This window comes from Sus scrofa, chromosome 5 (assembly GCF_000003025.6).
Source record: "Sus scrofa isolate TJ Tabasco breed Duroc chromosome 5, Sscrofa11.1, whole genome shotgun sequence".
Lineage (NCBI taxonomy): Eukaryota > Metazoa > Chordata > Mammalia > Artiodactyla > Suidae > Sus > Sus scrofa.
Window position 1 is genome coordinate 31,587,573 of NC_010447.5, and position 144,179 is coordinate 31,731,751.

The 144,179-nt window shown below is 38.2% G+C and overlaps 1 protein-coding gene across 1 annotated transcript; it reads left to right on the forward strand.

Annotated features, from left to right (window-relative positions):
- CAND1 (cullin associated and neddylation dissociated 1) lies at positions 69,936–112,591 on the forward strand. Its single transcript, XM_003126362.4, is given in 16 exon segments — positions 69,936–70,428; positions 82,837–82,922; positions 82,925–82,979; positions 88,002–88,156; positions 90,038–90,161; positions 91,630–91,886; positions 91,971–92,076; positions 93,249–93,394; positions 97,034–97,326; positions 98,883–99,024; positions 99,341–100,834; positions 101,502–101,597; positions 103,790–103,959; positions 104,042–104,206; positions 106,400–106,507; positions 107,279–112,591. Coding segments are annotated over 16 exon segments (3,690 nt in total). The 5' UTR covers positions 69,936–70,360; the 3' UTR covers positions 107,504–112,591.

A 144,179-nucleotide genomic window follows, 5' to 3' on the forward strand; every position in this document is an offset into this window, starting at 1 on the left:
TTGTTTGGTTTTTTGCTGTTGAGTTGTATAAGTTGTTTGTATATTTTAGAGATCAAGTCCTTGTCAATCGAATCATTTGAAACTATTTTCTCCCATTCCGTAGGTTGTCTTTTTTTATGGTTTCTTTTGCTGTGCAAAAAGCTTGTCAGTTTGATTAAGTCTCATTGGTTTCTTTTTCTTTAATTTCTGTTGCTTTGGGAGAACGACCTAAGAAAACATTTGTAAGGTTGATATCAGAGAATGTTTTGCCTATGTTCTCTTCTAGGAGTTTAATGCTGTCTTGTTTTATGTTTAAGTCTTTAAGGCATTCTGAATTTATTTTTGTGCATGGTGTGAGGGTGTGGAAACTTCAGTTTAAAAAGGCTAAGCATCTCACCCTGTGTCATATAGCTAAAGGAGAAATGGCATTGGTCCTAGAAGTCAGGTCTTTCTGGCTCAAAAGTCATTTCTGCTTCCTCTATTATATGTTGCTCCAAAGTCTGATTTCTTTCCAAGGATCCATTCTTATTTCTTGTGCATGATCATTTTATTCTCTTATTAAATTCCAAACCACTGCTTCATTGTATAGTTAAGGATCTATGTGAGAGCTGCAAGACATCATAGAAATAATCTAGTTCAGGACTAAAAATCCTACTTCAAAGGAGGAAAGGCTGAGACAGAGAAGGGTATTGGTCATTCAGGATCATAGAAATTGACAGTTGTGCTGGTAGGGGCACATGATGTCCAGATTCATACCTCTGTTCCACCACTTTTTCTCCTTGCTTGAATATGACCTTGGAAAATTTACCTAAACCTCTCTGGATTTAGTTTGATTTTTGTAAAATAAGGACCAGAGTATTGAATTTCATTGATTCTTAAGTGCACATTAATTTGCATTTTAAAATATAAATTGTGGCTTAAATGGAAAGCAAACCAGTTTATTTTCACTGTCTAAAGAGTATGCATATAAAAGAATTTGAGATCTCAGATTCTATGCATGTGTAAATACAATCTTCATTGTGTGTTGCAGAACTGTATTAAAATAATTAAGATGTATCATTTAGAATAGTGCCTGAAATACAGTACATAAATGCCAGATATATGTCAGTTGGTATAGTGGTGGTAGTGATGGTTACACTCTATATAAATGAGAACATGTATATGGCTTGGCCCATGTACTCTTCTTAGGAGATAAAATTGTCCCTGGGCTCTGTTGCCATTTATAACTTTATCTCTTTGCTTTGTGGGCCACATGCTGGTTTTCCTTTCTTTTTCTTCATCCCCAAGTTTAGTATCAAAATCTATTTGGACTGAGCTATCCAGATTAATTTTTTCCTTTGTTCAAATCATGTGTGACAAGGTGACAAATTGTCACTCATGTTTATTATATAGATACAGGATATAGCTTATACCACCTTTCCTTTTTTATATAGTCAATTGATAAAAGTGGTTTTTACAAATAGTTTCACTCAAAACTCTTAGTCTCATATTTTTATCACACAAAAATACATCACAGCAGGTAAATTGTCGTGAGATTTTTTGAGGTAGAGATTTGTCTTTGCCTAGACTAGTAACCATGGCTTTCTCTACTAAGCGGGGAGGTCTGATAGAATTCAGATGTAAGTTTAAATTGGCACAAAACTAAGTCAAGTTTTATTGATTTCCAAGACAAATTTTTCTGTGTTTTGTTCATTGTGTTTCAAGGTATGACTTTGAAAGGTGGAATGTTCTTTAAAAGATAGAGCATTCATGAAAAGACATTGTGTTTCTTTCCTCTGGTTCCCCAAATTTCACAGCCTATAGATTTGAGATCAAAATAGATAATATCTTTACTGATCTTATTATTTAAAATTCACAGCTCTTCACCTTATTCTTCTTTTCATCATTTCCCCTGTTGTCTTTCAGAATTGTCTATAAAATGATGGGTTATTATTTCCACTACTTCAGTTAGTATTTACGCCAGCAGGGGAAACATTATTTTATTATTTTTACAGAATAAGAACTATTTATTGAACCAGGAAATTGAGCCTATTTTATAGGAAGAAAGCAAAACCATCTTTCTCATCAATCTCTACTTGATTTTCTCCCAGGAGCATTCTCCTTTCCCTAAAACTACCCCCTACATGAATGAGAAGCCTTTCCCATCATATAAAGTGCAAGTCTTTATTTATTGACATATTACATTTATAATATCTATTTTCATTTCTGTATTCTCTCTAGATAAGGCACTCCTCAAGGACAGGAACTGTGGCCATTTCCTTGCTATATATACATGTCCTAGAGCACTAAATTAAACAGTATATTAAATGAAGAAATGTCTAACTTGGAATCACTCTTAGAGCTCTGAAGGAAACTGTTTATTCAGTTTCAATACTGATGTTTATCCACTGGGTAGTAAGACTCATCACCAATGTAGATTTTAGTTTCTCAGAGCTGCACCTGCAAAGTTGCATGCACTACTTTAGGTAATGATCTGCTAGAGACACTTATAGGCACATATTTACTTAATATTAGGCTGGGCTAGAAAAGAAACCAATTTGAAATTGCTTCCTCAGCTGAAAGCTCTATGCTAACAATAAAGTTTAATTTCAGCAGCTGTAGTTCTCAAATCAATAGACTGCAAAGAGGGTGGCAGAATTTCAGTTTTTGGTTTTGAATACTAAGCAGGTCAGAAGTTGCATTATTTCAAAATAAATTTACTGGATTTTAAAAGCAGCTTTTGGAAAACTAGCCATGTAGATTTATATTATTTTCAATAAAAATCTAAATCTCCAGAGTAAAAGAAAATGATGTCCAACCATAAACCATCATATTAATTACATGAATATGAGGGTTTTTAAGTATTTATGGCTCCAAGACTTAGAAGTAAATTTATAAATGATATATATTAAATCACATTAGACAACTGTATATTCTTACCTGACAGTGTTTCAGGACATTTTCTCAGGTCTCTCTTGTCCTTTCTCTAGACATAAAATATTGTAGCAATACCTCATGGTAACTAGATTCTGTTATGATAATATCTGACTGTTTTTCCCTTTTACTACTATTTGCTTTAGTATGAAAACATATGTGTGATGAATAGTGACTGTGGCTATATCGATTGGCCTTTTAATCTTGACCTTGTTTCCATGAGTGTGTTGTCTTTATCTTTTAATAACTAATTATGCTGGTAGACACTGGGGCACAAGAATATCAAATCATGGATATTTTTATAACCAAGAAGCCCAACTTGAAAAATAAATTTAAAATGCAAATGAATTACTTTGTCCTTAGAAAAAAACGAATGGTTTTCAGTCTCTCCTGGGACATCAAATCATACAGAAGTTTCAAGACTCCCTATCCTCGATGTCCATGGGTTCAAGAGGTGAGATAGAGCTACACCTGCTAGGATTTTCTGCAGTCAGGTTGTATAGGAAGGTGTTGAAGTGGTCTGGAGTAGAAAGCAAGAGTTGTTACTCTTCTGCAGGAATGTTGAAAGTCAAGATGATTAGTGTTTAAGACAGAGAGATGAAGGAGACGGGTGTGCAGAGTGTACTGAATGGGGTCAGGACCCTGGACAGCTCTACTAATCTTGATGTACTTCTAGACTGCTTGTCAGCTTTTAGAAACATGGAGCCATCTCATTCATAGCTTTGACTCTGACTGAACCGTGGAATTTTAATGTCATGGTCTTCATATTTTAGGCTCTTCCATAATTCGAAGGGGGGATTTGAAAATAAATTTCGTTTACTTTTCATATCCACTGTGGGTTTCTGGCTTGAGGCTTCACCATCTTAGAGGCATATTGTGTTAACTGTGGGATAAAGTGGTGATGGGACGGCAAGCTATCCTCATATACTGTCATATTTTTCCACCATGCATTTTCTCTTCTCAAAGATAGAGATTGATATGAGCAGAGCCCAAGACTATAAAAAGAAAAGATGTTCCCAATTCAGTTTGTGAAATAGCCTGAAGGTATCCAGTTAAGCACTTATTTTGCTCTCTCATTGAAAGGAAGAGAAACACAAGTTTTCTCTCTTTAATAATTTTGTATAATTAAACTTTAGACTTTTAGATGTGATGCATACTAATAAATTCTCCATGGAATCTTTTAGAAGTAAAGCACAGCTGTTCAATTCATGAATTTATTTTGCAGTGTCTTAATAGAATGTTTTGCTCAGAAAGAATTTTTTTTCTTTAGATGGCACAAATCACCTTCTAAATTTTATCTTTCTCTTATCTCTTTTAGTTTTGGTTGATATTTGATTGAAAATGCTTATTAGCTTTAGTACATTATGTGTCAGATTAGTTGGTGTTCTTGTGAGCTGCATGCCTATATTCAAGAGTTGCCATTTTATTTCACCCTCCTCTCTGCTAAAGATTGTACCTGCCATAGGAGCCTTTAAATTCCATGATGATAATTAGGATTTCATTAAAGTATATGATCTCTATTCCTTTCTTAACTTAGATGTCTTATAGGTTAAGTTATGATCTGGGTTCATGAAGTATTCAACAAGATGATTTCTGACTTTAAAATATAGCTCAAAGCAGAGAAAGAAAAAAAAATCAGGTATTACATTTAATCTGAATCCACAAGGAGAAAATTTCACACCTTCATTCAATATTTGACTAACTTCAACTAGGTCATGGTGACGATAAAGTGCCCATTGAAAAGTTGTTAAAGACTCCCTTCTCCCCTAGGACACACTAAACAACATTGGATTGAGTTGAAATCCTAAGAGATTTGGAAGATTTTCTCTCACATCTCCCTTACATAGCCTTAACCTGCCCATTCCTCTTATTTCCCATCAGATGTTCCTCCCGAGAACTTTCTATACTGATGCCCTATACCAACTCGAGAGAGGACATAGAACAGGGAAAATGGGAGGAGTGAAGGGATGGTGAGGAATAGACATGGAAGAGGGAGACTGCTGGTGTGCTTTAAAACAGGGCCAACATGCGCTCTTCATTATTTTCTATGTTTTCTGTGTGAAATTCCTTTAGCAGTCCTACTTCAGGATCATTACCCCAAAAAATGTGCTCGGACAAACTTAGAGCATTAAAAAAAATCCCTAACAAGACAACGTCTTGCTTTATGACTCTTTCAAATAAATCTCCCCCTTCCTATGGCTGATCAATCCCAGGAGTTGATTTCACCTGTCTGAAACACATGGCGAGGCCTCCGATACTTTATAAGAAACTTAAGAATATTCTGTCAAGGTATAAAAGTATAAAATATAAAAATACGTTTTGATATGCTCTGCAATATCCCTTACAATATTCAGGTGACTTTCAGGGGCATTTCAAATGATACTTTTTGAGCTAATCACTGGGAAAGAGAGTCTCCAAAAGATAAATAAAAGTGTTCACTGTTCAGAAGCTAATACACAAAGTGGGAACATCAAAGTTTCAAAAAATGTAAAAATATTTAAATAGACAAAGTCCATTTGTCAATTCAGGAGATTAAAATTAAAAAAAAATTATATGACTTACTTAGAAGCAGTTTGGGTCACAAGAGCCCATAGTTCAACAAGCTGGGCTCTTCCTTGACTTTTTCACTCTTTTGCTTGTTTTTTTTTTTTTCCTTAGGTTTAGACGGTGACTTTTTTTTTTTTTGGAGGAGCCCCAAATGGTAGCAATACATTGTCAACCTTTGAAGGATCTATGGGAGGTAAACAAAGGAAAAATACTCCTAATTTTCACATTCCAAACCAAACGATATTTGCTATTTGTTTAGCAGACATATACTAATAGGATTCTGCTATAGTAAGCAAGGTAGTTAGATCCTGGCCTCAAGGCATTTATAATTTAAAACCATCAATAAGGATAAACATGCCCAAGCACATGTCAACAAGCAAGGAACTGCATAATAAATCTAGAGGTAGAAGCCAGAGACAAGCTTCTAAAGAAAGCAGTATCTATAGTTCAGAATTAAACATGTTGCAATTTTTATTTTACAAAATGTGGGAAGAAGGAATTAAAGGCATATTAACCTTCTAGGGATGCTTTCAAGCAAAAGCATGGTGCTGCAATTTCTGGTCATCTCAGCCTGTCACCATCCGCTCTACCCCAACCCCGCAACCAGCTTCCTGGTGTCCTCTAACTTCTGACATTTCAGTCATAAAGTAACTTCTGTTCTTGACCTGTTCTCTACCAATCAGATATAATTAGAACAGTAATTTACATCTTGGAGTCCATTCTATTCATCCAGTTTCCCACTTTGAAAAGGTGTGTCTCCTTAAGTCTCATCTCTCTTGTAAAATGAAAGGCTTTCCTTCCTGTTAATAGAATTTTAAACATTAAAGTTAAGGAGTTCCTGTTGTGGCGCATTGGAAATGAATCCGACTGTTATCCATGAGGATGTGGGTTCGATCCCTGGCCTTGCTCAGTGGGTTAAGGATCCGGCATTGCTGTGAGCTGTGGTGTAGGTCACAGATGCGGCTAGGATCTGGCGTTGCTGTGGCTGTGGTGTAGGCTGGCAGCTGTAGCTCTGATTCCACCCCTAGCCTGGGAACCTGCATATGCTATGGCTGCAGCCCTAAAAAAAAGGCAAAATAAACAGAGTTAATAGAAATTTAAGCATCAGCAAATATACATGTGGGTAAGAAGTAAACATGCCTTCTTGGACCACTGGAATTACAGCACTTTTCCTATAATATTAAATCCCTTTTGATTTTTAAGCCACCTTTAAGGTCTTTTTTTAAAGTGTTTTATTGGTGTCTGAGTAGACTGCCAGTGCGATAGTAACAGTGATGATGGTGGAAGTAACAATTATAATTATCCTAATTTCTTAGAGTGTCATCAGGTAAAGCACTCCAAAGTTCATTTTCTTTCAGAGCAGTATCTACCTGCCAAGATTTTTAATCTAGGCATATAAGACAGCATTTGAATGAGGAAATATTAACAGAAATCTATTAGGAGGAAAGGATGGAAATCTTTCCAGCCTTTTAGGAACAGGTTTTCAAAATATGAAGAATGACAAAGGGAAGAGGCAGCATAATAACCTCTGTTAGAAAGAATTCTGCCTCATTGTAAGCAGATTACCAAACCCCTCTAAGGCTCAATTTCTACACCTGTAAAATGGGATTGATAAAGCCTACCATGCTGGGACTTGGCCCTCTAGCTCAGTATATCTTATTTCTTTATTCTTTCCTGTGGGGTTGGGGGGAGAACGCAAAAGCTTCAAGACTGAAAAAAAGATATGAAATGAAATGGACAGTGACCATAGGAAGAAAACTCTTGCATATTATATGTCAATGGATCCAAGTGTCACAAATATGACGTATTGCTAGTATAAAATTGCCACAGTTTTGAAACTTACCTTGAACACATTAAATACGAGAGGAGAATTCAGAGCAATCCCATAAAGCTTTAGAGAAATGGAATCGATTTTCCATTTCTCCTTATGGGAGGCTCTTCTAGTAAGACAAATTTCTTCCTCTTGAAAAAACTTCATTTAAATTCTCTAATAAAGCCTTTCTATAATAATTATATGGAATGTGTCTCAGAGCATTTAAATTCTTGTGTTTATCCATGTTTACAACATAATTTACACATTCCTATGCTTCTGTTTCCCTGTATTTGTTATGCCAGTTCCCAGCGAATCCCATGTAAATGGTAAGAAACTTGAGGGCCAGGTCATGGCTGTGTTTTAAGTTGCTAAATTCAATGTGTTCCTTTTAGCCCTTATCTTAACCTTGAAAAACTTGACCTCTCAGATGTGTCCATCATCGTTTCCCACATCTTCCTTCTTGAAAGGAGGTCCTTGGTTTCTGTGATCTGTACTCAGTTTTCCTGTCTCAAGCTGCACCTTCTCAAAATCCCTTCGTAAGTTCCTTTTTCTATCAGCTTCTTAGAGGTCGATGTTCCTCAGGGATCAATCCCTTTACTTCCTTCTCTTTTCATTCTATAGATGCTTCCAATATGATTTCATCTGTTCCATCGGCTGCAACAAACAATCACACATACCGATACCTCCCATATCTGGAGCTCCCCTTAGACATCCAGGTACCTGTTTTCAAGTACGACTAGACATCCCCATTCACATGCCCCACAGGCACTTAAAACTCAGCATCTCCAAAACAAAACATACTGTCTTTGTCTTCCCCTCCCAAGACCTGCTCTCTCTGCCTGTATTCTCCTCTCTGTGAAGGCAACTCCATTTATGTCACTGCCTAAGACAGACACCAAGGAGTCATCCTTTTTTAATACTTAAGTATTCTTTTTTCATTTTTTTCAAGTTTTATTGAAGTATAGTTGATTTACAATGTTGTGATAATTTCTGCTATACAACAGTGATTCAATTACACATGTACATACATTCATTCTTTTTCAGATTCTTTTCCCACATTGATTATCACAGAATATTGGTAGGGTTCCCTGTGTTATACAGCAGTTCATTGGCCAGTCATTCCATATACCACAGTGTGCATCTGCCAGTCCCAAACCCCCAGTCCATCTCCCTCCCAATCTGCCCCCTTTGATAGCCATAAATTTGTCTTCAACATCTGTGAGTCTATTTCTGTTGTGCAAATAAGTTCATTTGTATCCTTTTTTTAGATTCCACATACAAGTGATATCACATGATGTTTGTCTTTCACTGATTAACTTTGCTTAGAGTGATAATCTCTAAGTCCATCCATGTTGCTGCAAATGGCATTATTTCATTCCTTTTTATGGTTGAGTAATATTCCACTGTATTTATGTATACCACATTTTCTTTATCTATTCCTCTGTTGATTGACATTTAAGTTGCTTCCATGTTTTAACTGTTGTAAATTAGTGCTGTAATGGACATCAGAGGGCATGTATCTTTTCAAATTATAGTTTTCTCTGGATCGATACCTAGGAGTGGGATTCCTAAGTCATATGGTAATTCTATTTTTAGTTTTTTGAGGAACAAGGAATTATCCTTAATTCTGCCTCTCCCTCATCCCCAAATCAAACTAGGCTTCAATTTCTATGAGTTCTGCCTCCTAAACATCTCCTTGATCCTCTCATTTATTTGTATCATCATCTCTACTAACTTGGTCTATATCTACCAAATTCTTGCTGAATTATTGAAACAACTCTCTGTTTTCTCCTGTCTCCTTACAAGATGCTGTCTTGCTCTGTGCTGCCCCAGTCTACATATTGTAGTGAAAGTGGTCTTTTTAAATTGTTTATCTGATTCAAGGCACTCACATAAGTTTAAACCACACAAATGACATTCATAACCCTCAGGATAAAAATCCATTGCCCTTAGGCCAACAAGCTTTTCATGGTAGCCTCTTTCCTGTTCAGCTTTATCTCTTGTCATTTACTTTCTCATCACCCCCACTCTAAACTTTTGAAATTCTCCAAATGTGACATTCACTGTTATCTCTTTAGCCCCTGTGACTCCATTTCCTCTGCTTAAACCTCCCTCTCCCCACCTTTAACTAAATCACTTAGAATAGCATTTAAGAATGATGCAAAGGCTATAAAACATGATGAATGTAATTAACACTGCTGTAAGTTATATATGGACCATTGTTAAGAGAGTAAATCCAAAGAGTTCTTGCCACAAGAAAAAAATTCTTCTATTTCTTTAATTTTGTACATATCTGAGATGATAGATGGTCACTAAACTTATTGTGATAATCACTTCTTGATATATGTAAATCCTACTATTATACAGTACACCCTAAATATATACAGGTTGTATGTCAATCATATCTCAATAAAACTGGAAGAAGGAAAAAAAGAATGATGCAGTTTAAAGCAGCTTCTTCCCTTTCAAAGCTGAGCAGTTCACCTTGGAAAATGTCAGTTTTAAGAGAAGAGAGCCAATAAATTAAAGATAGGTGATTTGTGATATAATCATGTTAACTCTGATAGAAGTTAACCGTGGAAAGCTATTAACTGAGCTTATTGAGATCATTGGTTCTGGGTTCGAATACCACCTCTTTTTGTTTTTCTTTTTCAGCTTAATTGAGGTAATGTGATGATTTGACATTGGGAAAAGATTACCTATATTAAGCTAATCAGCACACCCACTACCTCATTATTTATGTCTTTTGGTGGGGGGAGAACATTTAAATTCCACTCTCTTAGCAAATTTAAGTCTTACAATAACAGTGTTGTCTGTTATTAAATATAGTCACCAGATTATGTCTTATATCCTCAGATCTTATTCATCTTATAACTTAGTTCATACCTTTTCTTAAACTCTTTCTCTTTCTCCTATCCTCCCCAGCTCACCATTTTTCTACTCTAGGTTTCTTGGAGTTCAACTTTGTTTTGTTTTGATTCTTAAATGTCACATAAAAGTGTTACCATGCAGTACTTATCTTTGTCTGGTTTATTTCACTTAGCATAACGCCCTTCTGGATCCTCCATGTTTCCAAGGTCTTCCAGGCAGCCTCTAGGGATGAGTGCTGGAGTATGAGCCTGACCCTCAGGCAGCAGCTAGACCCCTTTATAGGAAAGATTGGGTGCTGGGTGATTTTGCCTAGTCCCTCTGTCCTGAGCCCTGGGGGGATGGTCACACTCCCAGTAACAATTTCTCCTTTGTTTTCTCTAGTCTGTGGGAGTTGTCTTTACTGCAACTGGTAGTGACCAAGCCTGCTTGTCCTACATCTGCTCAAAAGATGACTTTCCTGATGCTGCCAAGTCACCTTAATTTGTCCTCCGTATTCTCCTTGGAGAACCCAGATCATTCAAAGACAGCAACGGACACTCAGGACACAAATAACTCTTAACCCCTGCCACGGGTATCCTACCCTCTCTCCCAAGCTAAAACGTTCAGGTCAGGCAATAAGTAATCATACTTATCATCTTTTAAAAGAACAAGTACAATGGCTTTGGCAAACATTTAGACGTAATTTATTTAGCACAGTGCAAACATGGTCAGAATTCCCACACATAGAGAAATCAGTTTTCTGGTCAATAGTTTCTACATTTGTGATTTATCACTTTAATATTCCCATTTGGTTTCCATCATAACACACAAATGAATATTGCTTATTTTGCATCCATTAGATTTGAAGCCCTGAGCAGAATAGTAAAGATTCACTTAATTTCCATCAGAATCTTAGTTAATGTTAGTTGAAGAAGGCATTGTGAGGCAATAGTCCATCTCTGAGTTGCAACTGGGTATTCACAGGCCCACTCTCTGTCACTAGATTCTTCTTCATATGTTAGTTGACATGTTTCCCTTGAGTATTTAGCACTACTAATTCTCAGTAGATGGGTTAGGACACAGGCATGCATCATGAAAATTAAATGTGACTTGGAAGTGACCAGAAACATTAATCACATGAAAATCTGGCTGCCAGCACTACGTATGATGAACCAGATTTCATAGGATTCTTGCAAGCTGGAAGTAAATCTTTTCTGCACTAGTCTTGGACACCATGCTTCTCATAATGCAACAAACGTTTGCAATGCTTCTTCTCTGGCTCCTACTGAACATTCAGTCAATAAAATCTCACAGCTTTTCTTCCGTGAATGGTTGTTAAGTCAGTTCTCTCACATCCTGCACTTTTACCATTGATTTTCTTTTTTAAACCTACCCTTTAACTTTATAGTTTTTCCCAATACATTTTGTCTTAGTAGTTTTAAGCACTTTTTCTGGCCCACTTGTCTTTGATGGCTTCGCTAAGAAGAATTACCACTCATCAATTCAGCCCTTCTTCTGAATATTTTACCTTAGGATGTTTACATCAGGCTAAATTAGGACATTCTGAACTGATGTTATACTAAATGCCTTTTTTTTTTTTTTTTTGTCTCTTTTGTCTTTTCTGTGGCCGCACCTGCGGCATATGGAAGTTCCCAGGCTAGGGGTCCAATTGGAGCTGTAGCTGCCGGCCTACACCAGAGCCACAGCAATGCCAGATCTGAGCCATGTCTGCGACCTACACTACAGCTCCCAGCAATGCCGGATCCTTAACCCACTGAGCGAGGCCAGGGATCAAACCTGAAACCTCATGGTTCCTAGTAGGATTCGTTCCACTGCGCCACAATGGGAACTCCCTAAATGCCTTTAAATGCTTTGCAATCAATTCCTAAGAATGGAGTGGGCATAGGGGAAAGTGAAGAGATGGAGGGTAAGAGATAAGAATCAAACTTTGGAAGATGAGTGAATTTTTTTTAACATTGGAATCAAGAAATTCATTATAAATATGAACAACACAGCTGTAACTGGTATAAGGAGTGATTCAGCCTTCCATCCTGGCAGTCTTTCAACTTTGGCAGCATGAATTGGACCTGAAAGACTTCTACTGCTTTGGGTTCTGATTTTCATTTAGTCTTACCAGCAAGAAAATCACCCTGGAGCCATGTGCCTGCTGATTTTGTTAATTCCCTCAAATATGTCCCTTGTTTAAATCACTGCTGATTAAACATCTTGACAACTTTCCTTTTTCAATGTGCCATGACTCATCAGGTGATCCCAGTGGAAGGTAAAAGTTGAATCTGTTCCTTTAAAATGTTTATTGGCAATGAGCAGTGGAAAAAAACAATAGTAGCTAAGATAATGAATGCCTCTGGTGGGCTGAGTGTCTTTTAACAGTTGATAGTCTTCACAAAATGGAATACTAGCTGTCACGAAGCATCACCAGGAGCTGAGTCAGACCAAAGGCTTGAACTACAGCAAGCCTAAGCTCCTGCTGCCAAACAAGCATTTCCCAAGTGGGGCTGATTGCTCTACTACTACAAAAGGTCACTTAGAGGTCATAATTTTGGTGGTGATCATGGACCAGAAAACAGTATTCAAATTCACTCCAATGTCTGATTCTCTATTTCCCTCACTGTCTAAATTATAAAAAATAGTAAAATTACTTGCCACAAAGAAGCCAGGCACGTGCAGAATGTAAACTGGAAGTTCATTTATACTCAGCTATGCTGCTTTTAGCACAACAAAAGATAGACTTTCCGTTCCACATACGACAATAACAGGAAGAGAATGACTACCACAGCAAATTACTCACTCCCACCTACATAATAATCCATTAGATGCTGTCAATTGTGTTAAAGAAGGAAATCATCATATTCAGGGTATATAATAGAACAAGCACCACTCTGGAAGCTAAGAAAACACGTTTTCTCTTCTTGGCTCTGCCCACAAATTGTGTGACCTTGAATAAGTTGTTTAAACTCTGATCCTTAATTTCTCATCTGTGTAGACATTAGGCTAGAATAGAATTTTTGTATTTCATTCCACAACTTCACCAACTGTAATAAGAATTATCTTTCTGGAATATTCCTAGGATATTTTATGTGTACCTCACTCAGTATAATCTGGAAGATTAGTTTAATTTAATTATCACTTGGATAGTAATCTGAAAAGATAAGATAACAAATCATACATCTTTCTTTTGCCAAGAAAGATCTTATTTTAAGGATTTGGCTTTACTGACTTAAGGGGTCATTTAGATGGATAGATAGATAGATAGATAGATAATACATTAGTGTAATATATCAGAACTACTATCTTGGGGTCTTGGAGTGGGGAAGATTTCAGTGTTGTGAGCCACAGAGCCAAGAGATTCATACATATGGGGTTTGTCACTGACTCTTCTCTGGGATCCAGCCCAGTTCTCTCTGATCTTTATATCTGAACATCTTTGTTTCTGTCTGGGAGTTACTCATTTATTTAAGCTTGCTTTAGGATACTACCCAGCAGTCATTTGGGAGCACATGCTCATGGGACAATGTCAGAAGAATGTTAAAAATTTTAAAGTAATTAAAAAAAAAAAGCAAAATTGCTTCCTTTAGGCTTTGTTATTGACAATATTAGTGCCTCCTGATTTGGAGAATTCTAACATCATCTGTAGGTTGTCATGGCAACAGCAACTGCTATTACCAGCCTATCTGGAAGGATCCGAATGTAATAATTCAGAAGTCTTTCTCCTGGCCGTGACTTATGAAGTGGCAAATATTTTCCTCCTCTGGTCTATGCACCTTTCCCATTCCTCATTTCTGCTGCTCCAAAGGCCACTTCTTTCTCTGTCTTTCTCGTCCATAGAGCTGCATGGCTCTATTGGCCAATTATCTGCACTAATGATCTTTCACTTCCTTGGAGATGTAGAAAGAATATGAACTGCAGGGAAAACGGGGTTTGAGTGATGGTAACTCTTTGCTTATGGAGGATTAGAAGGAAGAAGTTGTCTTTTTCTTCAATTAGGAGTAAATAATGGAGGGCTACAGAATTATGCTCATGCAACACAATCCTAACAGCTAGAGTGACTCAGCTGAAATTTAGTTGTCTTATTTTATGGCAGGAAAGAAATATTGATTGAGGTTAAGTAACTGGTTACAGAAGTTTAGCATACTGTATTTTCATGTATCTACTCTATACTGTTTATTTTCTCTTTTTAATTAGTTCTGATGACTTCCAAGTCAGGATGGTGAATGGAACCAGTGCTAAAACTCCCCTTTTCAGCTCCAATATACATGTAAATTCTACATGAACTAGATTTTATAAATTAAAAAGCACATGGCCACACTTTAAAACAAGAAGGGGAACAATTCCCTGGTGGCCTAGCAGTTAAGAATTCAGCATTCACTGCTGTGCCTCTGGTCACTGCTGAGCTGAGGGTTAAATCCCTGGCCTGGAATTCCCATATGCCATGGGCCCAGCATTGGGAGTTGGGACATACACAAGAAGGGGAGATATGTGGTCCAGAAACCAAGATATTTATTACCATAAACATGGCAAAACAAAAGAAAATCAAACTGAAACATATAGCTGCAAGCAGCTGAAGCTGAGGGTCTGTCATAAAGTAATAGGTGCTCCAGAAGGAGGAACAGAGAAAATGGGCTGGAAGCAATATGGCAAAAGAGAATGCCCAGAATTTCTCATAATGAAAGAACGGCAAAGATCCTTGGATTGAAATATTCCATCATGGGTCAAATAGGGTAAATATACTTAAAAAATTAACATCTAGATACATTATAGTAAAATAAAAGAATATTAATATAAAGTCCTACAAAAGAAAAAAATCAGATGAACTCTATGGATTTGTCTTAGTAAAAAAATAATGCTCAAGGGTGTAAATTATCTGTAAGCTTTCTGAAGAAAAAAATAACGGTCCTATAATTCTACAGCCAGTCAAGCTATAATTTACGTTTTTTTGTTTGTTTTTTTGTTTTTGTTTTTGTTTTGTTTTGTTTTGTTTTGTTTTGCTTTTTAGGGCTGCATCCATGGAATATGGAAATTCCCAGGCTAGGGGGTGAATCAGAGCTGCATCTGCCAGCCTACACCACAGCCACAGCAATGTGGGATCCAAGCCACATCTGCAACCTACATCACAGCTCACAGATGGATCCCCAACCCACTGAGGGAGGCCAAGGATTGAACCTGCATCCTCATGGATACTAGTTGGATTTGTTTCTGCTGCATCAAAATGGGAACTCCCTATGAACATATTTTAAAGGACACATAACTCTCTAAAAAAAGACCATCATTAAAAGACCCTTGAAGGTCTATTTTTCAACTAAAAATAACTAAATAAATTTATAGTGATATACAAGTATCAAAAGTGGACAAAGAATCAGGAAGCCATAGTGGAAAATGCAAATGACTATTGCTTATAAACATAAACAAAATCATGTATTTTTAGTGAAAAGATATATCTAAAGTTTTAAGCAAAAATGTTACAGGTGTTGGGGAAATGTTTGAAAAAAGTAAAGTGTGCTAGGATTATTTTCTTCTTCAGAAGGAGGAGAGAGATGCTGATTAAATTTGGACTTTAGGAAAGTGTATATATATGAATGAATGTCAAAAACTGTCAACAGTAAAAGAAAAAAAGAGGAAGGAAGGAAAGAAGGAAGAAAGGAGAAGGAAAAGAATACACACTGTCCAAATAAGTAGAAGGTGAAGAGGGATTAAAATTTTAATCAGTTGAAGAGACAGGAAAAGAAAATGAGAAAAAATAAGCAAAGGAAAACTATGATAGATAAAAGCAATATTGCACAGCAGACACAAGAAGAAATATATCAGTAATCATACAATATATAAGGCATCAAACTTACCTTCTAAAAAATGTTCTGGAGTTCCTGTTGTGGCTCAGTGGTTAACGAATCAGACTAGGAACCATGAGGTTTCGGGTTCAATCCCTGGCCTTGCTCAGTGGGTTAAGGATCCGGCGTTGCCGTGAGCTGTGGTGTAGTTTGCAGACGCGGCTCGGATCCCGCGTTGCTCTGGCTGTGGCGAAGCCCGGCGGCTACAGCTCCAATTAGACCAATTAGCCTGGGAACATCCATACGCTGCGGGTGCAGCCCTAAAAAACAAATAAACAAAAGATATTCTCAGAGTTAATAAATCCATCTATGTGCTGTTCCCAGAATTACTCAGAAATAGTTAAAATGATAAGACAATATATATTTTGATAACTATCAACTTCAAGATATCTATCTAGCAATATCCAAATCGTAAAAATAGGATACCTCAGTAAATAATACTGAAAGGGTCAAAGAAAAAAACTTAATACTAGTAAAAAGAATAATTCCCCAAACAATAAAAAAAATGTTTTCCAGAAGGTATATTCCAACCTACCCATCCTGTAATCTCAAACTTAATTATGTAATTTAATTTTTTAGATCTTTGGTAATCAATTTTAAAAGCATTTTTGAGAATAATAACAGTTTTTAATGATGACAATTAAAATATATGACTCATTTCTTTGTTTTTTCTGGCCACACATGACATGCAAAAATTCTCTGGTCCAGGGATCCAACCTGTGCCACAACAGTGGCAATGCCAGATCCTTAGCCAACTGAGCCACTGGGGAACACCTATAATTCATTTCTTTTTTTTTTTTTTTTTTTTTGTCTTTTTGCTATTTCTTTGGGCCGCTCCCGCGGCATATGGAGGTTCCCAGGCTAGGGGTTGAATCGGAGCTGTAGCCACCGGCCTACGCCAGAGCCACAGCAACGCGGGATCCGAGCCGCGTCTGCAACCTACACCACAGCTCACGGCAACGCCGGATCAACGCCGGATTGTTAACCCACTGAGCAAGGGCAGGGACAGAACCGCAACCTCATGGTTCCTAGTCAGATTCGTTAACCACTGCGCCACGAGGGGAACTCCCTATAATTCATTTCTTAACACAACGCCTATACTTGTCAATGAAACCAATCAGAAAAGGCATTACCTGGGAAACCCTTCATACTTTACCACATTCCCTTCAGAGTGTTCATTCCCCATTCACTATTATCGCATTCTGTTACATACGTTATAAATAAATTTCAGGAATATGTGTCTTGCCTGCATAATTCTGAAATATAAGTATTTAAATAGTATTTCAGTACATTTGTCCAAAAGTAGCTCTATTTTTATGTGTAGATATCTCCTGCCTTTTATTCTGTTTGTTTCTTCCCCCAGTAGAAGCAGGACATCAGACTCACCTTTAATCAGAATTTCTTTGAAATATTAAATTTTGTTTATTAATGCTTATACATAGTTAACAAATTATTGCTCAATTATTATGTTTAAAAACAATATAAAACATTCAAGATAATTCTCCCAGTATTTATCTTTTCCCATATATTTAAAATACAGAAAACAATCAAGGTAACATGTAATTACAAATAGAAGAAAACCCAAAAGTCAAGGCAAATTAAACATTTTATATTCATTTCAATAATTTAAAAAGCACACTTGGTGTAAGAGGAATTATTGATTGAAATGTTAATTTATTTTTGTGTTATTTGTCTCCTTGGATTGAGATGACAGAGGAATTCTAGCTGGGGATGGAAAGAAAAAAATCTTTTGGTGAACATATCTATAGTAAGAGGTTTCTAATTGTTTGGAGTCAGTATATGACTTGGGATCAAATATTGTTTTATGATTATTATAGTTCTTGGTAGGTTACTGGGTTAAGAGAAGATTTTTATCTTGATCTTATACCCTCCTGCATTAATCAAGGCATCCTGTCTCCTAAGATTAATGTTAATATAGCCAAAAATTTACTCTATAGCTTAATACTAAGTAGGAGAATGCTAATTTATTGTCATTCCCTTAATACCTTGTGTAAAGAAAACATGCCTTTTAACAACAAATATGCCTCCCCAATGGCTCTTTCTTGTCAACAGACACTGCTTAATCTTTGAGAGGCAGATGGACGTATCTTTTGGCTGAAAATTCAGAGAGCAATTTTACACCAAATGCATCAAGAGGGATTTGGGACCGGTTGCAAAGACTCTAGTGCTTAGTTTCAGAAACCCTCTTTTTTGGTACCAGACAAAAACTGGCCTCATGCCAGCTCCCCAAATTTCTCCTTTGGGTGTAATCTCTTGAGAGATTTTTCATTATTGTCTTACTGCTTAGATCAACACCAGGCAGACTGAGTGAAAGCAGCCCTTCAAATCCATTTTTAATCTTTCAAACAAGCAAATTTGTTGTGAATTCTTTATCATGAACATCCAGGTGGGCGCTAATCCAGTAAAAACCAGCTTTCTGTGCTCCTGTAACCTAGCGTTTTTAAGCCTTGGAAATACTTCTGTCACCTCTATTTCTTTTCTTTTACTGATTTTAACTTTCCTAAAAACAGCTTGATATGCCATCAGAGTACTGAAGGATATTTGCTTCTTTGTCCTGAAGTGATATAGGCAAATCACTGAGAAAAATCAAATAGTACCTAGACCAACAAATGTTTAAGATTTACAAAGATATCCAAAGAAGGGATAGGGGAAGGGAAAATTAAAGGAAGAAGAAAAAAATGTTAAGGATAATAACACTTTTTGGGCGAAGGAGGATGAATGTAGAATATGCACTGTGCTAATCCCACCACACTGCTCAGTGAACTTGTTTTACAGAAAGAATAAAGAAGAGTTCCTGGTGGCTCAGTAGGTTAAGCATCTGGTGGTGTCACTGCTGTGGTTCTGGTCACTGCTATGGTTCAGTTTCGATCCCTGAACTAGGAATTTTCATGTGCTGTGGGTGTAGAAAAAAAAAAAAAAAAAAAAAAGGAAAGACTAAGCTGACAAAAATTTCTCACTTTGCAACTTGATGAAGTTAGCATGAATTCTCTCTTTCCATTGCTGACCTAAATCTTTAGTCAACCCAAATATTGTCATCTTTTTGTATAGTGCATTGGCTTATAGACAACATCAAGCCTTGTATTACTCTTACTTCTAATATACAGGCAGATTTCCTGGCTGCTTCACAATCTGAGTGTTAAAAATTCCTGGACAAAACTGTAGAATGAACTCAAGAAAAACTGAGGTATGTTTGGAAAGAAACAGGCAGACAATACTCTATTAGCAATCAGAGTGATATTACTTGTGTAGTTAAAAATATCATGATGCTGTTCAGTAAGACAACTTTTAAAATATGGACATAAATTTAATGTTTAATTTTTATTTCATATTGGAGTATAGTTGGTTTACAGTGTTGTGTTGGTTTCAGGTATATAGCAAAGTAATTCAGTTATATATAGATATATCATATATACACACATATATATGTGCAATCTTTTACCATATAGAGTAGAGTTCCCTGTGCTATACAGTAAGTCCTTTTATATATAGTAGTGTGTTTACGCTAATCCCAAACTCCTAATTTAACCCTCCCACCACCTTTTCCCTTTGGTAACCATAAGTTTGCTTAAAAGTCCATGAGTCTGCTTCTGTTTGATAAGTTCATTTTCATAAAAATCCAAAGGGTTAATTAAGTAATATCTCCACTAATCGAGGAAGAAACCCAAAATACAGAGATACGAAGTAACTTGTTCACAGTTCCACAGCTAACAAATGAGGCCTGGCAAGGACTTGAGCACAGACTTTCTGCTTTCAGGGCCTACCCTTTCAACTACTTGACTTTTGACTTCTCTTCCCATCACTACATCTAATATTACTAAAACCATTATTGTAAAGCATTGGGACGACCCTTTACCAAAATAATAAAAATGTCTTTTTATTATAATAATAAAAATGTGTCTTGTACAAAATTGACCAAAAACACCTGAACTATTGGCAACTCTGATGGACATAGCAAAACTGATGACTGTGTTCTTCTGATAGTATTCCTTACTGCCATGTGTACGGTCTGCTCAAGCTAGTGTTCGGTATTATTATTAGTATAAGTAGTATTATTTTGGGGGTGGGGAAGACTCCAAAAAGTAGAAGAGAATAAGTCAAGGATTATGCATCAAAAAGATTGTGCATTTTTGAGTCTACCAGGAAAAAACAAGGTTAAATTTATAATAGATAAAAGAGTAAAAAAAAAAAAAATTTAGCACCAATGATGTGCTGCATTCTTTCTTATGTAAAACTCAAATGCTCCCAATAACTCTGTGATATAAGTATTACTACCCTTTTTAAATATGAGGAACATAATATTATACAGAATGACTGTACTACCCAAGGCAATCCATAGATTCAATGTAATCCACAGATTCAATGCAATACCTATCAAATTACCAAGGGCATTTTTTTTTCACAAAACTAGAACAAAGTATTTTTAACATTTGTTTGGAAGCACAAAAGACCCAGAATAGCCAAAGACATCCTGAAAAAGAAAAATTGAGCTGGAGGAATCAGGCTCCCTGACTTCAGACTATACTACAAGGCTACAGTCATCAAAACTGTATGGTACTGGCACAAGGACAGAAACTGATCAGTGGAATAGGATAGAAAGCCCAGAATTAAACCCATGCACCTATAGTCAACTGATCTATGATAAAGGAGGCAAGAATATACAATGGCAAAAAGACAGTCCCTTCAATAAGTGGTGCTAGGAAAAATTGGACAGCTACATGTAAAAGAATGAAATTAGAACACTCCCAAACACCATACACAAAAATAAACTCAAAATAGCTTAATGATCTAAATATAAGAACAGATACCATAAAACTCTTAGAGGAAAACATAGGCTGAACACTCTCTGACATAAATCATAGCAATATCTTCTCAGATCTACCTCCTAGAGTAATGATAATAAAAACAAAAATAAACAAATGGGACCTAATTAAACTTAAAAGTTTCTTCACAGCAAAGGAAACCCTAAACAAAACAAAAATACAACCCACAGAATGGGAGAAAATCTTTGCAAATGAAGCAACTCACAAGGGATTAATCTCCAAAATTTATAAACACCTCCTACAGCTCAATACCAAACAAACAAACAACCCCATCAAAAAATGGGCAGAAGTTCTAAACAGACAATTCTCCAAAGAAGACATACAGATAGCCAAAAAACACATGAAAAGATGTTCAATATCACTAATATTAGAGAAATGCAAATCAAAGCCACTTTGAGGTACCACCTTACACTGGCCAGAATGGCCATCATCAAAAAATCCATAATAAGTGCTGGAGAGGGTATGGAGAAAAGGGAACCATCTTACACTGTTGGTGGGATTGTAAATTGGTGCAACCACTGTGGAAAACAATATGGAGATTCCTCAGAAAACTAAAAATAGAATTACCATTTGATCCAACAATCCCACTCCTGGGCATCTACCCAGAGAAAACCATTACTTGAAAAGACGCATATATTCTGATGTTCATTGCAGCACTATTTACACTAGCCAAGACAAGGAAACAACCTAAATATCCATTAACAGAGGAGTGGATAAAGAAAATGTGTCATTTCTAATACCTAGAAATACAAGTGATTTTTGTGCTTAAAAAAAAAAAAAAGAAAGAAAATGTGGTACATATACACAATGGAATATTACTCAACCATTAAAAGGAAAGAAATAATGGCATTTACAGCAACATGGATGGACCTAGAAATTATCATGTTTAGTGAAGTTAGACAGTGAGACACCAATTTCATATGTTATCACGTACATGTGGAATCTTAAAAAAGGACGCAATGAACTTCTTTGCAGAACAGATACTGACTTACAGACTTTGAAAAACTAATGGTTTCCAAAGGAGACGGGTTGGGGAGAAGGGGGGATGGGCTGGGGGTTTTAGATGGAAATGCTATAACATTGGGTTTTGAGGACTGCTGTACAACTATAAATGTAATAAAATTCATTGAGGAAAAAACATGAGGGACCTGAAGTGAATTAATGCAGAGACAGAATTCAACCCGTCTTCTCTTGCCAAGAACTTTGCTCTATTTTCTACTGCTCAGTGACTCTATGGCTATGGGATGCAGAAGTAAAAAACAGTTCTGGAGTAAGTTCAAATCCTTGATTTCCAAATTACAACACCCCTGCCATGTAATTACCATGTAATCTTGAGCAAATAAGTGAACCTCTCTGCAGCCTGAGTTCTTTATTTGCAGAATGTGAATGATCATGACACAGAAGGAATTGTTGTGAGGACAAATGAGGTGATACATACAAAAGTGCATAGAAGAATGTTTGCTGGGCACATTGTGAAGGCTCAAGAAAATGTTAAAATATAGTCACTGTGCTTGTTTTTATTATTATGATCTGTTGCAACAGTAGTTCCTTTGGCACAAGGCAAGTGCATTTATTTTCATGTTTGTATTCAATGTTGCATTGGAGGTCTTAGAGCCATAAAGCAAGACAAAGAAAAAGTCAAATCGTTCATTTTGGAAAGGAAGAACTATAATGATGTTTACTCAGAAATGATATAGTAGCATATATTGAAGATCCTACTGAATCGACAGAAAAGCAGCTAGAGATAATATGTGAAAACGGCATGATCACAGATGCAAGGTCAATATGTAAAAATCCATTATATTTATTATACCAGCAATGCAAATTAAAAATAGAAAAATATCAGTTATAAGAGCTTCAAAAAACATGAACTAGTTGTGAATAAACTGAACACTCTCTGGGAAGACCTTGTACACTAAAAACTATAAAACACTGCAAGGAAAAATTAAATAGAACAAAATAAATGAGATATACTATGTGTTTGAATCAAAAGACTCAATATTGTCAGGAAATTAGTTGACAAGCTGATGTTAAAATTTATATAGAAATGCAAAGAAATTGGGAGAGCCAAAACCATTTTTAAGAAGAAAGAAAGGAGTTCGTGTTGTGGTTCAGTGGCTTAAGAACCTGACATAGTGTCTTTTGAGGATGCAGATTCGATCCTCAGCCTCACTCAGTGGGTGAAGGATCTGGTACTTCTGCAAGCTGCAATGTAGGTTGCAGATGGCTCGGATCCAGTGTTGCAGTGGCTGTGCCATAGGCCAGCAGCTGCAGCTCCAATTCAACCCCAGCCCAGGAATTTCCATATGCTGTGGGTGTGGCTTTATTGAAAAAAAAATGTACATATATATATATATATATATATATATATACTATAAATCTTACTTTTCTTGTCTAAGTACTGTTTCTCATTTGTAGTAGTAGTTATAAGTGTGCGTAGAAACTCACTACTTTATAAAACAAAGCAACACAAATTAGTAGGGAAAGAAAGATGATTCAACAAAAATGCCATGGGCAACTGGTTGGCAATTTGGAAGAATATCAAAGTTTAGCCTCATCTTACACCACACAAATTCTAGGAGTTCCAGGAGTAGCAGAGTGAAATGTACATGTAACATAATTTCTTAAAACGACAAAAAAAAAAAATACAGATGAATACTTATTTAGTCCTCTAGATGCAGAGGAATTTTAAGCTTGAAGTCAATGAAAAAAATTCTAAACAAGAAAGTCAAAACATTTAAGTATCCTAAAATTGACCATTGTTTTACAAAAATACCATAAACCAGAGTTCTCTGGTGGAGCGTTGAGTTAAGGCTCCAGCATTGTTGCTGCTGCAGCTTGCATTGCTGCTATGGTACAGGTTTGACACCTGGCCCAGGAATTCCTGCCTGCCGCAGGTGTGGCCAAAAAGAAAAACAAAAACAAAGATACTATAAATCAAATCGTGTTAATAACAAATGTTTAAAAACCTGCAATATACAATGGAATGTTTAATATATAGCATAAAAAGAATTTAACACATAAAGTATATGTTGAAATAGCTGAGGTAAACACAAGATTCCTTTGCATAAATGGGAGAAGTATATTAATAAACATGCAAAGCAAATGAGTTAACAAAAATGTGAATGTGAACAAAAATGAGACACTATTTGTCTATCGAATTGGCATACACTTTAAAGATTATAATATTTAGTGAGGTTGCAGCAAAATCTGCAATTTTATACACCACAGTTAATAGAATAAGTTGTTACAAACTTTGGAAGAATTTAAAAACACCTAAATAGATAATATTAAGGGTAAATTTACCAGTTATGTGTAATCACTCAATGGAATATTGCATAGTTATGTATATTTAAAGATATATATTATTAAATATATATTATATTAATACATAATATATATTCATTATTAACTAATTTACATAAAGTTTTTTTTAATTACAGAAGAATATTTGGCCAAAATTATACAGTATTGGATATATGTGATCTCATCTGTGGAAAGGGAAAAACGCAGATCTAAATTAACTGAAGGAAACATGTCAATCTGTTAAAATGATGGTTGCCCTGAAAGTTAACCAAGTAGTATCATAGATTTTTATTTATTTTTTTGTTCTGTACCTTTCAAACTTTCTATAATGGGCAGACAAACAAGAAAATAAACTTCCGGGAGGTCCTGTCATGGCTCAGCAAAAACGAATCTGACTAGGAACCATGAGGTTGTGGGTTTGAACCCTTACCTGTAGCCTCTCTCAGTGGGTTGAGGATCTGGTGTTGCCGTGCGCTGTGGTGTAGGTTGCAGACTCGGCTTGGATCCTGTGTTGCTGTGGCTGTGGGGTGGGCTGGCGGTTTCAGCTCCGATTAGACCCCTAGCCTGGGAACCTCCATATGCTGCGGGTGTGGCCTTAAAAAGGCAAAAAAAAAAAAAAAAAGAAAGAGAGGAACAAAAAGAAATCTTTATCATATGGATTAATTAAGTCAGTGGTTATCAATCTAGGCAGTATTGCTTCCAGGGTACATCTGCAGTATCTGGAGACATTTTTAGTTGTCACAACTCAGGGGAAGGGTGCTACAGGTATCTGGTGGGTAGAAGCCATGAATGCTACTGAGCATCTAACACCACACAGGACAGCCCCCCACCACCACAACAAAGTATCCAGCCCAATATCAGTGGGGCCAAGGTTGAGAAACCTTGAATTAGGTGATCCATCTATAAACTCTCAACACATCCTGCATGTATCCCTGTAAAACTTACTATATCATTGATATTTACTATTTATAAGCCTGTTTCAGCTATGAGACTTTGAGTAAATCAAGGGCACTTAGCTAGGTGAAGCCTGGCATAGAGTAGGAGCTCACTCTATGTCTCACTCACACAATTTATCCAACCACATTTTACTGAGACCATCTCAGGTACCAGACTTTATGCCTAGTCTACGGATTACGGAGATAAACAAGACACACACACAAACACAAATCCCTATCTTTATAAAGCTTATTTTCAGGAAGACAGATATTAAATAAGTAAAAATGTAAGTGACTAGATCATTACAGACTGTGATACATTTTATGATGGAAATGAAACAAGTAAGGAGATAAAGAGTAACCTGCCAGGCTGGGGATCAAACTGGCAACACCACAGAGACAAGACAGATCATTAACCCACTGCACCCCAGCAGGAACTCCAAGGCAGCTGTAGATGGGTTGGCAAGGGAAAGTCTTTCTAAGCAGATAGACCTCAAGCTGAGAGCTGAAGAATGAGAATGAACTAGCCATACAGTGAACTTGGAGAAATGGGTTCTGGGCAGAAAGACGAGCAAGTACCCTTGACAAATGCATGTTTTATAGATGAATTAACAGTATACATTGGTTAATAGTATTTCAATGACAATTTACTTTGTCATTTGCATTATAATTTTTTGGATATTCCCCTTTCAGAGACTTTCCCCCCAACTACTAAGCAAGTGAAAATAGAACATTGAAAGTGCATTTTCCTTCTTTAAGAAACCATGTTATGCATCTGTCATTTGTGCACATAAATTCATAACCAGGCAAGCAGTCCTTGGCAGTCCTATTAAATCACATACACATGAGTTATGAATGAGTTTGTTTACTAGGTCCAAGAATTACCCATATCCCCAGGGCTGAGAAACCCTCAGTGAGTCTCTGCCAACTCCACAAAATTATAGTCTTATATGAATCCCACAAGGAGGGGAAAGGGATTATCTTATCATCCCTCTACTTTTCCTCTAGCATATAGTAAACAATTGCTGCTAGAGCAGAGAAGAAAATTGATCAAACTAACATTCAAACCTCACAGGTTTTTTTTTTCTCCCTCAAAACCTCAGCTATATTCAAAATGAAAATGTCTAGGTCACAGTGAGAAGTTAAATAAATTTAAAAATTGAAGGGCTTGTGAATGAGAGACATACCGGATCTTGGTAACACCTCTCTATCTCTACCTGATGTGATTGGTTACATGTAAATGGTTCAACTGGGCATGGATGTCAGCTGAGTCTAGAGTCTATTCTGTATAACACACGAGCATTCCAGAGCAGACCAGAGAGAGAGAAAATCTGTGGTCATGATATATGTCAAAATTATATACTAAAGTTTCAGAGAAAAGCTCACAGAAAAATTGGAGGTAAGTAGTAGGATTTCCCCCAGATGTTACCCTCTGGTTCTGAATTCAAGATGGAGGCAAATTTCTGAGCCATATGTTTGCATATTGCCTGTCTAAAACATATGTTTTAAAAAATCTGTGTGTTAGCTGAATCTATCTTTCCCACTTGAATGAAGGTCTCCATACAGATTGAATTTGAAGGTCCGCCCTCCAAAAAAAAGTTAAAAACATGGTAAATTTTTTTTTGAAGTTACTCTACTTACTGAAAAATCTACTATTGGAATGACTGGAATGTAATTTCTTTAGATGAGTGCACTGATCCTTGTTAATGTGAAAATAACCATAGTAAATGAGTTTTGGATCTTTTAAATTTAATTTAATTTAATTTAATTTTTTGGTCATATCTATGTCATATGGAAGTTTCTGGGCCAGGGATTGAACCCATGCCACAGCAGTGACCCAAGTCACTGCAGTGACCACACTACATCCTTAATCTGTTACACCACAGGGGAATTCCTGGCTCTTTTCTTGAAAGCAATTTTTGATGACAGAGAGATAGTGTGAAAGTACCGTGCATATAAGATAGTAGAAAGGCGGAGAAGAGACACCAAATGATGAGCTTTAATCACCACAAGTAAAAGTCTCCTACCTCAAAATTTTCTTTGTGGCAAGTTTTGTTTCTAGATGTTGGTTTACGTTTCGGGCAATTTGGCAAACTCAATATTTTTTTTTTTTTTTTTTTTTTTTTTTTTTTTTTTTTTTTGTCTTTTTGCCTTTTCTAGGGCCACTCCTTCAGCATATGGAGGTTCCCAGGCTAGGGGTCTAATTGGAGCTGCAGCCGCCTGCCTACACTTCAGCCACAGCAACACGGGATCCGAGCCATGTCTGCAACCTACACCACAGCTCATGGCAACGCTGGATCGTTAACCCACTGAGCAAGGCCAGGGATCGAACCTGCAATCTCATGGTTCCTGGCTGGATTTGTTAACCACTGTGCCACGACGGGAACTCCCCAAACTCAATATTTGAACTACAATGATTCAGAGCAAACAGAAAACATCCAAGTCACAGTGGTTTACAAAAGGAAGTCAACTGTCTTTTATACAAAAAGAGTTTTATACTCAAGCTATCATAGTAGCTCCTCAGAATCATCAAGAACTGGCCATTTAAAGTTTTCTGACCAGTCATTAAAGATACATTTTAAGATATACATTTTAAAGACACACATTTTCGGAATTCCCGTTGTTGCAGAGCGGGAACGAATCCGACTAGGAACCATGAGGTTGTGGGTTCGATCCCCGGCCTTGCTCAGTGGGTTAAGGATCTGGCGTGGCCGTGAGCTGTGGTGTAGGTTGCAGATGTGGCTCAGATCTGCTGTGGCTGTGGCTGTGGCTGTGGCTGGCAGCAATAGCTCGGATTAGACCCCTAGCCTGGGAACCTTCTTATGCTGCGGGTTCGGCCCTAAAAGGACAAAAGGCAAAGAAAGAAGGAAGGAAGGAGGGAAGGAAAGAAGGAAAGGGAAGGAAGGAAGGAAGCAAGCAAGCACTTGGCCAAACATGAACACCTAGAATCAAGGGAGAATGTGAACTGTGCCTTTTAGCTGGGTGCATCATTAACCAATGTTCTGTTACTGAGGAGAAAAGGGAAATTTGATATTGGAGAAGGCAACTCGCAGATGTCACCACTTTAAAGAACGTGAAAATCTTTAAGGTACAAACTACCCATGCATTTCCAATAAAATTACTCAAAGTTCACCTCTGATACTTCCATTTCCATCCAAATGGAGGAACAGGAACCATATTTATCCTCCCACCCCAAACATCCGGAAACATAATACAGAAAAAATATATGAACCCATGGTTTCTGAAGATAGTAAGCCATGAAGGACAACGATCCCTGCGTGACAGAGGAGAAATGAGATGAGCTCTGAGATGACCCTGATTTATGGCCCCGAGTTTTCAGGCCACGGCCCCAGGAGGGGAACATGGCAAATGCTGCTGGACATCCTGCATTGAGGAGATGAACCTGAGAGTCCAAGGAGACCAAGAGCAGACCAGGGTACTAGAGATGAGAGAGCTTCACAGAGACTCTGAGCCCCTGCAGACCCCCCTGAAGTACTCAGTGGAGTACCTATCAGTTTATCAATGAGAAGATTTCTTTTCTTTTCTTTTCTTTTTTTTTGGAAGAAACCATCCAAGGTTAAGAAAAAATCCATCGAAGCACTAGAGATGAGTGCCTGGTACTCCCAAAGGGCTGGCAGTTGTGCCTGATCCCACCAGACAGATTAGGGTAAAAACAGGTTACAGATTAGGTAAAACATTTCACAGGGCAAGAGATGAATAACCCCAGGAAGCTGCTCAGCAGTTGAGAATAATTCCAAGGAGGACTCCCCTGGATCTGTTTATGAAATAAATCACAAAAAGATCAAATCGGTTGCAGGCTTGTATCTAAATTCATTTGATCCCAGAACAAATCTCAAAAATCTTTATAGGAATACAGAAACATATACCTAACAAGGTAATGTTTCAATAGCTGGCATCCAGTCAACCAATGAGTGAGGTTAGCAAGGTTGCAGAGCATAATATAATATGTGAACATCAATTGTATCTCTGTGTACCTTCAGAGTACAACCAGAAACTGAAAGAAAAACACCATTTCAAATAGCATCAAAAATACAAAACACTTAGGCATAAATCTGTGAAAAACTATGAAAGACTTGCATGCTGAAAACTGTACATGACTAGATCACACGGCATGAGTGAGTGGCAGAGAAGCTTTCATCTTATCCCTGACCCACTACGGAGCCCTGTCTTGCTCTGGGTCTCTTAGAAAATGAAGCTTTCTGAGTCATCCAATAAATGGGTCAAATCAGTATTCTCTATTGCAGTACATACTTCCTCCAAACTCCAGAGGCCCACAAAGCACAGTGCTTATTTTCTTGTGGCACAAGGTGTGAGGTGCAAAAATATATTCATCTTAGAAGGAGATATCCCAGTATTGTCCAGTCCATTGACTCCGGAAAACTATACCAGTCTGGCAAACTTTTGGCTCTCCATGGGTCTTTTCTTCCACTTTCTAATACTAGGCCATCCTCCACTTGCCACATCTTGCTTATTGCTTATAATATTCAGTTAGCATGATGTCATCAATGTGATGGAACAGTGATTTTTCACTACATGTAAAGATGGGAGTTCCCATTGTGGCTCAGCAGCTTAAGTCAACAGCATTTTCTCTGTGAGGATGTGGGTTTGATCCCTGGCCTCGCCCAGGGTGTAAAGGATCTGGGGTTGCTGTAAGCTGAACATAGCCCAGATCCAGTGTTGCTGTGGCTGTACTGTAGGCCCCAGCTGCAGCTCCAATTTCAGTCCCTCCCCTGGGAATGTCCATATGCCACAGGTATGGCCATAAAAAGATAAAGATGACTAATAGTATGCAGTCACATTATGACAGAGAGCAAGAAAGTTAGCACAAGTCTGGGTCATGACAATTAGTTTGTCCTCGCTGTATAAAAGTCAATCACTTTTGGAGTTCCCACTGTGGTGCAGTGGGTTAATGATCCGGCTTGCCTTTGTGGTGGTACCAATATGATCCCCAGCCTGGCACAGTGGATTAAGGATCCAACATTGCTGCAGTATTGCTGAAGCTGTGACATAGGCTGCAGCTGCGGCTCAGATATGAACCCTAGTCTGGGAATTTCTGTATGCTGCAGGGGGTGGCTGAAAAAGACCAAAAAAAAAAAAAAAAAAAAGCAAACTTCTTTTGATCCTTTCTGTGATTGAGATTGAGCAAATCAGTAGTTGGATACTTAATACCATTGGCTACATTGATGTGCTCCAATAAAGCTACCATATTTGGCATACCATTTGCAATTGGGGCTATTACCTGTTTATACTTATGATATTCCAATAATGTCCCTCATTATCTATGTGTTTGTTTTACAGGACCAAGAATTAAACCTTGAAATGATAGGGAGCACCCTTCCTGCATCCATACTGTCTTTTAGCGGCATTAATCTCTGCAATGCCTCTCGGATTGTACTGCAGCTGACTTACTATCTTTGCCAAGGGTGGAATGACAGTTTCAGGGACTTTCACGGGCTCTTAACATCATTATAGTCCTTACTTTGCAAGTCAATGGTCAAATATAAAAGTTCCATTTCTGCCAATTATACATTCAGCACCAGGACAATTACCGCAAGATAGATCTGTGGACACACTAGTTTAACTATACCACGGACTTGGGCCAGGAATCCATTTACCAGCTAGCCAGCATAAATTTTACTTTATCCCTGGTCCTTGAAAAGTCTGAATATCTTCCTTCTTCCAGTGGGCAATTATCCCAGAAAAAATTGCAGATCTTTTTGGGAAAGGGCTGGGAAAATATATACTTGTGATGACATTGCAAGGTACTTCCTCAAGGGCACACATCCTCTATTTCAATCGATTGGCTCTGGGTCTGTGAACTGGCTTAGCTCTGGGAAGTGAACAAGAAATTGCAATTTCCTAGTATAATAGCTGACATCAGCACACCACTCACCAGCTCTCTTTAAAACTTGTTTTGCCATTGTTCCAATTAAGGCAGGTGTGTTTTTCTATTCTGACCCTAGAAAACACCATGATCTAATAGCCGTCACCCTAGATCCCTGTGGATCAAGGCATCCTGATTGCCATTCTACTCTTTCCATCTGTTACTAAGATGGCCAAGGATTTACTGTCCAAACCAGGCTGTTGAGAGTGAAAGCTGATACTACTAATAATTATACTGGAACAAAAGGCAAAAAATGTCTTGAGCAAATTATGACATAGAGCCATCTTGCCTCCAATGATTCAGTGCTGCCACCTGGCTTCTGCCATTTCTTAATCCATTCATCCTCCTGAACTCCAAGGATTACAATTCCCAAGCAGCATCTCACACTGTCAGCTCCAGCCTATACAAGGCCGAAACCATTAAACTTCTCAGAGATATTGGTGATTCCTTCACGGGTACGTTTTATTGCCTTTAGAAAAGGAGCATCTTTTAGGACCTCTCATTAGGTTAGGCGCTGGGTCCCTCAGACATTCCCATATCCTTGAGCCTTCTGAATGCTTTCCCAATCTCATGCCAAGGGAGTTCTGGCATCTCCACTTCATTTACTCTATTGCTCTATCCAGACTTCAAAAAGCCATCTCAGTGGACTCAGGTGACTAGGTCCTGGTGTCTTTGCCAGATTATTGAGTCCCTAGTCATAGATGAAAGTCCCCGTATCAGTAAATTAGCCCTATCTATCTTTATATTTCAAACTCCTCCTAGTCCAATGCTCTAAAGATCTGGCCCCTCACATGTTCCTCTATTTAATGTCTGTATATGATCCACCTTGTTCAATTCCCTTGACATATAAGCTATTTCTTCTGGGAGCAGACTACTTCTTCATCCAACTTGTGCTGAAATCTGACCCTAGATTACTGCCTGGGGTAATAGGGTGGAGTGTGTGCTAATAATTAGCATGATCTTGTAAGATACCTGCATAGCTGAAGTTACTGCTTGGTTTCCAGGTACAAGAAGGCCAACCTCCCTAGCAAGTGGAAGGATCTACTTTTGCCAGCTTAGAACGTTTAGAGGAATTTAGCCATCACAGACTCTCAAGGTCACGTATCTAAATGCCCCAATTCCAGGTCTCAGGACCCCATCCTTTTTCTGTCAAGACCCTGTAATTTACATGGGAAATCTCTCAAATTTGCATAGTCTCCTTTGCAGCATCTCCATTCTTAAAATCAGATTGAGGGCTTGATTTTCAGCACTGTCTACCTTGTAGGTGCAGAAGTTGAGCATTTTTTGTAACCTACTCTAGAAGCTGCATCAGGCAAGTTCTAAGAATTTCCTCTCCCTTAGAGGACTTAGTCATAATAGTAATTGCTGTATATTTGAGAAAAACTTGGAGGAAGATTTATACTATATTCTTGTGGCTGCTTTGTAGAGTATTTTCTCAGGGAAGCCCCCCTCTTTTTCAAGAAAAAGGCTTTTGGGTTTCTTTTTTAATTATTATAGTTGATTTACAATGTTCTGTCAATTTCTGCTGTACAGAAAAGTGACCCAGTTATACATTTATATACATTCTTTTTTTTTTCACTTTATCCTCCATCAAGTTCCATCACAGATGATTAGATATAGTTCCCTGTGTTATATAGCAGGATCTCATTACTTATCCATTCCAAATGCAATAGTTTGCATCTATTGCAAACTCCCTCTCACTTGGCAACCACAAGTCTGTTCTTCAAATCCATGAGTTTGTTTCTTTTCTCTAAATAGATTCATTTGTGCCGTATATTAGATTCCAGGTTTAAGTGATATCCTATGGTATTTGTCTTTCTCTTTCTGATTTACTTCACTTAGTATGAGAGTCTCCAGTCCCATCCATGTTGCCGTAAATGGCATTATTTTGTTCTTTTTTATGGCTGAGTAGTATTCCATTGTGTATATGTACCACATCTTCTGAAACTGTTCATCTGTCGTTGGTCATTTAGGTCATTTCCATGTCTTGGCTATTGTAAATAGTGCTTCAGTGAACATAAGGGTGCATATATCTTTTTCAATGAAAAGTTTTGTCTGGATATATGCCCAGTAATAGGATTGCTGGATCATGTGGTTCAGCAATTCAGTTCTATTTCTAGTTTTTGAAGAATCTTCATAATGTTTTCCATCGTGGTTATACCAATTTGCATTCCCACCAGCAGTGCAGGAGGATTCCCTTTTTACCACACCTCTCCACAATTTACTATTTGTAGACTTATTAATGATGGCCATTCTGACCCGTGTGAGGTGGTATCTCACTGTAGTTTAGATTTGCATTTTTCTTTTTTTTCTTCTTCTTCTTCTTTTTTTTTTTTTTTTTTTGTCTTTTTGCTATTTCTTTGGGCTGCTCCCACGGCATGTGGAGGTACCCAGGCTAGGGGTTGAATCGGAGCTGTAGCCACTGGCCTACGCCAGAGCCACAGCAACGCAGGATCCGAGCCGCGTCTGCAACCTACACCACAGCTCACGGCAACGCCGGATCGTAACCCACTGAGCAAGGGCAGGGACTGAACCCGCAACCTCATGGTTCCTAGTCGGATTCGTTAACCACTGCACCACGACGGGAACTCCTAGATTTGCATTTTTCTAATGATTAGTGATGTTGAGCATCTTTTCATGTGCCTACTGGCCATGTCTGTGTCTTCTTTGGAGAATTGTCTATTTAGGTCTTCCACCCATTTTTTGATTGGGTTGTTTGTTTTATTGCTCTTGAGTTGTATGTGTTGTTGGCATATCATGGAGATTAAGCCCTTGTCAGCTTCATCATTTGCAACTATTTTCTCCCATTGTGTGGGCTGTCTTTTTGTGTTTTTAATGGCTTCCTTTGCTGTGCAAAAGCTTGTGAGCTTGATGAGGTCCCATTTGTTTATTTTTGTTTTTATTTCTATTGCTTTGGGAGACTGACCTAAGAAAACATTTGTGTGGTTGATGTCAGAGAATGTTTTGCCAATGTTCTCTTCTGGGAGTTGTATGGTGTCATGTCTTGTATTTAAGTCTTTAAGCCATTTGAATTTATTTTTGTGCATGATGTGTTGGTGTGTTCTAGTTTCATTGATTTACATGCAGCTGTCCAGTTTTCCCAACATCACTTGTTGAAGAGACTGTCTTTTTCCCATTTGGTATTCTTGCCTCCTTTGTCAAAGATTAATTGACCATAGGTGTCTGGGTTTATTTCTGGGTTCTCCATCTTATTCCATTGGCATGTCTGTTTTTGTACCAGTACTACACTGTTTTGGTTACTATAGCTTTGTAATATTGTCTGACGTCTGGGAGATTTATGCCTCCTGCTTGTTTTTTTTTTTTTTTTTTTTTTTTTCCTGAGGATTGCTTTGGTAATTCTGGGTCTTTTATTGTTCCATATAATTTTTTGGATTATTCATTCTAGTTCTGTGGAAAAATGTCATGGGTAGTTTGATAGGGATCACATTAAATCTGTAGATTGCTTTGGGTAGTATGGCCATTTTAACAATATTAATTCTTCAAATCCAGGAGCATGAAATATCTTTCCATTTTTTTGAATCCTCTTAAATTTCCTTGATTAATCTTTTATAGTTCTCATCTCCTTGGTCAGGTTTATTCCTAGGTATTTAATTTTTGGGGGGTGCAATTTTAAAAGGTATTGTATTTTTGTATTCCTTTTCTAATATTTCATTGTTAGTATACGGAAATGCAACTACTGATTTCGGAATGTTAATTTTGTATCCTGCTACTTTGCTGAACTCATTGATCAGTTTGTGTAATTTTTGTATGGAGTCCTACGATTTTCTCTATGTAGTATTATGTCATATGCATAGAGTGACAATTTTACCTCTTCTCTTCCAATTTGAATACCTTTTACTTCTTTCACTTGATTGCTGGGGCTAAGACTTTCAATACTATGTCGAATAAAAGTGGTGAGAGTGGGCATCCTTGTCCTGGTCCAGATTTTAGCTGGAAGACTTTCAGCTTTTCTCCACTGAGTATTATATTGGGTGTGGGTTTGTCATAAGTGGCTTTTTATTATGTTGAGGTATGTTTATTCTATACCCACTTTGATAAGAGTTTTTGTCATAAATGGATGTTGGATTTTATCAAATGCTTTTTCTGCATCTATTGAGATGACTGAGTGGTTTTTTACTTTTTTTTGTTAATGTAGTGTATGATGTTGATTGATCTGCATATGTTGAACCATCCTTGTGAACTTTGGATGAATCCCACTTGGTTGTGGTGTATGATCTTCTTTATAGGTTGTTGGATTTGGTTGGCTAACATTTTGAGAATTTTTACCTTTGTACTCATCAAAGATATTGGCCTATCATTTTCTTTTTTGGGTAGACTTTCAGGTTTCTTTAAAAATTTATTTTGGAGTTTCCATTGTAACCCAGTGGCTTAAGAACCCCACATAGTGTCTGGGATGATGCAAGTTCAATCCCTGGCTTTGCTCATTGGGTTAAGGATCTGGCATTGACACAAGCTGTGGTGTAGGTCTCAGAGATGTGGCTTAGATATGGTGTTGCTATGGCTGTGGTATAGGCCTGCAGCTGCAGCTCTGATTCCACCCCAGCCCAGGAATTCCCATATACAGCAGGTGCTGTTATAAAAAGAAAAAAAATTTACTTTGTACTGAAGTATAGATTATCTCTGCTGTACAGAAAAGTGACTCAGTTATACACATATGTACGTTCTTTTTTATATTCTTTTCCATTGTGTTTTATCCCAGGATATTGAACATAGTTCCCTGTACTATATGATAGGACTTTGTTGTTTATCCATTCTATACGTAGCAGTTTGCATATAGAATGCAACTAACCCCAAACTCCCAATCCATCCCTCCCCCACTTCCCCTTGGCAACCACAAGTCTGTTTTCTAGGTCTATGTGTCTGTTTTTGTTCTGTAAATACGTTCATTTGCATCATGTTTTAGATTCTACACAATTGATGTCATTTGATATGTCTTTCTTTTTCTGACTTACTTCGCCGAGTATGATAATCTCTAGTTGCTTATATGTTTTTGCAAATGGAATTATTTCATTCTTTTTAATGGCTGAGTAGTATTCCATTGTATATATATACCACATCTTCATCCATTCATCTGTTGATGAACATTTAGGTTGATTACATATCTTGGCTATTGTAAATAGTGCTGCTATGAACACTGGGATGCATGTATCTTTTTGAATTTTGAACTACAGTTTTTTCTGGATATATGTCCAGGATACATGTCCAAAGATTGCTGGATCAGATGGCAACTCTATTTTTAGCTTTTTGAGAAACCTCTATATTGTTTTCCCTAGTGGCTGCACCAACTTACATTTTTACCAACAGTGTAGGAGGGCTTTGAGATTGTGAACCGGCTTAAGTCTGCAGGATAAATGAAAAGTCTTGACTCTCCACTATTGTGACTCATGTCAGATTTCTGGCCACAAAAAACTGGATTATTTTTTTCCTGTTATAAGTATCAAGTAACAGTTCAGTAGAATGTCTGTCTGTTTCATTTCTATGGCTGGTAGACAAACATTTTGGTTAGCCCTTCATTTATGATACTCATCACTGGAAATATATCCCTAATATCCCTAGTAGGTGAACACTCTCCCAGCACCCCATATTTGCATTGAAGTAAGGGACCCATTACAATGGCAGCATCTCTCAATACCCTGCCTGGCCTACAGATGACAAGGACCATAGAGCTTTTCTAGGTTACTGGTACTCCCCTCATCTTCACTGGTGCTTAGTGCCCAGTGAAGCAGCCTCTGTGGCATCCAAGATAATATAATGAGGATGCCCAGTGAAGCAGCCTCTGTGGCATCCAAGATAATGTCAAGGGAGTTAGTATACAGGTCACTGATGTTAAATCCATTACAACATTCCTGTCTTCTCAAACCTTTGATTCCATGCTCTGCATTATGTAGGGGAAAGTTTTGCATCTCCATCTCAATGAATGCAGGCCACCATTGCACCCAAGTTCTGTCAAATCACCACGTAAACTATTAGAAACATTTCTGGATGTATAAGATAGTACATTCCTTCCATGATCTCTGGAAAGGATACCCCTTTCAATTTACTGATTCAGTCTAACTGTATAAGAATCAATGTATCATAAGGAATTGGTTAAACAGATATTGAAAGTGTAAAAATGCAAAAGGAAAACATTAAGATGACACAGAAAAAAAATGGCATAGAAAGAAGCTAGCATTCCAGGGACAGGGGAACAAAGGAAAAGGTTGGATTTATTAACACCTAGAAGCTTAGAGAGCCTCTATATGGCAGCAACTCCAGCCTCTGAGGAGCAGTGCTGGAAGCTGGTGTGTCTGAGGGGGTGATGTTGACAGACACAGAACACAAATGGTTGTGTTGGTTTCCCCTCCAGGCTTTCAGTCTCCCTCTAGTGTTTCCTTTTGGGAAATCCTAACAGGAAGCCACCTGCTAAAACAGAAATATAGTTTGTTAAGTATCACAAAGCAAAGTATAGAAAAAGGGATTGGAGCTGAGAAAGACAGCTTCATAACCAGCTCAGTGTTCCTCAGACAATCACAGTGGCAACTGGTTCAGTGTGGCCTTATTTCCGTTGCTCAATGCCCCCAAAAATGGTTTTTTTGTTGTTGTTTGGCTTTTTTTTTTTTTTTTTGCCACAATCATGGCATGTGGAAGTTCCCGGGCCAGGGATCAAATCTATGCTGCAGTTGTAGCCTGTGCTACAGCTGCAGCAATGCTGGATCCTTAACCCACTGTGCCACACAGGAACTTCCCATAATTATTGCCATATCCCTGAGACATGGGCTGTCTATAGCCCAACACATGCCAGAGCCTCAGTTTCCCCTATACCTCATCCCAAGATGAAAGTGTTAGTGATTCTGATGCTATTGCAAGCAGGATTTATTGTCATCTGCCCTTACAATCAGCAATAGGGCTCCTATTGGTATCAGACTGGAAAGAAACACAACTCCAAAATCCTATGCTGAAGGGTCTGCTTTCAAGGGTTATCCCTGGTTCCAGAGGTCTTAGCCCAAGTTCTCTGGAGCATAGAGCTTAAGGCAAATACCTATTTGTTGCTACTTTACCTGGGAATGCATTGATCAGGAGTGAAGCAAAGAGGGAAAGAGGCAGGGCAGTAGAGGGAGACAACACAAGGTATATGACTGAGCAGGTTTCAAACAAATTCATTGCATGATCTTGCAGGATCCTATTGCATCTTGCATGATCTAGTTCATGCAAGAGCCCATGAACTACTGCATTTTAGGACAGCCTGTGGGATGAAGGGAGGGAGGAAAGGTAATCATTTCTCTGCTGGTTTCCATCTCCCTTTGTTCTAAACTTCACTCTGTGATTCTCTTTAAGATTCCCTTTCCTAGAGAAAGACAAATGCCATATGATATCTCATGGAATCTGAAATATGAAACAAACTTATCTATGAAATGAAAACAGACTCACAGACATAGAGAACAGACTTGGGGTTGCCAGAGTTAGTTTAGGGGAGAGGGTTGGACTGGGAGATTGCACTTAGGAGGTAAAAACTATTATATATAGAATGGATAAACAACAAGGTCCTATCATGTAGCAGAGGGAACTATATTCAATATCCTGTAATAAACTATAATGGAAAAATATTTACATAAAATAGGGGAAAAAAGATTCCCTTTCTTGCAATTCTGGTTTTAACGCTTGGGTGCTGAGCCTGTTTTGGGTCATCTATGGCTCAGGAACAACAGAGGCACCTGAAGTCAGGAGGTGAAAGTCACATGTCCTGGGCAAGGGGCAAGACACTGTCTGGTGGGAACGAGCCATAGTTTATACTGGATGGGTTGTCACAGGAGGGTAAGGAGAGGAAATAGTGAAAAAGACCCCTGGTGAGGCTGAAAAGATCCAAGTGATGTCTGTTCCAAACATCCTTTATAACAATAAAAAATAAGAAACAGCCCAAAGTCTATCAATAGGAGATTCACTGAACAAACTACATGTAATATTATTCAATTATAAAAAATAGAAAGTATTTTATGCAATAGTCTGAAAAATTTATAAAACAATAAGTGAAAAAATAAAGGGCAGGATGAGTATTTATAACATGCAAACTTTTACTAAGAAGTAGGAAAATGAGACCATAGCTATTAATATATGTGGAAAGATAACCTGTAATGACATATGGGAAACAAAGAGCTGTACCCACCTATGGGTACCATGGTAAGGACTGAGCATCTGGGGACAAGTACGAGAGGTTGGGTTTCCACTGTAAAAAGTTCAGTACTTTTGGGCTTTTGAGCCATGAGAATATATTTGCCAGCCATTTAGTAAAGATGTTGGAGTGGAGGAAGGCACTAGAGAACATGTAGAAAAAAATCAAAAGTAAGGAAATACTACTTATATCCTCAAAGCATAACACTTCAGAATAGACAAAGATGACAATGACAATAAAATTTAGTGAAGAATTTTTAAAACTCCAGACCTTGTTCTTCAAAACATTTAGATACTCAAGTAAGACTATTAAATAAAAAGAACATGAAGGTAAATAAAATGTAGAATGAGAAAAGGGATAAAAATGCAAACACAATAATACAAACAAGTGTATGCTCACAAATTTGAAAACTGATGAAATGGAAACATTCAAAGAAAAATAAGATGCTGAAATTAAAAAGTGAGCATTTGAAAAAAAAAACACTTAAGAATTTAAAAAATCAAAATGGTAGTCAAAGATTTCCACTCCACGCCATTCCACCCTCAAATTATCCCAGGCATGAATTTCCTTACTGTGAGTTCTATCAATATGTCATGGAAAGATTAGTTCCTATATGACCTAGTTTTTCTGTGGGTGAAACAAAAGCTGCCCAGAACATTTTATGAGGCAAAGGAAATCTCAATTCCCAAAACATAAGGACAAATCAGGAAAAGAAAATGACAGGCCATTTCTCTTTTATAAATGCTACTTTTAAAATAAAAGCAATACCTGACCACTTACCTCCTCAACAATCTAAGGCACCACTGTCTCTCACCTGGACTTTTTGCAGCTGGTCTCTCTGTTTCCACTCCTAGCTTATTGCTATCTATTCGCTATACTGGGAAGATTTTTTTTTTTTTAATGTAAGACATCACTGTCTCATTTCTCTCAGATATCTGTTCAAATATCTCTTGATAAAAGAGAATTTCATCTTCTTCCATCTCTTTTTATCCCTTACTATATATTATTTTGTTTCACTTATTACCACTAGATATATTATGTATTACTTTGTTTATGCTCTATCATCTATCTTCCCACTCCAGAATTAAATTTCATGAGAGCAGGGATTTTGTTCTGTCACTACAGTTTTCTCTCAGTGGTTGGCACAGAGTAGAAACTCAGATATTTGGTGAGGAATGTCACTTATGTAACTACACATAAATAATACTGTATATTACACAATATTTTCACATATATGAAAAACGTAAAGACATGCATATGAATGATAGCCATCAAATTCAGGAGAATGTAATCAGAACATAGGGTAGTGTTTGATTTCTTATGTTAAGTGATAGCTACAAAGGTATTTATTATATCATTTTCTTTACCTTTTTTGGTACCTAAACAGTCAGTATTTTAATGGTCAAGTATAGACTCAAGAGCCTGACCAATTGGGTTTGAATTCTGACTCTGCCATTGAGAAGCTGTGTGACTTGAGAAGTTACACTTAACATCTCTGGGCTTCAGTGTCTTTCTCTGTAACATGATGATACTAATACCCATCTTATCAATGAACATATGAAAAGTGACCAGCATATAATCAGTGCTGTGCAAGACTCTTCCCTATTTCCTGCTATTGAATTCAAATTCAAGAGAGGACTTGACTCTAAGCAACAAAATAACAACATTCTTGGCGTGGTCCATCCTTGTATCTTAATGAGTATAATTTAAAGGAAAGAGACATATCTGTGTTTAAATTTTGACCATGCCACTTCCTGGTTATATGACCTTCAGCAAGTTATTCTCCTTTTATGATCCTCAGTTACTTCTCCTGAAAAAATGAGAATAATAATTTACTCTTCTATCAACAAACATTGACTAAACGTCCACTATATTCAAACATATGAGACAGTGTCTAACATGTTATAGGTTAGCCATTGCATTTGTTGCCTAAAACAGTGATAAGCACTGCAGAATAGAGATAAATATATAGACCCTATTCTTAAGGAGCTCATATCCTAGTAGTGGAGACAGTCTGACACTTAGACAAATTATAATGCAACATGAAAAGTTCAACAGAAATATCATAGGAAAGAGACTGAAAATATAACAGAGTCTGCTGAGGATCTCCCATGACAGAACTCACTGGGAAGCCTCCGTCTAAGTGCTAGACCAAGCTGTCACAGGTTCCAGACTTTTGCTCCATACTTTTGACTTCTGTGAATAAAGAGGCCCTTCTTTGTGTCTCCAATGGCTTCCACTAATGAAGCGTAACATTGTGCCAGCTGTCAAGGAAGAAACATTCCATATCACAAGCTTGGCAACGAAAGGTGGATTTGGAGAATAGAGGCAATAGATTGATATATTCATTGGTATAAACCAGTGAATCTGTAATTATGGTAAATGTAAATAAACTAAATGATTGAGTTTAAAGGCAAAAAAATTGAGACAATTTCAACCAGGTGCTGTTCAAGAAACACATGGGGAGTTCCCATCATGGCTCAGTGGTTAATGAGTCCCACTAGGAACCATGAGGTGGCAGGTTCAATCCCTGGCCTTGCTCAGTGGGTTAAGGATCTGGCGTTGCTGTGAGCTGTGGTGTAGGTCGAAGATGCAGCTTGGATCCCACATTGCTGTGACTGTGGTGTAGGATGACGGCAACAGCTCCGATTAGACCCCTTGCCTGGGAACCTCCATGTGCTGTGGGTATGGCCCTAGAAAAGACAAAAAAAAAAAAAAAAGAAAAGAAACACATGGAAGATAGGAAAATAAAGCTTTCTATTTTAATTACTAGAAATAAAAAAGGGTGATAAGAGGTTGAATTTGCAAGAAATGTATAACAAGTGAAAAATTATATGCATCTAATAACTTAGCCTCGAAAAGTAGAAAGAAAAATTGATAGTTACAAAGTGAACTATACAAATCCACAATCATATTGAGGAATCATAACAAGTTTTCAGTAACTGATTAAATAAATAGTTAGAAGTTAGGGAGGATAGAGAAGATTCTTTGGGTTGTTACAACGACAGACACGTAGGTCAATGGAACTGTAAAGAGAACCTGCAAACAGATATATGGATGCTTGATATATGGATATAAAGATACAGATATATGGATGCTTGATTTATCAAGAAGTAGCACCAGAGTGGAGTGATGAGGGAAAAATCTTTAAAAAAAAAAAAACACTTTTAGGATAAAGAAAAGTACTTAAAGGGAAAAATTGGTACAGTGGACAAATTAAAATTACAAACTTCTGTTAATCAAAAAATGCTAGGAAGTTACTGAAAGACAAGGTACAGAGGAGGAGAAGCCATTTGCATAACACTTAAGTTATATATACTAACAAAGAGATTATATACAGAGCATTATGAATGAGACAATAAAATGGGAGGGGGCAAAAATCTTAAACAGGCATGGCACAGAAGAGGAAATGCAAGTGGCTGATAGGTACTCAATATTATTAGTAATCAGGAATGTGAGAATTAATCTGAAATGATGGAGGTCTCTTTCGGTGCAACAGATTGGGGATCTAGTATTGTCACTGCAGTGGCTGGGTTGCTTCTAGAGCACAAGTTTGATCCCTGGTCCTGGAGTTTCCACATACCACAGGTGTAGCTAAAAACAAAAATTAGATCTACATCCACTGGAATAGCTCAAATTAAAAATCTAATAACAATAACAAGAGTTGATGAGAAAAGCAACTCTAAAGCCACTGCGGATTAGAGTATAAATTTGTGCAAGTACTTTGGAAAGCAAACATTGTGTAGCAGAAACAAAGATACATTATGTTCTATGACCCAACAACTCTTCTCCTAAGTATATACTCTACAAAAATTCAAGCTTCATGTACCAAAGAACATGGACGAGAATTTTAGTCATAGCCCTTTGCATAATAGCCAAAGAGTGAAAACAAACTAAATGTTCATGGAGGATAAAGTGGATTAAAATAGAAAATGTGGCATGTTTATTCAAGTGAATATTAGACAGCAGCAGAAATGAATTAACTACAACTCACCTTTACAATATGGGTAATTTTTTTTTCTTTTCGGCCGCACCCATGGTATACAGAATGTCCAGGGTCAGGGACTGAACATTTGCCACCATAATGACCCAAACCAGTGCAATGACAACATTGGATCTTTAATCCACTTTGCCGCAAGGGAACTCCTATAGTGTGGGTAAGTTTTAAAATAATGTGGTAAGTAAAAGAAGCTAGTTAGAACAGATTGTATATAAAGATCAAAATCAGGCTAAACCAAACTGTTATATTTAGGATGCATTCCTAAATTTTACCATGTGGGAATGCATCCTAAATACACACACACACACACTCACACACACACACACACACACACACACACACAAAGAAGATAAGGCAATAATAACTGTAAAAGGCAAGCAAGTGGCTACCTTTGCAGGAGGGAGGGTTTGCGATTAGGTACAGAAAGTTCTGGATAATGGCAACATTCTAGTTCTGTATTATGGTTTCAGTTACGTGAGTGTTTGCTTTTTAATAATTCATTTAGCAGAACAGACATGTTTTTGCCCTTCTCTGTCTGTTCTATTTCATAATAAAATGGACTCAAATACAAAAAGAAAGAAACAAATAATCCTAGCATGAGTGAAACTTTGTGCTGGATATTTCCTGTTTGTTCTCTTTTAATTCTGATAATAATACTGTGAGAACAGTATTACAGTATTATCGCCTCTATTTCAGGGGCAGGCACTATGTCTTAGTCATCTTTGTCCTTTAAAATCTAGCACCATATCTGGCATATGATAATACCTCTATGGTTTTATTAACCTGAGGTTCAGAGAAGTGAAATACTTTTTTTCCCCAAGGCAATGTAATTCACAAGGAGTAGAACCTGCAAACCCCAGTTTTCTGAGTCCAAGCTCTGTCACATCTGCCTCTCCACATTTTTGCTGTGGCAGACAGAAGGGCTCCCTGATTTGGTCACCAACTGCACACACAGCTATATTAAAAACCTATTTCCAACCAGGGACTACAAATAGATTGCAAGATTAGAGGCATCCGGAAAGTAGAGAGGAGAAAAGCCTTGATCACACAGACTCTGTTCACAGTCAGACAAAATGGGAATTGTGTGCTTTTTACTGCAGTGTTAAAATGACATCAGATGAGGAACCAGCATCCCTCTCCAGGCCAGAGACACTGTCCCTTTTCCCTAAACAAAATATTTGTGGTGGTTATTCTGGGAATAGCAGCAATAACATTAACTTTTTATTTTATATTATTTTAATTTTTTTTATGGATACACCCAAGGCATATAGAAGTTCCTGGGCTAGGGATCAAATCCTAGCCACAGCTGCACCAATGCTGGATCCTTTAACCTTCTACACTGGGCTGGGGATCGAACCTGCACTTCCATAGCAAATTGCGCTGCTGCAGTTGGACACTCAACCTATTGCACCACAGCAGGAACCTTAAATTTTTATTTTAAAATACTTCGCATTTTCCCTCTTTTCCCCTATAGATCACAATACATTTAACAAGTTCATCAGAATGGAGTATTGGTATAAAGATTATTTGCTTACAGTTTAAACAGACTTCAGACCTAGGTCTGTGGACATATTTGCCATTGCGGCCATAACAACAAAAATCTGTTTCCTCTGGTTTCAGACATATAGAAATTATACAGATGTCTAACAGAACAGAAGAGTTTTATCCTGCGCATTACCAATGATAAACAGTAGATCCTCAGCAGGAGAAGCAAGTTCTAGAGACTCCTGAAAAGAAGTGTTTCAAAGTACATGCCACAATCCACTAGCAGATCCCAAATAATTAGAAAGAAAATGAAATGACATAGATCAGAAAGTATTAGAGTATCCTGCCTATAGTAAAAGCACTGTTTCATGAAACCTTTGTTTCTCATTATCTGTGCATGTGTGGTTATGTGCTTTTGTTGAGTTCCTGACCCAATTTCAATGTGTGTATGTGTGTGCACACACCACCAAGCAATTCTTGGAATACCAGATGGGTATCCCACAGTTTAACTTAATTCTGACACTGTCTACCAAGAGATAGCATCAGATCCCTTAGGTAGGGGGTCAGTCCTACAAGACTGCCCCTCACCCCCTTCAGAGGCCAGTTGCCAACCCAAGTTATCACCTGCACTTCTGACTGATGAGTTATAGTTCAGAGGTTCCAAAGACCTTCAACTCAGGATACCAAGTCCAAGTCCAGGTTGTTATCCATACTTCTGACAGACTGGGTATAGATCAGTAGTTCCCATGACCTCCTCCTTGGGCTCAATTAAGTTGCTAGAGTAACTCATAGAACTCATACATTTTATTGCCTAGATAAAACAGTTTATTATAAAAGCATATAACTCAGAAATAGCCACGTGGGTAGGGCAGTGTATGGGGAAAGGGAGCGGTGCTTCTGTGCCCTCTCTGGGTGCACCACTCTGCCCAAATATCCATGTAGTCACCAGCTCGGAAGCTCTCTGAACCTCCTCCTTTGGAGTGTTTACGGAGGATTCCTTACAAATGATTGAACAATTAATTCATTGGCCATTGGTGATTGATTCAACCTCTAGTCCCTCTCCCACTCTCTTCCTCTCTCCAGGTTGGGGTGGGGGTGGGGGTGGGTGGGACTGAAGGTTGTAACCATCTAATCACACAATTAGCTCCACTAGCCAACCCTCATCCTTCCAAAAATTAGCTCATTAACATCACAAAAGATGCTTTGATGGCACTCAGCACTTAGGAAATTGCAGCACTTTTAGGAGCTCTGTGCCATAAATAGGATGAGGACTATATGTATACACACACACACACACACACACACATATATAGATATATATACACACACTCATATATAAATAAATAAATCACAATCTCACACATGCATATGTATAGATATATACAGTTGTATTTATCAAATATATTGAACATATATATGCTAAAATTTTGATCCACAGTTGGTTGATCTGAGGATTTAAAACCACAGATAAGGCCAACTGTATCTATAAATTTGCATGGACTGGGTTGTGATAGACAATGTTTTTCTTAATGTGTGACACAGTTAAAAAAAAATGTGTTGGAAAACCCCTGCTTTGGATGACATTTTTCTTCTACACTCCCTAAGCTTCGTGTTAAAAGCCCATAGTTCTAAGTGTTCAATTTTGTGGTAATTCAGACTGTAAAAAAGGAAATACCGGGGGTGAAGACTCTGTCACAGCATATGACCTAATTCATCTGAATCAGTAACTTGATAGTTGCCCAGAAGCAAAGCTAGAAAATTCTGGGATATCATTACACTCAAGCAAGGAACAACTATTCAGCACTGTTATTTTAACACGGCCCCAAAGCAACAAAATGCCACACAGCCAAGAGCAAGATCTGTGCCAAGGCACAGAGACAACGGATCCTTTAACTGATCCTGACACCACCAGACTCCAGGACCACTCAGGGCACCCAGGTTCAGTTAGATGTCAACGGAAAAGCCTGATGAGGAAGCAAAAAATTCTCCGTGTCTTCTAAGTACTTCTTATCTCCAGGAACCTATTTTATTTCAGTGTTTTCTGTTCACCTTTATTCCTATGAATAGAAAATGTGGGCTGCCTTATCAACAAACTAAGGATGCTGCAGCCACTAAGCCATCAGCCACTACTTCTCCCCCCCTACCCAGAGAGTCCCAGACAGGCTGCCAGCTGCCAGGCCTTCAGCCATGGCCACCCCACCCCCAACCGGTACATCCCGAGAGGACTTGGGGTGAGAAAATACAGGACATTGGCCCTAGACAGTTAAGGAGCCTGTCAAAGGAATGATTTTATTGAGCCCAGACTTTTGCATCTTCCTGTACAGAGAAAAGCACTAAATTCATTAACTTGAGATGTCTGGTTTTCCTTAATTAACAGTAATCTTGTTGTTCTGACTACCTGGTTTCTGTTGCAAAATTCCTACATATCCTGGCTCCTCCCTTACCTCTCCAAAACAGTCCCTCAGAGCTGTCTAAGAGGCCACCTCCCTGTCTTGAAGTTCTCAGAAAGTCCATCAAATAAAACATAATTCTCAAATTTTAGGCTGTGCATTTTTTTTTTTTTCAGCTAACATCCCTAACAGCACAGGGGTTAGTTTCATTTCTTATATGAAAAAGCTTTTAAAGGTAACTTCAGCTCAGAATATTTCTCTTTTTGGCGTAATAATCTTATTTACATATTGAATTATTTTGGGTCTATTAAAAAAGTCTTTAATATTATTAAAACAATTTTAAAAAGAGACCCAGCAGGAATTCCCATTGTGGCTCAGCAGGGAAAGAACTGACATAGTGTCTGTGAGGATGCAGGTTTGATCCCTGGACTCCCTCAGTGGGTTAAGGCTCCGGTAATGCCACAAGCTGCAGCAAAGTTTGCAGGTGTGGCATGGATCCTGTGTTGCTGTGGCTTTGGTGTAGGCTGGCAGTTGCAGTTCTGATTCACCCCCTAGCTGGGAACTTCTGTATGCTGCGGGTGTGGCCCTAAAAAGAGAAAAAAAAAGAAAAGAGAGAGAGAGAGAGAGACCCAGGAGTATCCAGAGGTAAATCTGTCCTGACAAACTATATGTAAATAAAAGTTTTGTAAACTGATTATTTTTCCATTGCTTTGTGCTCAAGAGTCTCCGACACTGTAAATTCATGCTTCTCAACCAGCCTTTTCTTTTCAAGAAGCTCATGATAAAGGAATTCTGATGTGAATAACCATTTCCTAAGCTCTCTATTTGATGCTTTTGAATTTTCTTTTAAAATGAAGATAAAACTATTAGGGAACCATTGACTAAAACTGCCCACCTTGGCCAGGCACAATAATAACTGCTTGCGTGAGTTGTCTCACAACAGGAAGCCCCCATGAGGACCCTGGGGCTGCTCAGAAAACTAACTGGGAGAATTTGGGAGGGACAATGGGAGGGGCCAGTAGAAGGGAGGAGACAGCCAACCTCCCAGAATCCTTTGTGCTGGAAGCCATCTTGGCTGAGAGGTACAGGCACCACCAGGAAGGACCCTGAATCAGACCAAGTATGGACCCAGCAAGATGACTGGCCAGAGACAACCCAGACAGTAACCCCATTCCCATAAAACCTGAGGCTGCGAGCCACGTGACATAGCACGTGGGCTCTCCTGGGTTCCCTTACCCTGCTGCTCTCCACCAGGGCGCCCCTTTCCAATAAACTCTCTTGCTTTGTCAGCATGTGTGTCTCCTCAGTTCATTTCTGAATGTTTGAGAGCCCATGCTTGGGGCCCTGGAAAGGGGGTCCCCCTTCTTGGAGCAAAACTATATTCAATTATGACATTTGTGATAAGAACTGCTTATTAGCCCAAAGCTTTATACAAGTACAGAAGCATATGTGTATGTCACGAAGATTTGTGAAATGATTTGATAGAGTTAAATCGAAATAAAGACAAAATTCGACTTGTGAACATAAGTAGGCTAGGTATCTTGAATTTTTTATGAGTCTTGCCAGCACAAGCAATGGACTGGCTGGATCCTGGATGCATGGAAAAGAGGCAGACATGGGTTGAAAAGCAGTGAGAACTGAATTTTGTATATGATTCTAACATAATTTATTACCCTTGGTCACTATGACTTTTCCTTAGACGCTTCCGTGGGAGTGACATTAATAAAACGTTTTAACTTCTGAGATTAGTTTGCTCATAGCTGCTGAACTGTGGTGCTGAATACTGCTGATGAACAAAGAGGAAAATTTGGAGAGGATATTAACTATTTTTTTCCCCAAAATACAAACACTACTGTTAATTTCTCAGTCTTTCTCTCAATCTCTAGGAAAAGCATACACTCCTTTTTTACGACTTTCAATAAATTAGCACAGCATCTACTGCCCTTCCAACAGAAGGCTTACCTGTGTGTCAGACACTGAGTGAAATCTTTTTTTAAAAATTTATAATGATTTTCATTTTTTCCACTATAGCTGGTTTACAGTGTTCTGTCAATTTTCTACAGTACAGCAAGGTGACCCAGTTACACATAACATGTATACATTCTTTCATCTCACATTATCATGCTCCATCCTAAGTGACTAGACAGAGTTCCCAGTGCCATACAGCAGGATCTCGTTGCTTATCCATTCCAAAGGCAGTAGTTTGCATCTATTAACCCCAAATTCCCAGTCCATCCCTGAGTGAAGTCTTATATCTGCACATTTCCATTTTGTCTTCACAACCTATGAACTAGAAGTTATTATTTTTACATAAAATAAAGCCAGTTAAATTTTGAATCCCCCCCCCCAAATTAGGCATTTCTAACCAACTCCAAAGCCTTATCACCATTTCCGTCTCTGTGCTACCAGAAAACAATTCAGGGAGTTCCTGTTGCGGCAAAGTGCAAATGAATCCGACCAGGAACCATGAGGTTTCGGGTTCCATTTCTGAACTTTAATTTATTTATTTATTTATTGTCTTTTTGCCATTTCTAGGGCCGCTCCCGCGGCATATGGAGGTTCCCAGGCTAGGGGTCTAATCGGAGCTGTAGCCACCAGCCTACGCCAGAGCCATGGCAACGTGGGATCCAAGCTGCGTCTGCAACCTACACCACAGCTCACGGCAACACTGAATCGTTAATCCACTGAGCAAGGGCAGAGATCAAACTCACAACCTCATGGTTCCTAGTCGGATTCGTTAACCACTGCGCCACTACGGGAACTCCGACTTCAAGTAATTTAAAGGCAAGATGATATTTATATCTAAAAATCATAAACTGCCCCTATGTAATTATGTGTTTCTTGGAAGGTCATCTTGTACACATAGCTGTTATTTATAAGCTGTACAAATAGATGCAATATTTTATATCACTCAAAAATTTCATTAAGTACCTCATAGTCTAACAATTTGTCATCCTAGTGCTCACTTTCAAAAAAAATTATTAGGTGATTTTTTTTTCCATGCTGAATTTTTACTTTTTTTTTTTTTTGTCTTTTTAGGGCTGCACCTGCCGCATATAGAGGTTCCCAGGCTAGGGGTCGAATTGGAGCTCCAGCTGCCGTCCTACACCACAGCCACAGCAACGTAGGATCTGGGCCTCAACTGCAAACTACCTCACAGCTCACTGCAAGCCTGGATCCTTAACCCACTGAGTGAGGCCAGGGATCAAACCTGTGTCCTCATGGATGCTAGCCAGATTTGTTTCTGCTGAGCCACAATGGGAACTCCCAGATTGGTTTGTTTGGTTTTTCTTACTCTTCAAGAAATAATTTTAAGAGAGACTACTGTCAGACAACACTCAAACAGTGTCATAACTGGCACAGAAGTGACATCATTTCTTTTCAAAAAGACTAGAAGCAAGTGCAGGCTCACTACTACTGAGAACCCAACATGAACAAGTACTATGTGCCTTCTTGCTTGTGGGGTAGATGGTAAATCCTTTCATCACTGAGAGTATGTGTACTCAGCAGTGGGCTCATTATGTAAAACAAACTTGAGACCAAGTGAAATTGGTAACTAAGAAGAAAATTAGTTAGCTTTATACCTAAAAATTTCAAATGCGGGATCTTTCTCTATTTTTATATATTAGAGAATTCTTGTCCTTCCTGATTAATTAAAAAATGGGAGAAATACTCTCAAAGTCCTCAATGCTAAATGTTCACAGGTAAAGCCAAAAAACAGGATCAGAAAGAGCATTAAATGCTTCACTAGGATAAATGATTATTCTCCTAAAATTTATTTTTTAAGGTACTGGTTACTCAAAAGAATGCTTAAAGTAAAACTAGACTTAATAGATCCCCAACTGCAGTGGACCAGAATCCTTAATTTAACCATAACAGTCTGACAGTGACATATCTTCAGAGAAGGGGGTAGAGGACAGGATGTCAATTTAAATATTTTTGTGAAAATAATTCCTAAATGCCAGGTGTTTTTGTTGTTTTTTGTTTTGGAGGTTAGTACATACTGTTTATTCTCCTACTGCTACGCTTCTACAGATTGAAGCTTGGTATAAAGAATGGCAATCCTGAAACCTTTCAGGATTTACCAGGAAAAAAGAGAGGGAGATTTCATTTTTTTTTTTTTTTTTTTTCTGGCCACATCCAAGGCACATGGAAATTCCTGGGGCCAAGGATTGAGTCTGAGTTGCAGCTTCAACCTATGCCAGACACCGGATACTTTAACCCACTGCACCTGGCCAGGGATTGAATCTGTGACCCCACAGCAACCTGAGCCGCTGCAGTTGGATTCTTAACCCACTGCACCACAGTGGGAACTCCGAGATTTAGTTATTTACTGTAATGAAGTAGGCTATAATATCCTGAAGTCCTTTTTCATATAAGCATTAGTTAAAAAAGCATTTTTTTTAGATTAACCAAAATTTATTCTGAGGAAAAAATCAACCAGTGCATCCTTCATTCCCCTAATTGGGAGGATCTTTCATTAATAGCCTATTGTTTTGGGGGTGTGGTTGAGGGGGGAAGGGTGATGTTGGGTGGTGGTCTGGGGCTTCCACAGGAAGAGTTAAGTAGTTTTCACATTTGAGACCTCCTCTTCTGGAGCCAAGGCAAGTAAAAGAAACCTGTCATTGTTATCCATTATATTTTCTGTGTGATCCAAAATGACTCAACAAACAACAACAGTGCACTTAATTTCATGATGAAGTTACTATTAATTATTCGTGATAGACAATCTCGAACTGATACATCAAGACAGGACAAGGATTCTTACTAAAGCTAGAGCCATGGGATATGGAGCACTGTTGTGGTTTACAAAGAAACACAACACCTACATCTGTAAAGTAAATACAAAAGCCCAAATCTAGCTCACAAGTTCATCTCATCTATGAAAGAAGACAGGCGAAATGACATCATGGGTCTGGGTTTTCCCTGCCGTATAACCAACCCTGGCATAGTCCCCAGGGCACAAGAGTCAAAGGATAGTACAGTGTTTCTAATTCTAATTCTCCTTGTGCAGTGTTTCAGGACCACAGCAACTTCTGACAAGAACATGGGCGTGGTGCCCACAGTCCACAGAATAACCCAGGCTCTCTAGGATCTGATGCTGCGTCTGGAATATAAGGGGGCATAGTTTCACTGCTACCCCCCCCATCCAGAGTTTTAAATTGCATACCCCTAACATTTAAAAGTAATTGAGCATTCCATGTCCATGATTTTCTTTTCCGTGGAAAGGTTCATTTGGGCTGTATATTAGATTCCAGATGTAAGTGGTATCATATGATATTTTGCTTTCTCTTTCTGACTTCACTTAGTATCTAGTTCCATCCATGTTGCTGCTGGAAGAGGGGGAGTGGGATGGACTGGGAATTTGGGGTTAAGAGATGCAAACTCTTGTCTTTGGAATGGATAAGCAATGAGATCCTGTTGTATAGCACTGGGAACTATAGCTAGCCATTTATGATGGAGCATGATAATGTGAGAAAAAAGAATGTATACATGTATGTGTGAGTGGGTCACCTTGCTGTACAGTAGAAAATTGACAGAACACTGTACACCAGCTATAAAGGAAAAAAAATTTTTTGTTAAAAGAAAAATTTTTAACTAAAACAAATATATAAAAAAATAAAAATAATTGAGCATGGAATTTCCACTATGGTGCACTAGGTGAAGAATCCCACTGCAGTGGCTTGGGTTGCTGCTGAGGTATGGGTTTGCCCATTGGCGTAGGTCGCAGCTGTGGCTCAGATTCAATCCCTAGCCCAGGAGCTTCCATATGCCATGAGTATGGCCATAAAAAAAAAATTGAGCATATCTCCCCAACATAGGTAGATATATTTGTTTACAAATTGTATACATATCCTATTATACTAACATGATGCATATAACAAAACTTATACAAGTAGAATTTTTAATAAAAATATGGAAACAAAATTTCTCCTATATTCCAGCTGTATTTCAGTGGGTTGTTTTGCGCAATCTCTGGAGCATGCACACACATCCTCCTCCCACCAAGTGTACCACTGGGCTGGATGGGACAAGTACAGGCTGGCCTGTCCTTGCTTTCAAATCCGCAAGTCCTCTGATTAGCAACTATCTTGACATCTTTAATTTTAAGGAACAAGATGAGGCAACATTTGAAAAAATTACTACATTTCTTCATGAACAACATTTCTAGACAGTGTGTCCCAGGGTGAAAAAGAATTTCCCTGGGATCTATGCTATTTGTCATATTGTGACGCTTTCTGCTTAAACAGAGTTAAAACCAGGTGAGAAGAGCCAGAAAAACAGATTTAGGGCCATGCAAGGGTTTAATACAAGTTTAGTAAAAAGCATCTACTGGAGAGAAGTGGGACTAATGTGTGCAATTCCTCAATCATTTACTTTAAACATCATTTTTGGCTAATGATATATAAAGTGAGCTTTTGAATGTATGTATTGGGGGTTATGTCAAATGTTATAACATTTTCACAGCATATTCCCTTGGATATTTCATAAAATGTAAACACCACAATGGCACATTTACATATACATGTAGTCATAAAGTAACATTTATACTATTTAAATGTTTAAGTCAAATAGTAAGACATAAGTATTTTTAAACTTTGAGTATTTTATTTATAGACCAAGGAATAGTGTTTTTCTCCTGGCCCTGCCCCAGTTCCATGTTCTGTAGTCATAGCCATGTTTCAGAATCCCCCTCTAATTTTCTCTCTTTTTCTTTCTTGCCTCCCCCACAGGCATGGGGAAGTTCCTGGGGCCAGGGATCCAACCTGCGAACATGCACCACAGCAGCGACCAGAGCCACAGCAGTGACAATGCTGGATCCTTGACCACTACGCCATCAAGGAACTCCTCTAACTTTATTTCTTTATCAAGTACTTTGAAATCCCTCCTCACTAGTCAGAATTAGTCACTTCCCTCCAGGCTACATGTTGCATATTGTGGCACTTTTCTTCATCAGCCCGAATAATAATATCAGCTCTTTTGCCCAAGATCACAGTCTGAAAGTGGCAGATCTAAGAAGAGCTCAAGTCTATCTGACTACAGAGTCCAAACCCTTCTTCATGCAGCATTTTATGAAGTATAGTGACTACACTGGGGTCCCCAAAGGGCTGGTGTGGTGTTGCAACTTCTAACGTAGCACCTTGCACAAAGTGAAGAATCACAAATGTTTGGTAATTTGAATTGATAAATGTAAAACAACTACTTTGAATATATGTATTCAAATGATATTATTATATAATTAATAAGTCATTGCATTGGCACTTAAAATTCATACTGATCTTTAAATACATTTTGTTAATTTTTTGTAAGGAAAAGGATGTGGAAAGGAATACAGGGAGAAAAATCAGTGGATTACAATAATGTACTAGGCCAAACAAAAATATTAGAAAACAAGAGAATTCAATCTACATGAGAAAATGCTGAAATGAAAATAAATTCAGTACATGAGAAAATGGGCTCATTTTACAATCTGTATTTACATTTTTTTCCTTCTTTGACTTTTCTCAATTCTTAGTAGATAGTTCATGATATACATGAAGAACCAGAAGAATTCCACAGAGAAAATTCCCTGCCACAAGGTAGTATGCATAGTCTTTTCAAGAAACACCAAGGAGGAGTTCCCTGGTAGCCTAGAGATTAAGGATTAAGCATTGTCACTGCTATGGTGTGGGGTTTGATCCCTGGCTCCAGGAACTTCCACATGCCTGTGGGAGTGGTCAAAAAAAAGGAAAAAAAAAAAAAAAGAAAAAGAAAAGAAAGAAAGGACGAAGGAAGGAAGGAAAGAAAGAAAAAAAGCAAGCAAGCAAGCATTAGAGGGGAATTCTGAAACATGGCTATGACTACAGAACATGGAACTGGGGCAGGGCCAGGAGAAAAACACTATTCCTTGGTCTATAAATAAAATACTCAAAGTTTAAAAATACTTATGTCTTACTATTTGACTTAAACATTTAAATAGTATAAATGTTACTTTATGACTACATGTATATGTAAATGTGCCATTGTGGTGTTTACATTTTATGAAATATCCAAGGGAATATGCTGTGAAAATGTTATAACATTTGACATAACCCCCAATACATATATTCAAAAGCTCACTTTATATATCATTAGCCCAAAATGATGTTTAAAGTAAATGATTGAGGAATTGCACACATTAGTCCCACTTCTCTCCAGTAGATGCTTTTTACTAAACTTGTATTAAACCCTTGCATGGCCCTAAATCTGTTTTTCTGGCTCTTCTCACCTGGTTTTAACTCTGTGTAAGCAGAAAGCGTCACAATATGACAAATAGCATAGATCCCAGGGAAATTCTTTTTCACCCTGGGACACACTGTCTAGAAATGTTGTTCATGAAGAAATGTGGTAATTTTTTCAAATATCTATGCTAGATGATGCAATGCCAAGCCAGGCCTTTGGGAACCCCAATCTAGTCATTATATTTCACCAGTGCCAGAGTCTAGTACTTGAACATATATTTTGGGGGAATATAATTCAACCCACAACAGCTCCCAACAGAAATGAGCTAGTTTAGTTTAGTTACATCGTTATTTTTATTGTTATCATTTCCCCTACTGGTTGTAGTGTGCATTATATATTTTTGACCCCTCTCTGGCAGGGGCTGACAAACTAGAGCCTACATATGAATTTCACCCAACCATTTGTTCTGATAAGGCTCATCAGCTGAAAATAGAGGTTTACATTTTTAAATGGTTTTAAACAAGTAAAAAGAAGAATATTTTATAACATGTGAAATATACCTAAAAGCCCAAAATAGGGAGTTCCTGCTGTGGTGCAGTGGGTCAAGGATCTGGTTTTCTCTGCAGCTTCTTGGGTAACTGCTGAGGCATGGGTTCGGTCCCTACTGGGAACTTCCATATGATGTGGATGTAGTCAAAAGAAAAAAAAAATGTCCAGGAGTTCCTGTTGTGGTGCATTGGAAATGAATCCGACTAGGAACCATGAAGTTGCAGGTTCGATCCCTTGCCTGGCTCAATGGGTTAAGGATCTGGGGTTGCTGTGAGCTGTGGTGTAGGTGGCAGACATGGCTCAGATCCCGCACTGCTGTGGCTCTGGCGTAGGCCAGTGGTTACAGCTCTGATTAGACCCTTAGCCTGGGAACCTCCATATGCCTCAGGTGTGGCCCTAAAAGGACAAAAAGACAAAATAAATAAAAAGTCCAAAATGGATGTCCATAAATTCCATAAATATATAGTCCTATGGGAACAAGTAACACTAATTTGTTCATGTATTTTCTATGGCTGTTTTTGTGCTGCAGTGACAGAGTACATACAGCAGAGACTACAGATCCACAGAGACCAAACTATTTATTATCTGTCTCTCTATAGAAAAAGTTTGCCAACCTCTGACAGTGATAAAGGAGAAAAGGGGAGGAATAGAAAATGATGAATGTGAATGTATGGAGAATTCTCCAGTGAGTTCACGAGTTCACATTTAAAAGGCTCTTGAAAAAATGTGCAAAGAAATATGAAAGACCCATGAAGAAGAGGAGAAGGAAGAGGAGGAAGGGGAGGAGGAGGAAGGGGAGGAGGAGGAAGGGGAGGAGGGGAGAGGAGGAGGAGGGGAGAGGATGGGGGAGAGGAGGGAGGAGGAGGAGGGGGAAGGGGAGGAGGAAATAATTTGGAGAAGTAACAAGGATTCTAAGGACAGGTCAGTGCCAGTAAATGCTCAGTAGATGCTGAAGCTTGTGACAACTTTTAACAGCAAGAAAAACTGACTCTTATGTAAGTGTTAAGGAAACAGGAGTGGTGTATAAGGCTACCATTTGGGGTGAATGGCACAGATCTGCTGAAGTGAGGAAATTAAGTAGAATTGCTTAGCTCTCTAACTCTGCTAACTCCTTAAATACATTTCTGTACTTTCTGTGAAGACCTGCCATCACTTGGGAAGAACAAAGTTAATAGTAATAAGAAGAAATGGTGATTAAGAAAGTGGAAGAGTGAAAAATACCCTTCTATTCTCGTTCATCTCCAGGTTTGTGTGAACAATAATATCTCAAGATACCAAAGAGATATCATCATCTCAATCCATCAAAAACTATCAGTAATCTTCAGGAAGCTGGAGAGAACTGAAAATGTGCTTAAAATATAGAGTTAGACAAAAAGTCTCAAAAAAAAAAAAAAAAAGAAATGCTGCAAACTGTGGGTTTGAGAGTTTGCAGTAAGACTCTAGAATAAGTCTTGACTCCCAGTAAGACTCTAGAATAAATTGTTGTCTTTAAGACCTGAGAAAAGGAACTTGTGATCAGGAAGAAAATATGTTTACTAAGAAAATCATACCAGATAAACTCACATCAATTTTACATAGGATTATAATATATATCTTGATTTTAGAAAGTCCTTTGACAGGTGCTCTCAAAATATCCTGCATAGAAGATTTAGAAGGGATGATATTTGCCGATTAAAAAGTATCATCAGTGCAGTTATGTGGATTTATAATTAGAATATTTGATTAATGATATTCTCGAAGTACTGATTAATGAATTAATGCCAAGTTATGGAGAATTCTCCAGGAGCATGTTAGTATGTTACCATCATATTTTCCCTCTCCCTCCTTCTCTCTCTCCCTCTCTCCCTCTCTTAATGATTTGGTTAAGGATATTGCTGCATTATGCCTAAATTTTCAGAAACCGGTAGCAGCAAGGAGTAGCTAGCATAGCTCATAGTAACATCAAGATCCAAACAAGATCTTCAGAACCTGAAGCAAATTCTGCAATTAGATCCCAAACAAAAAGCAAAACGTGAATAACAAAAACAAAGCAAACAAGCAAAACAAAATTGTGGTTCTCAATGCCAGTTGCACATTAGAATTGCCTGAGATTTTTATTTAATTGGTCTGGAATGCAGTCTGGGCATCAATATTTATTTAGACTTCATTTAGTCTTCTTAGGGCTGCACTCACGGCATATGGAGGTTCCCAGGCTAGGGGCTGGATCTGAGCTGTAAGCTGTTGGCCTACACCACAGCCACAGCAACACAGGATCTGAGCCACATCTGAGATCTATGCCACAGCTCACGGCAACGCCGGATTCTTAACCCACCAAGCAAGGCCAGGAATTGAACCCCCATCCTCACGGATCCTAGTCAGGTTTGTTTCCGCTGAGCTGCAACTAGAACTCCCAATATTTTTTAGAGGCATTGCATTTGATTCTAAGTTCAGCCCAGAGCTGTGGATCATTTGGAACACACTATGGAAGACGGCGGGGCGGGGCGGGGGGGGGGGTGGTGGTGGTGATAAGTGGAATAACCAAAGCCTAGTGCAAATATGGAAATGCTTAGAGAATTCTGTGGACTGTAAGGTCAACTAAGCAATGTCAAGACGTGGCAACTGTAAAAGCTAAAATGACCATAAGTTATACGTATTAGACAGAATTAGGAGATGGTAAAAGTAACTCCTATTTGTCAGGCAATTACTCTTGTATCAGGCATAGTCATAGCGCATTATATAGTCATTCCCACTTTGCAGTGGAGAAAACTGAGGTTTAAGGAGGTTAAGTTGCCTAAATCATCCAACTAGTATTTACTGTGGTTTACTGAATTACTATATAGTAATGAATTGAAGAGGACCTGAGAGACTGATTGCCCCAGGAATTTATTAAAAGGAAAAATCTAAGTGGCATTTTAATGAAGAATTGTTGCTGAAATGAGTGTGGATAATGCATATAGAATATAGATAAATACAAAATTCAAATATTTTCCCAAGATTTTCAGCCTAGGACACAGGGATATTTGTGGGACCAATGAAAAGAACTGCGATAGGCAAGAGGGTTCATTTTTTTGTAGAAAAAGAATTTGGTTTTTAGTAATAGGTATTGTTTATAAATAGCTATTATATGTCAAGCATTTTATGTCTGCTTCATTTAAACCTCATAAACCCTAGGTACTGTAAGTATTATTAGTATTAGCATTAGAGAAGGTGCCCAAGATTATGGAATAAGTCGTATAGCCAGGATGTGAACTTTGGTCTTTGTGAATAGGAACCTGCACTCTGAATCGACCTGGCTATACAGTATCGCACATTGAATGAAAGGGGACTATGCAATATCTGAGCAGAAACGGTTTTATCATTATTTTGGCACCTTTCCTGAGATGTAATCGACTTTCGAGAGACAGCAGACACTTAAAATGCACGTTGATGAGATTCGACCTATGACTATGCCTGTGAAAATCATTGCCCCAATTAAAATAAGAAACATTTCCATCAATTCCAAAACTCCTGGAGCCCTTAATAATCTGTCCCTCTCTCCACCCTCATCCTTTGGCAACTACTGATCTGCCTTGTGTCCCTACAGAGTGGTTTTCAATATCTAAAATAATATAGAAATAGATTCATAGATTACACATTCTTTTTTTTTTCTCTGACTTCTTTCACTCTGATGATTCTGAGACCCATCTGTACTGGTGTGTGTATTACTGTTTCACTCCTCTTCATTGTTGCTGGGAAGTATTCCATTGTATGGATAGATCACAATGTGTTGGTTCTCTTGTTGACAAATGTTTGTTTTGTCTCCAGTCTGGCACTACTACCAGTAAATCTGGTATGAATGAACATGTGCTTTATCTTTGTGCAGATATATGCCTTCATTTCTTTTGGGTAGACACCTAGGAATGGAATATCTGGGCTATATGAAAAAAAAAATATATATATATATATTTAGCTTTTTAAGTAACTACCAAACTGTTTTACACCAGCAGCACATGAAAGTTCCTGCTCTGCCATATACACACCAACACTTAGTATGATCATCCTTTTTTGATTTTTGACTTTCACTATGCTGATACATATGTAGTGGTGTATCACTGTAGCTTAAATTGTCTTTCTCTTATGCTAACAATATTGAACACCTTTTGTCATCCTGTAGGTTCCTTGGTGAAATATCTGTGCAAATCTTTGGCCTGTTTTGTTGTTGTTGCTGTTTTTCAATTCTGTGGCTGCACCTGTGGCATATGGAAGTTCCTGAGCCAGGAGTTAAACCCAGGCCTCAGCTGCAACCTATGTTGCAGTTACGGCATCATTTAACACACTTCACTGGGCTCAGGATGGAACCCATGCATCCGCAGCGACCTGAGCCTGATTCTTAACCCACTGTGCCACAGCAAGAACTCCCTTTTGCTCATTTTTAAACAGGAATTTCTGTCTTCTTATTGTGGAGTTATATGAGTTCTGAATACAAGTCCTTTGTGAAATATATGTTCTGCAAGTATTTTTCCTGTGTTAAGCCTTGGTTGTACTGTTAAAATAGTTTGCCCCAATCAATACACATTTTCTTCTAAACCAATTCTAGGTCGCAACGTATCTTAGGCATTAATAACTATATCCAGGAGTTCCCGTCGTGGCGCAGTGGTTAACGAATCCGACTAGGAACCATGAGGTTGCGGGTTCGGTCCCTGCCCTTGCTCAGTGGGTTAACGATCCGGCGTTGCCGTGAGCTGTGGTGTAGGTTGCAGACGCGGCTCGGATCCTGCGTTGCTGTGCCTCTGGCGTAGGCCGGTGGCTACAGCTCCGATTCAACCCCTAGCCTGGGAACCTCCATATGCCGCGGGAGCGGCCCAAGAAATAGCAACAACAACAACAACAACAACAACAACAACAAAAAGACCAAAAAGACAAAAAAAAAAAAAAAAAAACTATATCCATTCTAACAAAGCTCTCACACTTAGAAATTGATGAAAAATTTTTATTGCATCTTCATGAAGTACAAAGAGTTTACCTGATCATATAGAAAAGTTTGCATTTTCCAAAATGATATAGAGTAAAAACACATTTATATAATCATAATTTTTTCTAGAATGTGATATTATTACCAATTTATATAATAGTATAAGTAATAATGATGGACTGATTTGTATAAATAATGATGGACTCGTTTATATAAATATTTATTGCTGAATCTCAGTACCACTTCATCAAATTTATTTTCAGTAAAATTAGTATTTTTCCTCTGTCTCATTTAAAATAATTTTCCAGGACTTCCCGTCGTGGCAGAACAGAAATGAATCCGACTAGGAACCATGAGGTTGCCGGTTCTCACAATCCCTGGCCTCACTCAGTGGGTTAAGGATCTGGCTTTGCCATGAGCTGTGGTGTAGGTCGCAGACTCAGCTCAGATCCTGTGTTGCTGTGGTTGTGGCTGTGGCTGGCAGCTGTAGCTCCAATCTGACCTCTAGCCTGGGAATCTATATGCCTTGGGTGCGGCCCTAAAAAGCAAAAAAAAAAAAAAAGCAAAAATTCCAATCTCTGATCCTGCGAGCTCATGATTTCTTTTTAATTTTGCTTTCACACCTTTTTTTTTCTCAGAAATCAAAACTTTCACTTGGTAGTAAGCTGAATATCTCTTTAAGCAATGGAACAAGATGTCATCAAGCAAACATCTGTATTTAAAGCAAAATGCAGCATTTGCTGAATTCTAGCCCTTCCTTCTGCATCCTTCTGCCAAAGCTGATAACCAGCTTTACATTTATGAAGTAATATTTTCAGTTGTCTGAAAATCCTGGAGAGTGCTGTTATAAATTCCTATCAGAAAATGTTATGATTTTAAAATACCAGATGATGGTTAATATTACTATAAAAGTCCAAAGTGAGATTAAAATGGAAGATATTCCAAATGAAGCAACTTTGTGACTTAAATCATCTTTGTAGTTTTCTCTATTATGATGCAAATGTATTTCTAACTCTAAAAGAACAATTCCTTCATAGAGTAACAATTAAATTTGATTTAGAGTGCTACTAAAAATTAACCAAGAGCTTCTAGCAGTTGTTTAGAAGAGAGTAGATCACAGGGGAAACTCTAGCTGTTGGGTTGTTTTCAATCAAATGGAAATAAATCTTCTCAAGATTAGTGTTGTATAGCATTTCTTCCTTTTGCATCTAAATTGAATTCAGTATTGACAAATGATCTATAACAGGAAGCATTTTGCGTCTGTTTATTTGTATGCAAAGCTGTCTACACTGAAAACACAAATCAGAACTGCCCTTTTCCTCCCTTGTTAATGTATCAGCTTTGACATTCAACAAAGAATTATATTTCAGAAATTAATAACTAGTTGAATAAATAGCTTTATTCCTCTAGTTCCTTTAATTCAATTTACAGCAAATGTATGAATTAAACACAGTCCACATTTACTTGGCATAAAGCCATACTAAAATTAATGTCAAATAAACTTACTTTCTACCAAGATTCTCCTCCTTCCCATCACCCTTTCGACATTCAATTCGGAAAAAACAATTACCAATGGAACAATGGTTTCCAAATTATATTCACGGTACTCTCATCCCTTGAGATGGTAATAAATAGGACTTAAAAAATTCTGTGCTTGAAGGTGTCAGGTAGCTACATACTTCTATTAGTCAGTGTGGGTTGCCATAACAAAATACCATAGAGCTCTCTTCAAAGCTTCTGGCTGCCTTCTTTCTGCGTCTTCATATGGCAGAGAGGGCGAGAGAGAGGTTGAGCGTGTGCTCATACTAAACCTACTTTGGAGGGAGGAGTTGTCTACTTTGCCTGCTGAAGACTCATGCATCCTTGCCACACTAAACAGAGGGAGTGGGTAGAATGATGGTAACAAAGTCACTTTTTTTTTCTTTTTTCTTTTTTTTCCCCCTTTTGACAGCCGCACCTGTGGCATATGGAGGTTCCCAGGCTAGGGGCTGAATTGGAGCTGCAAATGCTGGCCACAGCCATAGCAATGTGGGATCCAAGCCGCATCTGCAGCCTAGACCACAGCTCATGGCAATGCCAGATCCTTAACCCACTGAGCAAGGCCAGGGATTGAACCCCCATCCTCATGGATACTAGTCAGGTTCATTACCACTGTGCCATAGCGGGAACTCCAACAAAGTCACCTTTAAAAGGGGTGACTGGCTATGGAAAACAGTATGGTGGTTTCACAGAAAAGTAAAAATAGAACTACCATATGATCCAGCAATCCCACTCCTGGGCATCTATCCAGAGAAAACTATGATTCATCAGATACATGCACCCCAATGTTCATAGCAGCACTATTCACAATAGTCAAGACATAGAAGCTAGCTAAATGTCCATTGACAGAGGAATGGTTTAAGAAGATATGGTACATGTATGGTATATGTATTCTTGGAATACATGGAATACTACCCAGCTACAAAAAGGAATGAAATATTGCCATTTGCAGCAACATGGAGGCAACTAGAGATTGTCATACTAAGTGAAGTAAGAGAAAGACGTGGTGTCATTTATATGTAGAATCTTAAATACAGCACAAATGAAGCTATCTGCAAGACAGAAACATACACAGATGTCGAGAATGGACTTGTGGTTGCCAAGGGGAAGGGAGTTGGGGGAAGAATGGAGTGGAAGGTTGGGGTTAGCAGATGCAAGATGTTAACAAGATCTTACTGTATAGCACAGGGAACTGTGTTCAATATCCTATGATAACCATAATGGAAAAGGATATTTTTAAAGACGAATGTAACCCCCCCAAACCCCAATGTGCTAAAAATAAATAAATAAAATAAAAGGGGTGACTGCTCTCCCCTTGGCGGATCTTTTTAAAAATAAGAGGGTGTAAAACAGATGATTAATGAGAACCTACCGTATAGCACAGGAAAATCTACTCAATAGTGTGTAATAACCTACAAGGGAAAAAAGAATGAATATATTGACTGTATGAATATGCATATATTGAATATATCAATATGCATTCATTGAATATATGAATATGCATGACCAATTCACTTTGCTGTCCATCTGAAACTAACACAATATTATAAGTCAAGCATACGCCAATAAAATTTTTTTAAAAAGAAAAAGGATAACAAAATGAAAAAATAAATAAGAATAGGAAGACGTGAACCTGCTGCATGCAACACATCTCTTTATCCTCCATTCTTCTTCCCTCCTCAAATGGGCACAGATCAGTAGGTGGCCAACAAAGGGGCGAATAATCTGAAGTTTGCGGGGGGTACCAACATGAAATTTCTTTCCTTTTTTTTTTTTTTTTTTTTTTTCCAATCACTGCTTGCTTGCTTGCTTTTTTTTTCCCCCCGTCTTTATAGGGCCTCAGTTGCTGGTATGTGGAGGTTCCCAGGCTAGGGGTTGAAGCAGAACTGTAGCTGCCAGACTACACCACAGCCACAGCAACGCAGGATCCGAGCTCCATCTGTGACTTGCACCGCAGTTCACTGTGACGCCGGATTCTTAACCTACTGACTGAGGTCAGGGATCAAACCTGCGTCCTCGTGGATGCAAGTCAAATTGTTTCTGCTGAGCCATGATGGGAACTCCCCAGTCACTGCTTTCTAATACACCCTGTCAAACATTTTCCTTCACCCTAAATAACATCTTGGGCAAACCTCAAAGATTTCCAAGTCCTTCTCTTCCTGCAGAGATTCTCTTATTGTTTCTGAACAGTGGGGGTGGGAGGGAGGTGGGGAGAGGAGCTTTTGTTTGTTTGTTTTTGTTTTCCTGGAGTGGGAAAGGGAGGAAAGACCAGCACTCTTTGCTACCTAATACCCACATTTCTCTTAGAATCCTCTCTTCCCATGTGGTCCTGATATAGACTGGAGGGTGTGCCTGGCAGAGGGCAGACACGAGAAATGTTTATGGGGAGTTCCCTTCGTGGCTCAGTGGTTAACAAATCCGACTAGGAACCATGAGGATGCAAGTTTGATTCCCGGCCTCGCTCAGTGCATTAGGGATCTGGTGTTGCTGTGAGCTGTTGCAGACATGGTTCGGATCCTGCATTGCTGTGGTGTAGGCTGGCAGCTGTAGCCCCAGTTCAACCCCTAGCCTGGGAACTTCCACATGCCACAGGTGCAGCCCTAAAAAGAAAAAAAAAAAAGAAAAAAAGAAATGTTTGTGAATTAAGGTAAAATAGTGGTCAGTATTTGAAGAACCCCCAACATCTTAAAAGACTATTTTATTTATTTTCTTACTTTTATCAAGGTTTTTGTCTCTGTTTTCCATTATGACCATTGACTAGAAAGAAAATCCTTGGGGGACAGCCTTATCTAGGCTTAATTCCTTTTGCAATAAGCATTAATTTAGCATTACAGATCCTTAAAGGAAAACATTTCCCACTGTTAAGTAACAAGCTATATTCAGTGACACACAAATCAAAATTCCACGTGGTCAAGAATACAATATTAATATTGTAGAATAATATTAGGTACTACTGAGTGCCTATTATGAATTTGGCATGGGCTAAGTACTTGAAAGAGACGGAGTGATTTAAAGTTGGTATAAACTCTTAAGAAACTTACACTGTCATTGGAGGCCAGCATATAAACACTATGATTGGTTCAAGATCTAAAATAGGGGGAGATAGGGGAGGTGAGAGGCATTCCAGGTAGGAAGAGGCATTTCAGTACAGAGATTTCGAGTATGGGCTGTGAAGAAACCTTGCCTTAGGTTTTAATCCTGACTGCTCCTTATTGGTGATCTTCGGCAAGTTACTTAACCTCTCTGTGCCTCTCACACTGAAAAAGGAGATTAAATGAGTTATTGCAGCACCTGACCTATATAAGTGCTTATGATGATGATGATAGTGATGATGTACAAAAACTTGGAGTTGGGTCTTTGAGGAATTCAAATTGATGGAGCAAGTCCTATATGAGAATAGCGGAAGATCAGAAAGGGAGGGTTAGGGACAGATGAAAGAAGAGACACTGATTGCAGACATTTGGACTTATACAGTAGCAGAGACCCACTGAACTTTTAGGAGTGGTGAATAACACCATAAAAACAATGTGTTAGAAAACTCTAAACTGGCTATATCTCCAAAGAAGACACAGATGGCCAAAAAACACATGAAAGGATGTTCAACATTGTTATTAGAGAAATGCAAATCAAAACTATTATGAGACACCACCTTTCAACAGCCAGAAGGGCCGTCAACAAAAAGTCTACAAACTATTGGAGTTCCTGTCATGGCTCAGTGGTAAATGAACCCAACTAGTATCCATGAGCATGAGGGTTCAATTGCTGGCCTCAATCAGTGAGTTAAGGATCCGGTGTTGCCATGAACTGTGGTGCACCTTGAAGATGGGCTGGGATCCTGCATTGCTGTGGCTGTGGTGTGTAGGCTGGCAGCTACAGCTCTGATTCAACCCCCATCCTGGGAACTTGCATATACTGCGGGCAAGGCCCTAGAAGACCAAAAAAAACCAAAAAAAAAAAAAACCAAAAAAAACCCCAAAAAAACTATACAAACTATAAATGATTGAGTGGGTGTGGAGAAAAGGGAACCCTCTTACAATATTGGTGAGAATGTAAATTGGTAAAACCACTGTGGAAGAGAGTAGAGTTTCCTCAAAAGACTAAAAATAGAACTACCATATGATCCAGCAATCCCACTCCTGGGCATCTATCCAGAGAAAACTATAATTCAAACAGATACATGCACCCCAGTGTTCACTGCAGCACTATTTACAATATCCAGGACATGGAAGCAATTTTGATGCCCTAGATAAAGAAGATGTGGTACATAAATACAATGGAATATTACTCAACTAAAAAAAAAAGAATGAAATAATGCCATATGGAGCAACATGGTTGGACCTAGAGATTCTCATACTAAGTGAAGTTAGACAGTGAAAGCAAACATCATATGATATCATTTACATGTGGAACCTTAAGAAAGGATACAAATGAACTTATTTGCAGAGCAGACACATACTCACAGACTTTTGAAAACAAACTTATGGTTACCTAAGGGGACACCTTGGAAGTGGGGAGGATGGAAAGGGGGTTTGGGATTGGCATATGCACACTGAGGCATATGGAATGACTGGCTAATGAGAACAGGCTGTATAGCACTGGGAACTCTACCCAATATTCTGTGATAATCTATATAGGAAGAGAAACTGAAAGAGAATGGATGTGTGTACATGTATCACTGAATCACTTTATTGTACAGCAGAAATGATCACAACATTGTAAATCAGCTCTACTTCAACAAAGCTTTTAAAAATGCAAAAAAAAAAAAAAAAAAAAAAAAAAGGAGTTCCTGTCTTTGTGGCTCAGTGGAAATGAATCTGACTAGCATCCATGAGGATGCAGGTTTGATCCCTGGCGTTGCTCAGTGGGTTAAGGATCTGGCATTGCTGTGAGCCATGGTGTAGGCCAGCGGCTACTGCTCTGATTTGATCCTTAGCCTGGAAACCTCCATATGCCACGGGTGTGGCCCTAAAAAGACAAAAAATAAAATAAAATAAAATAAAATAAACCAAAATCGCAAAAAAACCTCCTAGATATATAGAATGGTTGAGATAGGGACAAGATTGAGAGAATATAGTAGTAATAATAGCTAAATTTTATTAGATGCTTTCACCTTTTTTAAATTGCAAGATATATTAGTTATAAATATTATCATTACACTCCAGGTGATGTGCTGAGCACTTTATGTGGGATATATGTTATGGACTGAATTGAATGCCTCCCAAATTCATATGTTGAAGCCCTAACCTCCAGTATGACAGTATTTGAAGACAGGGCATTTAAAGAGGTAATTAGGTTAAATGAGGACACAGTTAAGGCTAAAAAGTTGGGACCTTGGAGTTCCCTTGTGGCACAGTAGGTTAAAGATCCAGTGTTTTCACTGCAGCAGCTCAGGTTACTGCTGTGGCTCAGGATCCCTGACCCAGGAAATTTCACATGCTGTAGGCAAGGTCAGCAACAAAAAAACGTGGGACCCTAATCCATTATGGTTGGTGTCCTTTTAAGACGAGAAAGAGATACCATGGGTGTGAGTACACAGAGAAAAGGCTGTGAGGACACAGTGAGAAGGGGGCTGTCTGCAAGCCAAGGACTCGGGAGACACCAAACTTATTGCCACATTGACCTTGGACCTTCCAGCCTCCAAAACAGTGAGAAAATAGATTTCTGTTGCTTAAGCCACCCAATCCATGGATTTTTGTTATGGTAACTCTGCAGACGAAGACAATAGCACTTTTGACTCTTAAAACAGCCCTATGGGGAACTACTCTGACAATTATTATGTTACTCATGAAGAAACAGACTCAGAGAGCTTAAAATGAATTGCATGAGACAGCTAATAAGTGGCAATAAACAGGATTTATATTTAAGCTCTCTAACTACAAATACAATTCAGTTGCAAATTGATAAATGAAAGGATTTATACACATAAAAGGAAAAACATGACTTGGTATCTGATTAGATTCTGGCTAAAAAAAAAAGGTTTACTACCAGACCATTGAGTTTTCAAGCCTTAGGACTCACACAAGATAAACGATGGGCTTGTTCGTGTGTGATGTGCGTGGCGTGGGTGTTTGTGTGTATAGTTTAAATATTGTGAAAAGGTTCTTTAGAGCAGGAAGCATTTGTGGCTGAAGCAGTCACTCATGGAACCTAATTATAGGTGACTTAGGTAAAATGAGGGAAGAGATATGGCACTATTGGGGAGAAAAATAGTATTAAAGTAAAAGGATACATGGAAACAAGAGTAATGGGAAATTTAAATATGAATTACGAGGTCAGATCACGTTTCCTCTATTTTAATTGTTATTGCCTATAACTGTGCCTGCCTTTTCAAAGACACTAAACAACGGTTTGGTAAACAGAAGAAAGAATAATAGAGAAACGTTGGGATTTAGCACTTGGATGAAAGGAGCTATTCAATCCCCCCCTCCTGCCTCTCTCTCTCTCTCTTTTTTTTTTTTTAGGTCCTGTTATCTCAATTCGCGTAAAGGAGTTAAAAATGTGCATCGTGGAGTTCCTGTGGTGGCTCAGTGGTTAACAAATCCGACTAGGAACCATGAGGTTGTGGGTTCGATCCCTGGCCTTGCTCAGTGGGTCAAGGATCTGACGTTGCAGAGACCTGTGGTGAAGGTCGCAGACGCGGCTCGGATCCAGCGTTGCTGTGGCTCTGGCGTAGGCCAGTGGCTACAGCTCGGATTCAACCCCTAGCCTGGGAACCTCCTTATGCTGTGGGAGCCACCCAAGAAAATGGCAAAAAGACAAAAAAAAAACAAAAAAGTGCATCCTAAAATACATCACTGATTTCTGTGTCTGTATGTTTTAGGGAACAATAAAATAGCTGTAGGATTACCAATCCCACAATTGCGCAATACAGAGGGTGACAGTTTAGCCATTCTAAATGAAAGGAATAAGTCTCCAATACAATCATCAGTCGTTGGCCGTTCATCTGTACTAAGCTCCGTCTTCCTTTAGGGGACTGGCTCTAGAACGCATTTTGGGAGTGCCCAGCAAAAGCTCAGCTGTCTTAAGAGAATAAGGCTACCATCACTTTTAATAATTCGTATTAAGAAATCGCTGCTAGGCCTCTGCCAAGAATATCCACTCATCCGCAATGCGCCTGCCCAGACCGCAGCAGCCTAGCTCAGGAGACACCCTAGAACAGCAAACACCGACGTAAGAAAAAATCCGAATCTGCTGCAGAAAACTACTCCACTGCGCTTCAAAGGTTCTATCCAACACAGCCGCCTCGCTAGACTACAAATCCCAGGATTCCCTACTCCACCAGAAGCCAATAAGGAAGCTACAAGTTCCTTCAACCAATCACATCCTGACCCAGTGTACCATGCCGACTGAATTCTGGGATTTGTGGTTTTCACGTGGCAACATTACACCGTCGTGGTTAAGGCACTGTAGGCCACGCGTCCGATTTGGAACGAAAGCTCCTTCTCATGATTCTTCTGTTGCTTTTCAGGCTAACCTCTTGATTAGCATTTCTCCGATCCTTATACTCCTTAAAAATCGTAAACTATTTTTCTTACTGTCATAGAGGAAAAAAAAAATCATGTTATTTTTGGATGAAGGTATGCTTGTCCCACTGGCCCCCCCATTCCTTAACCGTCGCTTTCAAGTCTCGCGATAACAGCCTCTTTTGGTCGTTGTCATGCCTCCTGGAAGGTGGGTCACGCGAAGACTGACATAGGCCTTAGCCAACAGAATTGTTCTTTACCTAGCGTCTCCACAGCGTGCGTGGGGGTCCTCCGTGAACCCTGACCTGAGCTCTGGGTAAGCGTCCCGCGTCTACTACCCCCGCCCCCGGAGCGAAGGAGGCGGGTTTTGGCCTCTTGCCCTGTGGAGGGAGTGGGAGCGAGACAGGCCCGAGTGGAAGTGTCTGGCTCCCCGGAGCGGCCCTGCAGTATTCCTCGCTGCCCATGAGCTCGTTCTCCAGCGAGCAGCGCCGTCGTTAGGCCAGCCGGGTAGCCTCTGCTTCCCCCGGGACAGGCCCACGCCTCGTCGGGGAGGGGGCAGCCTGTCGAGGCGCCTCCCTAGTCAGCGTCTGCGTCGCGCTGCGACCCTGGAAGCGGGAGCCGCCGCGAGCGAGAGGAGGAGCCCCAGCGGCGGCAGCGGGCAGGAGCACCAGCAGCGCCAGCGGGCGGGATCGAGGCCGTCAACATGGCGAGCGCCTCGTACCACATTTCCAATTTGCTGGAAAAAATGACATCCAGCGACAAGGACTTCAGGTGAGGCCGAAATCCGACTCTCAGCCCACCTCGGAGTCCCCCATCCGCGGCCCTGGCCCTCACACAGGCCTTGCCCCACCCCTTTGGCCTTAACCGGTTCCTCGGCTTTCCCGAGGTCTCCAGCCCACCCTCCGCTCCCCGATCCCGGCGGGCCCCTTTTCTCGCCCGCCTTCTCACCCCCTCCCCCCATTCTTTGCTTTAGGCCGTTGCCCGCCTCGGGTCCTAGGCCCTTTCTGCATCCCCCAACGCCTCCACTGCATGCCCTGCCCTCCCGGGACGTGCCTTTGGCGTCCCAGGTAGCGCGAAAGGGGCGAGATCACGCACTATTGTGGGGAATGGAGTTGCTTTCGGCTTGAAGACCCAGAAGCCGGCCTACCCGCTGGTCTGCCCGAGGCGCTAGGCCGCCCCGCTTGCAGGGCCCGAGCTGCTGCTTGCTGCCCACTCGGGGACCCATCTGCCATCTCCTTTCCCGCAGATATGAGCGGGCCTTGGTGCATTCAGCTTGAACGATTTCCTTTTTTCCCAGCTCTTCGGGGATTGGATTATAAACTTTTTCTTTGGATTATCCCTTTGGTGAAGATGGGAAGGAGGAGGGGGAACCAGGATGGTGAAAACTTGACTCGTTAGGGTTTTCCCGCCAGCATCTCTTGTCATTTTCCCTTGTCAGGTGAAAACCCAAGCAGGAACTCGGGGTTTCAGTCTCATTTCCTTATATCCAAAATTAACTGCCAGAAAGGTGAATTGCCGAACCGTAAACAAAAAGGTACACCGAGCGATGGATCTTATTAAAAGAAGGAATTTTCTAATAGGGGGATGGTGAATATGAAGCTTTGTTGTGGAAGTTCTGTTCCAGGAGACTTGTGCGGTTGGTTCCAAACCTTGGTAACATGCATATTGAAGAATTGTTATATTTTCAAGGATTATCTTGGTTCCTTTATTTTTTTGCATTGCAGTAATTGATACATTCTCCCTTCTTGCCTCCTATCCCGTCACAAAATAAATTAGCTCCTGATCTAAAAAAGCTTTTTATATGTTTTATACTTGTTTTGTTCTCTAGTGGTTGTATTTTGTATGCATTTTAAAGGGAAGAACAAACAGTCTTCAATTTAAAGTTTGGCTGGAGGGCTTTTTTTTTTTTGTATGAGCAATATGCTTTAACACCTGAAAACATGCCTAAATCTTAAATCTTATGTATTGGGGAAAAAATTTTGATTTTAGAGGAGAATCATGAAAAATGTAAATATCGTGTTCCTAATTAAGTTGGTATGCTGGCATATTAAAATGGCCAATGAAATACAGTTTTGGTTCTGTGACTGCAAAGCCAAAAAGAATTTTCATGAAGTTTTTCTTCCTAGGGAGTTTTTCAGTATTGCATATGGAAATTGAAAATTAGTTTGCTAATAATAAAGATTTTAGTATTACTTTTTGGAAGAGACGTGTTTATTTGGGTATTTTAGTATTTCTAGATTTTTGAGTCCTAGGGTCAAAACCAAGATTATTGGGGGAAACAAAAGTTTCTGTTTTTCAAAGGATGAAAATGTAGTTTACTTTCCTTTGAAGCTTTGCCTTCTCCCAGTGCAGGCCTTTGAGATTTAAAGCAACGTTTGAACAGAACTTAGATAAGAAACTTTAAGCACTGTAGTGTGTGGTGTGTTTGCTCACCCACCTTCTGTCAGTTTTGCTCTTTCTGTAAAAGTACTGAATTTCATTCTGATTGTATTTTAGTCTAAAGATTGGACTTTCCCTAGAGTAGTACAGTTTTGTTCCATTAGTCAGAATTACTAACTATGGATACTAGTGTATGGATAATATGTTTAGAGTAAAAAAATCAAGTGGTGATACTACATGTGTGATTATTGGCTGAAACTTCCTTAAATTTCTTTTAAAGGAAAGGTAATACATGATTCAGGGTTTTGGGTTTTTTTATTAATTGGAAGAGTAATGCTTTGATGTTAAGGTGTACTCAGTGTTGAACTTGATGAGGATTATCAATTTAGTCTTGAATAAATCAAAACATTGCTTGGAGGATTACTATGGTCTTTTAAAAATGTGATACTGCTGAATTTCTAGTAGTTAAATATTATAGAAGGTATGTATAGAAACAGTAAGTGACTTAAAATAATTTGTCATCAAGATATTTTTAATAACTATGTTTTTAAGACTTGTAATATGCTGAAGCCTTTTAATTAATAGACCAGTCTTTGGATATGAAGTACTATGTAAATTAAATTACTGACATATAAAAGATTAATTAAAATACCATATGTAGTCAAGTATTTTGAAGATTTTTCTGTGTATTTTCAGTACAGGTACTTCCTTGAATACGTGTATTTTATCTTAAAATGCTTTCTAATTTCTTGTTAGAAATTTACTTACGTGTTTATTTTGGTGTAGTTATCATAGTTGTAGTTACATGTTTTAAAATACCTAGTTCTAGAAGGATCAAGATCATTATAGAAAATCGAAACATGTGCAAACGACCCTACCTTGTGCTAAGTGGGGAAGAAACCAAAACATCCAAAAGGAAGAAAAAAACTATTTTCCTCTTGGTGGAATCCAAAGAGAATATGACCTGCTAGTCGCAAGATTCAGGTTCTAGACATGTAGGATTCTTTGTTGTGAACTATCTGCAGGATCTTGGGCAGGCTGCTTACTTTGGGATTAAATTTTCAATTTTGAGAGACTTGTCCAATGGGTGATTACAGAAGGTCCCTTAGAGGCTCAGATTTTCAGGTCTCAGGATAGCTACCATAGTTTCTTGTTTGTTTTTGTTTTTAATTTAAAGAACATAAATGTGTGCAGGCTTCAACATTTTGGAATGTCAGCATTTTGAAAAGGATCTTTTTGTAGGACTTAAATTATAGGTTCAGTTTATTGGGGGGAAAACCCAAAACCAAGTATCCTTCTTCTTTCATGTTTTGTATTCTGTAGTCTTTGAAGGTGGAATATTCAGGTTCACTGCTAGTAAGTAGGTGATTCTGTTTTAAAACAGAATGAAAACTTTACTGTGTGTAAACAAAGCAAAGGCTTCATTTACAAATATTAATATTGAATATTCAGTGGGTTGAGGCCACTAATGAGGTTCAGCTTTTATTTTCATATGCTTTGCCACCAGTTGAATTAAAAGTATTTCAGGGAATCAAGAGCTGAAGAAAAATTTACGGTTCTTTTATCTCTGTACATGATAGTTAATATTAATGCTTACTGTGGACTTTATGCACTTGACCCTCTTTATCCTTACTGCTTTAATAAAGTGGATGCTAGCAGTCTGTTTCAACTGAGGAAACTGAGGGAAGATCTGGCAATGCTAATTACTTGCCCAAGGTCAGACAGTAGTCGATCAGGGATTTCCAGTTACTTCCAGAGCATGAACTTTTAACTATCATATCCTGCTTCTCCAGGCCTTTGACTAGGGGAGTAAGATCTTAAATTTCAGTTACCTTTGAGTTAGGATTGTGGAGTATTTTGTGTTAGAAGACACTTTAAGTAATTCCCTGAGAGGGGCTACAAAAAGTTGAAGATAAGTGCTTGCCTTCAGTATTATTTTCATGCTTGTTGAATGGGTAAGACATCTGTAAAAAGATAACCCAGGGCGTATGTAGTTTTCAGGCGTAAGTGGCAGAGAAGATGAAGGCAAGGAGATTCTTGTTCAAGGAGTGATCTGAGTTAGGTCTTGAAGTTCTAGGTAGAGAAAATAAGTACAGGAGTGAAAGCACATTATACAAAACTCCACTGGGGAAGATAATCTTGGAGCAGGTAGGGACCTTGTCTTACTGAACTGAATTCTCCACTCTGCCTTGGCTATGTGGGTTCTCAATAGGTATTTCTTTTAGTTGAATTGGATTTTAGTTTCGAAGTTAAGAAAAAAAAAGCATGTAAGGATTGGGGAAGTTTCTTCTAGAAGTCATTGGGAAATATACCAATCTATTTTTCAAATACCGTATGATACAGTCATAAATGATGCATTGTAAAGTTTCCTAACTTGATAATGGATTCTATCACTAAATTTATTTATGTTTTGGATATTGAAAGGCATTTGCTCTTGGAAACTGTTTAAATGCTACTAAAAATCTCAGGCCTTTTATAGAATCGCTGGCTTTCAGACCTGGAAGGCACATTAGAGATCCTATAACAAAGTTGAAAGTGCTCTGTGGACATTTACAGTAATGTAACAGGAAAGACTGAGTTGCTTGTGCTTGAAGAAAATAGATTTTATCAGGAGAAATATATTTGTAGAGATTAAGAATGTGGTTTCTGAGCACTTTTTAAGTACTTTGTGCCTTGATGGCAGTAAATTACACGGTTTCACTTATGTGATTTTGAGGGGGAGGGGATACAGGTATAGTTCTGCTAACACTTATTATTAGCAGTGATTAGGGCTCATCACTGAAAGGGAGGAGACAGAGACTTCGTTGAGGAAACTGGGAAGAAGAAAGATGACTAAAAGTTAGTTTTACTTATGTGAATAATATTAAGGCTGTCCCAGATTGATTCATAACTCCAAGAGAATAAATGAGAAAAAGCGAGACAGCAATGGGGTGTATACAAGATCTTTAAAAGATAATTGGTTCACTGGGGATGCAGTTGTCCCATTTCTTGTGGCTTTCTGTTGGAAACAAGGGTAAAATTGTGTGTGTGTGTGTGTATACACATATACACCCATATGTATATATTAGGGGAAAAGTTGTGAAAACCACACGTACTATTTAAATTATCTGTTTCTACCTTTATTTCTGCTTCTCTGCAGTGGATTTATTTCAGAGAAGGTGAGTAAGTTCTCACCCCAGGGAACTTTCATTCCAGTAGATTAAGCCAGGTATGTAATTTGCAGTCCTCGACTATCTTGCTCATAACTTTTTGCACAGCCTGGCACAGTTTCTGAGTAACTGCCAAATACTTGAATAAATGAATGAGATGACATTGCCCATAGGTTAATCCACCTGAGACTCCCATAAAAGTCTGAAAGTTAATCTCTTAACATCCCCCTCCTACCTTAGACCTTTTTATTTTTCTTATTTTGTCTTACCGTATTGCCATCCACCAAATGTCCCGGTTGGGAAACCTTGATGTCACTCTTCTCCACTTTAGTTCCTTGATGAATGTTTCTCAAATTAGTGTCCCTATCTCAGCCTGTTTTTAGTCCAATCTCCTGGAAACTCTTCCATTAAATTTTCTTCCTGGAATTCCTGTCATGGCTCAGCAGATTAAGGACCCAATGGTTGTCTCTGTGAGGATGCTGGTTTGATCCCTGGCCTGGCTCAGTTGGTTAAGGATCTGGCATTGCCTAAAGCTGCAGCGTAGGTCACAGATGCCTCTCAGATCTGGTGTTGCGTTGCCTATGGCATAGGCCTCAGCCGCGACTCTGATTCAACCCCTGGCCCCAGAATGTTCATATGCTGCAGTTGCGGCCCTAAAAAAAGAAAAAAAAAAGTTTTTTCTTCCTAAATATCACAGCTGATCATTGCCCTCCATACTAATTTCCATTGACTATGAGATAAACTCTAACTTCTTAGAAGCTGCCCACTTAAATTCACTAAAATTGCTCTCCTTCAAAACCCTAACAATCTCCAAGTAACTAACTTAGTGGGTATTTTCTTTGCTCATTTTTTTGATATGTAATGTAAGCACTGTTTACCATTTTTTCCTTGGAATTCTCTTGTACATATAGGTGTCCCTCACACAGGTTGGGTTTATTAACATTATAGGAGGGCGAACATGTACTATGGAATGTCTTAATAAGAGGGTATTAGCATCTATTGAGTAATTTGGGGAAGGGTCTAAGGAAGCAGAGGTTTGCTTTAGATTGGATGTTGTCAGAAAATGGCAATTCTATCATTTGACATCTTAATAAATGTTATCAGGAGGACATACTAAAGAAGAGGAAAAGCTGTAATTGGTAAAGAAGCAGTGGTCACTTAGGAGGATGTTTAGTATTTTATATTGCTAAGTGAACTTGTCTGAAATGGATGTTTTGTGTGTTTATGTCCAGGAAAACAATATCCTTTCCATGTAAGCATCGGGTTTAGGTTATTCATTTGGGCGTTATTGAGGTTTAGGTGTGAGCCTCAGATGAGTTCTAGGAATTCTGGGGCTGCTTTCCCTCCCCACCCCCCAAGTCCTCACTTGTGGCCAAGAGCAGGCAGAGTTGGGCTGCAGGGCACTAATTCATGATGCTAAATCTTCACTTTTGCTGGGATTTTGTTAATTAGGTTCATAGGAGTAGCCATTCTGTGTATATAGTCTGTAGTTGCACCAGGGTTGTTAATCCTTTCTCCCTCTGTTGCAAGATGAGTGGTTGAACCAACTGATGTATGACAGTGGTGGTTCCTTCAATAAGGATATAACTGATAGGATTCATACCCCACAGTAACACTCAAGGCCTGTGGTTTCCCTCCAACTTCTTTATCCGTTTCCTAACTCTTTCCTTACCATCGTGTATCTAATTGATTTCAAAGACCTGTTAATTTTAACTTTGCAAATTTCAAATAAGGTTGGTTCTCATTATTCGCAGTTGTTAGTTTCAGTAAAGTTGCCGGGAAGATTGGATTAGTGAAACTGAACCATTGTTTGTTAGAGAAATACAGGGTTAGGTTCCCTGAGTCTGTAATCACAGCATTTTCGTGTATTGATCAGTTCATAAGCTTGCTTTATGTGTGTTTCAAGACACCAACTTAATATATGTTGCTAGTTCATTAGCATTGACCTTATAGCCAATAGCACTATAACTCATGCCTGTGTGAAGCTTATCTAACATGTATTTTTTTGGAAGGCACATCACAGCCTTCACGTATTTAGGTAGGAACACCACTCTTGGGGGTTATTTTAAATAGCACAGTTGCCACCCAAAAGCACAAACATGCAAAAAACGTGGCACCAGATAGACTGAGAAAAGGATGCTTGCTTACAGTGTGAGAACTGAAACAAGGCAGCGTGTCACCTTGTGCAGCATCCGCTGGGAGTGTGTGCAGAAGATGTGCACCGGGTGATTCAAATGTTTCCTGGTTCTTGACATGTCTGCAAGTGACATGAAAGCCCTGGAGCACAAATGTGGTTACAAAAATTTTTACTCTGCTAATAATGAGAATTGATTATATATCCATTTTTCAAACCATAACCCAGTTCTAGCTACCATCATTTCTCAGACTGCTGCGAAGCGCTCAAACTGTTCTCCATTCAGTCTTCTAAATGAAGTTTGATTCTCTCCAAATTGTTTTCCAGAGTGTACCTAGAGTGATACATCTGAAATATAAATCTGTTCATTGCATTTACTCCCATCTCTACCCACATGCCTTTCACTAGCTTCCTTTCACTTTTAGAATCTAGACTAAAATTTTGGTGGGATCTTCAAATCTCTTTAGTCTTTCGACCCACCCCTTTCTCTCCTCCCCCTCCATTCCTGTTCATACTTAAGATCTCAATCTTGTCTGAAACACAACTTTCATTCCAGTCTAGGTCAGGTTACTTTGTTATCCCATTGTCTTTTCTTTCTTTTTTTAAAATTACTCAATGAATTTTATTACATTTGTAGTTGTACAGCAATCATCACCATCAAATTTTATAGCATTTCCATCCCAAACTCTGACAATCCCATTGTCTTTTCTTTGTGCCATGTTCCCTTCCCTTATGGCATTTATCTCAGTTCACAATTACCTATGTAAGTACTTATATGTGTAGTTTTTAAAAATCAGTTTGCCTCTATTTGACTGTTATGTAAGCTCCAAGATTGCAGGAACCAATTGTGTTTGCTTTTGCCAGCCCTTGTAAGCACTTAGCACAGTACCTGATAGTGAATGAGTGCACTGCATAGTGAATGAGTGTATTCAACCTTTCCCTTCTTCACCTTAACCTACATTTCCATCTTCCGTTAGGCCTCTATTTCCCTGTGCCTCAGACACACTGAACTGCTCCTTAGTCCTTCATACTGGGGTATTATGCCCCTCGCCCACCAACCATCACCACCACCATATAGACGAATAAATTTAAAATCTCAAACCAACTTCCCCATGCAAACCCATGTTAATCTTTTGAGATCCAAACTAACCATCAGTTCTTTGGTATGATTGTTGTTGAACACCCTTGAGTTTTGTTTTAAAAAAATTTGTTTGTGATTTGTCCATTTACCTATGTCTGCCATGTTTAGATGAAAAAGTTAAAGAGGAAGGGACCGAGTCTAAATTTGTCATTTCAGCTCTTAGCCCCATATCTGAAACAGTAAATGCTTAAGAGAGGTTTTACAAATAGGCTTTTAAATCTGCCATGGCAGCTTTCAAACTGGTCAAACAACTTGCTTTTAAGATTTATAGTGCAGACTTTTTAAAAATACATTTTATTGGAGTACAGTTGAAGTTATGTTTATAGTGCAGACTTTTTAACATGTTAACAGAAGGAAGAGATTCTCAGAACATTGTGGTTTCAGCATCACATTAAAAAGTAACTCTTTATAACCTTATACTTTAAAGGTCAGTTTTTCTGACCTTTAAAAAATGTTATTTGCTAATTTTTCTGGTGCTCATTTTAGTTTTTTAAAAAATATTTAACCATTAATCATAGATTTTTGGAAATCAGTGGACTTCTTTATTAGAATTTAAGCTCTCTGAGGTTAGGAGCCAAGGCTTCTATTTACCTTTTATCTGTCCTTTGCTCATAGTCCAGCCTTTGTAGCATAATAGGCAGTGAATAAATAAATGGTAAATAAAAGAAGGAATCTGTGTAGCAATAGAATTTCTTCAGAAACATAACTTCTTTTTTTTTTTTTTTTTTTTTGAGATTTAGACCTATTCAGGCCTGTACAAAAATTTTATTCAATCAGTCTGGCTTTACCTGCTTTATATCTAACCCACCTATGCTTAAAGCAACATTATGAGGTCATACAAGCATGGAAATAATTCCTGTTGCATTTCCCTAGGAAATGATAAAACTTGTTCACAAATTCGATAAATCTGGCTCTATACCCTATACTCCTAAATCCTATGCTATGATGTCATAGGGAAAAAAAAGAAAGAAAAAGAAACAAGCAAACAAAACCAAAAGGTTCTTGATTGTCAGTTATATTACTTTTAGTATTAAAACATGTTTCATCTTCTGTGTATTAATTAATTTATTTATTTATTTATTTTTTGTCTTTTGTCTTTTTTTTGTTGTTGTTGTTATTGTTGCTATTTCTTGGGCTGCTCCCGCGGCATATGGAGTTCCCAGGCTAGGGGTTGAATCGGAGCTGTAGCCACCAGCCTACGCCAGAGCCACAGCAACGCGGGATCCGAGCCGCGTCTGCAACCTACACCACAGCTCACGGCAACACCGGATCCTTAACCCACTGAGCAAGGGCAGGGATCGAACCCGCAACCTCATGGTTCCTAGTCGGATTCGTTAACCACTGCGCCACGACGGGAACTCCTTCTGTGTATTAATTTAAAGAGTAGGAACTGTGGTGATCATAATCTCTGTTGACTAAAATTAGAGTGCATGGGTGAATTTAGGTAAAACAAGCTTTATACAAATACAAATTTAGATTGTTTCCTGTTTTTATTTACAAAAATAAAGCTTTCTCATTATAGAAAATTTAAAATATCTGCGAAAGTAAAAATAAATAAATAAATATATTTAGCACTTCTGCAAAATAATTGACAAAATAAATCCTGAGGGTGGTTGAATTAAACTTTGATTTTATTCAATGCCTATATACATACTTAAGCATATACACTCATATATGAGAATTCTGGGCCTTAAGTTGTGGTGACTTGCTCATTATCTTACAGTTCATTTCAGAGTTAGAGTTCAAATACTGGGTGTTTCATCTCAAGGCCTAAGCTCCTAATATCTCATGCTATTGTGTCTTTCTTTAGCCATTTAGTTGCATAAATTTGCTCATCATTTAACATATTTGTGTTCATTATCTCTTTTTGTTAGAGGAACACAATATTTACCACCTGTTTATAGCAGAAACATAACTTTTTATACTGGGATTATATGCTTAAGTTGATGATCACAGAGTTGCTGCTGTGGCACAGTGGGTCAGAAATCCAGCTGTAGAGACATGGGTTCAGTCACCAGCCCAGCACAATGGGGTGTAAAGTACCTGGTGGTGCCTCAGCTGCGTCTTGTATTTAATCCTTGGCCAGGGAACTTCCATGTGCCTTGGGTGTGACCAATAACAAAAAAATTGATGATCGCTATTTTTATTTTGTTTGACTGGATGATTAATATTTCAGGGATTCTGTTTTTTTTTTTTTCTTTGTCTTTTTAGGGCCTCACCTGCGGCATATATAAATTCCCAGGCTGGGGTGGAATCGGAACTGTAGCCACTGGCCTACACCACAGCCACAGCAATGCAGGATCCCAGCCACGTCTGTGACCTACTCCACCGTTCCCGGCAACTTTGGATCCCTAACCCAGAGGGAGGCCAGGGATCGAACCGGCGTCCTCATGGATGCTAGTCAGATACGTTTTCTGCTGTGCCACAATGGGAACTCCTCTCTATGTTTAAAAAATTTTTTTGGCCAAGACATACAGAAGTTCCCAGGCCAGGGATTGATGGGTCACCTTGCTGTACAGTAGAAAATTGACAGAGCATTGTAAACTAGCCATGATGGACAAAATAAAAATCATTAAAATAGAATAAGAAGCACATGCTTAATTTACCTTATATTACCCCAGTTTGAATGTATGCTTTTCTTTTTTATGCTTGTGTCCTCTTTTTAGTTTTTGTGAATGTATTGTTTGTTTTGATTTGTGGTTGGCCGGTTGTATTATATTAACCCCTTCCTATATCTGCCTGCTTTAGCCTGATAGTTCTCTAGGCTCAAACACATTCTAGAAAAAAAGAGTCTAGATTTTCTTACTTTTCTTCCCCACATTTTATGATTTTGATACCCTTTTTTAACACCTCCATGTTTATCCTTTTGCTGTTCCTTGTGTTTATCATCACTTTTACAATGGGTTTTTTTTTTTTTTCTTTTAGTGCTGTATACTTAATTTACTTTCCAATTGTGATTTCCTCCATCCTATTTCTTCTTAATTCTTTTTTATTTAGAGATACCCTTTCAGTATTTCTTTTAGAATGGGTTTATAGCTATACTGTATGCTTTTCTTTATAAGCAGTTTAATGAAACTTGGTAAGAATTGTACTTGTGTGTAGTTTAAAACTTTTCAAATCAGTATTAAATGAACATACTCGTTACTGGAATTGTCCTTAAAATTACAAGTAGTGAATTGCTAAATTAATAAGTTCTGCCATTTTTTACTACGTAGTTTATTGCCTACATTGCCAGATTGATCAGCTGTTTATCATTTCAGCTCCAATAGTTGTGTGGTTTTTTAAAAATTGATTTAAACATGAATTTTGACATTTCTATATTTAACATAGAAATGTTAAATTTTTACTCAAACGGGATCTGGTTCAACTAATAGAAAAGGCATTAAATAGTTGTTATTTCAGTTAGGTTATTTCAGTAGCCTGAAGGGAGCCAAGAATTATGGGGAGAATTCATTCAGTCATTATAAACAGGTTTGGGGGCATTATTTCAATGTGATTATCTAGTATTCTGAGAAATCGCTTTTAAAACAATGAAATTTCTGGTGAGACATATGAGAAAAAAAACTGTTTTCATCTTCTGTCCAACCTTTTTATTTAAAGCTGAGATTAGATGGTTGATTCCTTTGAAGTTTGTATCTGACCTTCCTTTGGCAGTGGTTCTTAAGGAAAGGGGGCTAAATATTAGGTGCAACAACCTTCTGGAATCACCTCTTCATTGTTTTGAAAATACTCCTGATACCTGGTGGTGGGAGTTAAGGTGGAGGTGAGAATTTGCCTTTTGGTAATATCCTAATAATTTGTAACATGTAACCCCCCCCCCTCCAATCCAACATATAATACTACACAGGAAGGTATCCGTAATGTTACTTAAAGGCTTCTTACATAAATCTCAGATCACATGCAATGAAAAGGTAAAGAGGAGCTTTTTTTCCCTAAAAGCACTGATACAATTACTGTTGACCCCTGAACAGTGGGGTCTGCTTGAACCACATGAGTCCACTTATATGGGAAATTTTTTTCAATAAACACATGCCACATGTAGTACACAATATGCTGTTGGTTAAATCTGTGGATGAGGATGGTGACTGTAAAATTATACACAGATTTTTGGTGAGTTGGGAGTTGATACCCTCTAAACCCCCATGTTGTTCAAGTGTCAGCGGTATTAGAATGAAAGAGCATTCACTGAAGGTGCTGTCTGTAAATCTGAAATCAAGACTAACCTGGGGAAAATAATTTTGGCCAATGTTACCTTATTTAAAAGAGTCAGGTAGGACTTACATAGATATGAATGATAGCATTGGATGTGAAAACTGTTATCTTTTTGTTATTATTTTAAAATTTGAATTACCAACATATTTTAATTTTTTTGATAGGTTTATGGCTACAAATGACTTGATGACAGAACTGCAGAAGGATTCCATCAAGTTGGATGATGACAGTGAAAGGAAAGTTGTGAAAATGATTTGAAGTTACTGGAAGATAAAAATGGAGAGGTACAGAATTTAGCCGTCAAATGGTAAGGTGCTTTTTCTTGCTTTGCGTCTACACTTCCATTCAAAAACTCAGTGTAATAAATGGTAAATTGTCTTAGTCTTGTGTTATGTCTTTCTTGAGTTTTCCTTTAGAATTTGTAGGTGACTGATGATTATTTAGTGTTTGTATTTGGTACATGAGACATTTCCTTATACATTGTTTCCATATTGGCTAGACAGGGTCTTTCCTGTTATTTTACTTCTTAATAAGTACATATAGGAAACCTCAAAAAGAGTAGTTCTCTTACTTGTTTGGCTAGGTTTTTTGGCTGGGTGAAAGGGCCTGTTTGCTTGCTATTCATCTCTATATTCCAGCCGGGGGCGGGGGGCCGGATTTTAAGAACCAATGAAGGGAATAAAAAATAATAAAGACCTAGTAAAGAATAACAGCAGGTAACTCCATAGTTCAATCAGCAACTGATGATATAATAGTTAAAATAATCTTCCTAAAAATTGAGAATTCCAGTTAACCTTTGTGTGTACAGGGCTTTGAGAGCATCTTATTAGGTATAATATTGATAGGTGGACTTTTCTTAGTAATAGGGTATAGAATTTGAGTTCTTGGTAAGTTATTAGTAAGTATAATCTTTGGTTTTACATATAAATTAGGGAATTTTGTGTCATTTTAAATGGCATATAATATTTGGTATCAATTTAAATAAAGCATTGTCTCATTATTACCTTTGTTGGACTTCATTATAAAAGTTTTAAATTTATTTTAGGTCAAAGTTTTACGTACCTGCTGTATAAAAACAGGCAAAAGTGAGAAATCATTGGTCAGCATAGAATTTCTAGACATGCAGTGCAACTCTAACATCGGACGTTTCCAAGTTTAAAATAAAATGGGCCTTCAAAAAATCAGTTGCAGAATAATGCAAATGAATCTAGTTTTACTTAAATCATTATTTTTCACCTTTTAATTCTGTTTTGCCATGCACTTTGTACTGACAGAATTGTTTTGTTCAGAATATTTGCTGATCAATTACCAGCCTTTAATAATGTTAATAGAAGTTTCTTAACCCACTGCTGTAGTGCAGTGGGTTAAGAATCCAACTGCAGCAGTTTGTGTCACTACGAAAGCATGGGTTAGATCCCTGGCCTGGTGTGGTGGGCTAAAGGATCCATTGTTGCTGCAGGGCAGTGTAGGTCCCAGTTGTGGTTCTGATTCAGTCCCTGGCCCCGGAACTTCTTTATGCTGTGGGTATGGCCATTAAAAAATAATAAGAAGTAGGCTCTCCCTCATTGAAAGGTGAGAGGTACGCAGGTCTTTATTCGCTTGAGCCTTAATCTTTACTTATTCAAAACCTAAGCTTTTCATCTTTTGATGATCTTTTTTTTTTTGCTCATGCCATGTGGAAGTACCCAGGCCAAGTATTGAATGCATGCTGCAGCAGTGAGCTGAGCCACTGCAGTGACAGTGCCAGATCCTTAATCCCCTGCATCACAAGGAAACTACTCACTGGTCTTTTATACTTAAAATGTAATGGATTGGGGAGGGGGGAGATTCAGGACAATAAGAAAGGAATTAAGATTTAAACAAAAGTAGTATTAGGAGATAAAATTCAGGAACTGATTCTTGGAGGAAGGAAAATCCTGATGGATAAATTACTTACTTAGTAGCCTTATCAAGAAATTGGAAGATCTATCAAAGAATTCATTACCCAAAAGAAGCTCAAGCCCAGAAGTCTTTCTCACAGTCTTTAAAACCTTGAAGAACACATAATTGCAGTACAGATAAGATAGTTCTAGTACTTTCTCAGAACATAAAGTATGAAAACCTTCCAGTCTTTTGTTTAAATTAAATATTGATGATGGGAGTTCCCGTTGTGGTGCAGTGGTTAACGAATCCAACTAGGAACCATGAGGTTGCGGGTTCGATCCCTGCCCTTGCTCAGTGGGTTAACGATCTGGCGTTGCTGTGAGCCACTGTGGTGTAGGTCCCAGACGCGGCTCGGATTCGGATCCTGCGTTGCTGTGGCTCTGGCGTAGGCCGGCGGCTACAGCTCTGATTGGACCCCTAGCCTGGGAACATCCCATATGCCGCGGGAGCGGCCCAAGAAATGGCAAAAAGACAAAAAAAAAAAAAAAAAAAAGGACTTTAAAAACAAACAAACAAACAAACAAAAATATTGATGACAAATCCTAAGGATAACTCTTATTATAAAATAAAACCTACAGACAAGTTTCATTAAATGTTCAAAATAAAATCCAACAATATATTGTGTAGCATACCTTAACAAGTGAGGTTCATCCCAAGAATATAAGAGCAGTTTAATATTAAGTGCTTTATTAATACTTTATTTTATCATGTTAATAGATCAAAGGCTATCTGGTTGTCAAGGCACTAATGAGATCAATTTCGATTCTTGATTTAAAAAAAAAAATCCAACACTTAGGCTACTTAGTATAATTAGAGGAGTGAAACACCTTCCAGAAACCGGCATTGTACTTAATGTGTCATTAGGGTGAAGAACAGGTCAGGGATGCTTTATCTCACTATAAAGTGAATTTATCACCTGCTTCAAGTAAAACATTTAATAACAAGGAATCAATAGGACTTTTTTTAAAAGTACGCAGACACACATTCATACCTCAGCTCTAATGCCAGTAACCAGATAACCTTCAACTAATGTCAGGAACAAGGATATATCTCTATTCTCATTACATTTCTTTTTGAAGATATTATTAGCTCTGCTATAAGACAAGGTGAGGAAATTAGACACAGGAATTTTAAAAGGTACCTGGGAAAAACCAAGTCATTCAAGAAAAAAAATTGAAGCAGTAACAATTCAGTGAAGGAATAGGATGTAAAATTAATGTAGCTTTCATATAATCAAATAACAACCAGTTAGAAGAGATGGAAGCAAATGTCCACTTATTACAGCAGCAGAAATACAAAATGCCTAGGAATAAATGTAGTAAGTAATGTTACAATGGTGACCTTGGGTGAAGATATTTTATGGTTTAAGTCAAAGTTAAACCATATTGTATGGTTTTAATCCTTTTAAAAAATTTAAAGAGAAACTTAAAAAAAAAAACCCTCTTGACCAATAACCAAGATGTACTTGGAACAAATGGAAAGATAGTTCTATATCCTCGGACAGGATAACTCAAGGTTGTCAATTCTGGTTAATTTAATGCTAACTTAATTCTAAAAATCAGTGCTTTTTTCCACAAGCTATACAAGTTGATTCTGAAGTTTATTTTCTTCTTTTGAGTTTTCATAATTTCTTCTCTTTGTAGAAATTTTTTTAGATCATTGTTTATTGTAAATATTGATGTAGTTAGATGTAGGAGTGCCATTTGGCTTAATTTTTTCCATTTGTTTCTTTGTGTGTGTGTTTTGTGTGTGTATTTTGTTTTTTTCATGCTTCCTTTTGGGTTAATCAGATATTTTATAGCATTAGTTCTCGAAGTCTGATTTGGGGGTCTCTGGAACATCTGTGATTCTGGAAGTTCCAAACTATCATATGAATAATACTAGGTGTTATTTCCCTTTTGATGCTCATTTTCTTCTAAGTGTATAGTGTAATTTTCCACAGACCACATGACATATGATATGAAAATAGATTAAATACAAAAGCAGATATGAGAATCTAGTGATTTTCTTTTTTTTCCCTAATTGATCCAAACATTTAACAAATTTAATTATTTTCATCATGTCACTTATGCTTGAGAAAATGCATTGGCTCCCAATTTACCATATCACAGTTAAATTCCTTGGCCTAACTTTAAAGATTCTCCATAATATGCCAGACACCTGCCTTTCCTATTGTGTCAGGCAGTTCTTTTGACTTCTCATTTCTTTCAGTATGTATTGCACTCATTCTGGACTCTGATCTTTCTGTTTGAAATACTCTAATTATATCCCATCAAAGCCCAATACTTAAAAAAAATCTGTCTTCTCTGAGGTGTAGTCTCCTGTCTGTAAATACCTGTCTGTAAAAAAATTGAATTTAAAGGTTTTTTTTTTTTTTTTTTTAATTGTGCAAAGTAGTGAATGCCTTCATTTAATTTGTTTATTTTTGGTCTTTTGAGGGCCACACCTGTGGCATATGGAGGTTCCCAGGCTAGGGGTCAGATTAGAGCTGTCACTGCCAGCCTATACCACAAGCCAGCAACGCAGGATCCGAGCCACGTCTGTGACCTATGCCAGAGCTCACAGCAGTGCGGGATCCCTAACCCATTGAGCGAGGCCATGTATCGAACCTGCGTCCTCATGTATACTAGTCAGGTTCATTAACCACTGAGCTACCACGGGTAGTTAACGTGAATTCCTTAGCTCACTAACCAGATAGTAAATTTTTGAAGATAGGGACCACACTTGTTATTCAGTACTGTCTTGAATACAGTGGCTCCTTAATGCTCATGCATCAGACATCTACTGTGTGCTAAATGCTGTGAGAAGGACACAAAGGCAGGGCTTTTCTCTGTCCTCAACTAGTGTACCTATATGCAGTCCTGCAGTAATGAAAGAAATGTATAAGGTGCTTTGGAAGCACAGAATAGTTCTAACTTACTTGCTTTTTGCAACCAGTTACTTGACACTTTTAAAATTTAAACGAGAAAATAAAAGGAATATAAATTCTTTCTTGAGTTGGAGTTGGTGATAGATGGTAGGAAGGAAGGGTCACATTTGGCAAAATGTGATATATTGGATAGAATTTCTATTGCAAGTAAATCATAGGATCCTTGTTATAAACAGACTCCTAGTTAGCCTTTTTATTAATATAAGATGTGGGTATTTGAAGTGTTTGCAAAGGGGAGGAGGGCTGAAAGCGACTTGAGTTTCATGATACTTGGATGGAAATAAGTGGGAAACAAATGGAAACTGCCAAGAGCTTATTAATCAAGAAATTTTAAAATACTCTTATTCATATACTATGATACAGGCATAGTGTTTGTGCTGACAGTTACTAGGCAGAAAAGTTAATGTTTCTACCTGTCTAATTTTTTGTTTTTGTGTTTATTTAGATTAAAAAATTTTTTTCTTCTTTGTGTTGCAGTCTTGGCCCTTTAGTGAGTAAAGTGAAAGAATACCAAGTAGAGACAATTGTAGATACCCTCTGCACTAACATGCTTTCTGATAAAGAACAACTTCGAGATATTTCAAGTATTGGCCTTAAAACAGTAATTGGAGAACTTCCTCCAGCTTCCAGTGGTAAGCAAGAGCCTTTTTTTTTTCCCCCTTTTACAAATGGAAGTAGTTCTCTTACACTTTTCTTTTTTCTTTCCTCCTAGCTAGGGAGGGAGAGAAGTATCTATCCCTAAAATGTCTTTGTAAGCATCCCTTTGAACAGTGAAGGAAAAAAAGTGCAAAGTCTTAATTTAACTTAAACATAAATTCATTCTTTAGTTTTAAATGACTCCTACTTTGACTGAATTTAAGCAGCTCTTAGAAATACAGTTCTGAAGGACTTTTATGTTGGAGCAAGGTTTTACATTGTTGTATGTACCATGACTCGTAGAATAAAGTCAACCTGTGCAGTGAGGAAAAAGATAACCAGAGTCATGAGTTTTTTCTGATTAGCTTTCTATTTTCAGTATTAATTTTGCTTTGCATTAGAATTTATAATGTAAAACGTTAACATTAAGGCAGCTGTGAAATAGTTCAGTTTACTTAGTATCTTTAAGGCTGAGCCTTTTGTAGCTACTTGTAATTAAAAAATTTAAAACTACAATTAATGAATTTGTCAAGTAATTAGCTTTCAACCTCTAACAGAAGTGTTTATGTAATGCATGTTTTAGAATTGGTCTTGACTACTAAGCTGTTGGCTAAAAGTTACTGTCTCATCAGCAAATGGGGTGAAATAACTATCTCCCTATTTCATGGAAAGATGTAGTTTGGTAATAATGTCATCTTAATATGTAGTTTTCAGTCATTTGCTTAATATTTATTATTCTCACTATGCTAGCTTTCATGCTATGTGAGATGTGTGTTATTATTTCACTTTGTCTAAACATGAGCCATATGGGAGGTCTTAATGTAGACTGTTGATAAGGGAACTGAAATTCAGAGAGATTAGGTTAATTCACCCAAAGTTTTGATTACCTGATTGAGTGAAGATTCATAATCCATTATTTTTTAATTCAAAACTGATAGTTTTTTCCCTCTACATCATGCCAGTGTCATTAAAATAATAAACCCTTACTAATTAATTGTTGATTTAACAGTTTTGACATTTTCCTCATTTTTTCCCCTCATTGAAACATGTTTTTAAGCTGATTTCTGGTTCTAACAAGTCTATTCACCATGAAGATTTTTATGTTCACAGTTTCTTGTTCCTTTTTTTTCTCTTCCTTGTTAGTAACAACATGAATCTACTTTAAAATAGTAATAACCCTGACTTAGGAGTCCCCTGGAACAGCATTCCTACTTTATTTGGATTGAAAAGGATCCAATTAGGTTACTAGTAAGGGGGACTCAGAGAAAAATCGCATTGCTGCTTTCCAAACCAGAGATGTAAGGGTACAGCTGCTGTCATATCAGCTCCATAGCTGGCATTTGTGCCAGTTAATAGACATGGTTGTCAGGTAGCATTTATTAAATCAATATTTCTCCCATATTTCCCACGTATTCCTTTTAGAGTTATTTCTAAATCTGTTTTCTTTCTTTCTTTTTTTTTTAAGTTTTTTGGTTTTGTTTTTGCTTTTTAGGGTTGCACCTGTGACATATGGAAGTTCCCATGCTAGGGGTTGATTCAGGCGCTGCAGCAACTGGCCTCCACCACAGCCACAGCAACACCAGATCTGAGCTGCGTCTGTGACCTACACCACAGCTCGTGTTGGATCCTTAACCCACTCAGCGAGGCCTCATTGATACTAGTTGGGTTTGTAAACAGCTGAGTCACAATGGAAACTCCCAAGTTATTTCTAAAAAATTATTTTATTGAAAAATAACCTGTTTTAAAAACACGCATTTTTCTGACCTGGGTTTGAGTCAGTCTCGGAATCAAGACTGAATATTTGGTAACTAGCATGAATATAAGATGGAATTAAACATACTTGCCTTTAAATCATTATTGGTGTTTTATTCATGCAGGCTCTGCGTTAGCTGCTAATGTATGTAAAAAAATTACTGGGCGTCTTACCAGTGCAATAGCAAAGCAGGAAGATGTCTCTGTTCAGCTAGAAGCCTTGGATATTATGGCTGATATGTTGAGCAGGTAATCATGATTATTGTTTTCTATTACTTGTAATATAAGTATTTGTGCATTTATTAAAAACCCTTCCTGATAAATATAGTAAAGTTGGTCTAAAATTATTTATGTTTGAATTTTGTCTGGTTTATAAATGTGTGGTTAGGAGTGAGGACAGAAGCAAATTTATCATGTAATATTGCATAGCACCATATTTTTTGTAGTTTTGAAAAATAATAAAATTTGTGATTAAAATATTTCAGTGCAGCTTTTATTCTTTTATTATTATTATTATTATTTTTTTTTTTTGCTTTTTAGGGCTGCACCCATAGCATATGGAAGTTCCCAAGCCAGAGGTCAAATCGGAGCTACAGCTGCTGGCCTACGCCACAGCAACATCAGATCCTTAACCCATTGAGTGAGGCCAGGGATCAGACCCGCATCTTCATGGATTCTAGTCGGGTTTGTAACCCCTGAGCCACAAGGAGAACTCCTCAGCAAAGTTTTTATATTGTTCTACTCTTTGATATTCTTGAATACAATGATCTACTTGGGTAAGGAGATGATCCAATAGGAGTAACAGGTTTTCCAGTTAAAATGATGCTGGTATACTTCAGCAACCATGTTTTTAAAGCATGTGTTGCAGGGAGGAAGGAGCTTGGCTTTATTTAAACTTGTTGCTTTACTGTTTTCCTTTGCAAGTCAAAATTGGGAAGATGGAAAGATTTAAGCAACTCCCAGGGGGTAATAACCTTAAAAGACCTATCAGTTTCAGTTTGTCTTCTATTCTAATAATCATTATATGTCATCATTATTTGTCTGTTATTTGTGGCTAATTCACTTGAGTTTGAAAATAATCAGGTGCCTTCATGTGGTACTAATTTATAGTAAAAGCGAAGAGATCATCCAGGCACACACAGAGCTTATTCTTCGCTATAAGAAGATAAGAACACAAATGACACTGTTAGTATAAGGCAGAGTTGGACTAAATATTCTGTACAGTGTATTTTGGAGTTTAAAATGAAAAGATCCAAGAAAGTTTGTTATGAAAAGAGTGGCATTTGAATTTAGTTTTGAAAAGTGCAAAGGGCACAGCCCACAGGGTATATCAGAATATATAAGTAGTCTTAGAATTAGAAATACTGTATTCTAGTTTTCAAGAATATAGAATGAAAAGTTCAGATGGGATCTTAGGAGGGTGAGGAATTTATATTTAATTTTTGTAAGTAGTGGAAATTCAGTTAGGCCATTTGTCCTACGTGTGACTTGATCACTAGTAAGGTCCTGGCACAGGACACAGGAGTTTGACTGCTATTGAGTCACTGAACTACACATGTCAAATGATTTGGAATAGAGGGTTGGATCAAGAAGATCATTGAAACTTAGTGTCTAGATTTGTAGAAGAAAGACAATAGGGAGAAGCAGGAGTCAAGAGGCCAGGGATTTCAGTAGTCCTTGGACATCTTCAATTTATTTGTTTTCTTTTTGTTTTAAGGCAAGGAGGACTTCTTGTTAATTTCCATCCTTCAATTCTGACCTGTCTGCTCCCCCAGTTGACCAGCCCTAGACTTGCAGTGAGGAAAAGGACCATTATTGCTCTTGGCCATTTGGTTATGAGCTGTGGAAATATAGTTTTTGTAGATCTTATCGAACATCTGTTGTCAGAGTTGTCCAAAAATGATTCCATGTCAACAACAAGAACCTACATACAGTGTATTGCTGCTATTAGTAGGCAAGCTGGTCATAGAATAGGTAAGAAATGTTTAAATATCTTAAAATTTTCTTTAATTAAAAAAAATTAATGAATATTTTTAAGAACTAATATGCTTTTCTTAGGTGAATACCTTGAGAAGATAATTCCTTTGGTGGTAAAATTTTGTAATGTAGATGACGATGAATTAAGAGAGTACTGCATTCAAGCCTTTGAATCATTTGTGAGAAGGCAAGTTTTTAAGATCTCTTTTTCAAATAAAAATTTCCTTAAGAGAATAATGATTAAGATCTAGATTAGATGGGCGAGGGAAGATGGGTTATTTTACTGACAGCTGGAATTGAGTTTTGGATTTCATATGTGTTCTAATTAAGCATGTATTAAATAACCGATAACCAACACAGTATTTGAAGTGAATATCATCCTTATTTTAAAATATAGTCCGTATATTTATTTTGAAATGTTTCCTCATTGTTAGGACCTTGCTTAAAAAAGTCGGGAAAGGTTTTTATAATTGTCTTTCAGTTTAATTTAATCATATAGCCTCTATCCTGAGAGAGTGCTAGGATAAATTATTTGGTCAGAAATACACATTTGTGAATTTCATGTCTCTTCAGAGTTTTTGAGAATCATTACATCCATTTTGCTAGGGCAGTGATGTTCAATTTGGAAACCTTGGTTCTAATTAAAACTTTTAGGCCATACTGGCTAAGTGGCAGGATGTTTTTTTTTTTTTTGCTTTTGGCTAGAATTGATAGGGTTGTAATAGCACAGTGTCTTAAGACTTCACTGTTGTTGCTTGCAGTAATGGTAAATAGTTACTTTCCACTCATGGTTTTTGATGAGTAGCTTTATAGTTATGTCAAATTGTTAAAAGCAAATTGTTGGATTCATTTCTATTTTTTAATTGAGAAATACAAGTTAGTCCCTTATTATTAGGCATTTATTATATATTTTGTCTTCTCAGCATAAAGTTAGAAGATAAGTCTACATGAATGTGCACTGGCATTTTCACAAATAACCCTGGTTATGGAAGTAAACATTGATCTGGACTTGGTCTTCTAGTTGTATGTAGCAAAGATAGAGCATATTCAGATTTCTCTCTGTATGACCCACTCTAACCATGACATACCATTTATTGTATAAATCATCCTGACTTCAGAGATGTTAAAATGGGAGGGGTTCGTCTTAAAATTGATAAAGAAAAAGTAATTTGAAAAGTAAATATTTAAAATATGAAGAGAGGGAGGGAAAGATGAAGGCGTTCTTGGTGCTGAAAAGGCTGAAACCATTTTCCTATGTTGTGTTAAAGGGAAGGAAGAAATCTGGTATAAAGCAAAATGTGGCAGATAGTCAAGGAGAAAAGTAGTTATTCAAAGCAGCTTTTGTTTTTTTTTCTTCAGATGTCCTAAGGAAGTATATCCTCATGTTTCTACCATTATAAATATATGTCTTAAATATCTTACCTATGACCCAAATTATAATTACGATGATGAAGATGAAGATGAAAACGCCATGGATGCGGATGGCGGTGATGATGATGACCAAGGTATTTCAAATTAAGTAGAAGGAATTTGTTCAATTTTTGTGAAAGACCTAGTGTTACAGATGGAGATGATTCTTACCTCAGATTGTATGTTTGTTTATAATAGTGAAAATAAAAGTAACCACAATATTCAGACGTAGCAAATCAAGTAAATAAATTATAGGCATCCATGTATTGAACTATGTAGCATTTTCACAATCATGTTCTAGAAAAATACTTGTTAAAGTGGTTAATAAGTTGGATGAAAAGTAGGTAACAAAAATTACTGTCCCACTTTTTTTTTAATATGCTGAAAAATGTTACTAGCGTTTTTCTTTTGTTTTAGCAATTATAAGTGACTTTTGTTCTTTATTCTTTAAATTTTCTGCAAAGTTTTTTTTTCTTACAAAGTTTTTTGTAAGGAGGGAGGTGAATGTTATTTTAGAAATTGTACCTATAAGTAACATTCATAGCAGTTTGGTTGACTTTTATACATAGTTACTTTAATGAAAAACCCTAAATAATGTCGGAGGCTCCATTTAGCTTTCATGAATAATATAACATTTCTGAGGCTGCCAAGATTGATGTGTCATCATCCTGTGATTTGTCCTATTTACTCTGGAAGGAGTAGCACTTCAAGGACACAAGGTTGCTCATGTTTAGTTTTTTTGCTAGTATTAAAAGAATCATAATTGAAATGTTTAAATGGGTAAGTTATTAGGTATATGAGCTGGTAGATTTCCTCTTAATTTTCTTAGACAGTTTGTTTCTTTGAATGGATTTATGTAATGACTTTCCTCTAAAATCTGTAATTTCATCAATCTTTGAAAAAAAAATAGTACAAAAAACTTCTGATAATCGTCCCCTGTTAGACTCTAGCAAATACTGCCCAATTTCTCTCCACTGCAGTAGAACTCCTCAAAAGAATGAATGCTCTCCAACTCCTTTTCCCCTTTGCTCTTGAATCCAGTCTTCCAGTGATGGACAAGATTGCCAGTGACCTCAAATGTTTGACTTTGCCTGTTACTAAGACTAGCAGCATTTTTTAAACATCCAGGATACCACACCCTCCTGGTTTAGTTTTGTTGTTGTGATTATTCCTTCGCAGTCTCTGTACTGGTTCCTCTTCATCACCCTGACCACTAAACTTTTGGGTATTTCTGGGCTCAGTCATTGGACTTCCATATACTCTTAAAATCTTGTTGATCCTCATCTAGTCTCTTGGCTTTATATATCAATATGCTGAAAACTCAAATTTTATCTTTACCCCAGATCTTTGATGTGAATTCCAGATTCATACATGCACCTGCTTAATTGATACACTGCTTAGATGTTTAAAATATCTTCTCCTACCCTTCCCCCATTGCCTGTCTAACCTGTTTCTTCTTTAGACGTTTCCATTTCAGAATGGCACCTCCATTCTTTTTAGTTTCTTGGGCCAAAAACTTGGGGGTTATACCTAAGCACTTTCTTTTACACATTCCTTTTATCCAGTTTCCCATCTCAGGGCTTTCCCCTTACTTCACACTCATATCTTCCTTTGCAGCATTTATATTTTCTTCATTACATCTAATTATTTTCTGATACATTATATTTTCTACTTACCAGATGTAAGCTTCATGAGGGCAGAGGTTTTAATTTTAGTCGTCTTTATTAATTGCTTTATCTCATTGCCTATGACAGTGCTTGGCACATATTAGATACTTGGTAAATGTGTTATATTAATGAAGGGCAACTTCAGCTTATAATAGGAATGTCCTTTTAAAAAAGCAGTAGCATTTTAAGTTTCCAATTTTTTGATTGTTGGTTTTTAGTGTGCTAAGTACTGACACTGAATAACACACCAAGTCCTTCAGCTGCTTTATCAGTTATGTGTATTATACCTAGTATCTTTTTATCATAGTGTTATTGTATAAAAGCCAACTTATAAAGCCAACATAATTTCAGTGACTAGGCTATTTAATTTTTTGTAACTTTTGCCACTAAAGTATATATTTTTTTTTGTTTTTTTGTTTTTTTGTCTTTTTGCTATTTCTTTGGGCCACTCCCGCAGCATATGGAGGTTCCCAGGCTAGGGGTCGAATCGGAGCTGTAGCCACTGGCCTATGCCAGAGCTACAGCAACGCAGGATCCGACCTGCGTCTGCAACCTACACCACAGCTCACGGCAATGCTGGATCGTTAACCCACTGAGCAAGGGCAGGGATCGAACCCGCAACCTCATGGTTCCTAGTCAGATTCGTGAACCACTGCGCCATGAAGGGAACTCCTAAAGTATATTTCTGTAAAGTAATTCCCATATTTGGGTTGCCAGTGGAAATTTTTCATTTATTTATTTGCTGTTATCATCATCATCATCATCATTTTGGCCTGTGGCATGCAGAAGTTCTTAGGCCAGGGACTGGACCTGCACCACAATAACAACCCCCACCACAGCAGCAACAGTGCTGGATACCCAACCTGCTAGGCCACTGGGGATCTCTGTATTTATTTGCTTTTAAATAGTCTGTTTTGATAGTATCCTGTAATTTTTCTTCAAATAGGTATTGATGAATAAAACAAATGTCTTGGGCTTAGCAGTATTTGGTTGGGTTTTCCTATAAAGTGCTAAGATGAAATTAAACCTTTTGGAAACTAGAAAATCATATTATATGTCCTTGATTTTCCAAGGCATGGTTGGCTACATTTAAGTCTTAAGCTAATTGGAATATAAGCCAATGAAGAGATGACATTTTTTTTTTTTTCCCTCCCACTGAGGAATCACTTCAGGGCTACAGTCTTATATCTAAGAATAACAAATTGTTAGTAATTTTAGATTGTTGTGAGAACTGCTACAGGTCATTCTCCTGATTCATGATTCAGCCTGGTAGTGTTAGAAGGAAGTAATTTTCAGAGATTTCACACACATAAAAGTTAGCAAGTATACCTAAGTGAGATGGAATTGTTAATCCTTATGCTTAGAATATTGTCCTAATGTTTAGCAGGTGTTGGAGAAGCTGGTGCTCTGTTATGTGGGCAGAATTATGTTGCAATTGAGAAAGTATAGTTTCTTTAAATTATATTAAGCTAATAATAAGCCAAAAGGTTGAGAATATGCATATTAGTTCCTAATAGCCTATCAGTAAATTTAATGAAAAGCCTTGTAGTCACAAAGCTGATACAGGATTCTTTTTCTCCCCTGAAAAATTAGTTTCACAGCATGACTTGGGATTCATCTTTTTCTCACATCATCTGTACCGCAAATCTATTTTATGGCTTAGCTTATAAACTCAGTAGTTGTTTGATTTTCCTATACTGTTAAGTCTTTTGAATTGAACTTATCATTTAGAAAGACTGGGATATTTATGATTTTATGAATATATTATAAAGAACTCTAGTGTATTAATGATTTTAAAGAGTTAATAAGCAGCTCATCACCCATAAATGAGAAAATGTTTAACGAATTAAAAATAAAATCATGGTCATTTTTCTTTAGAGGTTTATTTATGTGTAAATTTATGTGAGTAAACTCTGCCTCTGGTTTACATATACTTTTTTAAACTTACCTATTGCTGTATGTCTTAGTGACAAGTTAGAAAACTTAGTTATGCGTTTCAATTCACTTTATTAAGCAATAAACTTTTCTTATGATTAATAGCCTGTTAACATCAAAACTTCTCTCTAGGGAGTGATGATGAATACAGTGACGATGATGACATGAGTTGGAAAGTGAGACGTGCAGCTGCTAAGTGCTTGGATGCTGTAGTTAGCACAAGGCATGAAATGCTTCCAGAATTCTACAAGACCGTCTCTCCTGCATTGATATCCAGATTTAAAGAGCGTGAAGAGAATGTAAAGGCAGATGTTTTTCATGCATACCTTTCTCTTTTGAAGCAAACTCGTCCTGTGCAAAGTTGGCTGTGTGACCCTGATGCAATGGAACAGGGAGAAACACCTTTAACAATGCTTCAGAGTCAGGTCAGTTTAAAAGTGTGGTTTTGAAAGTCATGCTGGTAAATGTGATCATTTTGAAAAAAATGGTGTTTTTTAATGGACATAGGAATTCCAAAATAGCTGTAGAGAAACAGAATTCTGGGATATGTTTGTATAGTAGTATGTGGGTGTTCATGTTACATTACTTGTAAATAATTTGTTTGGATCAAAGTTCCTTTATTTTCCTGGCTAAACAATATTAGCTTTAAGGTTTAGTAAAGTAACCTTTATCTTTGATACATTAATGGAAAAGTCTTAGGGCTGTGGAATCAGCCTACTTGTGTTCTTAGCTTCCCTTCCCTCCTAATTTAGCTATGTGATCTTGAACAAGTTATTTAGACATTCTTTTAAGCCTCACTTTTCTCATTTGTAATAAGGGTTATATAAACATACAGTGAAGTGCCTGCTACATAATATTTGTGTATGCCCATTCTCATTATTAATAATTTTTTTTTTTAACTTTAGGACATCTTTTCTAAAATCCTAAACAGTAGGGCTTTTTGCCCTCCAATATTTAGCACATGCTAGGCATTTTCCTATCTTATATGTAAGCTCTACAGAAGTCCAATGGGGTGTATATTTGTCCATTTTTATAGAGTACAAAACAAATCTTGAGAGGGACTAAACAACTAAACCGCGGGAGGGGATGTACTGCTATATTTATCTTAGTCCAAGTAGTAAAAATTTTAAAGTTTGTGGTGAACTTAAATTTTAAAATTTATGTGAATATTAATTGTAAAGATAAAATGTATAGAGGACATTAACAATTGAAAGAAATTGAAATGTATAGAGGACATGAGCAATTGGAAGAAATCCCGTGATTTCTACCTTTCTATAGAGAAGGGAAAAATTCATTAAAAGGGAAATTTTAATGATGCTCTGATGAATTAATTAGATAGGTGTTTTCTTTTGCCTCTAGTTCTCATTTCATTGTTTGTTATGGTTTGTCTGTATCCCGGCACACATAAAATTCATTAGTGAATACCTTATTTAGGTTTTATTGACTTAACAAAATATTAAAGTTTAGAAACAGATGTTTTTGAATCATATTCTGCTGCTTGTAACTACATTTGAAGTGAGGATGATTTCACTGTGACAGGAAACAAAAAGGAAAAACAAGGACCTCTTTAATGGTTTCTTTTCCATAATTTGTCTTTTTCCTTTAATTTGCCTATATCTGCCAATTCCATTCAAAAGACTATAAATTATACTCCCAAAGTTTTGTTCAAAAACTGTTTAGATTTGTTTAGTCTTGTGCATTTCAAAATTAAAATTAATCAAGGAAGATATTTTGTTGCTTTAAAAAGATACGAAAACAGAAAAGCTGTCATTATTAGTATCAAGCAAATATAGTTACAAGAGAACATAAATAGTAGATGCAGCAAAGTTTGTGTTGAACAATCTTATTAGCAGTTAGCTGAATTTAGAATTTGACCAAAAAAAAAAGCATCTTCCATTTCTCCTTGTCCCTGTAATTTGTGTTAAGTGTACTGAGAAAGTACAAATAGCCGAACCAGCTAATGAGCGCTTAATAATTACAGGTTCCCAACATTGTTAAAGCTCTGCACAAACAGATGAAAGAAAAAAGTGTGAAGACCCGACAGTGTTGTTTTAACATGTTAACTGAACTGGTAAATGTATTACCTGGGGCCCTAACACAACACATTCCTGTACTGGTACCAGGTATGAAAGAAACAGTAAATCACTTTTGGGACTTAGAGACTTTTATTAAGACTTAGATAAGCTTACATAGTTGTTTCCTTAAAGTGGATAATTTGTGACAACTTAATTTGCACATGAAACTTTTTTATAGAACCATCTTGAATACCTAAAAGTTACTGGTTTTTTTTTTTTTTTTTTTTAAATCATAGATTGTGGAATTTCTTACTGCTTTAGAGATAATATGAGGTGGAAACTTTAGCAGTCTTTTAGGGATTAGCTTTAAATTTTTTCTTGCATAAAAATTACTGTTTTTTTCTCCCCTTTGGTTGGTTTTTAGGAATCATTTTCTCACTGAATGATAAATCAAGCTCATCAAATTTGAAGATTGATGCTTTGTCCTGTCTATATGTAATCCTCTGTAACCACTCTCCTCAAGTCTTCCATCCTCATGTTCAAGCTTTGGTCCCTCCAGTGGTGGCTTGTGTTGGAGATCCATTTTACAAGATAACATCTGAAGCACTTCTTGTTACTCAACAGCTTGTCAAAGTAATTCGTCCTTTAGATCAGCCTTCCTCATTTGATGCAACTCCTTACATCAAAGATCTATTTACCTGTACCATTAAGAGGTTAAAAGCAGCCGACATTGATCAGGAAGTCAAGGAAAGGGCTATTTCCTGTATGGGACAAATTATTTGCAACCTTGGAGACAACTTGGGTTCTGACTTGCCTAATACACTTCAGATTTTCTTGGAGAGACTAAAGAATGAGATTACTCGGTTAACTACAGTGAAGGCCTTGACGCTGATAGCTGGGTCGCCTTTGAAGATAGATTTGCGGCCTGTCCTGGGAGAAGGGGTTCCTATCCTTGCTTCGTTTCTCAGGAAAAACCAGAGAGCTTTGAAACTGGGTACCCTTTCTGCTCTAGATATTCTAATTAAAAACTATAGTGACAGCTTGACAGCTGCCATGATTGATGCAGTTCTAGATGAGCTCCCTCCTCTTATCAGTGAAAGTGATATGCATGTTTCACAGATGGCTATCAGTTTTCTTACCACACTGGCAAAAGTGTATCCTTCCTCCCTTTCAAAGATAAGTGGATCCATTCTCAATGAACTCATTGGACTTGTTAGGTCACCTTTATTGCAGGGGGGAGCTCTTAGTGCCATGCTAGACTTTTTCCAAGCTCTGGTTGTCACTGGAACAAATAATCTAGGATACATGGATTTGTTGCGTATGCTGACCGGTCCAGTTTACTCTCAGAGCACAGCTCTTACTCATAAGCAGTCTTATTATTCCATTGCCAAATGTGTAGCTGCTCTTACTCGAGCATGCCCTAAAGAAGGACCAGCTGTAGTCGGTCAGTTTATTCAAGATGTCAAGAACTCAAGGTCTACAGATTCTATTCGCCTCTTAGCTCTGCTTTCTCTTGGAGAAGTTGGGCATCATATTGACTTAAGTGGGCAGCTCGAACTAAAATCGGTGATATTAGAAGCCTTCTCATCTCCTAGTGAAGAAGTCAAATCAGCTGCATCCTATGCATTAGGCAGCATTAGTGTGGGCAACCTTCCTGAATATCTACCATTTGTCTTACAAGAAATAACCAGTCAACCCAAAAGGCAGTATCTTCTGCTTCATTCCTTGAAGGAAATTATTAGCTCTGCATCAGTGGTGGGCCTAAAACCCTATGTTGAAAACATTTGGGCCTTATTGCTAAAGCACTGTGAGTGTGCAGAAGAAGGAACCAGAAATGTTGTTGCTGAATGTCTAGGCAAACTCACTCTAATTGATCCAGAAACCCTCCTTCCAAGGCTAAAGGGGTACTTAATATCAGGTGGGTACCTAGATTTTCTTATTTTAAAATGTTATTTATTTGTATTTATTATGATGTGGAGCCATATTCAAATGACATTTTGTTATTTAAAAGGATAAAGAGTGTGTATGTAGTTAGATACAATAAATATATTAAACGTCAGAAACTACAACAGCTTTAATAATCTTGTCTTAAAATGTGGAAGACTGGTGTCTCTGAATTAATATAGCCAGAGAAGCTTGCTAGTATTAATTACAGCACTAAAATTGGTGAACTTAGTTCAAATGAAAAGATCTGAAAACTTCTAGAATTTATCAGTGTCAGCTGACCAAGGAGAAAGTAATAATGGCTCTTCATTTTTAGAAATTGCTTTCATTTTTAATTAAACTTGACAGTCAACTAGTTTCTTTGTAAGGGATAGATGCTTCAATACTGGTTTCCCAGGCTGCCTCCTTCCCAGAGGAAATTGTACCTTTTGAAATCTAATGGGGTTATGTTTCATAAGATGAGTAAACTCTGCTCCATTAGTATCCTGAGAGCAGTAAGAAATAACTCCCCTTGACCAAAGAATTTTAAGGAATTAAAAGGCATTGGTGTTATTTGAAGTGACTTGAAAATGATAAAGATGTCCATGGATTTTAGTTGACTTATTGAATACCAGCAGACTGAAAGCTGCTTTTTCAACTAGGCTCATCATATGCCCGAAGCTCAGTGGTTACAGCTGTGAAGTTTACTATTTCTGATCATCCACAACCTATTGATCCACTATTAAAGAACTGCATAGGTAAGTAGAAATGAAGATGAACATACTTGAATTAACTACTTAATTTTGCACATAGCTGAAATAAGTAACTATGCTAGGATGCCTTTAAAGTCAACCATACATTTGATAACCATATTTTGAGGATGACCTACAATAAACTAATAGATAAAGGGAAAAAGATATATATGATCTCTCTCACCAATCTGAAATACCCAGTTGTGAATGTATCTCATCTGAGCTGTGAAGGCCACAATTTTCTGTTATTACTTGTATCCTTACAGCTCCCAAGGGGATCTGTGGAGAGGCTTTTATGTTTAAGATAGAAATTTAAGAATAAAAAAAGATATTTCTTCTGGTACTTAGCTCTACCCAAACTAAGAGAAGATACTTAGGAAAGACAAGGGCTGTCTTTCTGTGAAGAAAAGAATTAGTGTTTAGCATTGTTTTTCATGATTTTATGATTTTATAACTTCCCTGCATTCCTGCATTGTTTTCATCAATTTTACTAGAGCTTTTAGTAGCTAAATTCTCTGATGTTTTCTTGAAGACAGAGTAATGGTGATACCAGCAGAGAGGATAGATTTGGCAAAGAAGCTTTGCAGTTTCACCCCATTCTGCAGTGGGCCAAAACCTACAAGGACTTGCCATTGTGGCTCAGAGGAAACGAACTCGACTAGTATTCATAAGGATACGGGTTCGATCCCTAGCCTCAGTGAGTTAAAAGATCTGGCATGGCTGTGGCTGTGGCATAGGCCAGGGGCTACAGCTCCGATCTGACCCATAGCCTGGGAACATTCAGTATGCCCTGGGTAAAGTACTAAAAAGACAGTAAGTAAATAAATAAAAACTACAGAAAGGGATTACCAGCTCAGACTAAGGAGAGGAGGGGGAACAGGAATAAATGGGTGCCACTGCTGGGACCTAGAAATAAGTTAGAGAAAGTCTATCAAAAGATTCTTTGCCTTTGTTCTCCTTCGGTATTTTTGCTTGGTTATATTTATTCACACTTTTGGTATTATACAAGATGGGACAAAGGAAGAGACCTGTGTCCAGATCTTTAGAGATGTCTTTCTAGCTTGGTAACAGTCAACCAGTGAGCATTGTTAGTGTAGTTATGCCATTCCATCAAATCATTCTGGTTGAATTGGGATCTAGAATACTTGTGACTGTATGAACCACCTAGGAAGCTTTTTAAAAATTGAAGTTCATAGACCAAGTTGTTGGGGACCACTGATGTCAACATTTGTCTTAATAATAACAATACATTAGGTGCTTTACTGAAAGCAGATGTATACTTTATTCTAATTAATCATTATAGTAATTATTCTAAGTAATTATAGTATATTTAAATAAAGAGGTGAGGAGGTTTAGTCCAGTGTATTTAAATTCTTTTTAAACCCGAGCTTATCTCTTAAACTTTTTGTAGTCAGAACTTTTCTAGGTGGTCAACCTTGACTTTACCACCTGTGGTGTCTGAAATATTTTCTTCCCTCCCATTTCTTCAGTTGCCATTGTGGTACATTCTGTTCTTCTGGCACTTTTTTCCCCCTGTGTATTCTAAAAGATTGCCTATGGTAGCACTGAGATTATATTATGAACAACAGCTCCATGTGACTATCACATGTGTACCAGACATTGTTCAGTAATTTACATGCTCTTTATTCTGCTTTGGGCTCTAAGAGGTTCTTATTTTATAAACTGGGAAACTGAGGCTCTTGTCTATAACTTGCCAGGAGTCATATACAGATGACAGGTGAAGCAGGGTGTATCTTTTGAACTCAGGTTTTCAGATTCCACTTTTGTTGGTTTTTATTTTATTTTGTTTTTTTTTAGTGCCAGTACTAATAATTTTGAGCTCTAAGGAGAATCATTCAAGTTACTGCTTCTTGTGGTTGCTGGCTCTATCACTTCTCTTTGCTACCCGCCTTTTAATCGGTTATCTATAAACGTAATTGGGAGCTTTTGGGGTTTTCACTCTTTTCCTTCTGCGTGAGAATATGTTCATCAGTTAAATCCACTCAGACTCAGATGTGATAGTTTAGCTGTTGCCAAAAGAAATTATATAGTTTACTTAGTATTTCATCATGTTCTGTGACCCACAGTAAAGAAATGAAATAATACCAACAATAATAAACTGTCAGTTTAGAAAAAAATAATGTGTATTTTATTTTAAGCTTACCATAACGATGTTGTTTGATCCTTGAATTTTTCAGGTGATTTCCTAAAGACGTTGGAAGACCCAGATTTGAATGTAAGAAGAGTAGCCTTGGTCACATTCAACTCAGCAGCACATAATAAGCCATCGTTAATAAGAGATCTTCTAGATACTGTTCTTCCACATCTTTATAATGAAACAAAAGTTAGAAAGGAGCTTATAAGAGAGGTAAGTTACTCAGATGACACTGTTTACCTAAACTCCTGTTTCATTTTCAAGTATATCTACACATTCTTTTTTACTTCAACAGGTAGAGATGGGTCCATTTAAGCATACAGTTGATGACGGCCTGGATATTAGAAAGGCAGCATTTGAGTGTATGTACACCCTTCTAGACAGTTGTTTGGATAGACTTGATATCTTTGAATTTCTAAATCATGTTGAAGATGGTTTGAAGGACCACTATGATATTAAGGTAAGATGTTTGTGCCTGTTTATAGAATGTTTTAGAAGACTTTGCAGTAGTGACTTTCACCCTTGTTATTTACTCTTGTTACTGGGAAGGGTTGGTTTGCTTGTCATGATTTTAGTGTGTTATTAAACTCCAGTACGCAAAACTAACAGCGATGCAATATCACATCAGCTGACATGGGAAAAAGCCAGAGACCTTTTCCTTTTTTTTTTTTTCTTTTTAGGGCCACACCTGTGGCATATGGAGGTTCCCAGGCTAGGGGTCCAGTCGTAGCTAAAGCTGCTGGCCTATGCAAGAGCCACAGCCACTCCAGATCCGAGCCACGTGTGCGGCCTGCACCACAGCTCACAGCAACGCCGGATCCTTAACTCACTGAGCATGACCAGAGATCGAACCTGCAACCTCATGGATGCTAGTCAGATTCACTTCCACTACACCATGATGGGAACGCCCAAGAAACCTTTTCATTGGAGGAGGACATCAATATCAAAGGAGGATGTCAATATCAGATTTTGTTAAAGGATAACATCTAAGAACTGTTTGCAGATGTATAGAGCAATCTGTAGAAGCAACAATAGGGAAATTATACTGCTTTTTTAGGTTTCAAGCATGAACTTTGCTCATAAAACTGCTTTTTGTTTTCCTGTTTGCTTCTGTCCATTTACAGTGTGAACTATAAATTGAAAAATCTTTTGCTTCTACTCAGGGCCTTTGATCAAGCAGGGCAAAAATAGTAGTTGATCAGTAATTCAGCCATACTGTTTAGAACGCAAACTGTCACATTTCTATCATGTAATATGGAATAACCTGACCCTCCCCAGAATTCCATGAAAAGAACCCTGAAAGAAATAATAAGACCACAAATTATAGAAATGAAAGGATCCATGAGAAAAGACTGTGGGTTATTGGACGTTATATGGATTAATCTGAATAACCAGGCTTTTGGGGATTTTTCAGGAAAATCTTCTAAGATACTAGAAGTTTCTTATAAAGCTATTCTTCCAGTTAAACTGTTATTCAGTGTTTTCCCATCTGGTGCACATGAGCGTTTTAAAAAATACTGACTATCCCAATGAGTGAGGTAGAAATCATTGGAAACAGGGCTGAGGAATAGGTGTATTTCTAAAGCTCCCCAGCTGTAGATTTAAGAACCGCTTTTCTAGTTCTGTACTCTAGGATCACATGGTAGATAAGGTAACTCAGTGCTTATAGCTGAAATTCCTTAGATAAGACTTGAGACAGTTCTGTGTGATTCCAAATGGCACATTACATTGCATGAAACTTTATGGTACATGCTAGTTATTTTGCTTTTAATAGTTTTGCCAGAGGGATCCCTCCTACATTGTTGTTAGGAATGTAGGTTGATGTAGCTACTATGGAAAACAGTATGAAAAAGCTAAAAATGGTGTTGCCTTATGATCCAGCTATCCCATTCCTGGGCATATATCCAGATAAAACTATAAAATTCAGAAAGATACATGCTCTGCCCCCAATATTCATGGCAGCACTGTTCATGATAATGAAGACATGGAAACACCCCAAATGCTCATTAACAGATGAATGGATAAAGATGTGTGTTATACACACACACACAATGGAACATTACTCAGCCACAAAAAAAGAATTGAAATAATGACATTTCAGCAATGTAGATGGAACTAGAGGTTACCATACCATAGGCTATCATTATACGTGGAATCTAAAATAAACACAAATCAACATATCTACGAAACAAAAACAGACTTACAGAGAAGAGACTTGTTACCAAGGCAGAGGTGGGGGAAGGGGTGGAATGGGAATTTGGGGTTAGCAGATGCAAACTATTGTACATGTAACTCAGTCACTTTGCTGTACAGCAGAAATTAACACAACATTGTTAGTCAACTATATATACTTCTATTAAATTAACTAAAGCAAAAAAAAAAAAATCAGTGTTATTTGACTCAGAAGAAATAAAGTTCAGTAAATCTTGAAATGCATTAGCTATCATTAAAAAAAAATAAAAAGGCTTTGGAGTGCCCTGGTGGCCTAGTGGTTAAGGATAGAATTGTCACTGCTGTGGCGCAGGTTCCATCCCTGGTCCGGGAATTTCCCCGTGTCATAGGCACTGCCATAAAACAAAAAATGCTTTTCCAGAGAATATGGAATTTGTCTTTAGAAAATAATGCAAAATCTAATTTTTTATATTCCTAATAGATGCTAACATTTTTAATGTTGGTGAGACTCTCTACCCTTTGTCCAAGTGCAGTACTGCAGAGGTTGGACCGACTTGTTGAGCCATTGCGTGCTACATGTACAACTAAGGTAACATTGAGCATACTCACGTCATTGATAGACATCTACTTAGGCCAGACTTTGTGTGTTCAGGGTCCCTAGTTGGTTTTGTTCTGTGGATTTCCAAATCTAACTATGCTAGCACCCTATATAGCAGTTGGTCTCAAAAGTTAACCTATTGAATGTACATGTTTAAGAAAGCTTAGCCCTGTTAAGTACTATGCTTAAAAGTTTTTGTTTAGCAATAAGACACATATTTTTAAGTATTGATAATGGGTTGAATTGTGATAGGACCACAAAAGAGAAAATGTTTTAATTCTGGTGGAGGAGTGGATCAGGCATGGAAGGTTTCATGCACATGATGACATTTAAAATGAACTTTAAAAAGTCAATTATTTTTAGGTTCAGAAAGTGAAACTTTTCATATGAAAATAATATATATGAATTAAAGCATAGAGATGTGTGTACATGATATGTTTGAAGAATAGTAGACAAAGTAGCTAGAGTAGTTTTCTTAGTGGAGGACAAAGTAGAACTTGCTATGCAGATCCCACTCTTTTTTTCTTGGTTTTTGTAATGGGCCTTGTATAAAATATTGCCTTAAAAGGACACAGTTACTGCCAAAAAAGAAGTTTAAAAACAACTATACTTGAGGAATAATGTGCCTTTTGGATCTTTGAAAGAGTAGCTTTGTTTTGGATCTTTAAAAGAGTAGCTTTGTTTTACTTCTGTGTGCTTAAATTTTGTTTTTATAAGAGCTATCTTTTATAGCATGTAATATAAATTTACTCATTGTTACAGGTAAAAGCAAACTCAGTAAAGCAGGAGTTTGAAAAGCAAGACGAACTAAAGCGATCTGCCATGAGAGCAGTAGCAGCACTGCTAACCATTCCAGAAGCAGAGAAGAGTCCACTGATGAGTGAATTCCAGTCACAGATCAGTTCTAACCCTGAGCTGGCAGCCATCTTTGAAAGTATCCAAAAAGATTCATCATCCACTAACTTGGAATCAATGGACACTAGTTAGATGTTTGTTCAACATGGGGACCATTACATTGACCATACGATGCACTGAATTGACAGGTTAATCATAAGACATGGAACGAGAAATGTCTAAAAGCTTCAAAATATTCCACTTTTTTCCTTCATGGAGACAGTTTGGCTTTTTTCCATTGTTGTTTTTGTAGCATTTATTTCAGAAATATGTATTTCCATAATCCAGAAGTTGTAAAACCACTAATGTTTTAGTGGTTAGGGCAACATTTAAAATGGAAATCAAAAGTTAGGATTTATGGAATATGGAAATAGAGTCCAGTATCTATTTTACCCTGTAATGTTTAGGATTAAAATGTTAAAATTTTGTGACCATGAATTTCTTTCTTTTATAAATTTTCTCTTATTTAAAAATCAAAAATTCTGCAAGACAAAAACCATGTTTCTTTTTCCTGTATAACTTTTTTGTTTCAGCAACATAAACTGATTTTTAGCTGGCAGACAAGAATAGCTGTGTAAGATTACTTTTCAGAGGGTTTGGCAGTTTAAAAGAGAATAAGGTATCATTTTTTTAGGTATGGGGATTAACAATATCCCTGTTGCGCACACTAATTTTGCATGAGCAAGTTTACAAATACGTATTGTCTGTAAAGCAGCATGTGCAGATTATTCATAATACAAAAGTTAAAATAAGTATTATTGTATTAGTGCAATTTTCAGATATTTATTTTTGCACAGAAAACACATATCTGGAGAGAGAGAAAGGAGTAAATTTTTGAAACTTTGGTTTTCTTAATGCCAGTGTGAATTTGCAGATGTTTTCAGCAAATCAAGTCACAATAACAATTTGCCACTTTTTCTATTATAAATTTTCTTATACATTTAAAAATCGAATATTTAAGTACTCAGTTTTTCTCAGTTACCCATTTGTGTGTGTGTGTTTCCATTTAGAAATTCTTAAAGCCAGATCTTTCTTTCATTTCCTTTGGATCCCTACATTCCTCATTGAGGGATTCAGATAACTGTGTATGCCTTTGAATTTTATTTTAAGGAAAATTCTGAAGCTATCAGATTTTATTAGCTAATAATATTTTCGTTTAGTTGAGTTAGATTTTCCAGTCTGTCTTTTAGAGTTAATTTACATATTGTATTTGGTAAGCGTTGACTACTTTTTCCTGTTAAGGGGTCTGTGCTGGGGGGAACAAAGCTTTGCAGTACCTTATATTATAGTTAAATTTTTATTTAACATATCCATCAGTGAGCTCATTTCACACTGTAGCCTCTTCCTTCAAATTTGTGGTGCTCCTGTAACAGTAAGAACTAACTTCTGAAATAAAAGACATCTCCTAATGCTGTGCAAACATAGTTTACATGTATTGAAGGAGGCAGTTGTTAAATTGACCGATTTTAAGCATTCAGATATTTGAAAACTGTACCCTTTATTTTTTGAAACTGTGAATTAGAAACATTTTTCCTGCTGTATTGCCTGCTTTAACATTCAAATATGCAGTGATTTTAATTGATAGCATACTGTGGTTATTAGATTAACAGCTTGACTTCAGATATTCAGATGATAATGCATAAGGCATCATTACCAGTAGGGCTTTTGACTAGTACATTGACATGGAACATTACATGATGTTGGTGCCATTTCAAAATGTGGCAGGTGATAATCTTATACCATAATTTGCATAAAACTGTAGTAGAAATTTATTTTGAGATGTTAGTATATAATGTACTATGCATTACCGTGGTATAGATGTTGTGGATATTTAAGTATTTGGTTACATGGTTTCACAATAAATTACAATACTGCAGGCTCTAGGACCAAATAGGAGACTGACATGCTATATGTTGTGTGAATGTGAATGTCTTAGTTAATTGTCTAAAGTTAAATCCAAACACTTTTTATGTAGTGGATTTCTCTTTCATCTTTTAACTTCTGAAAAGCTTATAGGTTTTTTTTTTTTTTGAGTCTTGCAAAATGGCTAGTTTTTCTAATATAGCTGAAACTATCTTTTAACAAAAGAAATAGATTCTGCTCCTTTCTAGTAGTAGATAATGGTTTGTTTATATATATATAATATACATATATATTATATGTATATATTCACATATATTATAAAATTAGTAAAAGAATACTCAGATTTTATATGCTGAGTCATACTGGTTAATTTCATACTTTCTAGTGGTGATGTCCTGCCATTGGAATGGAAGTTGCAAGTGTGGGGTTAAGTCATAATCTGCCACTCATACTGCTTTCCGGTCTTTTTAAACATTAGGAAGTTCTGCTTAGCAATTCTGCATATGTGGTAGTCCCTCAGGAGATCTTTAATAGTAAGAGAACAGCTGTTTGCTAATTTTCTTGAGGACATTTAAATTGTTCAGATCTACTTGATTTCTTTTTAAAGAAAGCTCAATATGGGATTGTGTTTTGAGGTTACATTATTTTATGAAACTAAGGCAGAAAGGAAATTTTGTATGGCAAGGTCTGACCCAAACATTTATAGAGTAAGTAGCAGTGAATAATTTTTAAAATAGTGGTCATGTAAAGCTGCTTAACCACCCGGAATTAGAATTCTTAAAAGGTTGGAGTATGGTGACTTCAACAGATGTTTGAATGTTTACATAATTTTTATGTATCCATAGGTAACCAAATCATTTTTTTTACACTTTTGTTGCATAAGAAAGAAATAACAGAGGGGTATATCTAATTTAACCAGATTTAAGTGATGTTCTGATATCGTTATATCTAGCTCAGTTTCAGATATATGAATGTGATTATGTAGGCATGATTAAAATTCAAAATAATGAAATATACAAAATCCTCAGTCATCAAAAAATTCAATTAACTGGTTAATAAGCCTTGTAAGGCGAGTTTAGCCACATGATAGAGTATATACTAATACTTCACAATTTTTAAAAAGTTGAATTAACATTTTTCTGCCCAAATTTTATCAAAAATTTCAGTGAAAAGTAACTGCCAATCTCTTAAGAGCAGAATGGCACAGTGGAAGTGTGCTGGGCCCATAACTGCCAGTTTCTAGATAATATTTTGTTATTAAAGAGCTTAAAATTTTGATCAAGTAAATTTGGATTCTAGCTCTATCTTACACCAAATCCTAATTTTCAAACCACTGCCATCCCAGATTCATGTCTGTTTTTGAGATTTTATTTGACCCTCTGTGGAATGGAAAACAGACAGTAACAGCAACAGTTAGTTCATTTTACAGTTTGGGAAAAGGATAGTCTGGTTTTAACTCACTTTTCCAATTAAGTTAAAAAAAAAAAAAAAGCCTTTGGCTACAAACCAGAACTCATTGGACTAACTTGGTGGCAGGCTGCCAAAAGCTCACCAGATAAGGCCATTTTCTTAAGAAACTTGCACAATGAAATTACATATTTCCACTTCACAGTACAGTAAGTTGTTAATGTCTCTGGATGATTTTTAGTAGAGGAAGTCTTAATACCCTGACTTCTTTGTACTTTTAATTCTGATTTTAAATGATTATCCCGTGATTGTTTTGGCAGTTGAATGGCTTCACTTACATCTTAGATGAGAAAAAGCTATCTGAACTGAAATTCTCTATTAGGATATACTGGAATTAGTGTATTTAGCCACTATCAGTAACTAATGGTTGATGCACATGGATTTTATTCTAGAATGTTCTCTCAAGACAAATCTGAAGAATTGTATTTCAGAACTGGTTAATGTATACCATGGTAATTTCATGATTTAATAGCTTGTAATAATCCTAATTACTTTGAAAAGCTGTTTGACTTGTTTCATAGACATTTCACTTTTAATGTAAACCCAACTGCTTACTTAGGTAAGGGCAGCTAAATGTGTGTTCTGGTAGCTTACTCTAATCCTAATGTAGGATTTTTTTAAAGACACCAGATGTGTACTTTGCTTGGAATCATTACCATCAGTGAATGAGATTAGGCTTTCCTAAAGGGTCTGGAAATAAACTCCTACTAGTTTCTTATTCTAGAAATAAAGCTCATGCTTTCCTCCAGAATTTAGCAGACTTTGGTAGAAAAACATGTTCTGTTTAGATCAGGATTTCTCACCTATGACACTGACATTTTGGACTGAAAAAATTCCGTGTCATGGGGGGCTGCCTTGTACATTGTAGCATCCCTGGCCTCTTCCCACTTAAAATACCAGATGTACCACCCCCAGTTGTGACAACCAGAACTGTCTCCAGATATTGCCAAATGTCCCCAGTAGAATAGGGGTGAGAGGGAGAGTGCAAAGTTGTCCCAGTTGAGAATCACTATTTTAGAGAGATTTTTGTTTCTTGTTAGCAGCTATAACCAACTGAGATTCTATACATGTAGAAGTTTTCAGACATTCTTAAGTGTCAGTTCTTCATCTTCCTAACTTAAAAATACTGCTGCTTACCAACTTACTTTGTCCCACCAATTAATTAGAACTATCATGATTTATGGAAAATAGGTTTCTACTCTGTGTACTACCTCCTCTGACTTAAATGGATGGTCTTTATTAAACCCTTTAACATACTGTTTTTTTGGCCATAAAATACTTTCTCATTCTTAAAATATATAGATGTATAGAAGGGGCTTATATACAGGGGAATATGAGCCAGTGTGAGTGCTTTGCAATTGATGTACTATATAAAAAAGAAGCTGGAACATCTTACTTAAGTAGATTTTCAAGATTATTCATTTACACTCTTGAACAGTTTCTTAATTTATTTCTGGAACTAAAGACTTGTTTCCCAGTGCAGGTAATTTCCTATTTAGCTGTAATATTTAAAGACATGCCAAACAGTGATTTGTGTGTGTGTGTGTAATTTATATATATATATACATATATATATATTTGAACTTAATGTAACTATTAAAAAACTGACTCTAGCAGATTTTTGCTATTTTTCTAGGATTAGTTGATGTCTGGAGAAAATAAAATCTCTTATGAATCTTGATAGCCACACATGAGATTTTAAAGACTGATGGTGGTAGCAAGTGACAGAAAAACCATCATAAATTGCCTGTTCTTTGAAACAAAACGACTGAGTTGTCTTTCAAGCTTTTGAACCATTTCAATCCCACTTAGCAGAAATGGTGTAAACAAATAAAAGTTATTTTCCTTTTACATGATGTTTTTTGAAGTATTAATGAGGCTGATTGGTCAGCAGTTTTATTAAGTCTTGAGTTTGGGAACCTTGAAAATCATTCATAAGTCTTTAAAATCTACACTTAAATGATTTAGAAATTTTTTTCAGCATCAATTGCCCTGTAAAAGTACAGTCCAAGTGTTACCAGATGACCGTGTGTGTGTGCAGATGAGAGCCCCCACTGCTGATCTGTACTGCTATAGCCTCTGCTCACAGCGCTCTGCATGTTAAGATCTATGTAAAATTTATTAACCACAACTCCATTCTTGTAAATGGATCGAAGGCAAAGCTAATTACCCTTTTCCCCTCCTTCCCCTGGGCACCTCCACTCTTTAGTGCTATGTGCTTGATAGTGGGGACAGTATCATTAGGGAAAACATAATTTCTATTAAATAGTGTTTTCATAGAAGAATACTGGATGGGCTCTGTATGATTTGTGGCACAGAGGCTCGTGGTCTGGGGATCAGGACAATGTAAGCCAAGGAAACCATGTACTCCATGCAGTGGGAACAGAATTAGCAGAAGCATAGACAGAAGAGGTCACAGTGTATTCTGAAGCAGAGTATGGTTGGAGTTTGGAACATGAGGGAGAATGGTAAGAGGCTAAAAGGGTGAATTACAGATGGCCTTGTAAACATTCTGGATTTAATTTCAGAGATGAAGGCAAGTCTAGAAAGACTTAAAAGTCAGTCACCTGATCTGATTTGTAATTAGCTGCAGTTTTGAGTGTAGAAGAAAGTAATGTAAGACATTTGTTTATGAGTTAGAACATTTATGGGGTATAGAGATGAGAGGGAATATGCTGAGTAAGTGTAGATGGGGGGGGAGTTGGGGTGTTTGAGATAAAATCAACAGGACAATTGATTGGGTACAATTGCATTATGTTGCAATACAGACAAGTCCTGCAGATCAGTGATTTAGAACACATTCTCCTATCTTTTGTGGATTAGCATGGTAGTCTGCTTCCCACCTCACTGGGACCCTGGAAAACTGTGCTGCCACTGGGAATGTGGTTAGTTGTGGCAGAGGGAAAGTGAGTAGCAAGTCCCATCTGTTTCGTAGTGCTCTCCCCCGAGAAGGACACCACTGCTGATTACATTTTGATAGGCAAGAAGTTGTACCTAACAGCTGAAAACTCAGTGCACAGGGTATTGGTGAGAATAGTAAACTCAAGTTGAGTTGAGATCCTTTTGACAAAGGCAGGGTGGGCAGGAAGAGTTATGTCGCATTGCACACCAATGCACACTGCTCAAAATCAGCCATTCCTACTAATTCTTATGAGTTCTTCTCAACCACCCTGCCACTGAGTTTCTCCTAAGCTTTTTTTTTTTTTTTTCTTTTTCTTTTTATGGCACCCTTGCAGCATGTGGAAGTTCCTGGGGGGGGGGGGTGGTCAAATTGGAGCTGCAGCAGAGGCCAGAAGGCCTACACCACAGCCATGGCAAGGCCAGGTCCTTAATCCACTGATCCACAGTGGGAACTCATTTCCTCCGCTCAGTGTCTGGCTCCTCTCTCCTTTCTTTCCTATCCTCTGCAACCATCTGCACACCTTCCAGAGTAACAGTCAAATTTTGTTACCAGCTTTTTAAGCTATGGCACCCAGGGCCATGGGAAATGGGTCATCTACCTCAAGGTTTTTGTTTTTTTTTAACCCCATATTTCAAGTGTATATTTTCCCAAACAAAAACAGTCTCCGAAAATTACCAGCAATGTTGATAATTTCTGAAATGTACTTAAGTTGCTATCCTTCAGTAGTCCAACTCTGTAATTCTGTGCTTTTATCAACCTTCATCTCTCCTATTTCAAAAAACTCTCAAGGCTACAGCTTAGATATTTTCATCCAGAGCTATTTGAACTTAAAAACTCTATAGTAATCTTCTCTAACTACAACCTCCCATCCATCAAGTTCTATCTTCACTTGCTCCAAAATGATTTTTGACCTCACAGAGTCCTATAATCTGTATGTCCTATCATTTTCAGTTTTGCCTAGCCTTCTGTCTACCTAAACTGGATATCCTAGTTTTTATAAATGGCTTATTAATAAAATTACTTGTCCTTTCATTGTTGCTAGGGCTGCTCCCTCTCCCATTCCCTAAATCTTTAAGTGTTCCACTTAACCTTGCCTCCATACCCATGGATACCATTTTATCAATAAAATTAAGGCCATTATTTCCTGTGCTTCCTAAGAATATCATAACCATTCCTGTCCTCATGTCCTCGTCTTAGAAGTTGAGTTGGTTGTCCTCTGCTCAAGTCCAACCTTTCTCCCAGAGCCCAGCCTCTCCCAGGTTTTGGCTTAGTTGTTCTTCCATCTCTTCCCTTTATCCTCAATACCACATCCACTGGTTCCATGAGCTGGACTCTGAAAAGGACACTGAAGTCTCGTCTAAAAAGGCTTAATTTTTAAAATTGCATCTTCTGCAAAATGCCATCGCTCTGTAGACTTAGGTGTGCTTTCTGAATTTCTTGCCTTCTTGTCACTTCTCAATCCATTCAAATCTGGTGTTCACCCCTCTATCAGTGATCCCAGCAAACCAATTGCAGTGACGTCTTTAGATGCCAAAATGGCCTTCAGTCTTTTTCTTGAACTCATTGCAACTGATACGGTTGATCAGTCCCTCCATGACACTACCTTGACTTCTAGAATGATACCGTCTTCTGGGGGGTTCCTTATACCTGTTAGGCCACTGCATCTTAGTGTCCCTTAAATATTGTTCACTAGGGCCTTCAATTCACATGTCGTTTCATTGTATATAATCCTTCCTGGATCATTCATCCATTTCTCATGGTTCACATGTCCATTTCTAAATCTGCATACCCGGCCCAGTCCTGTATTCAGACTATCAAGCCACTTGCTGGACACCCCCTAAAGGTGCCTCAAAACACAGCATAGCTAAAAAAGCTGAACTCAGCATCTTACCCTGGTTTTTCCCTGTCTTTATGTCTTCACGGATGGCACCCCAGTTACCTGACCACTCAAGCTGGAAAATGTAACACAAGTTTGGAGGCAAAACAGCCTAACAGATGTCTGCTGCCAGACATAGCCTGGGTTTGAATCTCAGCTCAATATTAGCTGTTGGCCTTGGTTCAATTACTTAGTCTCAGTTTCTTCATCTAAACCACAGGGACAAAAACAGTAGCTACCTCCTAGGGTTATTGTGAGGATTAAATAGGAATATTTGCAAAGTGTGTAATTAAGAGCTAATAATTATACAGCCTTCTTAACATTCTGCCATTTTACTTTACTAGGTATTTCTCAGGTCCACCCCCCATACTCTTGCTTCAGGACCTCATTTCCTCATCTATTGATTAGAATGCTGCAAATGCCTCCTAAATGGTTTTTAGGTTCATTCAGCAAAAGCTAAAGTATTAAGCACTTTGCTAGATCCTGCCAGGCCCGCAAAGGCAGGTTGAGAGACCATATGTGGCATAAAGAAGCATACTAGTTACCAGGAGAAAACTGGCATAACGAGGCACCATAAAATTCTACTGTATGACAAGTACATTCAGGGGACAGAATGGGTGACAATAGAGGGTATAGATCATTATATATCAATGGGGCAGGAAAGGTTCTTGGAAGAGATGAAATGTCTTGAGATAAGAGGCATTCTTTAGAAAGAGTGGTTCTTAGATGAGTACACATCACAACCACCCAGTGGGCTTGTTAAAATAGAATTGCTGGGCCCTCCCTCTAGAGGCTGCTTCAGTAGGTTAGAGTGGGGCCTTATTTGCACTTTTTTTCCATTCCCAGGCCAGATGCCTTCCCCGGCCACACTTTGGGACCCACTGCCTTAGACCAGACTGCATTCATTCCCAAGACCTCTCAACTGCCAAAACAATGGTCCTGACCATTTCATATTCTTGCCTTACATCCTTCAATGGCTTTTTTTTTTTTTTTTTTTTTTTTTTTTGCCTATACGGTAAGTACAAGCTCCAGATCTGGCCACTCTCTGCCCCTCTAGCCTCAGCATCTGTCACACCTAGGACTGACCTTTATCCTCAGGCAAGAATAAAATATTTCCCTCAGCTACTTGGCTGCTCCTAACCTTAATACCTTTGTTCAAGTTAAAGATACACCTTTTGCTTAGAATATCTTTCTTTTTCTTTCCCTTATGTGGCTGCCTGCTACTTCGCAGGCTGAGTCAGGGACTCCAAAAGTCTTCCATGATGCCAGTTGGAAAAAGGACACAATCTAGGGGCCAACTCACATCTTTAAACCTATCCTGCCTTCTCATGCCTGTTATACAGCCAATTTATTTTTATTTCTTTTGCTTTTTTAAATGGTTGTATCCACGGCATATGGAAGTTCCCAGGATAAGGGTTGAATTGGACCTATTTCACAGCCACAGCAACACGGGATCTGAGCCTCATCTGCAACCTTCACCACAGCTTATCATGGCAACACTGGATCCTTAACCGCTGCGCATCAGGACCGGGGTCCAGTGTAGAGAGTCCTTCATGTAGAGAGCCCTTCATCCAGACAATTTCTGTCAAGCTCTTGGTATCTGACTCAAGCCTGAGTCATGTAGAATTTTTCTTTCTCTTTTTTTTTTTTTTTTTTTTTTTTTTTTTTTGTCTTTAGGGCTGTACCTGCAGCATATGAAGTTCCCAGGCTAGGGGTGAATCAGAGCTGCAGCTGCCATCCTACGCCACAGCCACAGCAATGCGTCCAAGCCAAGTCCACAACCTACACCACAGCTCATGGCAATGCTGGATCCCCAGCTCACTGAGCGAGGCCAGGGATTGAACCTGCATCCTCATGAATACTAGTCAGATTCATTTCCGCTGTGCCACGATGGGAACCCCCTCTTTAAAAAAACATCTGTTAACACTGTGCAGATACCACTATTCCCCACACCATCATCCAAAGTTACTGTTCACAGACGGCCCTTTAGGTCAAACCAAATACCTCCAGCAACCCTGTCCTTCTCTGTTCTAACGTCTCACATGCTGGAGTCCTTTCTGCAGCTTGGCTGGACTAAAAGAATCCCTACTTTTCTGCTTTGTGACTTCTTTAAGGCCCCTGCTTCTCACCTTCTAGAAGTTTGTAGGGATTTTTGAACTACATGGGCCTTCCCTTCTGCTCTATATATTATTCTGGATTTATTCCTGTTCACAAATGTTTACTGTCACTTCAGTAGAATTTTGAGCCTGAATAAATAAGACCTGAGATTTGTTTGCCATCTTGGAGCTTCTGTTATTTTTTGATCTTCTCTAATGCTTTACTGAGAAACATTATAATACAGTTGTTAAGAGTTCAGGCTCTCAATCTGGTTCAAAGCTGATTCTACCACTCCTTAGTTGTGGGACTTTTGGGCAAATTGCTCATGTCTTTAGGTCTGTTTCCTCATCAGTACGATGAAGTTTTATGTATCAGCCTCAAAGAATTGTTAAGACACACACACAATAAAGAGGATGGTACATAGTAAGCACTCAAATATATTTGGAAAAATATATTTATTCTTGAATGACCATAGGAGCTTAATAGTCCTCTCATAGATTTTTCTTATTTACTCTCAATAATTGCGCTTTTTCCAAAGTGGAATAGAGGGATGTTACGAAATTTACATTAAGAGGAAATTTTTACTCTAAATTTTGAGAATGTTAGGATGACTCAGTATTAGAAAACTATCAGCATAAACTATTATATTAGTAAACTAAAAGTAAAATTACAAAGACAAGTTATCAGAAACCATTAACAAATGGTATCCTAAATGGCAAAACATTAAAGCAGTTTGATTTAAAGTCAGATGCTAAACTACCAGCATTATTGTAAAGCAGGTTTTGGAATGGATAGGCAATGAGATCTTGCTGTATAGCACTGGGAACTATGTCTAGTCACCTATGATGGAGAATGATAAAGTGAAAAAAAAGATTGTGTAATTGTATGTGTAACTGGGTCACTATACTGTACAGTAGAAAATTGACAACTCTGTAAACCAGCTATAATGAAAAAAAAATAAAGCAGGCTTTGCAGGTTTTCAAAAATGAAACAAAGGATAATAAATGATATGAATAGAAGAGTGGACAGTCCAAATGGTAACATAGGAAAATTCTGCACTCAGCTCCTACCAATATGCCCAATTTATATGGAAGAATTTCCCCTGAAAAAGACCCGAACATAGAGAAAGAAACATTCCCAAGCTCATTCTATGAGGCCACCATCACCTTGATGACAAAACCAGACAAAGACACCATAAAAAAGAAAATGACAGACCAATATCATTGATGAATATAGACACAAAAATACTCCAAATATTAGCAAACTGAATCTAACGATACATTAAAAGGATCATACACCATGATCAAGTGGGATTTATCCCAAGGATGCAAGAGATATGTATGCCCATCAATCAATGTAATATACTACATTAACAACCAAGAATAAATACCATGTGATCATTTCAACAGATGCAGAAAAAGCTCTTGACAAAATTCAACAGCCATTTCTGATAAAAACTCTCCAGAAAGTGGGCATACACAATAAAGACCATCTGTGACGAATCCACAGCTAACATCATGGTGAATTGACATCAATGGTGAAAAGCTGAAAGCTTTCCCACTAAGATCAGGAACAAGACAAGGATGTCCACTCTCACCACTTTTATGAAACATAGTTTTGGAAGTTGTAGCCACACAATCAGAGAAGAAAAATAAATAAAAGGAATCCAAATTGTAAAAGAATTTGGTAAATTTACAGAACACAAAATTAACACATAGAAATCAAATGCATTGCTATATACTAACAATGAAAGATCAGAAAAAGAAATTAAAGAAAAATCTTATTTACCATCATATCAAAGAGAATAAAATAACTAGGAATAAATCTACATTAAGAGGCAAAATACCTGTACTCTGAAAACTATACTGTTGAAGGAAAAGATGATACAAACAGATATAAATATATACCATGCTCTTTGATCAGAAGAATTAACATTGTCAATATAACTATACTCCAAGGCAATCTACAGATTCAATGCAATGCATTTCAAATTACCAATGTCATTTTTCATAGAACTAGAACATAAAATTAAAAATTTTGCATGGAAACACCAAAGACCCTGAATAGCAAAAGCAATCCTGAGAAAGAAAAATGGAGCTGGAGGAATCAGGCTCCATGACTATACCACAAAGATATATTCATCAAAACAGCATGGTACAGGCACAAAAACAGAAGTATGGGTCAATGGGACAGCATAGAAAGCCCAGAAATAAACCCAGGCACCTATGGTCAATTAATCCATGACAAAGGAGGCAAGAATATATAATGGAGAAAAGACAGCCTCTTCAATCAGTGGTGCTGAGAAAACTGGACAGCTACATGCAAAGAATGAAATGAGAACACTCTCTAACACCATACATAAAAATAAAATGGATTAAAGACCTAAACATAAGACAAGATATTATAAAACACTTAGAAGAAAACATAGGCAGAACACACTTTGAAATACATCACAGAAATATCTTTTTTGACCTACCTGCTAGAGTAATGAAAATAAAAACAAAAGTAAACAAATAGGACCTAATTAAACTTAAAAGCTTTTGCACAGCAAAGGAAACAAAATGAAAAGACAAAACTTCCAGGTGGGAGAAAATCTTCGCAAATGAAATGACCAACAAGGGATTAATCTCCAAAATATACAAATAGCTCATGCAAAAACAAACAACTCAATTAAAAATGGTCAGAAGATCTAAACAGACATTTTTCCAAAGACAGACAGACGGCCAAAAAAACACATGAAAAGATGCTCAATAAAACTAATAATCAGAGGAATGAAAATTAAAACTACAATGAGGTATCACCTCATGCCTTCAGAATGACCATCATCCAAAAGTCTACAAACAATAATTGCCAGAGAGGGTGTACAGAAAAGGGAACCCTCCTACAATTTTGGTGGGAATGTAAGCTGGTATACCCACCATGGAGAACAGTATGGATGTTCCATAAAGGACTAAATATAGCACTATCATATGATTCAGTAGTCCTACTTCCAGATATATATCTGGAGAAAACCATAATTCAAAAAGATACATACACCCCAATGTTCACCACAGCACTATTTACAATAGCCAAGACATGAATGCAACCTAAATGTCCATCAACGGAGGAATGGATAAAGAAGATGCGGTACACGAGTTTGCATTGTGGCTCAGAGGAAACGAATCTGACTAGCATCTACGAGGATGCAGGTTTGATCCCTGGCCTTGCTCAGCAGGTTAAGGATCTGACGTTGCCCTGAGCTGCAGTGTAGTTTGCAGACCCAGCTCAGATCCCATGTGGCTGTGGCTGTGGCATAGGCTAAAGATGTGGTACATATATGCAATGGAATATTACTCAGCCATAAAAAGTATGAAGTAATACCATTTGCAGCAACATGGATGGACCTAGAAATTATCACACTAAGTGAAGAAGTCATACAGAGAAAGACAAATATCTAGGTGATCACTAAGATAAGGAATCTGATAAATATTATACAAAAGAACTTACAGAAGAGAAATAGACTCAAATATTCTGAACCCAACCTATGGTTACCAAAAGGGAAACATAGCAGGGGAGGGATAAATTAGGGGTTGGGACTGACATATACACACTACTATCTATAAAATAGGTAACAAAGACCTACTGTATAGCACAGGGAAATTTAGTCAATACTGTGTAATAGCCTATATGAGAAAAGAATCTGAAAAATGGATATACGTATATGTGGTACACCTGAAAATAATACAACTTTGTAAGTCAACTGTATTCTGATAAAATTCATTAAAAAAAGAAAAAAAAAAACCTTAACAGAGCAGCTTTGCACTCAGCAAAGAGAAGGGCCTCAGTGAAGTGGGTAGGAGAGGCAGAGGCAGAGACATAGTCTTGCCATCAACCCCCTTCCTGGCATGGCAATCTTCAGTGGGGAGGGAAATCACAAACCCAGAGCTCCTTCCTTAGGCTCCCCAGTGTTTAAGACCTGCACCTGATACAAGCTGCCAAAACATCTGGGTTTGAAAACCAGTGATGCTTTATAAGACCCAAAGGGCTGTGGTGAACAGAGAGGCACCTCTTAAAGGGCTGGTGCACAGAATCACTCTCCCCAGGGCCCAATGAAAAGGCAAGTATTCAAAGTGCCCAGACCTGGTGAAAGAATCATTAGCTAATCTTAAAGCAACCAACAGAGAGGCAAGGGCCTTGGCAGGTGCCATTTGCTTTTTTTTTTTTCTTTTTTCCCCTCAGTGGGTGCCATCCTTGCCCTCTCCCTCTGGCCCACCACACAGTGCCAGTATCTCCCTGAGAGGAAACTTTACATGCGTCTGGGGCCCCATTTTTCATGGCTGGAGCCTAGAGGACACCCCTTGATCTCCTGGCTCTGGAGGCCAGAGGAGCCTGCATTCCTGTGTCCCATGGGACTGTGACAATCAGAGAGACAGTTCTTAGCAGTCACCCACCCCCAGGGGCACCCAACAGGCTGAAAAGCACTCTGTCTTTTGAGAAAGAGGCCTGAAGGGGAGGGCTGACACTTCTAGAGGCCAAGGAGGTGCTCTCAGGGAACAGAGGCTGGTAGACTCAATATCTGTGCTCTCCCTTGGCCTTGCCTTAGCTCCCAGAAAGCAGCTCAGGCCCTTGTCTGGTGCCCTCATTTTTTTGCAGCTGCTGCCAGGGGACACCTGGCTATGGTGGCCAGCAGGGCTTACACTCATAGGTCCCACAGATAGAGTTCTTCAATAGCCACCAACAGCCACCATCCTTATGGCTCAGAAAGGGGCAAGGACTCATGAGCTCCGTGTGAAGGAGGCCTGTAAGCTCATCATCATGACCATGGCCTGAGGGGCAGGCTTCTACTGAAACACATCAAAGGCCTGACTATAAACCTTTCCTGAGACCCTGGAAGCTGAGTGCTAGCTTTGTCCTCTCCCTCTGCCAAAGAATAAGTTATCTCTTGGACGAGAGCTCTTCCGCGTATCTGATGCTCTGGTTTTTATGGCAGGAGTCTGGTTTTTGTGGCTGCTACCCAGAGAAAACCCACTGAACACCTGGATCTGGTAGACAAAGAGGCTCATATTCCTGAGTCTCATGGGACTGTATAATCAGTGAGACAGTGCTTGGCAGGCTGCCACCCCCACAGCACTGCACAGATGGCAGAATGAAACACGTTCTCAGTCTCCCTGTGAAAGAGGCCTATCTGCTTGTCCTGGAGTTGTGGCCTGAGGGACAGGATTCAGGTTTACACATACCTAGAGGCCTACAGAGGATGCTCTCAGGGAACCTAGGGCAAGGGATGCCATCTTTGTACTTTCCCTCTGCCTTGGTATGGCTTGCCAGTATCTCCCAGAAAGAAGCTTATATACCCATCTGGGGCCCTAATTTATGCCACTGCAGCCCAGAGGACACCTCCAGATTGCCTGTTCTTGTGACCATTTGTGGTCCCAAGGACTATGTTTATTTGCCTACTTTAAAAACTGCTGCCTGGGGGTTCCTACGTGGCTAAGCAGTTAACAAATCTGACTAGCATCCATGAGGATGCAGGTTCAATCCCTAGCCTTGCTCAGTGGGTTAAGGTTCTGGCATTGCCATGAGCAGTGGTATAGGTTGCAGATACAGTTCGGATCCTGTGTTGCTGTGGCTTTGGCATAGGCCAGCAGGTACAGCTCCAATTAGACCCCATAACTAGGTAGAACAAAAGGAAAAGAGAGAGAGAGAGAGAGAGAGAGAGAGAGAGAGGGAGGGAGAGGAGAGGAGGGAGGGAGGGAGAAGGAATTAGGACAGGACCAGCACTTCTGAGACAGAGATGTGAAAGAGAAAAGGAATCTGCATCCTGGGAAGCTACCTAACCATCATTTTGAATGGAAGGGGAACCTCAAAGCCTCAGAGAAAAGTGCAGCAGCTGGACTGAGAAGGGCAAAGCAGAGAGCTGTGCAGACCATTGGTACAACTGCCCTCAGACACCACAGCCTGAGACACAAAGGCAGGGACTGGGTACTGAGACTTGGGCTCCAGGGTAAGTTGCAGGGAAGAAATAGGATTGGGTGTATGGAGACAACCTGTGGGGCTAGGGAGCAGTGAGCCACAGGCTAGGGAGTGGAACTCCACAGCCAAGGGAGCACAGCAGAATCAAGGCTACAATGTCACAGAGGGTGAGAGGAGAAGGGGCAGAATGCCATAGAAGTATCTTTCTCACAATCAACAACTTTACCTACCACCTGAAAGAATTAGAAAAAGAACAAATAAAACCTAAAGTCGCAGAAGGATGGAAATCATAAAGATCAGGGAGGAACTCAATAAAATAGAAATTCATAGAACAATAGAAAAAAAAAATCAATAAAACCAAAAGCTAGTTCTTTGAAAGGGTAAACAAAATTGACGAACCTCTGGCCAGATTCACCAAGAGAGAGAGAACCCAAATAAACAAAATAAAAAATGAAAAAGGAGAAATCTCAAGGGATACTGCAGAAATACAAAAAACCATAAAAGAATTCTATGAACGATTAAATGCCAACAAATTTGACAATCTAGAAGAAATAACTTTCTAGAGACATACAGCCCACCAAAACTGAATAAAGCTAATTTAAACAGACCCATCACTAGAAATGAAATTGAATATGTAATTTAAAAAAAAAAACTCTCCCTATGAACAAAAGTCTAGTACCAGATGGCCTCACAGGTGAATTCTTCCAAACAAGCCAAGAACTTATACTCATCCTTCTTAAATTTTTCCAATATATTAAAGAATGAACACTCCCAAAGACATTCTGTGAATCCACCATCATCCTAATACCAAAATCAACGATACTACCGAAAAAGAAAATTACAGGCCAGTATCTTTGATGAATATTGATGCAAAAATTCTCAACAAAATTTTAGCCAACCAAATCCAACACATAAAAAAGATCATATACCACGACCAAGTGGGATTCATCCCAAGTTCACAAGGATGGTTCAACATATGCAAATCAATCAATGTCATACACCACATTAAAAAAGTAAAAAAAAACCCCACGTGATCATCTCTATAGATGCAGAAAGAGCATTTGACAAAATCCAACATCTGTTCATGATAAAAACTTTTACCAGCAGGAGGCATAACTCTCCCAGACTTCAAGAAATAGTACAAAGCCACAGTCATCAAAACAGTGTGGTACTGGTATCAAAACAGACAGACAGACCAATGGAACAGAATAGAGAATCCGGAAATAAACCCTGACACCTATGGTCAATTAATCTTTGACAAGGGAGGCAAGAACATAAAATGGGAAAAGGAAAGTCTATTCAGCAAGCATTGCTGGGAAACCTGGACAGCTGTGTGCAAAGCAATGAAACTAGAACACACCCTCACACCATGCACAAAAATAAACTCCAAATGGCTGAAAGACTTAAATATACGACAGGACACCATCAAACTCCTAGAAGAAAACATAGGCAAAACACTCTCTGATATCAACATGAATATTTTCTCAGGTCAGTCTCCCAAAGCAATAGAAACTAGAGCAAAAATAAACCCATGGGACCTCATCAAACTGAAAAGCTTTTGCACAGCAAAGGAAACCCAAAAGAAAACAAAAAGACAACTTACAGAATGGGAGAAAATAGTTTCAAATGATGCAACTGACAAGGGCTTAATCTCTAGAATATATAAACAACTTATACAACCAAACAGCAAAAAAGCCAACAACACAATGGAAAAATGGGCAAAAGACCTGAATAGACATTTCTCCAAAGAAGATATACAGATGGCCAACAAACACATGAAAAAATGCTCAACATCGCTGATTTTAAGAGAAATGCAAATCAAAACTACCATGAGAATGGCCATCATTAATAAATCCACAAATAACAAGTGCTGGAGGGGCTGTGGAGAAAAGGGAACCCTCCTGCACTGTTGGTGGGAATGTCAACTGGTACAGCCACTATGGAGAACAGTTTGGAGATACCTTAGAAATCTATACATAGAACTTCCATATGACCCCGCAATCCCACTCTTGGGCATCTATCCGGACAAAGCTCTACTTAAAAGAGACACATGCACCCGCATGTTCATTGCAGCACTATTCACAATAGCCAGGACATGGAAACAACCCAAATGTCCATCGACAGATGATTGGATTCAGAAGATGTGGTATATATACACAATGGAATACTACTCAGCCATAAAAAAGAACGACATAATGCCATTTGCCGCAACATGGATGGAACTAGAGAATCTCATCCTGAGTGAAATGAGCCAGAAAGACAAAGACAAATACCATATGATATCACTTATAACGGGAATCTAATATCCAGCACAAATGAACATCTCCTCAGAAAAGAAAATCATGGACTTGGAGAAGAGACTTGTGGTTGCCTGATGGGAGGGGGAGGGAGTGGAAGGGATCGGGAGCTTGGACTTATCAGACACAACTTAGAATAGATATACAAGGAGATCCTGCTGAACAGCAGTGAGAATTTTGTTTAGATACTCATGTTGCAACAGAAGAAAGGGTGGGGGAAAAAATGTAATTGTAATGTATTCATGTAAGGATAACCTGACCCCCTTGCTGTACAGTGGGAAAATAAAAAAAATTAAAAAAAATTCAATTTCATGCAGAGCACCAATATGTGTTAAAAAAAAAATGTTGGTGAGGGTAGCTAATTTTGGAGAAATAAGTAGTTTCAAACATGTGCTGGTTTAGGTGTTTTTTACATAAAGATCTTTGTTGCAAGAGAGAGAAGTGAAAAATAAAAAAAATTAAAAAAAAACTTTTACCACAGTTGGTGTAGTGGGAACATATCTTAACATAATAAAAGCCATTTATGACAAACCCACAGCCAATATAATACTCAATGGAGAAAAGCTGAAAGCCTTCCCACTCAAATCTGGAATAAGACAAGGATGCCCACTTTCACTACTTTTATTCAACATAATATTGGAAGTCTTAGCCACAGCAATCAGTCAAACAAAAGAAATAAAAAGAATCCACATTGGAAGAGAAGAGGTAAAACTGTCACTCCCTGGAGATGACATGATACTATCTATAGAAAACCCTAGGACTCCATACAAAAACTACTCAAACTGATCAATGAATTCAGCAAAGTAGTAAGATATAAGATTAACATTCAGAAATTGGTTGTACTTCTGTATACTAACAGTGAAATATTAAAAAAGGAATATAAAAAAATACCTTTTAAAATCACACCCCCCAAAATCAAATACCTAAGAATAAACCTGATCAAGGAGGTGAAAGACTTATATTCTAAGAACTATAAAACATCAACAAAATTAAAGATGATTAAATGATTGGAAGAATTAATATTGTTAAAATGGCCATACTACCCACAAAAATCTAAGATTTAATGTGATCCTTATCAAATTACCCATGTCGGAGGAGCCTCTTGAGCCTCCAAGGGCCCTGCTACCCGCCCAAGACCCCAGGGGGTGCTGGGACCTAGTGGACCAGCTGCATAGGACTGCCAGCTCCAGGCAGGACCCCCTGCAGCCCAGAAAAGCTGCAACAAGCCTGGCCGAATCGGGAAAAGATCTCAGACGGTCTTTCTGAGTCGGGCTGTCCTGGGGAGGAGCCTCTTGAGCCTCCAAGGGCCCTGCTACCCGCCCAAGACCCCAGGGGGTGCTGAGACCTAGTGGACCAGCTGCATAGGACTGCCAGCTCCAGGCAGGACCCCCTGCAGCCCAGAAAAGCTGCAACAAGCCTGGCCGAATCGGGAAAAGATCTCAAACGGTCTTTCTGAATCGGGCTGCCCTGAGGAGGAGCCTCTTGAGCCTCCAAGGGCCCTGCTACCCGCCCAAGACCCCAGGGGGTGCTGAGACCTAGTGGACCAGCTGCATAGGACTGCCAGCTCCAGGCAGGACCCCCTGCAGCCCAGAAAAGCTGCAACAAGCCTGGCCGAATTGGGAAAAGATCTCAGACGGTCTTTCTGAGTCGGGCTGTTCTGGGGAGGAGCCTCTTGAGTCTCCAAAGGCCCTGCTACCCGCCCAAGACCCGAGGGGGTGCTGAGACCTAGTGGACCAGCTGCATAGGACTGCCAGCTCCAGGCAGGACCCCCTGCAGCCCAGAAAAGCTGCAACAAGCCTGGCGGAATCGGGAAAAGATCTCAGACGGTCTTTCTGAGTCGGGCTGCCCTGGGGAGGAACCTCTTGAGTCTCCAAGGGCCCTGCTACCCGCCCAAGACCCCAGGGGGTGCTGAGAACCAAGTGAAATCTGCTACCATCGTGGGGTGGACCTCCCAGTCCTGTCTGCCCTCAGGAAGTCCTCCTTTGCTTCAAAGAAACACTGTTAGTCCCATCAACACTCCAGAAAAGCCACACTGCCTCAAAAAAAGATTGACCAACAACGACAGCCCTCAGGAAATATTCCAGGGCAGTGACAAGGCAAACACTACCCGATAACGGAGAGTACAACTCCCTCAGGAGAAAGAAGACAACAAGCAAGATGAAGAAGCTGAGAAACCACCCCCAGTCAAACCAACAGGAGAACTCACCTAAAACAGTCAACAATGAAACTGATCTCTGCAGTCTGACAGACCTGGAGTTCAAAAGAGAAATAGTGAAAATACTGAAGGAATTAAGAGAAGATATGAACAGCAATGCAGATACCCTCAGAAAGGAGCTAGAAAATATAAGGAGGAGCCAAGAAAAACTAGAACATTCATTTGCAGAGATGCAAACTGAACTAGGGGCAGTAAAAACCAGAATGAATAATGCAGAAGAACGAATCAGTGATATGGAAGATAGAATAATGGAAATCACTCAATCTGGTCAACAGACAGAAAACCGAATCAAAAAACTGGAAAGCAATATAAGAGACCTATGGGATAATATAAAACGGGCCAATCTACGCATAATAGGAATTCCAGAAGGAGTAGAAAAAGATAAAGGAATGGAAAATATATTTGAAGAAATTATCGCTGGAAACTTCCCAAATCTAAAGGATACTGGATTCAAGATACAAGAAGCACAGAGGGCCCCAAACAAACTGAACCCAAACAGACCCACACCAAGACACATCATAATAAAAATGGCAGAAGTTAGTGATAAAGAGAGGATCCTAAAGGCAGCAAGAGAAAAACAGAATGTTACCTACAAGGGAACCCCCATAAGAATATCAGCTGATTTCTCTACAGAAACACTACAGGCCAGGAGGGAATGGCAAGAGATATTTAAAGTGCTCAAAGGAAAAAATATGCAACCTAGAATACTTTATCCAGCAAGAATATCATTTAAAATAGAAGGGGAAATAAAAATTTTTCCCAACAAACAAAAACTTAAAGAATACAGCAACACAAAACCCAGGTTAAAGGAAATATTGAAAGGGCTTCTCTAAACCAAAAAGAAAGGAAGGAAAGGGAAGAAAAAAGAAAAGAAAAAAAAAAAAAGAAGAAGAAGAAGAAGAGGAAGAACTAGGACTGAGGAAGATACAATCAGAGAGCAGTCACTCAAATAAGCCAGCATACAGATTTAATCATGAACATGCTTCAAACAAAATAAAATTAAAAAGAAAAAAATAAAAGAGTCATCAAAACCATAAAATGTGGGCAAGGGATGTTAGGAGGTAAATAATCCTTTTTGTTTGTATGTATGTCTCTCTTCTTAATTTTAATATAATAATGAAGTGTTTGAACTTACAGGACCATCAGGCTAAAACACACAATTATGGGAAGGGGTTAGCATACTTAAAAAACAGGGCAACCACAAGCCAAAACCAAATATTGCATTTGCAAAAAATGAAAAAAAAAAATACACTCAAGCAGATAATAACAGGAGACCATCCAACCAAAAAAAAAAAAAAAAAAAAAAAAAAGAAGAATGGAGAACCATAGAATCAACTGGAACACGAGGATCAAATGGCAATAAATAATCATCTATCAATTATCACCTTAAATGTCAATGGACTGAATGCCCCAATCAAAAGACACAGATTGGCTGAGTGGATAAAACGGCAAAAACCTTCAATATGCTGCCTACAAGAAACTCACCTTAGGACAAAAGATACATATAGATTGAAAGTGAAAGGCTGGGGAAAAGTATTTCACACCAATAGACATGACAGAAAAGCAGGAGTTGCAACGCTCATATCAGACAAAATAGACTTTAAAACAAAAGACATAAAGAAAGACAAAGAAGGACACTATTTAATGATTAAGGGATCCATCCAAGGAGAGGATGTTACTATCATCAACATATATGCCCCAAACATAGGAGCACCCAGATACATACAACAAATATTAACAGACATAAAGGGAGATATTGATGAGAATACAATCATAGTAGGAGACCTAAATACCCCCCTCACATCAATGGACAGATCCTCTAGACAGAAAACCAATAAAGCAACAGAGATCCTAAAGGAAACAATAGAAAAGTTAGACTTAATTGATATCTTCAGGACACTACATCCAAAAAAAGCAGAATACACATTCTTCTCAAATGCTCATGGAACATTCTCAAGAATCGACCACATATTGGGACATAAAGTGAATCTCAATAAATTTAGGAGCATAGAAATTATCTCAAGTATCTTCTCTGACCACAATGCCATGAAATTAGAAATCAACCATGGGAAAAGGAAAGAGAAAAAACCTACTCCATGGAGACTAAACAACATGCTACTAAAAAACCAATGGGTCAATGAGGAAATCAAGAAGGAAATTAAAAACTATCTTGAAACAAATGATAATGAAGACACAACCTCTCAAAATCTATGGGATGCTGCGAAAGCAGTGCTCAGAGGGAAATTTATAGCAATCCAGGCCTTTCTCAAAAAAGAAGAAAGATCCCAAATTGACAACTTAACCCTCCACCTAAATGAATTAGAAAAAGAAGAACAAAGAAGTCCTAAAGTCAGCAGAAGGAAGGAAATTGTAAAGATCAAAGAAGAAATCAATAAAATAGAGACTCAAAAAACAATAGAGAAAATTAATAAAACCAAGAGCTGGTTCTTTGAAAAGGTGAACAAAATTGATAAACCCCTGGCCAGACTCACTAAAAAGAGGAGAGAAAGAACCCAAATCACCAAAATTATAAATGAAAAAGGAGAAATCACAACGGATACAGCAGAAATACAAAAAACCATAAGAGAATACTATGAACAACTATATGGCAATAAGTTTGACAATCTGGAAGAAATGGACAATTTTCTAGAATCTTACAGCCTGCCAAAACTGAATCAAGCAGAAACAGACCAACTGAACAGACCAATCACTAGAAATGAAATTGAAGAGGTCATAAAATCACTCCCTACAAATAAAAGCCCAGGACCAGATGGCTTCACAGGTGAATTCTATCAAACATATAAAGAGGAATTGGTGCCCATCCTCCTTAAACTCTTTCAAAAGGTTGAAGAAGAAGGAATACTCCCAAAGACATTCTATGAGGCCACCATCACCCTCATTCCAAAACCAGGCAGAGATACCACCAAAAAAGAAAACTATCGCCCAATATCATTGATGAATATAGATGCAAAACTTCTCAACAAAATCTTAGCCAACCGAATCCAACAACATATCAAAAAAATTATACACCATGACCAGGTTGGGTTCATCCCAGGTTCACAAGGATGGTTCAACATACGCAAATCAATCAACATCATACACCACATTAACAAAAAAAAAGTCAAAAATCATATGATCATCTCAATAGATGCAGAAAAAGCATTTGACAAAGTTCAACATCCATTCATGATCAAGACCCTCGCCAAAGTGGGTATAGAGGGAACATTCCTGAATATCATCAAAGCCATTTATGATAAACCCACAGCAAATATAATCCTCAATGGGGAACAACTGAAAGCCTTCTCACTCAAATCTGGAACAAGACAGGGATGCCCACTCTCACCACTGCTCTTCAACATAGTTTTGGAAGTCTTAGCCACAGCAATTAGACAAACAAAAGAAATCAAAGGCATCCATATAGGAAGAGAAGAGATCAAACTGTCACTGTATGCAGATGACATGATTCTATACCTAGAAAACCCTAAGGACTCAACCCCAAAACTCCTTGAACTGATTAATAAATTCAGCAAAGTGGCAGGATATAAGATGAACATTCAGAAGTCAGTTGCATTTCTGTATACCAGCAATGAAGCATTAGAAAAGGAATACAAAAATACGATACCTTTTAAAATTGTACCTCACAAAATCAAATACCTCGGAATACACCTAACCAAAGAGGTAAAGGACCTATATGCCGAGAACTATAAAACCTTAATCAAAGAAATCAAAGAAGATGTAAAAAAATGGAAAGATATTCCATGTTCCTGGATTGGAAAAATCAATATTGTGAAAATGGCCATCCTACCCAAAGCAATCTACAGATTCAATGCAATCCCTATCAAATTACCCAGGACATTTTTCACAGAACTAGAACAAACAATCCAAACATTTATATGGAACAACAAAAGACCCAGAATCGCCAAAGCAATCCTGAGAAACAAAAACCAAGCAGGAGGCATAAGACTTCAAGAAATACTACAAAGCCACAGTCATCAAAACAGTGTGGTACTGGTATCAAAACAGACAGACAGACCAATGGAACAGAATAGAGAATCTGGAAATTAACCCTGACACCTATGGTCAATTAATCTTTGACAAGGGAGGCAAGAACATAAAATGGGAAAAGGAAAGTCTATTCAGCAAGCATTGCTGGGAAACCTGGACAGCTGTGTGCAAAGCAATGAAACTAGAACACACCCTCACACCATGCACAAAAATAAACTCCAAATGGCTGAAAGACTTAAATATACGACAGGACACCATCAAACTCCTAGAAGAAAACATAGGCAAAACACTCTCTGACATCAACATCATGAATATTTTCTCAGGTCAGTCTCCCAAAGCAATAGAAACTAGAGCAAAAAATAAACCCATGGGACCTCATCAAACTGAAAAGCTTTTGCACAGCAAAGGAAACCCAAAAGAAAACAAAAAGACAACTTACAGAATGGGAGAAAATAGTTTCAAATGATGCAACTGACAAGGGCTTAATCTCTAGAATATACAAGCAACTTATACAACTCAACAGCAGAAAAACCAATCAATCAATGGAAAAATGGGCAAAAGACCTGAATAGACATTTCTCCAAGGAAGATATACAGATGGCCAACAAACACATGAAAAAATGCTCAATATCGCTGATTATAAGAGAAATGCAAATCAAAACTACCATGAGATACCACCTCACACCAGTCAGAATGGCCATCATTAATAAATCCACAAATAACAAGTGCTGGAGGGGCTGTGGAGAAAAGGGAACCCTCCTGCACTGTTGGTGGGAATGTAAACTGGTACAGCCACTATGGAGAACAGTTTGGAGATACCTTAGAAATCTATCCATAGAACTTCCATATGACCCTGCAATCCCACTCTTGGGCATCTATCCGGACAAAGCTCTACTTAAAAGAGACACATGCACCCGCATGTTCATTGCAGCACTATTCACAATAGCCAGGACATGGAAACAACCCAAATGTCCATCGACAGAGGATTGGATTTGGAAGATGTGGTATATATACACGATGGAATACTACTCAGCCATAAAAAAGGATGACATCATGCCATTTGCAGCAACATGGATGGAACTAGAGAATCTCATACTGAGTGAAATGAGCCAGAAAGACAAAGACAAATACCATATGATATCACTTATAACTGGAATCTAATATCCAGCACAAATGAACATCTCCTCAGAAAAGAAAATCAATCATGGACTTGGAGAAGAGACTTGTGGTTGCCTGATGGGAGGGGGAGGGAGTGGGAGGGATCGGGAGCTTGGGCTTATCAGTCACAACGTAGAATAGATTTACAAGGAGATCCCGCTGAATAGCATTGAGAACTATGTCTAGATACTCATGTTGCAACAGAAGAAATGGTGGGGGAAAAACTGTAATTGTAATGTATACATGTAAGGATAACCTGACCCCCTTGCTGTACAGTGGGAAAATAAAATTAAAAAAAAAAAATAAAAAAATAAAAAAATAAAAAACCCTCAAAAAAAAAAAAAAAAAACAAACAAACAAATTACCCATGTCACTTTTCATAGAACTAGAACAAACAATCCACAAAAGACCCAGAATTCCAAAGCAATTCTGTGGGGGCGGTGGGGGTGGGGACAAGCAAGAGGCATAACTCTCCCAGACTTCAGACAATACTACAAAGCTACAGTAATCAACACAGTGTGATACTGGTACAAAAACAGACATACGGACCAATGGAACAGAATAAACCAGACGCCTATGGTCATTAATCTTTGACAAAGGAGGCAAGAATACAAAATGGGAAAAAAAGACAGTACCTTCAACAAGTGGTGTTGGGAAAACTGGACAGCTGCATGTAAAGCAATGAAACTAGAACATACCCTCACACCACAAACAAAAATAAACTCAAAATGAGTTCCCTTTGTGGTGTAGTGGAAACGAATCCAACTAGGAACCATGAGGTTTCAGGTTCGATCGCTGGCCTTGCTCAGTGGGTTAAGGATCCAGCATTGCTGTGAGCTGTGGTAGGCTTGGATCTGGTATTGCAGTGGCTGTGGTGTAGGCCACAGCTATAGCTCTGATTGGACCCCTAGCCTGGGAACCTCCATATGCCACCAGTGTATCCCTAAGAAGCAAAAACAAAAACAAGACTCAAAATGGCTTAAAGACTTAAATGTAAGACACCATAAAACTCCTAGAAGAGAACACAGGCAAAACATTCTCTGACATCAGCCTTACAAATGTTTTCTTAGGTCAGTCTCCCAAAACAATAGAAATAACAACAAAAATAAACCAATGAGACCTAATCAAACTCACAAGATTTTGCACAGAGAAGGAAACCATAAAAAAAAAAAAAAAACCCAAAAGACAACCTACAAAATGGGTGGAAATAGTTTCAAACAATGCGACCAAGGGCTTAATCTCCAAAATATACAAACAACTTATACAACTCAACAGCAAAACAAACAAACAAACAAACAAAAAAAACCCACAAACAACTCAACTGAAAAATGTGCTGAAGGACTTGAATAGACATTTCTCCAAAGAAGACATGCAGATGGCCAACAGGCACATGAAAAGATGCTCAAAATCACTAATCATAAGAGAAATACAAATCAAAACAAGGAGGGACCACCTCACATCATTCAGAATGCCAATCATTAGTAAGTCAACGAATAACAAAATGCTAGAGAGGGTGTGGAGAAAGGGTTTATTTGGGAATTTAAACTGGTACAACCACTATGGAAAATAGTATGGAGGTACCTCAGGAAACTAAATATAGAACTATCATATAATCTAGCAATCCCACTCTTGCGCATGTATCTAGACAAAAATTCCATTGAAAAATTACATGCACCCCTTTGTTCATAGCAGCACTATTTACAATAGCCAAGACATGAAAACAACCTACATGCCCAACGACAGATGAAAGTTTTAAGAAGATGCAGTATATATATACACAATGGAAAACTACTCAGCCATAAAAAGAACAAAATAATGTCATTTGCAGCAACACGTATGGAACTAGAGACTCCTATACTAAGTGAAGTCAGAAAGAGAAAGACAAATACCATATGATATCACTTACATTTGGAATCTAATATACAGCATGAATGAACCTATCTATAGAAAAGAAAAAAAACTCATGCACATGGAGAACAGACTAGTGGTTGCCAAGGGGGAACACAAGGGAGTGGGATGGAATGGGAGTTTGGGGTTAGTAGATGCAAACTATTGCATTTGGAGTGGATAAGCAAGATCCTGCTGTATAGCACAGGGAACAATATCTAATCACTTGTGATGGAACATGATGGAGGATAATGTGAATAAAGAATGCATATATATAACTGGGTCACTTTGCTGTACAGCAGAAATTGACAGAACATTGTACATCAACTATAATGAAAAAATTTTTTAAATGAATAAAAGTTAAAATGAATTATTTTCTAGATAAAGGAATACTAGAACATGATAGTTATATGATATTGGCATAAAGTGTCAAAACCTCAAAAATCTTAAGCCTATTTAAGAATGCTTATAGTCTTCTTAATGTTGTTTTATACATCTCTACACAGTTTTTGTTGAGGTTAACTCTTCCTTCAAGGAAATGATAATGTGTATTTAATATTAGGCTTCTAAATACTTATAGAAAAATAAATGACTTATAAGTTTGCTTATATTTAAAATTCCATAATCCCATAAGATAAATAGGGTTAAAAAATTCAAATGAAATGAAACTTTGTGGAGGAGAATGATGTCCAATCTTACTCGTTTCATTAAAACATTTAAGTGGAATTTGAAATTTATCATCAACTTTTGAAAAGAAGTTGCCTTAAACATCTACATGTAACAGAATAAAATTAGAACATTTCTCATTACATATACAAAAGTAAACTCAAAATGGATCAAGGACCAATGTAAAACCAGAAACCGTAAAACTCTTAGAAGACAACATGGACAGAACACTCTTTGACCTAAATCAGCAATACTTTCTGGGGTCTCCTAAGCCAAAGGAATCAAAGCAAAAATAAACAAATGGGGGTGCTTGTGGGCAGGCAGGCCAAGCTCTCGGCACAGTGGCCAGTCGTGGCAAGCCCTCAGCTGAGCACTCTGTCTTGGGAACATGTAATTCTGCTTTCTGTCCCCATCATAAGGTTAAAGAAAATGAGGGGAAGAAGGCCTGCCCAAGCTCACTCAGCAAATCAGGAGCTAAACCTGAACTCATATGTCTGACTCCAACCTGTGTGCTGAAACATGGCCTCCAGAAGTGGTCCTCAACCAAGCCCTCATGGAAGGGCTTCTCTGAACCTCATCTTTGCTGTTGGAGAAATGGGCCAACAAGAAAATCTAGCTTTCACTCTGGGGCAAGCACAGAACCTAGATGTGCTTAGAAGGATACTGAAACCCCCACCAGACGAAAGAAGTTAACTGTATGCTGCCCACAAGCACATAGATCTCAGACAAGTTGAACCAAAAGGTTGATGATGTTGACACCTGATTACCTCATCACCAACCAATCAGAATAAGATCCACAAGCTGATCACATACCCCATAATCCCCTCCCTCTGTCTTCAAAAACCTTTCCCTGAAAGCTTTTGGGGAGTGCAGGTCTTTTAAGCACTAGCTGCTCTGGACTCCTTACTTGGCGTCCTGCAATAAATGATGCACTTTCCTTCACCACAAGATAAAATAAAATAAAAATAAATAAAATGGGACCTAATTAGACTTTAAAAACATTTGCACAAAAACAAAAAGAACTTAGCGAATGGGAGAAAAAACTGTCAACCACTGATAAGGGGTAATATTCAAAAAATGTAAACAGTTCATACAACTCATTATCAAAAAAACAACCCCTTAAAAAAAGGACAGAGGACCTGAATAGACATTTTTCCAAAGAAGGCATGGAGATGGCCATCAGGAACATAAAAGATGCTCAACATCACTAATTAGAGAACTCCAAGTCAAAAATCACAATAAGCTATCACCTCACACCTGTCAGAATGGCTGTCATTAAAAAGAAGACAAATAATAAACGTTGGCAAGGATGTAGAAATAAAGGGAACCCTTGGAGTTCCCATTGTGGTGCAATGGAAATGAATCCGACTAGGAACCATGAGGTTGTGGGTTTGATCCCTGGCCTTGCTCAGTGGGTTAGGGATCCAGCGTTGCCATGAGCTGTGGTGTCAGTTGCAGACACAGCTCTGATTCCACGTTGCTGTGGCTGTGGTGTAGGCTGGCAGCTGTAGCTCCAATTAGACCCCTAGCCCTGGGAATCTCCATAGGCTGAGGGTGCGGCCCTTAAAAAAAAAAAAAAAAAAAAAAAAAAGGAACCCTTGTTCACTGTTGGTGAGAATGTAAATTGGTGGAGTCATTGTGGGAAACAGTATAGCTGTTCTTCAGAAAACTAAAAATAGAACTACTCTATGATCCAGCAGTTCTACTCCTAGGTCTACATTCAAAGAAAACAAAAACACTAATAGGAAAAGAGACATGCACCTCAATGTTCATAGCAGTATAATTTACAAGAGCCAAGATATGGAAGCTATCTAAGTGTCCATCAAAGATGAATGGATGAAGAAGATGTGGTTATGTATAACATATACATTCATACATGCAATGGAATACCACTCAGTCATAAAAAAGAAGAAAATCTTGCCATTTGCAATACAATGGATGGACCTGAAGGGTATTATGCTAAGTGGAACAGGTCAGTCACAGAAACACCAGTACTGCATGTTATCCCTTATACATGGAATCTAAAAAATAAAATGAGTGAGTATAACAAAGCAGAGACAGATTCACAGATATAGAAAACAAACTAGTGATTGCCAGTGGGGAGAGAGAAGAGGGGAGGGGTAAGACGGGGATAGAAAACTAAGAGATAGAAACAACCGTGTATAAAATAAGCTGCAAGGATAGAGTGTATAGCACAAGGAATACAGCAAGACTTTATAATAACTTTAAATGGAGTGTATTCTATTAAATATTGAATCATTATATTGCACACCTGAAACTAATATTGTAAATCAACTATACTTCAATTTTTAAAAGTTGCCATGACAATTCACTGTTCTTATTTGATAACACTATTAAATTTTTTTTGTCTTTTTTTTGCCTTTTCTAGGGCCACTCCTGCAGCATATGGAGGTTCCCAGGCTTGGGGTCGAATTGGAGCTGTAGCCACTGGCATATAGCACAGCCACAGCAACGCAGGATCTGAGCCGCGTCTGCGACCCACACCACAGCTCACAGCAACGCCGGATCCTTAGCCCGCTGAGCAAGGCCAGGAATCGAACCCTCAACCTCACGGTTCCTAGTTGAATTCGTTAACCCCTGTGCCACGATGGGAACGCCTGATAACACTATTAAATATCTTAATGCAACAAAACAGCTTCACCATCATAATGCTCAGAAGTTTTAATGGTTAGAGGCAAGTGTACATAGTCTAAAATAATGTTTTTAATTAAAAATATACTAATGTCATTGAAATTTAAAAATACAAACAAGAAAAAATAATGATAATTTGGTCCCCTAAAGTAAAATTATGGTGATGAATTTCTGTGAGTTTTCTATCAATAGATTTCCTACACAATTATCCAATAGTATATAGGATTTTTTAAATTATTTTTTGGTCTTTTTAGGGCTGCACCCATGGCATATAGAGGTTCCCAGGCCAGGGTTGGAATCAGAACTATAGCTTCCAGCTTACACCACAGCCATAGCAATGCCAGATCCGAGCCACCTCCATGACCTACACCACAACTCACAGCAACGCTGGACCCTTAACCCAGTGAGCGAGGACAGGGATTGAACCTACATCCTCATGGCTGCTAGTCAGATTCTTTTCTGCTGAGCCATGATGGGAACTCTCAACAGTATATAGTTTTAAACTGTACTTTTTACATTATGGTTATATAGTAATAATTTTCCCATTCATTAAAACTTTTTAGTCTGTGCAATGTATGTACCATTGTTTACTTATTGATTATTCTAGTTGTAATTATATTGTTTCAATTTACTCTTGTATACATAAAAAATCCATCAATCTATGTACTTATGGTTATAATGTTCAAGTTTTGGGCTTTGCTGTTAAAATAAACTTCCAGGAATAAAATTACTGGGCCAAAGTGATTTAACAGTTTATACCACCAGAAACCATACAATGACACCAACTTATAAATCAAAATGCTGCTAAACTTGGCTTGTAGAAACTGCAACTCCTAAGCAAAGAGTAAGTCTTCAATTTTATGATCCATATTCCATCCAGTTTTGAGTATTTGTCCTCATTTTAGTACGAAGAATAAAAATGGTATTGTTACCCTATAAAGATTTTGGTGTTCATTTGCTATTATTGCTTTCTGATTTTTATTGTAACATTTCTATATGTTATTCATTGGTTTCTAGAAAATTTTATACTTTCCAAATCTTCAAAGTTTTTCAGAAGGATCAGAGCTAATCCTGTAGCAGAGACCCACCATTTGTGCTCCTCCCTCCACAGTGTGGCACTGACATTGGGAAGCATGTGCCCACCGATGTACTACCTTTCAAGTGCCTCTTCATCTAGGTGTGGCTGTGGATGAGTTCCTGCCAGAATGTGAGCAGAGTCAACTAGGCCCTTTGGGTCTCCTTGGGTTTATAAGAGGAAAGAATGCCTTCGCTAGGAAATCTTTCTCTACCCTTCATAAGAAATCTTGAGTAGTTGCAGCTGCGTTCACCTCTCCCCAGTGGGGACAGCTCACTCCAAACCTCTCTGCTTACTGTCCCTTCATTCTAGTGTTAAGACCCTGGGCAGACTCACTGATTTTTTTCCCTCCTCTCTTCTGGTCTTGACAGTGATGCTCTAATATCAGTGCTTGGGTGCCTCCCAGAGTGCTCCTGCAATGAAGGAAACTTGGGAGGAGGTTTTGTCCCTCATACTACTGTCCCCCCCTTGCCCTGGTGAGGCAGAATTGTGACACTGAAGGCTTCCAAAATTCCCATGGGAAGATGAGCTCCATTCCCCTACTCTCAAGTCCCCCATTATAAAGGGAGTCTACCCACAGTGCTTAGCCCAGAGTGGAGGGCAGTGGGCAATTGAGTCCACATTCAGTCTTTCTTGAATCCTCTCTCTCCTTTCAACTCGAGACCTTATTCTTGAAGGGGCAAGAAAAGAGCTGGTTTGGCCACCTCATATTCACTTCCAAATCTTGCTTTCTCATCCCTAAAACTTTCCTTTTTAAACTTTGGAGAGAAAGTTTTCTTGTCTCTCTCTCTCGCCTGTGGCATATGAAGTTCCCAGGCTAGGGGTTGAATCAGAGCTGTAGCTTCCAGCCTACACCACAGCAACAGAGGATCCGAGCCCTATCTGTGACCTACACCACAGCTCACAGCAATGCGGATCCTTAACCTACTGAGCAAGGCCAGGGATCGAACTCACATCTTCATGGATACTAGTCGGGTACCTGCTGAGCCATGAGTGGAACTCCTTTTTGTCCATTTCTAAAACTTCTCCTTGTGTATTGGTGGATCAGGATTTTAGACTGTGAGTGGGAGATAGTCACAGGGGTACGTAATTGATACTTTTTTCTTTCAAAAAAATAGCACTCGACTCTAGCCTCTGTTCTGTAGTGTTTTGCCATCTCCAAAATGTCAAATTTTCTTGTCATTGACACATATACATTTGTATGTTCATTTTAATATCTTTATTGAAATTCATTATCTGAGTGAAGTCTACTTCATTGAAAATAACCAGCATGTTCTTGTTGGCTATTTAGGTTATTTCCAGTATTACTTTAAGAGAAATATCCTTGGACATGCATGTAATAAATCTTTTGTACATTTATACAAATAGTTTCTGAAAATGGAATTGCTAGAGAAAAACTGATGTACATATGAAGGCTCCCTAATACATATGGTTAAAATGTCCACAAAGGCTCTACAAATTCACACTTGAAGCTGCAATCTGGAGAGTATCCATTTTCCTCCACTTCCCTTAACAGTGGGTATTTATCATGAATAACAGGAGCTATTAAGCATAAGCTGATTTAAAAAGCAAATCTCAATGCCAAGAGAACACTTACCAGTGTTATTATCAGGAGTGTGATTCCCCTGTACAGACAGTGGATTGGTTTCCATCAACTCCAAATAGGAAGTTAGTATTTTTACTAAAACCACTTTGACATCCCCCTCAGCAGCAACTGGCCAAGAGGGCAGAGCAAGAAGCCATTGTATTCACCTCCATTCATGAGCACACATAAATTACAACTATACATATAGTGGCTATTGATGAAAAAGACCAGAATCTACCAGGAAAAATCTACAACTAAAGATAAAGGAGGAACCAGAATGAGACGGGTAGGAGGGGCTGAGCTGCTCTATAGTCAAGACCACACCCCCAACTGGGCAACCCACTCACAGGAGGATAATTACAATTGCAGAGGTTCTCCCCCAGAAGTGAGGGGTTTGAGCCTTCTATCAATCTCCCCAGTCTGGGGTTTCTGCACTGGGAAGATGAGCCCCAAGAATGTTTGGCTTTGAAGGCTAGTAGGGCTTACTTTTGGGAGACCCAGAGGGCTGTGGGACAGAGACTCCACGCTTAACAGGGCACACACAAATCTCACACAATTAGGACCCAGGGCCGAATCAGAAATTTGATAGGAGTCTGGGTCAGATCTACTTTCTGATCTTAAAGATTCTCCTAGAGAGGCAAGAGGCAGCTGAAGCTTATCCTGGGACAAGGATACCAAGAGGCAGGGGAAGCTTATTCTGGGGCAATAGACACCAAGAAAAGCCATTTGGGGAGCTTGCTCTATCATGCGGAAACCAGTGCTGCCCTTTTAAAAAATTAATTAATGAATTTTATTACATTTATAGGTGTACAACAATCATCATAACCAAATTTTACAGCATTTCCATCCCAAACCCTCAGTGCGCCGTCCCCGACCCCCAACCTGTCTCATTTGGAAACCATAAGTTTTTCAAAGTCTGTGAATCTGTTCTGAAAAGAAGTTCATTGAGTCCTTTTTTTAGATTCAACATGTAAGTGATAGCATTTGATGTTGGTGTCTCATCGTTGACTGACTTCACTTAGCATGATAATTTCTGCACAGCAAAGGAAACCCTAAACAAAATGAAAAGAAAATCCACAGAAGTGGGAGAAAATATTTGCAAATGAAGCAACTGACAAGGGATTAACCTCCAAAATTTATAAACACCTCCTACTGCTGAACACCAAAAAAACCCAAACAACCCCATCAAAAAAACGGACAGAAATCTAAACAGACAATTCTTCAAAGAAGACATACAGATGGCCAAAAAAAAACACATGAAAAGATGTTCAGTGTCACTAGTTATCAGAGAAATGCAAATCAAAACTACCATGAGGTACCACCTTACACTGGACAGAATGGCCATCATCAAAAAGTCTACAAACACTAAGTGCTAGAGAGGGTGTGGAGAAAAATAAACCCTATTACACTATTGGTAGGAATGTAAATTTGTGCAACTACTGTGGAAAACAGTATCGATATTCCTCAGAAAACTAAAAATAGTGCTGCCATTTTTGAATACTCTTATTAGCTTTGGGACCCAGCCCAGTCTCGGCTCACTGGCCTGTAGAAACCAGGAATGCCTCAGATCAAGCAACAAACTGAATGGGGACAGTGCCCCACCCACCAGCAGGCTGCCTTAAGATCTACTAAGCCCGTAGCCACCCTGGATATAGGCCCGCACAGCAGAGTGCTCAGGACCCGGCCTCACAAACCATGTGCAAGCACTAGACCTGGGACCCCAGAGCCCGGAGATCCCAAGACACAGCTCTGCCAACCCATGGGCAGGCACCAACCCCAGAACACCCTGGGCCCTGCCTCTACCCACCAGCAAGCCAGTTCTGGTGAGTCTCACCCACCAGCAGGCAAGCACCAGCCCCAGAACACCCTGAGCCCTCACCCGATTCACACTCAAGTGGACAATAGCCCCCAGGACAATTGTACCTCTGCAGGACCCAGCCCACCCAGAGCAGGCCAACATCAGGTCTGAGACACCGTGAGCCCCTCAGCCAGCTTGTCTGGAACTGGTCCTACCCACAAGTGGTCTGACACCAGCACTAGGACCCCTGGGCCCTGGCCCCAGAGACCCCTAGGACTTTACTCTGCCTGCTAGTGGGCTAGCACTAGCCCCAAGACATGGTTTTACTCTCCAGGGAGTGGACACCAGCCCTAGGAACACTGCTGCCCTGCATCCTGTCTTGTCAGGATCCATCTAACATGGCTACCTGGACCTTAGCCCTGCCTATCAGCAGGCCAACACCAGCTCTGAGGAACCTTAGACTCCTCAGCCAACCATGCTGTAATCCAACCCTACTCACAAGTAGACCAGCACCAGCTTGGGGCCATCCCCAAACATCCCCTAGCCAGTTAGGAACAAGCCACTTCTACCAGTAGGATGTCAGTAGATTGGGGAACACTGACCAGGCAATGACCCACCCAGAATCCAGCTCTGCCCATGGAAGAGCCAGCATTAGCCCCAGGACACCCCTCCTCCCAGGATTCTGCCACCAATTGCTTTGTGATGGGGCCCTGCCAACCAGTAACTGGCAGCCTTGGTACAAGGCAGAGCCTGGCAACCAGCTGACTGGGACCATCCATGCCTATCAGACTGCACACAGTAGTGCACCCACCACAAGAGAATAACACATCAGAAATGAAAAAGGAAAAGTTACCACTCTGCTATAAAGCAGAAATTGACAGAACATTGTAAATCAACTACAATAAAAAAATAAAACCTCTAGTTACTCATAAAAAAAGGAAAGGTTACAACTGCATCACAGAAATAAAGTTTCAATACCTGAAATCAATGCAATACACCACATTAGCTATTGAATAATAAAAATCTCAATAGACTCAGGAAAAGCTTTTGTCCGAAAACCAAACATCATTAAATGGTAAAAACTCTCCACAAAGTGCGTATAGAGGGAGCACAGCTCACCATAATAAAGGCCATATATGATAACCCCAGAGTAACATCAACTCAACAGTGAAAAGCTCAAAAGAATTTTCTCTATGTCAGGAATAAGAAAAGGATTCCCACTCTTGCCTTTTTATACAACATAGTATTTATTCAATGTCCTAGCAACAGCAATAAAAA